Raw genomic sequence first — 122809 nt, forward strand, 5'->3', positions numbered from 1 at the left:
CTCATCCTCCTCCCAGGAAATCGTTAATTGCGAAACAAGCGTGCGCTAGAATGAAGCATTGAACTGCGAAGTCCGTCACCCTTCGTAATCCAACCAAAACCTACTCCTCCCTAGTCCTACGAGGTGCATTCAAGTTCTAAGGCCTCCGATTTTTTTTTCTAATTAACTACTCACCCGAAATCGATGAAACTGGCGATACTTCTCGACGTAATCGCCCTGCAGACGTACACATTTTTCACAACGATGACGCCATGATTCCATGGCAGCGGAGAAGGTTTCGTTAGGAGTCTGTTTTGACCACTGGAAAATCGCTGAGGCAATAGCAGCACGGCTGGTGAATGTGCGGCCACGGAGAGTGTCTTTCATTGTTGGAAAAAGCCAAAAGTCACTAGGAGCCAGGTCAGGTGAGTAGGGAGCATGAGGAATCACTTCAAAGTTGTTATCACGAAGAAACTGTTGCGTAACTTTAGCTTGATGTGCGGGTGCGTTGTCTTGGTGAAACAGCACATGCGCAGCCCTTCCTGGACATTTTTGTTGCAGTGCAGGAAGGAATGTGTTCTTCAAAACATTTTCGTACGATGCACCTGTTACCGTAGTGCCCTTTGGAACGCAATGGGTAACGATTACGCCCTCGCTGTCCCAGAACATGGACACCATTATTTTTTCAGCACTGGCGGTTACCCGAAATTTTTTTAGTGGCGGTGAATCTGTGTGCTTCCATTGAGCTGACTGGCGCTTTGTTTCTGGATTGAAAAATGGCATCCACGTCTCATCCATTGTCACAACCGACGAAAAGAAAGTCCCATTCATGCTGTCGTTGCGCGTCAACATCGCTTGGCAACATGCCACACGGGCAGCCATGTGGTCGTCCATCAGCATTCGTGGCACCCACCTGCATGACACTTTTCGCATTTTCGGGTCGTCATGCAGGATTGTGTTCACAGAACCCACAGAAATGCCAACTCTGGAGGCGATCTGTTCAACAGTCATTCGGCGATCCCCCAAAACAATTCTCTCCACTTTCTCGATCGTGTCGTCAGACCGGCTTGTGCGAGCCCGAGGTTGTTTCGATTTGTTGTCACACAATGTTCTGCCTTCATTAAACTGTCGCACCCACGAACGCACTTTCGATACATCCATAACTCCATCACCACATGTCTCCTTCAACTGTCGATGAATTTCAATTGGTTTCACACCACGCAAATTCAGAAAACGAATGATTGCACGCTGTTCAAGTAAGGAAAACGTCGCCATTTTAAGTATTTAAAACAGTTCTCATTCTCGCTGCTGGCGGTAAAATTCCATCTGCGGTACGGTGCTGCCATCTCTGGGACGTATTGACAATGAACGCGGCCTCATTTTAAAACAATGCACATGTTTCTATCTCTTTCCAGTCCAGAGAAAAAAAATCGGAGGCCTTAGAACTTGAATGCACCTCGTACTTACAGGGTTTGGAAAAAATACGAAAACATCAAAAACACGATACAATACCGTGGCTGATACAGTGTACGAAAATTGATGGCATTCGAAATGACTTCCAGTAGTCTCGGAATGGATAAATACAAGTCCTGCGTAGTTTTTAAGAGATTCCTGCAGAATAGTGGCAATTTCAAATAACAACGATGCATGTGGGTCGTGATCACGCACCCTTCTCTCCAAACGAGATCACAAAGGCTCAATAATACTGATATGTGGGACTGTGGTGGCGTGGTCAGATGCGACAATTCATCCTCGTTCTATAAAACCAGACGCGGACGATGCCAATCGTGTAAACAGAGGTCCTATCGCCTCGGAACACGGCATCACTATTGGGGAACAAAGACTGTACCGTGGGATGGACCTGGTCACATAATACCCACAGTAAAGCGAACTTGCAGAGTAACCTTGTGATCCATGGAATACCAAGATATGGCTGCTCAATCACTGAACTCCTGCCATATTTCACTCTTGGGACGTAAAGTCGGTAGCAAGTTGGAAACAGCGTGAAGCAAGACTGTTCCGTCCACTATTGTTCCATTGCTCTGCAATACAGGTTCTATGGCTTCGGAATTGCTTTTTCCTGTGACAGGTATTTGTACCACTGACCAGTGGTTTTGGAATTCACGGTATGAGTTCACAGGTCCACTGGCTGTATGCACAAAGAGAGATCTAGTCATCCATCGTCACAAGCCTTCAAAATGAACGGGAATTACAGGAGAAAAGGATAAGAATTCTCAATATCTATTACGGGATATACAGTCACATAATCGACGGGTACGGCAAATTTGCTATAGAACGACATCACACCATAAAGAAAGAATCTAAAGATTTAGGAGACGGTAAAAGAGCAAACATTTACAACTATCGTCAGACGGAATTCATTGTTCTGTATACCAAGAATCACTTTGTGCTAAATGTTTAGGCACTGAGTACGTGATGAACCTGGTGATATGAATAGTCAATTTTCTAAAGTCGTACGTATTATTCCAATGTCAGCTGCAACAGGTTGTGGTGGAACTGAATGATGAGTATGGGAACGTCATATTTTACTGAAAAATACGTTGGTTAGGTCAAGGAGCATTCCTGGAACGATTTTTCGGTTAAAACCCGCTATTGTTTAATTTATGAAGGAAAAGGAAGAGTAGGAAGGAAAATTAGAACATCCGGAATAGACTGCAGCTCTTGCATTTGAAGTGGACCTAACAGCACACTGCCCACAGCAAGACATTGCAAGCTGAAAAATAAGTTATTCTTATTTGATGGGGATGGATTTGAAAAGAAAATCGCATCGTAGACGGGACAAATTCTGACACAGTCCTATTGCCTAAACTCACCGGCGTTAAAGAAAATGCGAGGCTTGAATAATTCTTTGTGCCTCCTTTTCTATACGTTTTCAAGACACTGCCAATCTTTCATGTTTTCGAGACAGTTGGCTGTTTCAGTTGAAAGCGCCCCTGTTTATGAGCAGATGGAACTCACTGATCTGCAGTGTAATTTCCATTTAGAAGACAAATTCTTTTACCTTAAAATCTCCCAGGAGGTCATGTCTATCTCCTCAGGAAGAATTTCCACGCCTCCATAATGAGGCTGCAAACGTGATAGACTATTTCGATCAACATAATTTTCTGAAAAGGATGGATACTACTCACTATATATCGGAGATGCTGAGTCACAGAAAGGCACAACAAAAAGACTGTCGGAAAGTTAGCTTTCGGCCAACAAGATCTTTGTCAAAAATAGGCACCATACACACACACACACACACACACACACACAAACAAACTCACGCAAACGCAACTCACACACAAACGACCACAGTCTCTGACAATTGGAGCTAGACTCATATACACTCCTGGAAATTGAAATAAGAACACCGTGAATTCATTGTCCCAGGAAGGGGAAACTTTATTGACACATCCCTGGGGTCAGATACATCACATGATCACACTGACAGAACCACAGGCACATAGACACAGGCAACAGAGCATGCACAATGTCGGCACTAATACAGTGTATATCCACCTTTCGCAGCAATGCAGGCTGCTATTCTCCCATGGAGACGATCGTAGAGATGCTGGATGTAGTCCTGTGGAACGGCTTGCCATGCCATTTCCACCTGGCGCCTCAGTTGGACCAGCGTTCGTGCTGGACGTGCAGACCGCGTGAGACGACGCTTCATCCAGTCCCAAATATGCTCAATGGGGGACAGATCCGGAGATCTTGCTGGCCAGGGTAGTTGACTTACACCTTCTAGAGCACGTTGGGTGGCACGGGATACATGCGGATGTGCATTGTCCTGTTGGAACAGCAAGTTCCCTTGCCGGTCTAGGAATGGTAGAACGATGGGTTCAATGACGGTTTGGATGTACCGTGCACTATTCAGTGTCCCCTCGACGATCACCAGTGGTGTACGGCCCGTGTAGGGGATCGCTCCCCACACCATGATGCCGGGTGTTGGCCCTGTGTGCCTCGGTCGTATGCAGTCCTGATTGTGGCGCTCACCTGCACGGAGCCAAACACGCATACGACCATCATTGGCACCAAGGCAGAAGCGACTCTCATCGCTGAAGACGACACGTCTCCATTCGTCCCTCCATTCACGCCTGTCGCGACACCACTGGAGGCGGGCTGCACGATGTTGGGGCGTGAGCGGAAGACGGCCTAACGGTGTGCGGGACCGTAGCCCAGCTTCATTGAGACGGTTGCGAATGGTCCTCGCCGATACCCCAGGAGCAACAGTGTCCCTAATTTGCTGGGAAGTGGCGGCGCGGTCCCCTACGGCACTGCGTAGGATCCTACGGTCTCGGCGTGCATCCGTGCGTCGCTGCGGTCCGGTCCCAGGTCGACGGGCACGTGCACCTTCCGCCGACCACTGGCGACAACATCGATGTACTGTGGAGACTTCACGCCCCACGTGTTGAGCAATTCGGCGGTACGTCCACCCGGCCTCCCGCATGCCCACTATACGCCCTCGCTCAAAGTCCGTCAACTGCACATACGGTTCACGTCCACACTGTTGCGGCATGCTACCAGTGTTAAAGACTGCGATGGAGCTCCGTATGCCACGGCAAACTGGCTGACACTGACGGCGGCGGTGCACAAATGCTGCGCAGCTAGCGCCATTCGACGGCCAACACCGCGGTTCCTGGTGTGTCCGCTGTGCCGTGCGTGTGATCATTGCTTGTACAGCCCTCTCGCAGTGTCCGGAGCAAGTATGGTGGGTCTGACACACCGGTGTCAATGTGTTCTTTTTTCCATTTCCAGGAGTGTATTATTACATTCCATCCTGGATTTTGCATTGTTTTATTTTCTGAAATTCGATTGTCAAACTAAATAAGTCACGATTATATGACAACCTGAGTGCAAAAATCAGTGAAACTGTTGCGTCTGTCCGTATGACTACGGTATGTATCTGATAAAAATTATATTATGTCTTCAGTGCGCCAAAAATAATTAAATAATACAGAAAATTTGTTTTGTCTATGATAACGTTACTAACAAAAGTGAAGTGTAATACCAAGTGGTATGCGGTGGGACTGCATTGTCATTAAACTCCGGCATGTTCGCAGTTTCCGCCTCTATCCCCTCCTCACACTCATAGCCAGGGCGAGCTCTATAGTATTCGTGCCAGGACACGGCTCGCGAACAAACTCATTGGCCACTCCTGCCCTAACACGTTGTGAAATCAAACGGGCACAGCCCAGTAGTACTTCCAAAATCAAATAACACACATTGCCTCGCTATCAAACGACATCCTGATCTAAATAGACTGCTCGTGGTAGGTGAGCGTAATGCGCCGGCACGTAAATCAGCCACCAACCTCGTCGTGAATGGATCACTGACATCACTGATCAAGTGAGTTTCCTGAGTGTAGATTTCTAAAGTCTTGGGTACGCTCCAGACTGCGCACATGCAGAACCAGTTTATTGGACGTTTGCTAACATCGATAGCTAAACTATTCTCGCTATACTTATCTAAGTTACAGTAATGGATTTTGTGATTTGGTCTCTTCTTAACATCTATCTTATTACATGCGTTGTTCTCATGACAAATTGCAAAGGTTTCACGAGAAACTGGCATTGTCTTGCTAGTTTTCTTTCAGAAGGGAAACTACATTTTGTATATGTAAGAACATAAATAGATAAATGTTCTTAATGATAATTTTTTCAGCACTGAAAAAGCCACATCTACTGAATGAGTAAAATTATTTTCGATGTTATTTGGTTAGAAGGAAAAAATATGCAAGAGATAGAGTACAAACTACGCTACTGAGTACCCTCTAAATATTGTTTAATGTGTTTGTTTTTATGAGAGTCGTTTTAAAAATAAACAATATTTTAGTCTGACGACTCAAGCAATTCTCCCCCCACCATCAACACCGTTTCATATGACGCTAACAGCGAGTGAGAAGGGTCGTTTACTGTTTACTTTTGTGATTTTAATATGTTTGACAAAATTAACGATCATGGCAGGTGTGAATTTCGTAGTGTAATACTGTTTCTAAATGCCAAAAATCTCCTCCCACCCCCACCTCGTCGAAATTTACAAGCAGATAACCGAAGTTTATAGAAATTTTATGGTTGAAGCTTCAGTTCAAAGATGGTGCAACATGTTTAATGGTGGACGTAAGAACATTTATGATGGAAACTATCAGGTCAACCTTCAGTTGTGAAAGACTAACCCAATCCATAGACTGAGGAAACAATTACAGTATAGACTGTACATAGACGGACTGTGGTTGTGCTTGCCAAAAATCTCCCAACAAAGTCTTTGTCAAAGTGTTAATGGTGAGTTGTGCTATAGGAAAGTGTGAGTTCCTCAACTTTTGACAGATGAACACAAGAAGCAACGAACGTGAGCTGCACAAAACTTTCTCATTCGGTACAATAAATATGAAGAGTAGTTTCTGAACGACACTGTTACTGACGAGATCTGGGTTTCTCACAGAAGTACAGAAGCAATGCGCCAGTCAATGTAAAGGGATCATTAGCGATCCCCCACTAAACAAAAAAAGCCCAAACGAGTTCTGAACATAAAGAAAATTATGGCTGTAGTGTTTTGGGATCGAAATGGTGTCCTACTCATCGACTTCATGCCTAGAGAGGAGACCATGAACTTAGTGTCCTGCTGGCAGACCCTTCACCAACTATGCCATGGAGCTAAAAACAACCGGTGTGATATTCTATCCTATGGCACAATGGCATTGCGCCTGTTCACGATAGTTGGTGCGTTGTGAATGATATGCTTCAGCAGTTTAAGTGGGAGGTTTTTGAACGTCTGCCTTATAGCCTGGACTTGGCCCCGAGTGATTACCATCTTTTTCCCAAATTATAGTACGAAAATCATTTTGGAAATGACTGCGAACTAAGCGACTGATTCAATAATTTGGCGGCAACTGCGTGTACAGAAGGCGTAGGAAAACCAGTGAACGTTATGAAAAATGTTTAAATTTGGACAGCCACCGCTTATAAAAATAACTAAAATGTCAAAATATGACGTAAAATAAGTTTTATTTTATTATCTAGAATAAAATGTCTGGAGAAGCATACATTCTTTATTTTTAGAGTGACACTCGTATAAACCCCTGTCTCTTATGTAGATAATCACTTCTTATAAACATTTCACACTGAAGACCCAAAGAAAGTGGTACACTTGCCTAGTATCGCACGCGCAAGTGCCGCACGTGGCATGGACTCGACTAATGTCTGAATTAGTGTTGGAGGGAACTGACACCATGCAGAGCTGTCCACAAATCCGTAATGGTACGAGGGGTGGAAATCTCTTCTGAACAGTACGTTGCAAGGCGTCCCAGATATGCTCAATAATGTTCATGTCTGGGGTGTTTAGTGACCAGCGAAAATGTTCAAACTCAGAAGAGTGATCCTGGAGCCACTCTAGTAATTCTGGACGTGTGGGGTGTCGCATAGATCTGCTGGAATTGTCCAACTCCGTCGGAATGCACGATGGACATGAATGGATGCAGGTGATAAGACAGGACGCTTACGTATGTGTCATCTCTCAGAGTCGTATCTGGACGTATCAGCGGTCCCATATCATCCAACTACACACGGCCCACACCATTACGGAACCTCCACCGGCTTGAACAGTCCCCTGCTGACATGCAGGGTCGATGGATACATGAGGTTGTCTCCATACCCGTACACGTCCGTTTGTTCGATACAAATTGAAACGAGACTCGTCCGATGAGGCAACATGTTTCCAGTCAACAACAGTCCAATGACGGTGTTGACGGACCCAGGCGACGCGTAAAGCTTTGTGTTGTGCAGTCTTCAAAGGTATACGAGTGGTCCTTCGGCTCCGAACGCCCACATCGATGATCTTTCGTTGAATGGTTCGCACGCTGACACTTGTTGATGGTCCAGCATTGAAACCTGCAGCAATTTGCGGACGGGTTGCACTTCTGTCATGTTGAACAATTCTCTTCAGTCGTTGTTGGTCCCATTCTTGCAGAATCTTTTTCCGGCCTCAACGATGTCAGAGATTTGATGTTTTACCGTATTTCTGATACTCACGGTATGCTCGTGCAATGGTCGCACGGGTAGATCCGCGCTTCATCGCTACCTCGGAGATGCTGTGTCCCATAGCTCGTGCGTCGACTACAACACCACGTTCAAACTCACTTAAATCTTGATAACCTGCCGTTGTAGCAACAGTAACCGATCTGTCAACTGCGCCAGACACTTGTTGTCTTATATAGGCGTTGCCGCCCACAGCACCGTATTCTGCCGGTTTACATATCACTGTATTTGAATATGCATGCCTATACCAGTTTCTTTGGCGCTTCAGTGTATATCCTCACTGACCACTGCTCTTGTTACTACAGCCTTAATACTAGATGGGACAAATAAAAGTGGCCAAGAGAACAGAATTCCAGGGTACAAAGAAACACAACAGAGGAAAGGAAATACAGTACTAACTTGACTATAGCATATTTTGAAAGTGACCATCATCCATCCCTTGGCAGTTTTGGGCCCTAGTCAGCAAGTTGCTGCAGGCGGATCGAAGCTGGACTGCTGGAATTGCTCCAGTCTTATCTGAAATGTTCTGCTGAAGTTATTCAAGACTATGACGGTTGTTGCGATACGCCTTAGACCTGAGGGCATTCTGACAGATCAGTGGCCTGGGTGGCCAGATAGGGCCTCGAACAGACTGATATCTGCTAACAACTCTGTAAGGCGGGAAGATTGTGTACATGTGCTTCAAGGTTCGGCCAGCTGTATGGGCAGCTGCTCCATCCTGTTGGAAGTAACTGTAGGTCTTTTCCTCCTCCGTTAATTCTGCCACAAATGGTTTCAAAATGTTGGCAATGTAACGCGCCAAACGTAGGGCCACTTTTATTTACCCCATCCTGTATTAGAAATTGTAAGGTATCATTGCGCCCTACAGCTTAGAAAGAATTCATGCAACTTTCTACACAATTTACAATACAGCACCGTGCACTTACACATATAATGCAGCGCATGCAATTCCCTAAAAAGCAAAACCACAAAATAACTGTCCACCAAAACTTCAGCAAATCCCATTACTCGAACATCTCATCTTCCAGAACTCACGTTCGATAAATATGAGTGGACAAGGCAGCAATCTTCTTGGTAACTCTTCAGGGGACGGTGTACAAGAGGGGGGGGGGGGGTATTCATTGTGTAAATTGCGGTGTAGTAATCTATCTAGCGTGCTGTGCCATTATTAGATATTGTGATCAGTTATTCGTTCGAAATCAAAACCTAACAAAGATCTCAAAGATGTCCAGTGTCAGAAATGCATCAAGTCGTGACCAATATTCAAAAGTATGTAAAGGTCAGTACCTCTGTCTGTTAGGGAAAGAAACTGGGTGTACCAATGTCTACTATGTGTGTAACGGAGTGAGCTAAGCCTAGCTGGGACTGTTCTTAGAGAGCACTGTTTAAGCAGGTATGATCACACAATGCATCTGCGTAGATTATAGCTTTGTGGAGGAAACCGGTGACCCAACTGCTGGCTGTTGTTAGTGCGTATTGGAAAACACAAATGCACATGGATTGCTCCCTTCTGTAAACTGACATAGGGGACTTAACATAAAACCACCACACAACTGTGAGCTAAATTGTTCTGTTATTTTAATCTCTCTAGTCAGAGGTCTGTCAGTTCTACCTTGTAGCACAGAACTTTGTAAAGCGGGCAGCCACAACTGTGAAACTTCATAACGAATGGAAGTTCAAAATGGTTCAAATGGCTCTGAGCACTATGGGACTTAACTTCTAAGGTCATCAGTCCCCTAGAACTTAGAACTACTTAAACCTAACTAACCCAAGGACATCACACACATCCATGCCCAAGGCAGGATTCGAACCTACGACAGTAGCGGTCGCACGGTTCCAGACTGTAGCGCCTAGAACCGCTCGGCCAACCCGGCCGGCAACGAATGGAAGTAAAAGAAATCACAAGACAGCTGTATTTCATGATTTCTTTACTGTCACAACCGGTCTCACTCCATTAAAACATCGTCAGGTGAGCTAAATAAGAACAAAAGGATGCCAATTATTCGTATCGTCAGCAATCAGTTATTGGTAGATTATTATACTTAGTAGTAGGGGATGCGGGACAAGTTCGCTTTGAGCATCAGGCTTGTAAAGTATGTGTGTTCAGACACTTGCAAAGGAAATGACAAAGTCCAGTCGTAAGGAAGGTATGGATTTGACGTGGAATACTGTGACAACAAAGGGAAGAGTATGTCAAGTCATAAGAATGGTACAGATATTTCTATTTCCAGAGCCACGACCGACAGCAGGGTGTATTTCCGATACATTGCTCACTGTCCAATGTCGTCCAATTGAGACCATGATCGTAATATTTAATTTTAAGTACAGGGATGAAATATATATGTAGGCGGTTTTTCCTAGGACGATTCTGTCTATGTGTGCTTGGCGTGCAGCGCCCGTGACCTGTGGCGGGAATGATTCACGTTTTCAGCTAATGGTAGGAGCTGTCTGAATGGAGAGAGGAAAGTAGCTGACGTAACTGTGTCGTCCTCTAGACGGCCGAATAGCGAACTAATACTTAGTATGTATTGGGCAGCTTCCGTTATCGCGTGGAAATTTGAGAAGATTCAATATGGACGTGTGTTAGCGCTGGACCATTATTCTCTCCCATGTAAATTGTCTGGTTGGCTACTTCTGCACATTTCGCGCGTTTATTTAGTTGGCGGAACATCGATTGTGGTGTGGGCATCTACTAGGTGAAAGACAGATGGAAGACACATTTGCTAGTTCTCTAGACATGAGAAACACCTTAGTTGCCTTTGTAAATTATAGGGATGATTTGGAATCTGTTATATCACCGACATCAGTATTCGGGAGTGGAAATATCGGTTACCTCTATTTTCTCTAGAGTTTTCATGTAAACGTATTCACAGATGGGATAAGTTTCTATTTACTCAGTGGCTTACAGCACGCTCCACCTCGCTATAGTTTCGAGTTTCTAGAGAAGTAATTTCCAGTCCATATCTTCGCAATTAATTTGTGCGAGTGATACTGCTATGCAAGCGATATTGCTGTGTGTTTGATATCGAGAAGTATCGCGAAAATGGTATGAAATTCTGACAAACCATGTGAAATTACACATGTTCTTGTAATCCCAGAGTGTGAAGGAGGGTGTAGCAAAAGCAAGGAAGCAAGCAGGTCGTTACCAGAAACAGTAACGTCTTTGTGCCGAGGGGAACCTACTCAGCCTTTGTACAACAGTTCTGAGAGTGGCTTTGGTCCACTGAGGACACTCTGGTCATGCGTCGGGAGTGGATGACCGCCCGACCTCGCGGGAAATATCTAGTGCAGCGGGGAGTATACCTATGGTGCCTGTGCTTATGCTTGCTGGGTTGGAGATCGGATTTACACTCTAATATTCAAGCTCCCATTCTCAGTGGCAGAGCAGTGTAATTGAGTAGGAGTCTCTGTGTATTTGACGATCTCTAGGCCACTTTGTAGGGTTCAATTGTCAGAGCAATATGGTGATTTGTACAAAAATAGTTTTTTGCCACTGAAAAGTCTCTTCTGCAGAAAGAAAAAAAGGTGGACAGTGCTTCCACACCAGCGTTATCAGTAATTTGTCGGGTAAACTGAATAAGAGCCAATCATATTGCTCCCTTCATTCCCATGACACACTTGTGCTGGGATGTGGGAGCATCTACAAACTGATTCAAACAAGATGGAGGCAAGGTATCTACAGAAAGTTCTGAGAAAGCAAGTCTTCAAAGACAAGTTGAAGCAGACTATCCATTTCTGGCGGGGATGCCATCACTCATCCGCCACTGTGGCATTTGGTCATCTCCAGACCTGTAGCTGTAGGATACCGAAAATTCCCGCCATTTTTCTCTTCTGTATGACAGTGCTTCGAATTCAGTTTGTGTATTTATTCTGGTTTCCCCCAGTCTGCACTTACACAGTGCTCTTTTTCCAAACAACAAGAATACTTTTATGATTAACGATATATTCACGAGCGTGCACAGACGTGATGAAAGCTTTTAGCGGTGAGAACGTTTAATGTTTCTGAGACATATATTGACAGTAGGACGAACATTTCACTGCGATGCGTCAGCCACACTGGGCACGCATTCATGGCTAGACACAGCTCGCATGTCCTGTTAGGATCGCTAGGAACAATGCACCTGTGCTATTCTGGGAAGCATTGGAACAGATTTCTATAGCTGACCTGTGACATCTGTATCCACAGGTATCATGTGAGCAATGGTAAACACACGTGCTGACCAGAGGCGTTTCATGTATGGAACTGGCTTGAGCGCACCTTGGAGTTCTGTGACGTCAGTATAACACTCGAAGAAATCTAATTGTAGACAGGTATTTCACCTGATGCCTACCATCGACAGCGGTGGGAGAGCAATGGTCAGCATCCAATGCGTTCATCTATCCAGCGGTGGCATCAACAGGTGAACCTGTTGGAGCATTTTTTACGATTTGCTTGCGTGTCTGTTGCATTATTTTTCGAGCAGGCCTGTAAGCTGTGCTATGCATTATTTGGACAGTTTACGAGTAGGGAGTGTGTCTGCAGAGCGTTTTACATCTGTTATTTTGATAATTTACGAGTTGTTTTTGTGTCTGCTCTTCGGTGTACTGCATTATTTCAGTGATTTACAAGTAGTTTGCTGGTCTATATGCTGTGCACTGCATTATTTTGGTAATTTACGAATTGTTTGCATGTCTTCAGATGAGTGTACTGCATTATTTCGATGATTTACGAGTAGTCTGCAGGTCTGTAGGCTATGAATTGCGTCCCAAAGCATGTCAGAGCGTGTGTTTTGTATCTGTGTAATAAATAAACTACGTGAAACCTGTCCCTAAATAAATTGTTCCAAAAATAAATAAAGTACACTCCTTCCTCTCTCCAGCATCACAGCACAGGCAGTCATTTTCCGGCCATTTTTCTCCCCAGACCGCCATCTTGGATTACGTCACGGGAGGAATGACAGTGCCCTCTGGTGGTAGTACTATGCACTAGGTCAGTTGGAGTCCAGACCTCATGGTGAACTGAGCGAGGTGGAGCAGTGATTAGACACTGGACTCACATTCGGGAGGACAATGTTTCAATCCTGCATCCGGCCATCCTGATTTAGGTTTTCTGTGATTTCCCCAAATCACTCCAGGAAAATGCCGAGATGGTTCCTTTGAAAGGGCATGGACGAATTCTTTCCCCATCCTTCCCTAATCCGACGAGACCGATCACTTCGCTGTCTGGTCTCCTTCCCCAAACAACCCCAACCTCATGGTGAACACACTAGATGGAGCTACTGCCTCTAATTGTTTAAATAAAGACTGTTTAAATAAAGATTTACTGTCCATCCTATCCAGGCTGAGTCCTTTTCCCACCAATTCCAGGAAGAGGTTGCCGTCTGATGACATAGCTTAATGCAGGTAGCCCAAGTGAGCTATTTTTCCACCATTTTTTTAGGTTAGTGGAGGTAGCCATGGTGTGTTGAATTGTCCTGATGAAATTTGAACTTCCCGCCATTTTCTGGGGGGAGGGGAGGGGGAATGGTTAATTAATTGATCAATTTAATGAAGTAGTCAATCAAATTGATAAAAGTGAGAGGGGCTATCCCAGTAACTCAGACCCGAAAGTGTACCTGTAGCATCGAGGGATGTGTATTCCTGAGAGGTGGTGGGGTAGGAAGAGGGGGAGGGTGAACAATAGTTTAAGTGCATGTCAATAAAAAGGAACGATCCTTTTAGCAGAACAATAGGCTAAGGACCTTTTAGTCAAAGAAGAACTTGTTTAAGTACCTGTCAATCAAAGGATAACAATAGGTTTGCATGTGAGTGCATACCTGCCCCTGATGTAGATAACTCGCACTAACAAAATGCGCCACAAACGGCTTTTTTCCACTACTGGCGACAATGACAGGGGCAGCTACGGCTGCAGCTGCTTGAGCAGGGGCTTCCCGTGCAGCGACAAGGTTCATCTTACAATGTGGAACATGCCACGTGAGAACTCATCTAGACAGTTGCTTCTTCACCACTCCGGGTACCCATGCCATAGTGTATTGTCAGGATTTCTCCCCAGATATTGTCACTGTAGAAGAGAGAGAATAATGAACCGTGTTCCAGACATCACCTGCAAGGAAAGAAAGAATACTGGTTATATGTAAAGAATGAGTGCATGTGTATATAACTTATCTATACCGCTCTGGATTCATGGCATCTACCTCATGTCATCTAGAATCTCCTGAAGGTGATACAGCTCCCTCTCCATCTCCTCCACCCACTCTGGCATTCCATACAAGCCTGAAAAGGTGTGGAGCCGCCGATCTATCTCACTGATACTATCTGCAACAGCAAAATATTGATTTAATAAAAAAGGTACACACACAAAACTAAGATTTTTTTTTTTAGAATCTACACTTACATGAGATCTGTGATGGCTCCTGCATATCCTCAGCACATATCTACCCACACTTCTTCCTCTTCTTCTTCTTCTCCTTCTTCTTCTTCTTCTTCTTCTTCTTCTTCCAGGTAATCATCTACAACAAAGTATATGCAACCTATTATTTATGCTATGAGATATTATAATAACATGTCAAACAGTAACATAATATGTATACACAGTGCTATCAGGAATAAAATATACATACTGCTTACAATGCTGTCTCTCCTGCTGCAGTTGCTGCTTTTCAATTATCCGCTGGACAAATACTGAAACAATATGATTAAATGTATGTAATACGAAATTCTTAGTGAAAAAAGCTACAGTTATCAGTTTTGATCCCCAAAATCATCTACATTAGCACAGAACGTGCAACATATTATGTATACAATGAAATTTCATAGAAAGAGTTTATGAACACACTACGAAGAGGAACAAAATATATATATACATATGACGATATACATATATATATATATATATATATATATATATATATATGTATGTATGTATGTATGTGTGTGTGTGTGTGTGTGTGTGTGTGTGTGTGTGTGTGTGTGTGTGTGTGTGTGTGTGTGAGTGTGTGTGTGTGTGTGTGTGTGTGTATGTGTGTGTGTGTATGTATACAAACTTATGAAGACAATGCTGCTGCTGTTCTAGCTTCTCATCATGCAGATGGTCAGTTATCTGCTGGATGAGATGACATGTTGAATACTGAGAAATTTTTAGTGGAAAAGCTACATTTATCGATTTTGATGTCTTGAAGTCATCTAGAACATCAGACACGTTGGTCGCAACCTATTATGTATAGTACAAGCAGGAAGAAGAAAATATATACTTACAACGATAATGCTGCTGTTTCTGCTGCCGCAGATGCATCTGCCACTGCTGTTCTTGGCGCTTATGCATCTCAGCACTTCGTTCATCAGCAATTTGGTGGATGTACACTGAAACAATAAGATGACATGCATTCAATACCACGAAATTCTTAATGAAAAAAAATTGCGGTTTCGATTTGAATTTGTACTTACCAGGTAATTCTACATCCTCCTCTAACGGTCTCTGCTGCTTGCCACCACTGGCTCCACTACTGATTGATGCCATTGGTCGCTTCATGTTAGATCATAGACAAACCAAACTAACAATTAATGCATATGAGTGAGAACAAGACAAACAACCTCACACAACGGCGGCGAATGAAGGTAGATTTTTTTTCCATCTTCCGTCCCCTCTCACAAGGTTGGGCTGTATCTAGAGCTTAGCTCTTTTCAGCCATAGGTGCTTTAATACTGCTGAAACTCCATTTATTTATATTATTTGGAAAAAATTGACATTTCCTGTTTTACTTGAAATATTGATTAGCCAATTCAGTAACAATAATTCTTCAATAGCTCATCATATGTCTTCTATTCCTATTCTTTATTACTTTCTTCCTTTTTCCTACTTAATCTGCTTCTTCGTCTCTTTCTGCTTGTTCCTGAGGGGAAATTATGTTATATCCCAGCATTCACCTCATGGTTAGGGAAAACCCCTCAAAAACCCCACCTGGGATAATGTATCTTATATAATGTTTTACTTTATATCGTGCTTATTCTCAAGTATCTCACATTATTTATTTAATTTTTATTATAGAACTGACATTTACACCTCAGCTTTCATTAACTAAATGGCTAATATTATTAGAAGGTCCAAGTGGAATTTTTCTATCAAATTTCTCATTAGTCTCCATAATACATTGTGCTATAGTGTGTGATGGATATTAATAGTGGTAGTGTGGAAAATTAAAATTCATAAATTCTTCTTTTAACGTTTTAGTTGTTAATGTATCAGAGTGAAGTCTATTCATTCCTATATTGCTGACAAGCGCAATAAGTCGGCGCTGTAGTGTTAATATATTTACTAAATTATATATGTCTTGATTTGTAGTATAGAGATTTAATCTAGTATCAATTCGTAGGATCCTTGTTTCTGTGCTTAAAACTCTTTCTGTTTCCTGTTTACTTGCAATCCATACTGGTGCCCCAAACTCCAGTACTGGTCTTATAAACGTTTTATAAGTATAAATTAATGTACTATTGGGTGCTCCTCTTATACATCCTCTAATTAACTTTAGAAGACCGATTCTTCTCCTTGCCTTTACTAGGATATTATCTAGGTGAGGCTTCCATGACAGTGTTGTGTCCATTATAAGATGTAAATAATTTGCTTTTGGTTTTGGTAGGATTTCTTCTCCCCAGAGTTTTAACTTTACTTTATCTAGTGTTTGTAATTTATTAGTAGTAAAATTTCTGTGTCTAAATATCACCAATTGACTCTTCTGCATATTAGGTTTAATATGCCAGGTGCTGAGCCATTTTTCTAATTTTGTGAGGTATTGTGTGTTTATATTATTATTCAATTCTTTGGATGTTCTCTCATGACACCAATTAACTGTATCATCTGTGTAAAGTGCCAACCCTTTATTCCAATGTGTAGGCTGTGGAATATCAGCTGTATATAAGCTATATTACAAAGGTGAAAGAATAGCACCCTGTGGCACCCTGGCTTCTGGAATGAATGGACTAGAGAGTTTGTTATTGACCAATACATATGTATGTCTATTGTCAATGATAGCACAAAGGAGTAAGGAATAACTGAATTGGTATACCAAAGTTTATAAGCTTGTAATATAATCCTGGTCGCCATACCCTATCAAAAGCTCTTTCTGTATCTAAATATAAGGCTGATGCACAATCTGCGATATCTAAGGCCTTGGTAATACTAGTACATATTCTAATAATCGGATCTATAGTTGAATGTTGTTCTCTAAAACCTGCTTGCATGTCAGGTATAAGCCTTTGGTTTTCTGCAAATTTATGTAATCATCTGTTTAATATGTACTCAAAAGATTTTCAAGTAGTTGATAATAGTGTTATAGGGTGATAGGATGTTGGATTATTTAGTAGTTTTCCAGGTTTTGGTATCATAAATGTTATTGTTGTTGTCGTTATGGTCTTCAGTCCTGAGACTGGTTTTAATGCAGCTCTCCATGCTACCCTATCCTGTGCAAGCTTCTTCATCTCCCAGTACTTACTGCAACATACATCCTTCTGAATCTGCTTAGTGTATTCATCTCTTGGTCTCCCTCTACGATGTTTACCCTTCACACTGCTCTCCAATGCTAAATTTGTGATCCCTTGATGCCTCAGAACATGTCCTACCAACTGGTCCCTTCTTCTTGTCAAGTTGTGCCAGAAACTCCTCTTCTCCTCAATTCTATTCAATACCTCCTCATTAGTTATGTGATCTGCCCATCTAATCTTCAGCATTCTTCTGTAGCACCACATTTCGAAAGCTTCTGTTCTTTTCTTGTCCAAACTATTTATTGTGCATGTTTCACTTCCATACATGGCTACACTCCATACAACACTTTCAGAAACGACTTCCTGACACTTAAATCTATACTCAATGTTAACAAATTTCTCTTCTTCAGAAACGCTGTCCTTGCCATTGCCAGTGCCCACATCTCGTGGTCGTGCGGTAGCGTTCTCGCTTCCCACGCCCGGGTTCCCGGGTTCGATTCCCAGCGGGGTCAGGGATTTTCTCTGCCTCGTGATGGCTGGGTGTTGTGTGCTATCCTTAGGTTAGTTAGGTTTAAGTAGTTCTAAGTTCTAGGGGACTTATGACCACAGCAGTTGAGTCCCATAGTGCTCAGAGCCATTTTTTGAGCCATTGCCAGTCTACATTTTATATCTTCTCTACTTCGATCATCATCAGTTATTTTGGTCCACAAATAGCAAAACTCCTTTACTACTTTAAGTATCTCATTTCCTAATCTAATTCCCTCAGCAGCATCCGACATAATTCGACTACATTCCATTATCCTCGCTTTGCTTTTGTTGATGTTCATCTTTTCTTTCTCCTGATAACGACGTCCTCCTGAGTAGTCCCCGCCCTGAGATCCGAGTGGGAGACTATTTTATCTCCATAATATTTTACCCAAGAGGACGCCTCATCATTTAACCATACAGCAAAGCTGCATGCCGTGGGGAAAAATTATGGCTGTAGTTTCCCCTTGCTTTCAGCCATTTGCAGTACCAGCACAGCAAGGCCGTTTTGGTTAGTGTTACAAGGCCAGATCAGTCAATCATCCAGATTGTTGCCCCTGCAACTACTGAAAAGGCTGCTGCCCCTCTTCAGGAACCACATGTTTGTCTGGCCTCTCTACAGATACCCCTCCATTGTGGTTGCACCTACAGTATGGCCATCTATATCGCTGAGGCACACAAGCCTAACCCACCAATGGCAAGGTCCGTGGTTTGTTTTCCATTGTTTCGGTATTTGTTTTAATTTTAAAAACATTATTGTACAGACAGTGTAATGTTCTAATTATTTTCTCCAATGGTGTTGCTCTAAGATGTAGTCTGCTAATTCCATTCATTCCAGATGAAGTGTTTTTGCCATTATTTATTGATTTGTCTATTTCTTCTTCTGTAATTTCTTGAATCAGTGCTAATTGTTCTTCATTTAAAACTTCTATGGATGTTAAAATAATTCACATTTCTTCTTCAACTTTTTGTTTGTGTGTATTATTAAAAAATGGATCCTTAGGTATTTTATGAGCTTCTATTAAACTTCTCTAAAAATTTGTGCTTTTTTTTACTATCTGTTATTATATTCCCATTATATTGTAGTGGAGGATTAATGTTTATTTTATCTCCTATATTACGTTTAAAAGTCTTCCAGAACTTGTTTGATCGTTTGTAATGTAACAATACACACGTTTTTGCCCATCCTTGTGAGCGAAAATCTGCTAATTGTCTTTTAACACGCATATTCAACCTGTTCCATTCTATTCTCAGTTCTTCAGATTGAAATCTTTTTAACTGTCCATATATCCTGCGTTATTGGTTTATAGTTCCCAAAATGTTTTCAGGTATCCTTTCTACATTCTCTTTTACTCTTTTTACTGGGGCACTTTCATATTCTGCTTGTTTTAAAGCTGCTACAATGGCATCGTTATATTGGTTTAATTCTTCAGCTGCTGTTATATCAGTCACTTCTGGTATATTTTCATCGGCCCATGTTTTTTAAATCGTATATTACTTTTGTACTTTCTGGCTTTTGATAGAATGGTACATTATAGTTCTTACTAATAGTGGTAGATGATCACTAGCAATACTTTTGTCTATCCAGTGCACAGTAAAATGTCGATGTATATTGTTACTGTATAAAATATAATCGGGTATTGATGTACCTCTATGGTTTATAAAAGTAGGCTCTTCATTGTCAACTTGTCAAATATTAAAATTTGTAATGACAGACTCTAGAATTCTGCCATTTGTATTCTTTCCAGAATCTCCAAAAGTATTAGATCTTGTGCTGGTGCTGAGGCTGGGGATGGAGGGGGTGGGTTTATATATCCTCGCTGATTCAGTGTAAGCCAATAGGAACACAGTATTCTGGAACACCTGACTCAGCATTAGCCAACAGTGGTGCAGTATTCTGAGACATCTTGGTCTGCTGGTTTCAGGTGGAGGTGCTGTAACCGAAAGTAGCCACTTGACATAGGAATTCCTCAGAAAAGGACGCCACTACAAAAAAGGGGCCACAGATATGGGGTGATCAGGTGGCCAGACAGCGACAAAAATTTTAGCTTGTGTCCACTGTTGCAGGCAGCGGAACTCTTTGCAGGCTAATTATGCATCGTAATTTCAATATTGATCGGAGTCATTGCATTCTTGCTCATGTAACAAAAATAATCTTTCTTTTTTTTCAAATTAACTCAGTATTACCAGCTGCAACAGATCTACCTCAGGGTGTTCCTCCCCCAAAGTGTTAGGTATGGTGGTTAGGTAGTGGACCTTAAAATGTGGGGCTTCTCAGAAGGACAGATTAACTTCAGAGGGTCATAAATCAAACCTCAGTGGGTCATTAATGAATCAGCATAACAATAGGTTTGCCCCTGAATGTATGTGTGCCCTGAATGTATGCTTGCCCCTGAATGTATGCAACACCCAAGAAGAAAATGTGGCAGAACGAACTTTGCCCTACTGGTGAGGCTTTCTGGATTATCGATAATTTTTATTTCGGTCGCCAATTAAATACGGTTTTATTACAAGAACTAATCCACCAGTCTAGTGCACTTTTTCTTTATAAACAATATGCAATATGCAAATGTCAGTCACAAGAACATTGGCACTGAAACAGAATCATAATCTCATGTGTAGTAACAACACCACTATCCATTTGATATAAATTCATAGTGCAAGAGCAGACACAGGTTAACATCCGCTTGTACGTGGTAACTACTGAAGTCTTCGTTTTCCTAAACAGCTCTTATTTCCTGTTGTGAAAACATTCTCTCGTGTAGGCTCACTATTTCGTCTTCTTCCTACCCAATTCGCATTACTCCTCGCTTAGGGAGTGGACCATAGTGGGGCTAATTACCTGTTCGATCGTTTCCCTGCTCAAAAGACACCAAAAGTTGTAGGGAACCATTGTCCTCATTGTTTTGCCTAGGGTAGTTCCATGGCCTAGGGTACCCATCAGGTGGTGCAGGTATGATCTTCTTCTGATCATTCCATTTCCTTAGGGCAGTCCTATGATGGTTCTTGTGAGGAGAACTTCTGCCTTTTCCCATTTAGTTTTGGGGTGAAGTGCGGAAAGGGTTGGTCATCTGAGTTGTTGTGGGTTGGCAGGAGAGCCAACACCGGGTTACACTCACCAGAGTCCCCCAAAACCAGATACATAGCGCGGCCGAGTCAGCGAAGAACGCGCCCTTCGAGCCAATGCCGTGAACCTCGATAGTGGCGGTAGTAGACAACGTCACCTGGGGCAAAAGCAGGTGTCTGCCGCTGCACAGGAACCTGATGCGGCGGATGTAGCAAAGACATCCAGGTTCGATGAGGGCGACCGTGGAGCAACTCAGTCGGCGAGTGACCATCTCGGGGCTGAGAGCGATACGAGGACAAAAAGAGCAATAACGCGTCCTCCCGAGGATGCGACTCTTTTAATTTCAACATCTGTGCCTTAAAAGTCCTGACCAATCGTTCAGCGGCACCGTTTGACTGTGGCGAAAACGGCGCGGACGTCAGATGTTGAATACCATTGGCCTTGCAGAATGACTGAAATTCTGCGGACATGAATTGTGGGCCATTGTCGGAAACAATAGTCTGTGGAAGACCTTCAATGCAAAAGATAGCAGATAACGCTTGGATGGTGCCAGATGACGTCGTGGAAGACATCCGGACAACAAAGGAAAATTACTGAATGAATCTACCACAACCAACCATCGAGCATTCCAGAATGGACCAGCAAAATCGATGTGTAAGCGTTGCCAAGGGGAAGTGGCTTTTGGCCATGCAAAGAATTTCCGTGGTGGTGCTGATTGTTGTTCGGCACACACCATGCAAGAAGAGCACATATTCGTAATCGCGGCATCGATTCCGAACCAAGTACAGTGCTGACGAGCAAGTTGTTTCGTTCTCACTATACCTCAATGTCCTTGGTGGAGAAGCTGTAAGACAGAGGACTGTAATGAACGTGGGACCACGACCCTGGACTGATCATTATCTGAACGCAACAGCAAAACACCACATCGTACAAAAAGTCTCTCCTGGTGAGCAAAAAATCGGCGAACCAACGGATCCCCGATCCGTGACTGTGACAAGGGCCATTGTGTAGCAACAAAACGCAGAACGGTAGCAAGGACAGGGTCGGCAGCTGTGGCTGTAGCTACACGACGAAAATCAATCGGAAACGATTCGACCACGTCATCGGTTTCCGAATCAATGAACATGCAAGCAAGTTCGGAGGAATCGAATGCTCTATCCTCAGCAACAGGCAAACGGGACAACGCATCGGCGTTTCCGTGCTTAGCAGTGGACCGATACAAGATATCGTAGCGGTAATGCGAGAGGAAAATATACCAGTGAATGAATTTCTGCGCTGTACGTGGAGGAACAGGCTTGGTCGGATGAAAAAGCGATGTCAAAGGTTTGTGGTCTGTGATGATGGTAAAGTGACGACCATACAAGAAATCATGAAAATTTGTAACACCAAATACGAGAGCCAATGCTTCTTTCTCGATCTGTGAATAATTTCTTTGCGCAGACGAGAGCAATTTGGACGCAAAGGCAATAGGGCGATCGTGCGATCCATCTTTGTGCGCAAGCACTGCACCGATCCCGAAATCCGATGCATCCACCATCAACAAAAGGGGCTTTCGGGGATCGAATGGCGTAAGGCAAGTATTGGAAAGCAACGCCGATTTCAACTAGCGAAAGGCGCGTTCGCATTCCGTCGTCCAGACGAACGGAACACCTTTACGGCGTAAGCGATGAAGCGGAGCTGAAACGAAAGAGGCATGGGGAACATAGCGATGATAATAGTTAATTTTGCCCAGCACACTCTGTAGCTGCTTCAAATTCTGCGGCGAAGGCAAGTCTTGTATGGCACGGAGGTGCTCTGGACTGGGATGTATGCCTTGGGCAATGAGTACATGTCCCAGGTAGGGTAAGTCACGAGCAAAAAACACACATTTGTCCTTCCGCAAGCGAAGACCATTTTGTCACAAGACCTGAAATAATGTTCTGAGATTGGCTGAATGTTCTTCTTCCGTCTTTCCGAAGATCACAATATCGTCCAGATAGGTTGCTGCTTTAGGGACCGTCGCACAAACAATTTGTAGATATTGCTGAAACAATGCAGGGGCGGATGCACACCTGAATGGCAGTCGTTTGAATCGATACAATCCAAGATGCGTGTTAACCACCAAAACGCGCTGGGATTCCTCGTCCACCGGTATTTGCAAGTACGCATCTGCTAGGTCCAACTTCGAAAAATACTTATCCAGGCACCGTTTGTCAAAAAGATCTTCCGGGCGGGGTAAAGGAAAAGTTGCAGTCACCAGTTGTGGATTCACTGTTGCCTTGAAGTCCACAGAAATTCTCAATTTTCCGGAAGGTTTTGGCAAAATTACTAAGGGTGATGCCCAGAGAGAAGCCTGCACACGTTCAATTACACCTTGTGATTCCAAATCGTGTAATGTTTTTGCGACCTCATCACGCAATGCGTGGGGAACATTGCGTGCTCTGAAAAATTTCGGTTTCACGTTTACTTTCAGTTCCAAATGTGCTTTATAGTTCTTAGCTCAACCGAGGCCCGGTGCAAAAACGTCTGCAAATTCTTCACATAGACGAGAAACACTGTCTGAAGGCACAGTCTGGTTCACTGATAGGACCTGATTTACTATAAACAAGTTAAACAACTGAAATAAATCGAAACCAAACAAGTTCATTGCAGAAGAAGAACGAAGGACGTAAAATGACACAAGTTTTGTTTGTCCCTTGTATGTTGCAAGAAGGCTGCACTGTCCTAACACAGGGATCTCTTGACCTGAATAGGTACTTAACATTTGTGGCATGCAACAGAGGTGTGCCCAGCAGTTTGTAAGTGTCTTGAGCGATCAGTGAAACTGCAGCCCCAGTATCGAGCTGGAATGGTATCACTTTGCCGTTAATGTTCAAGTCTACAAAAAGTTTATTGCCCTGCTGACGACAAGAGCGACTGTCTCGTGCAACGTGAACTGACACTGGTACAAAAATCACTCGTGACTTGACAGGAGTTCCGGCGATGCGACGCACACTATTTGAGGGACGAACACAGTCACTGTTAGAGAGAGTGGCACTGGGCGGAGTAGCATGAACTATATGAATTTCCATGGGCGAAGTGTCGCGAGCCTGAGTATCCTTGGTTCGATTCCGATTCCGGCGCGAAGCAAAGGGCCTGGAATGGTTTTGAGCTTCTGATCTGAGCTTTTTCTGGCAAACACTTTGAACATGTCCTTTTTTATTACAGTAAAAGCAAATAGCTTGGTGTGACAGGCAATTCTCACGCGAATGTCGAGTAGCACACCGCGGGCATGATTTTAGCACTGTATTTGCTTGCCTGCGCGGTACACGTGGCTGAGAGCCTGGCGGCAGCGGCGCGGCCGGATGCGAGGACTGTTTACTGTTCCGTGCAGCTCGCCCGGTGGGCTGGTTAACCTGACACACGGGTGGCGAAGTTTCAAATGATTCCTGAGCAAAGTCAAGTGTGTCCTGCTGATCCAATATGTCCATCACTTGTTGAAGGGAGGGACTGACGAGTTTCAAAATCGGTTCCCTTATACGAACATCAGAAACGTTCTGTGCAATTGCATCACGCACCATAGTATCTGAATAAGGGAGTCCACATTGACACTCAAAAGCACAATCCCTAGTAAGGCCTTGCAAGATTGCAACCCACTCCCTATTAGTCTGACCTGCCGTACGTTTTGTACGAAAGAAGGTGTACCATTTGGCAACTACATTGACTGAGTCTTTGAAATATGCATCTAATGCAGACAAAATTTCGTCGTAGGACAGAGTTGCTACGTCGCGCCGGGGAAATAATTTGACTATCACACGGTACGTGTGCACCCCTACGCAGGACAACAAAATAGGCTGCCGCTCGTTACCTTGAATTCTGTAGGCGGCGAGATGGAATCCAAATTGGCGTGACCACTCCGTCCAGCTTTCCAGTGCAGCATCAAAAGGACGAAAAGTTGGTGCAACTGCGTTTTGTGGCTGCGATAGCGATGGAGCGGTGGCTGCCGCATCGTTTTGCATCGCACGTTGACCCTGGACGAGCTGTCCAACGGCATCCAGCAAGGCCTGCGTCTACTGATTCTGTAAGCGATAAAATTCGGACAGTACATCTGGAGATGGTGGCGAAGCCATTACACAAGTAAATCAGGGCACTATAGTTACAAACGTGGTATTGTCTCGTCGCCAATGTTGTGGGTTGGCAGGAGAGCCAACACCGGGTTACTAGAGGAAGCCGAAAGGCACGCGTTTTAGCTCACGCAGGCTGGCGTGAGGTCTGGAACAGGACAAGGAAATCAGAATTTAGAAAAAACGGACGTAGCTGGTGGAATACTTAACTTTAATCCATAAATGGTGAACGTCGCTCTTGACGGTACATTATTCATAATATCAATAGTAACTGGTAACGTCGCCTTGCTAGGTTGTAGCAAATGACGTAGCTGAAGGCTATGCTAATTATCGTCTCGGCAAATGAGAGCGTATTTTGTCAGTGAACCATCGCTAGCAAAGTCGGTTGTACAACTGGGGCGAGTGCTAGGAAGTCTCTCTAGACCTGCTGTGTGGCGGTGCTCGGTCTGCAATCACTGATAGTGGCGACACGCGGGTCCGACGTATACTAACGGACCGCGGCCGATTTAAAGGCTACCACCTAGCAAGTGTGGTGTCTGGCGGTGACACCACATGAGTGTTCTTAGGTCTCCTGCTACCGTGGTTTTGTTGGCCAGTAGGGGACATATCACAACTGTCACTTCGTCGACACTGCTGCTGTGGCAACAAAAATGCCCTAATCAAGACATAAAGGAATTAATGACATTAGCTGCCAGTGGGCATTGATATAAGTCAAAGGGGGAAAATTTGTGCCAGACTGGTATTCAAACCTGGTTCTCCTACTTACTAGGCAGATGCGCTGACCACTTCACCATCCGGACACAGTGGTTATGGAAACTGCACAGACGATCCTAGCACGCCTCCCATCACACACAAATTCTCAACTTATCTACGCACTACAAATGAACTGCCTCTTGCTCATTATCTTCATTACACATGTCATTTCCCAGATTTCTGTAAGAATTCGTGTATGGCGTGCATCCGAACTGGAGTGACCCAAACTCGCCACAACATAATATCCGCGGGCAGCGCGGCGCTCTTTTTGTCTTAAATGGCAGGTACCTAAATAATGATTATCGGATCCACAGAAAGTTAACAGAAGTTAAAAAATCCGTTATCTTTTTTTTTTAATTTAACATAGAAGTTAATCTGTCACTCGATAAGTTCAGTTCGTTATTTAACGATTAACAGATTAACGGTTTTGTGCCACGCTATGATCACCGGACAGTTTACCAAGCAAAGTACCAACTGACTCCACACAGGCGCTCGCATTACTCGACAGTTTTAATTTTTTTTTACATTCATTAGCTACCTGGCCAGCATCATGTGCGTCCTACATCTCGGAGATTCTGAGAAAAGATGGTGATGTTCTCGCTAGCCTTACCAAAAAATTTGGGAACAAAGGAGACTGCAGGGAGAGTGGGGTAAATATGGGAATTCAGTGATGGCCGTGACTCGGCTGCAAGATCTAGCAAACTGTCTAATCTTACTGTCGGCCTCACAGACCATGTCGACAGAAGGGGAACTTAGACCGATACACGAATGATGGCGGTTCATGCAGCTCAAGACATGGGAGGGGTCTGCATCATTGTCAGTTCCAACCGCGGGTTACGGTAAGTGCACGCAAGTGTTCTACACTTAACGATAGGTGCATACTGCAGTTTATGTCTGTCGCTTACTTGTGCAAAATTTGTGACTTACCACCGCCATAAGCCGTGAAGCTCACACAAATGAAATAAAATATCGCTAAATAACTGGCTACGATAATGTTTAATGCTCGCACTGGCTACGACATTCGCAGCAGGGCGATGCGCAGAACAAGCCTAAACTCGACCGCCATCGTCCGTCTCTCCAACTGTAGTCAACCCTACATCGTCCAGGGGTGTGGCTTTACTAACATCACAGGTTACTTGTGTTCCGTCCTCAGCACACCGTGGAGAAAGGTCCTGTGCTGCAGCTGCTTAAACTGGCTCTCTAATTCCTTGCACTTTACTGCAAACTCAGTCTCTTCTACATCAGTCTGCAATCCAACCTCTGTGGTTTGCACATGCAGCCGCTTTTTTTTTCACAGTGTCACTCTACCTGCCTCTGGAAAGCCTCTGTCAGTATTAAGTGTGGACACTCTGACACGCTTTCCGCTCTATTTCTAATTTCAGAAGGCTTGGTTACAAAATGGGGTACTTCATAACTAAAAAGCCACCCAAAAGACTTGGGCATGGAAAAAGAGCAATTTCCAGTTAAACTATATTCTGAAACTTCCTGGCAGATTAAAAATGTTTGCTGAACCGAGACTCGAAATCGGGACCTTTGCCTTTCGCGGGCAGGTGTTCTACCAACTGAGCTACCTAAGCACGACTCACGACCCCTCCTCACAGCTTCTCCCAGTACCTCGTCGCCTACCATCCAAACTTCACAGAAGCTCTTCTGCGAACCTGCAATGTTCGCAGAAGAGCTTCTGTGAATTTTGGAAGGTAGGAGACGAGGTACTGGTAAAATTGAAGCTGTGGGGAGGAGTAGGAGTTGGTAGAGCACTTGCCCGCAAAATGCAAAGGTCTCGAGTTCGAGTCTCGGTCCGGCAAACAGTTTTAATCTGCCAGGAAGTTTCATGCCAGCGCACACTCCACTGCAGAGTGAAAATCCCATTCTGGAAATTATATTCTAACTACGTCCCACCGCGGAAGTTCGTGGCAGCGCAGTAGTTGATGAGGACGCACATGGTCGGCGAAACTTACTTCACTCTTAGGCCATGTCCTATGTGAGCGACAGAAGCGAACGACAGCGAGCGACACTCCAGCGACAAGCAGCAACATCGGGCGACAACCTTGGGTGTCCTGTGTGCGAGCGACCATACCGCGCTACGGGATGACTGCTGAGAGCCAACCAGCTGTTTCTATAAAACGGCGTCCTTAACCTGAACACAAAGCGAAAAGGAATGCTCTGCATAAAATTTACAAATGGAGGAATCTCCATGGAGAATTTCGTAAGTATCGTCAACTACGAAGATCACAAGACATGTTCATCGAATACACATGAATGAGCAGAGGAGCATTCGACTATCTCATCACTAAATTAAATACGAATTTTGTTTTACATGATCAAGAACTTTTAACAGCCAATAAATACGGAGCAATGGTTATTACATGACTAACTATGGTGATTATAAAGATAAGGTACCTGTTGTGTAGGGTTAGTGTATGCAGTTTGTAACGTGTGAGGAAAAGGTCCCAAGTTCGAATCCCAGCAGTTCTTACATTTTTACTGACTCAATTACGATTCTGTACACTAAGTTTTATGTATACTATCTCCACTGCATCTCTAAGAATATTTTTAACGTCTTGCCAAAGAACTTGATCTTCACACCTATCTCAGTATATTACACACATTTAATTCCTAATAAATTACAATGAACCATAAAATTTTACAGATATTTGACGTTTCGAATGTAATTCATCAGCAGTCAGTGTTAAGGCGAAGCGTTTCAATTACCCTAAATAGTATGTAAAAGGAAAGCTTACAAAATTTTTGAAAAGAAAATCAAACGTTTTGTGTAATGATTTGTCTAACAGTGTGAAATAAAAAATATTAGGAACACATTTGGTGGACCTCATTTTCTGTTCACGATTTCGAGCATCATTCAAAGGTACGTAGAACGTTTCTCTGATCTACTTATTTCTTTTACACAAATCATTCCATAAAATATTTGACTGATTTCTTCCATTTTTGAATTTCAAGTTTTATTCAGAAAGCACGATCTTACTGACTCCTCGTTTGCCTTCCTGACGTACTTGATTCGAAGAAAGCCTTATTAACATTTAAATATCGCACCAGTGTATCTTTTTATGTGCAAAATAGCTAGGTCTTGAACAGATGACATTTTTGACACTTCATTTACTGCAGCTTTTCGTGAAATATTTCAATTTTTCCTCAAAAATGGTTCAAATAGGTCTGAGCACTATGGGACTTAACATCTGTGGTCATCAGTCCCCTAGAACTTAAAACTACTTAAACCTAACTAACCTAAGAACAACACACACATTCATGCCCAAGTCAGGATTCGAATCTGCGACGTAACGGTCACGCGGTTCCAGACTGTAGCGCCTAGAACCGCACGGCCACACAGGCCGGCAATTTTTCCTCAGCTTATTAATTAAGTTTTCTTTCATTACCCTGATTACTTTCAAGCAGTTAAATATTTTCATGCCAAACTAGACCTCATGTTGGTCACTTTGATACCCGTTTACGTGTTTCTCTCCCTTTGTTTGGCTATGAAAATTTGGACAAAACCTCATGGTGTAAGTTATAGGGAGTCTTGTTTTCCCTCTGCTCACGCGTTTACAAAAACGTATCGAGTTTTAATGATATAATAAAATAGTCCTTTCTGTGTGCTGTCATTTCCTAAATCCGTCGTTTCGAAATCTTGAACCCTTTATAAGATACGACGATTTTTACGTCTACTTGACTCCCGAAGCGCAGGGAAGGCCTTTACGGAAGCGCAGCATGCAGTGGTGTCGGTGAGGCCGAAAGCACGGCGCGTTGTGGTGGCGTGATGTGAATGGCGACGGTGGTGACACGCAGAGGCGGCGTCGAGCGCTCATCGAGGCGGTGGGCTTGTTGGCAGACATCCGTCAGGTGGAGGCGAGACGCTATCGGCGGAAGGAGGTATACAGGACCGGTTCCTGCCGACGCAACGATCTTACCGCATATCATGTCATACTACATATCCGGTGTCACGTTACCTTCACTGAAGCGCCAAAGAAACTGGTATATGCATGTGTATTCAAATACTGGGGTATGTAAACAGGCAGAATACGGCGCTGCGGTCTGCAATGCCTATATCAGATATCAAGGTCTGGCGCAGTTGTTAGATCGATTACTGCTGCTACAATGGCAGGTTATCAAGATTTGGGTGAGTTTGAACGTGGTGTCATAGTCGGCACACGAGCTATGGGACACAGCATCTCCAGGGTAGCGATGAAGTGGGGTTTTTCCCGTACGACCATTTCACGAGTGTCAGGAATACGGTAAAACATCAAATCTCCTACATCTCTCCGGCCGGAAAAAGATCCTGCAAGAACGGGACCAACAGCGACTGAACAGAATCGTTCAACGTGACAGAAGTTCAACCCGTCTGCAAATTGCTACAGGTTTCATTGCTGGACCATCAACAAGTGTCAGCGTGCGAACCATTCAACGAAATACTATAGATATAGGCTTTCGGAGCCGAAGGCTCACTCGTGTACCCTTGATGACTGCATGTACAAAGCTTTACGCCTCACCTGGGCCCATCAACACCGACATTGGACTGCTGATGACTGGAAACATGTTCCTGGTCGCACGAGTCTCGTTTCAAATTGTATCGAGCGGATGGACATGTACAGGTATGGAGACAATCTCATGAATCCATGGAGCCTGCATGCCAGCAGAGTACTGTTCAATTTGGTGAAGGCTCTGTAATGGTGTGGGGCGTGTGCAGTTGGAGTGATATGGGACCCCTGATACGTCTAGATACGACTCTGAAAGGTGACCCATATGTAGGCATCCTGTCTTATCACCTGCATCCATTCGTATCCTTTGTGCATTCCGACAGACTTGGACAATTCCAGCAGAATAGTGCGACACCCCACACGTCCAGAAATGCTACAGAGTAGCTCCAGGAACACTCTTATCATTTTAAACACTTCCGCTGGCAACCAAACTCCTCAGACATGAACATTATTGAGCATATCTAGGGTGCTTTGCAACGTGCTGTTTATAACAGATCTCCACCCCCCTCCTACTCTTACGGATTTATGGACAGCCCTGCAGGATTCATGGTGTCACTTTGCTCCAGCACTACTTCAGACATTAGTCGAGTCCATGTCACGTCGTGTCGCGGCGCTTCTGCGTGCTTACTGGGGCCTACACGATATTAGACAGGTGTATCAGTTTCTTTGGCTCATCGGTGTACTTGGGCTCCTAGCTTCCCCCATTCCCTGTCGCTGGGAACCACGCAGCTGTGGTACTTACATTGAAGGTCATGATGTAACCAGTTACATGACGTAAAAATGGTGGCAACCCCGTCCCCTTCCCTATAGACCAATGAGGGCCATTAACTCCCTCCAAACCTTCATCTTTTACAAATGGAGCATTTGAGTGGGAGTGGTTGTTCTGCAGTTGGACAACATAGAGAGAGGTTCTAACTGTGTCTATTTGTTAATAACAAATTGCATTAGGTCAGGCCATTGGGTTCTATTTGTTAACAACAATATTATGTGACACCAGCAGAGATCACACCCAGATTTTACGTATTTTCCATATATTTCATAGTTTCCCAAATTTTACGTATTTTTCACCTTTTTCCTTAATTTTCTCTATTTTATAACTTTAGGCACTCTGGAGCATAGGGGGAGGTTGTAGGCATTGTGTATATGTTTATTACAAATTACGCCACTTGAGTTCTATTTGTTAATAACAAGTTATTACTACATGGCACCAGCTGTGACATCAACTATGCAGACATGTAAATATTCTCAGTTTCACGTATTTTTACGTATATTCCTCAGTTTCACGAATTTTTAACAGATTTTCCACGATTTTGCGTATTTTTTCCAATTACATAAGACTACTCTCGACATCGTGTCGACGTCGTTATGCTCTCAGACAATTACGATGGAGAGTTACATATCACTGATACTGAGGCATACCTCCACACTCTGTCTTTGACAGGTGGGACACTCTAGAATTGGGCACCATAGGCACAGGCCGATTCTGTTTGTTAATAACAAATTACGTCACTTGAGATCTGTTTAGCATTTCGAGCTACCAGCAGAGGCCTCACCTGGACAGATATGTTAGTACTCTCAGTTTCACATATTTCCCACAATTTTGCGGATTGTACCCAATTACGTGAGTTATGTTCAAATGGTTCAAATGGCTCTGAGCACTATGGGACTCAACTGCTGTGGTCATAAGTCCCCTAGAAATTAGAACTACTTAAACCTAACTAACCTAAGGACACCACACACATCCATGCCCGAGGCAGGATTCGAACCTGCGACCGTAGCGGTCGTGCGGTTCCAGACTGTAGCGCCTTTAACCGCTCGGCCACTCCGGCCGGCACGTGAGTTATGTGTCAATATCGCATCGCTCACGTCATGACACACGTCACAGTGTCGTGACGCATTGCATTGCATTGTGTCAACGTCATAATGCTCTCACTATGGTCCCAATTTATGTACCATTGCGAAGTCACCACTCCACTGTCAGTGGAGTTGGAAACCAACACCTTGGTAAAAATAATGATGTCATGGAGATTTTTATAAGCCATAGATGTTGTATAAGTATGACTGCACTACATTATTAGATAATTTGACATCATAGTAAAATCTTTATGCCTCCAACCAAAGATACTCCATTTGTGACACACCTCTAGACAGTTTCGTCCAGTATCTGCGACAATCCCAACGAAAATCATGTCACCTGCTGGAGCATAGATCATCTCCCTCAGACTCCAGTGTGTGGGTGTTTGGACGTGAACATCCAAAATGGCAGACACAGTGTCCAGCAACTGCTGAGAAAGTTGTGGTTGGTGTCTAACGTTGCTGCTGCATCAGTTCTGGCTGAGAGACCTCTCGCTCGCGGTAATAACGGCAAACAGATCCTAAGGTATAGGTGGAATTATCAAAGACTGCTTCACACTTAGATTACGAGGAACCCCTCCCCCTTATTCGCCAGATAATGCCAATACGGTTTGGAACACCTCACATGATCGTGGTACCAGATCACGAACGGGAGAGATCCATAGGCCAGTCTAACACTACATCTCCCCAGATCTGGTAGAGAAATTAGGTAATCACCTCCGACCTAGTAGCTTTCTAACACGACGCTCAGTCGCCAGGGAAGAGCGTCCCGCCACAGCAAAACCTGTCTTAACTTGACGACTTTCAGAGAAACATTGCTAACAGTTTGAGAGGTGGCATGAGCCCCCTCTCATATTTCTATCTTACGATTCTCCTCTCTAATTGCATGCGGTGGAAAGTTGCTATTCCTTCACACGCGGACTTCCCACGCAGCGTCTCTCGTCACCCGGGTGGTCCGGTGACAGGCGGGCTCTGCTGATCTGGAAAGCTTTAAGCCGACGGGTGTGAGGAAGTCGAGTGAATGCTTTGCAGACACCGACATTGTCAAGTGGCACGCCCGCAGAGCCTGAAGTAGCGGCTGGGCTAGAGGTTCCGTTACTTCGCAGAAACTTAGCGAAAACACTTTCCGGCGGGCTACCAGCGAGGCGTGGGAATGACTTGTGTACCCAGGCAGCTGTGGCGGGAAAATTCCCGCACTTTCTGCAAAATAGTAACTGTGATTGGCTTGCTCAGGGCATAGCTCCGTGACGTAGCAAGATCGGCGCAGAAATTGGCGCCAAGAATCTCCATTGGTGGAATGGTAGCGTTCCGGCAATGGAGTGGAATTTTCCGCCGGTTTTCGAGTTGCTGATTGGAACGTTTAACCACGGCCACTGTCGTGGGGGCGGGAATGTTCTGTGTTCGGTTTTTGTACGGGTGCTCTTGTAGGTAGTCGGCTCTCGCCTTTCAGTCGAGGACGTCGAAGCAACCAGCCAACGGCTCCGGTACGGCAGATCGTGTCCTGGGAGTCAAGAAGTCGGTTTGGTAATGTATGTCAGCAGCACCGGCAGATAGGGATTTTCCTAGGTGACAATCAGAGCTCAGCAGAGCGCGCCTGTTCGTCTTTTTTTCTAACTTTGTTCTGTCTTGGGTAGCAGCAATTAATGTTGGGTTGGCTATGTGTTTTCTCTAAGAATTGAGTTGCTAGGAATTGGCTGCACATATCACTTCGTCATAATCCTCACAATCTAGTTTAGGGACAACTTCACATTCACAGCGTTTGTTTAAGTATCCAATTAGAGCCAATTTGATGTATTGTTAATGTTTCATGTGTTGTTGTTTATTATTTTGTGTTTAGTCTTAATAAATCATATTGTTATTTTGGACAGAACTTTCATTCTGTTAATAGGTAGAGCAACCCCATCATTCCTCACTATGTTAATGAAACCTTCGTTTAATTAACTTATTTATCAAATTAAATTATTGCAGGTGCCAAACTCTCTTCTACTCCACTGGCAGGGTTGATTAGAGTCAGTTCGCGTATTTTTTTTATCCTTGTGCAACAGCAAAAGTTGGAGTTAGAATAGGGGGGCTTAGAGCATCATGTACATATGTAAATTCTCTAAGAATTGAGTGTTAAAAACACTGCTAGCCCCGGCTCCTCGCAAGTTTAAACGTCGGGCACTCCCCTCGCTGCTCCTCCATAATTTCTCTACGGAACACGTAGACAAACCAGACATAATCCACTAACACCTACACAATCACCAAATGTGAAACGTCCCCTTTGAAAAATTATACACGACTGTGCTTAAACTGACACACAATATTTTTTAGCGCAACGCAATCTGACTTTCAAAAATCCCTACAAAAGAATGGCCCTGACTAACATTAACCTATACCTTTCACAAATCACTTACCTCACAAAAATCTCCGTTACTCGAACTACTGCAATACGGCGAGCGCCACTACTGCCAGCTAAATAAAAGATTCAAACTACTGAAGGCACTAACTACTGATAGGCATAGTTAGCAAATGAAAGATTTTAATAGAGAACAAACAATGTATTTACCTTAATAGTGTTGAAAAATCATAATATACATATGCCCTTTCCTCTTGTGTTATTCTGCTATGTGTTTGTGTATCCTTGTATATTTGTGTTCTTCCTGTCTTTATGTGTTTATCTGATGAGAGCTATGTTGTAGAATTTTTCTAATACTATGTTATTTACTTTGTAAAGATGTTTATACATAATTTATTCTACTTTGTTGCTCACATGTGAAGGTGATGTTTCAAAAGTTCTTCTGATCTTTATATATTTACTTATGTCATAATTCCTGTAACACTGATGTATATGTCTATTTCTATTCTTTTGTAAAGCCTGTTTTACTACAAATGTTATCTGTATTGTTATGTTCTTTAATGATGTATTTTGTACCTTTGTTATTGTATTCTTATGTTATAAAATTGTAATTGACACCAGTTCATCAAATTAAGTAACTTGTAAGTTACATTTCACTGCACACGTTTCTGTTGGTCATAGTATATGGACAATATGTGACAAGTAGGGACTGTTAGTGTTTGCACGTGTGTTAATAATTCAGCAAGGGACTGGATAACAGCATTGCTGGTTCTAAGGACAATTCCAAAAACTTTGTGAGTGCGCAAGTGGTGGTTATGGACTTGCTATATTATCCGCAAGACTCTTCAATGGTGATTGTGCATCTGCACAGTCACAACAAATGGCTGCTGGCCATCTCTACAAGGACTGCAGTGGGTCTGCATCTTTGATGACCCACCAATACCATTATTTCTACAAGGATTGCAGTGGGTCTGCACCTCTGGTGGCCCACCAATACCATAATCTCTACCAGGACTACAGTGGGTCTGCTCTGCGATGACCTACCTACCAATATTCTTCAAAACGTCGAATGACTCTGCTGTGGGTTTGCTCTATTGTGGCCTATTACCTGTCTGCATGTCAAGAGTCGGCACTGTCTTTCCGTTGGAAGGACAACACTACTTCTTCAAGACTGCATGGAAATCCACTACTTCCGTGTGCATTGTCTTTTACTGCTCAGACTTTGAGAAAAGAAACGGCAGTTTTACTGTGATGAATGATCAGGACTGTCTTTATGGACTGTGAGAAAATTTTAGCTTTTGACCAACATTGTATTAATAAGTGTGTCCACTTTATATCTTTCTTACTGTAATTATGAATTTTTTTTTCAAATCTGTATTGGCCAGTGCCCAAAACAATTTGTAAAATTTTCTGTGGGGAGCATGGGTTCAAATGGCTCTGAGCACTATGGAACTCAACATCTTAGGTCATAAGTCCCCTAGAACTTAGAACTACTTAAACCTAACTAACCTAAGGACATCACACACACCCACGCCCGAGGCAGGATTCGAACCTGCGACCGTAGCAGTCCCGCGGTTCCGGACTGCAGCGCCAGAACTGCTAGACCACCGCGGCCGGCGGGGAGCATGGGGGCTATGTAAGTAGGCTGTTTATGTTTTCTTATTGGCAACGTTACGTAGCGCTCTGTACGAATATCACTGGCTGTGCTGTGTGCAGTCTGTAGCTAGTTTGCATTGTTGTCTGCCATTGTAGTGTTGGGCAGCGGCAGCTGGATGTGAACAGCGCGTAGCGTTGCGCAGTTGGAGGTGAGCCGCCAGCAGTGGTGGATGTGGGGAGAGAAATGGCGGAGTTTTGAAATTTCCAATACTGGATGTCATGAACTGCTATGTATATTATGATTTTTCAACACTATTAAGGTAAATACATTGTTTGTTCTCTATTAAAATCTTTCATTTGCTAACTATGCCTATCAGTAGTTAGTGCCTTCAGTAGTTTGAATCTTTTATTTAGCTGGCAGTAGTGGCGCTCGCCGTATTGCAGTAGTTCGAGTAACGGAGATTTTTGTGAGGTAAGTGATTTGTGAAAGGTATAGGTTAATGTTAGTCAGGGCCATTCTTTTGTAGGGATTTTTGAAAGTCAGATTGCGTTGCGCTAAAAAATATTGTGTGTCAGTTTAAGCACAGTCGTGTATAATTTTTCAAAGGGGACGTTTCAAATGAAACTCTGGACTTCTTAAGTATAAACGTTGCTAACATTTTAAGCGTCAAGCATATCTCTCACAACAGCCCTTTCTCTCTGGACGAATCAGAAACATAATAGATTTTGTACCGATAGACTCGTTCCTATCTCTCTATCTCCTAAGTGACACATGATACCATAAGGAATATGTGTCTGTTTGTGCTCTAAAGGAAATTTAGGAGGATGTCTTATGATCGAATGATCCTCACGTAAGTGACCTAGAGTTCAGATAACTATTAAAAGGACATGATCGCAGCACATCTTTAGAGGTGATGGTTCTGCCATCCATAGCTGTGAAGGCGTAATAAAGCATGTTTCCCAGTCTTGGAACTATAGGAAGTAACGGATCAGACGAAATGATTTTCAGTCATGCAGTAGAGTAACTTTGAATTCCACCATTAGTTTGGCTGCCATTATAGCTATTTTGTGCAATCGATTTCCATGTTTAAACTATAGACCCACAGCACTTTCTTTTATAAACTATTATAGGTCCTACTGTCTTTTTTAAAATAGAGTATCAAGGTATTGCATCCTATCATTAGTTAATAATCGGTTAAAACCACAGTTTCCCACAACATGTACACATCCAGCTAAAAATATAAGATGTATTCAAATTTTAGGATCCATAACCAGAAAAGTTGTCATGATCAATTCCATCTGAACTAGTATTACCTACCCCCAGCATACAAACTGCAGAACAATCTCAGTAATTTTAATAGGTCTCCTATATGTATCAGGATGGCATTATTTATTGTATATCACAACCAGCCAGACCCTCTAGAGCAAATGTATATTTGTTCTTTGCATTCTCAGATTTACTCCCACTAGAATTTCCATACTGATTTGCTTATGACCATATAGACAGTCATCCAGTTTTGCAACACAGAATACCGCCAAGAAAAGGCCATAATACTACTATCAGTATCCCATTCGGTATTTTTTGTAACTCTTTATCAGTCCAGTTCCACACAGCCATATCTACATAAATTCTCTGTATGGCATTGGGTTGATCCCACATCAGAGTATCAATCTTAGTAATATCTGTCACCTCACTATTATTGTGTAGGTCAACCCCTGGAATGGATATTTCGATGTTAAACCATAGGATACAGTTCTACAATCGATTATTTGACCTGATTGTCAGGAATATGTGTGACTCTTTGCAGGTGATCCATATCTACTTAAACTTCCCAGAATGTTGTATTTAGATCTCATATCAACCTGTTTCAGTATTTGCCACTTCTCTCTCTCTCTTATCTTTTTTGTATGGTAGACACAAGATGACAGTTATTCATGTCGATGACAGAAAACAACATTTGAGTAAAAATGGAAGCACTCTCACAAGGGGAAGGCCTCAGACACAGCCAACCGATTAGACTCAAATTTGGCAGGTCGCCTGCGTACAACCTGAAACGAAGAACTATAAGATATTTTGGGTCAACACCCCCGCAATTTTGAGAAAATCACCCCTAAAGGTTATGACGAGCAATCGACTCAAAATTGGCGGGATCGATAGATAATTGTAAATAGAGCATTTTTCATCATCAGGTATGGGGTCCGCAAACGCAAACTTTTCCACAAATCGAGGAAAGAAACTTTTACAACTGCCGCTTCTGTACCCACATGGTAAACGCTTTACGCCGACAGCGCCGATAGCATAGCCGGCACGGTAGCTCAGCGTGTTCGGTCAGAGCCGGTTGGCCTCTGTAATAAAAAAAAAACTGAGTGGAAGGATCAACCACCGAACTTGAACAGGATGTCTTGCGACGTCCGCAACGACCAAACACGACGATCAATAACGAACAAAAAAAAAAAAAAAGCACAACGGCCAAGGTAACTGGCTGGGAATCGGAAAATCCGGGTTCGAACCTCGAAAAAGCGTTGCGGATGTTATTCTTTTCGTTTGTATTTTTCCATATCTCAATTGATAGGGATAGGAGGATAAATAAGGTAAGTAAATCTATAAGGAATGATAATAATAAGGTAGGCAAACTAATTTCCCAAACGCCGTGAGTTAGTAAAGTATTAAACTTTTAACCTTGTCACATAAAAACAACTCTCAGTAAAAGTGCTGCGAATTCCTCACTAGTGATAACAGATAGCCAACCGCGCGACGCTTGTTTACAGCGAGACACGGGACAGAACGCACGCGGGGAGAGTTATGTTGTCCCGGTTGCTCTTCGTCATATCATAGTTGTGAACCTGGAAGAGTGAAGGTGTCCAGCACGAGCCTTATAGAAGTCAATCGGAAAGAGTTGTTTTCCGTAATTAGGCTGCCACGAACCTCGCGTATATATGTAGTGATTTTTCCATAGTTAATGCGCCGAATGAAATACGTTTTGTGAATGAATACAGTGTTCTTCCGTAAGTAATATATGACGAGTACTGTATGTAGTTTGTAGTTATTAGATCGTCTGTTTATGCCGTAGTAACTAGTTATTGTTTGTTGTGTCATATCTTTCAGGTGCATAATCTGAATAATGGAGGATGTACACCCTTCGAATAGCGCTGTAATATACAGGGTGATTCAAAAAGAATACCACAACTTTAGGAATTTAAAACTCTGCAACGACAAAAGGCAGAGCTAAGCACTATCTGTCGGCGAATTAAGGGAGCTATAAAGTTTCATTTAGTTGTACATTTGTTCGCTTGAGGCGCTGTTGACTAGGCGTCAGCGTCAGTTGATGCTTAGATGGCGACCGCTCAACAGAAAGCTTGTGTTTAGTGAAGAAGCAACTTTCCACACTAACGGGAAAGTCAACCGTCACAATGTCTGTATATGGGGCACTGAGAATCCGCGGGAAACAACTCAGTATGAACGTGACTCGCCTAAGGTGAACGTTTTCTTTGCCATTTCAGCCAATAAATTTTTTGGTCCCTTTTTCTTCGAAGGTGCTACTGTAACTGGACTACAGTATCTGGAGATGTTAGAGAATTGGCTGTTCCCTCAGCTCGAACAAGAAGCACAACAATTCATATTTCAGCAGGATGGAGCGCCACCACATTGGCACTTATCTGTCCGTAACTACCTGAACATCAACTACCCGAGGCGATGGATCGGCCGCCAGGCAGCCCGTGACAGAGCACTTCATCACTGGCCTCCAAGAAGCCCTGATCTTACCCCCTGCGATTTTTTCTTATGGGGGTATGTTAAGGATATGGTGTTTCGGCCACCTCTCCCAGCCACCATTGATGATTTGAAACGAGAAATAACGGCAGCTATCCAAACTGTTACGCCTGATATGCTACAGAGAGTGTGGAACGAGTTGGAGTATCGGGTTGATATTGCTCGAGTGTCTGAACTTATTTTTGAGTGAAAAAAAACCTTTTTAAATACTCTTTGTAATGATGTATAACAGAAGGTTATATTATGTTTCTTTCATTAAATACACATTTTTAAAGTTGTGGTATTCTTTTTGAATCACCCTGTATAGTTGGGAGCCTGTCACAGACGATGTCAAGCGGGAAGTTACCGACGCTGTGTTTTGGTTTGTTAAAGTGTTGCAAGACAGATTCATTATCAATGCACCACCGGAAGCAGGCAGTTCTGTTTCTCGGCGTTCCAGATTGATACGAGCGACTATCGTCGAGCGATTTTTGGAGCTGACGAACGAAATGACTTTCGTTGATACTGAAGTACCATACCATGAAGACGAAGCAGAAGGTGATTCAGTGGAAGATGTCCCGACTAGTGAATCGCAAAACGGTCATAACACTTTGGAAATCTCCACGTCACTGGGAAGATGTGCTTCATCTGTTCCCGATGAGTATTACGAACCGGTTACTAAACGATTGAACTATGGCGTTATACCCCTTGAAGTAAAAGTAAAGGTGGTAGTGCTATCCAGGAATCATCCAAATAGGAACTTACAAACACTGCAAAAGAATAGAGCAACAACAGCCCTGAAAAAGTAGAAGGACTTGAAATTCTGGGAATGTGATATCGTTAAAGGAGGGACAAGATACGACAAATACGAGGCGATAAATAAGTGGACATACGACCGATTTGTCGAATCTCGTTGACGTAACGAGAATGTAACAACGAGAATACTTCAGGAGTGGGCTGCAGGTGCAGCGCTTCAATATACGGCCAACAAGGATTTTACGTTTGCTGCATCATTATCTTGGGCAAGAAATTTCAAATCGAAATATAAAATTCGTCAACGGCACGTCACTAAAGACGTCTCTCATAAGGAGGTACAAAATATATATAACTATTCACAGCATAATTCATAACCAACTTTCAGCACCGATTTTTCAGGCAATGATATCGTATGCGTGGTACGCATCAAAATTAATTCCCGAAAAAGACATATTTTTGAATGTTTTGTTTTCCGCCGACTCTTCGGAATGAACAGTGTAGCTGTCGAAATATTGCATTCATTAGATGTTCTTGGTGCCGTGAGTATATTTGTTTCGAATGTTTATATGACAAGTACCATCCATCTAGTTGTTCAAAGAAAAATGAGGACGCGTAACAGTGACTTCAAGAGCCATTGTAAAGTGACCTGGAGTATCATTTTAGTTGTTTACTGTCCCGAGAAGTTTGAGAAATTTATTTGCCTACCTTATTATTATCATTCGGTATTGATTTACTTACCTTATTAACCGTCCTATCCCTGTCAATTGAGATGTATAGAAAAACACAAAGGAAAAGAAGAACATCCGCTACGTTTCTCCGAGATTCGAACCCGGGTCCTCCGATTCCCAGGCAGTTACCTTGGCCGTTACTCTATCGGTGCTGTCGTAAAAAAAGCGTTTGCCATGTGGGTACAGACGCGGCAGTTGTAAAAGTTTCTTACCTCGATTTCTGGAAAAAATATGCGTTTTCGGACCCCATACCTGATGATGACAAATGCTTTATTTACAATTATCTATCGATCCCGACAATTTTGAGTCGATTGCTCGTCATAACCTTTAGGGGTGATTTTCTCAAAATTGCGGGGGTGTTGACCCAAAATATCTTAGATTCCTCCGTTTCAGGTTGTACGCAAGCGACCTGCCAAATTTGAGCCGAATCGGTTGGCTGTGTCTGAGGCCTTCCCCTTGTCAGTCATATAGAGTGGCTACTCGTTCAACGACCTAATATATAGCCACCTCCTTTAGACATATATACCATACATATATACCATTTAGGCCTCTCCTTTGCATTATCAAAATACTGAATCCGCCAGGGTGGACGAGAGCTCTATCTGCCATATTGCCAGGTCCTCCTGTCATAGTCCACTCGGTAAAAATAATGGAAAAATTATTGCTTATAAATGAGATTTTTTTCCCAATCAATGCTGGATATTCCTCATACGTAATTAGTATTCTGTAGAAATGTATTATATCTGGTGAACTGACGATTATCCCTCCCCTCCGCATTGAGAGAGGGGGGAAAATATCTTCCTACCTACTGCCATCAGAAGGTATGCCTTCAGGATGCTACACGACTTACGTTGACGACTCGCCTAGTGATGAATGATTACATGTGGCCAGGAGTACTCAAAGACTGCCGTGAGTGGGCGAGGTGTCTTAAATGCCAACATAGCAACATACACCGCCACATGCAAGCACCGATCACAACAGCCCATCACGTTTGCATCGACGTCACTGGTCCGTTGTCATCGTGCGATGGCCAACATTACGTATTTACGATAATAGATCGTTACATCTGCTGGCCGGAACGTTACGGCAGAAATTCTGGCTTTTTCTTTTGTGTCATATGGGGTGTCACGTTTTGCCTGTCCATTACACGTCACGACGGGCAGAGAACGACAATTTGGATCCGACCTATTTAGCCAACTCACGAAGTTTTGCAGCACAACTCACCACAAAACGACGAGTTATCGCCCAGCCAGTAACAGGCTGATAGAGATGGCATCGTTCGCCAGACAGCGCAAATGTGCCACGACGCTAATGTGCCACGACAAAACCGTTCCCATGGTATTACTTGGCCTCAGAAACACGTTCAGATCAGATCCAAGCGCTTATTTCGGGGAACCGGTGTACGGCTAGAAGTTGGGACCTCCAGGAGAATTCGTGGAAATCAACGCTCTGTCACAGCCAAGGGAGGATCAAATACAATGCCTACACTGACTGTGAGAGCACGTGGTCAGAATTCGCCAACACGAGGTTCACAGATATTGTACAGCTACCCCCTTTGTGCATCGAGACTTGAACATATGTTCGCATGTCATGTTACACACAGAAGGCATCAAACGGTTGTTGCAGCGCCGTACTCAGGACCCTACTGTGTAGTCGCATGGGGAGACACGACAACTGACATTTCAACTAATGGAAAGGCAACCACTGTTTCTAAGGGTAGGGTTAAAACGGCTCATGTTTTCCAAAAAGCAACAATGCCAGAGCTTCCAAGAATAAGGCCTCGCTCAAAACCACCTCATATCTACTCTACAGCCACTGCCGTGGATAACATCAGTGGACCTACCAAACACGTGCCTCAAGATATGGTTGCCGTATCCACTTTCCAGCCCACTATTTAGAATAACACCCCACTTCCACCACAGAGGCTCATGTGGCGACTTTGGGCAGTCACACAGTGTTGTATCACATGTGTTGTGTATGTTCACAAAGCTGTGGCGTCAAGCATTTCGCGGCAGCCACCAGAGGCGCTGTGATTTGTATAAAAGCTGATTTTTTACAGGGTGCACAAACTCTAGGGACTGATCGATGAGAGGATACAGAACAAAAAAAGGTATAATGAACTTATCTCCGGAAATGCATGGTTTCTATGCTAGAGACCATTTATTCAATTGCACATTGTTACAGAGACTGCAGTCTAATATGTGCTGTACCACGCAGCCACAGTTACAGTATGTGTTGAAAGTGGTTTCCATGTTCCTCAAGGCATGCATGTACACGTCATAGCATGCTCTGTCTCACATGTTCACATTGGCATCTAAACAGTGTCAAATGCAGCATGAATATGCTGCTCCAGTGTCTCCACAACTGGTATGGGCTCTTCATACATGACACTTTGGAGATGGCCCCATGACCAGAAATCACATGGGTTGAGATACAGTGAACGAGCAGGCCATGCAACTGGATCCCCTTGTCCAATCCACCGACCAGGAAAGACACGATGGAGGTGCCTCCGGATGTTGACTGCAAAGAGGGCTGGAGCACCATCATGTAGCAGCCACATAACCCTGTGAATCATCAACGACACTTTTTCCAGCATGGGAAGCAAACTCACCCACAAGAAACATCGATAGTTCCAGCATGTTAGGCGACATGGAAGGAAGATTGGTCCCAAAATATGGTCGCCAATTATTCCGGCGCACACATTCTGGCTGCACCGATGCTGATGATCCGTTGTCACCATACCATGGGAGTTCTGCCTACTACCCCACAGATGACTGTTGTGGAAGTTGAAGATAACACCCCATGTAAAGGTAGCCTCATCTGTGAATACGATGGATGACCCAAATCCTGGAATTGTGGTTGCCTGGTGAAGAAACCAGTGACAAAACTGCTCCCAATGTGTAAAGTCTGTCGCTAGTAAGCGTAGCACACGCTGTAAGTGATAAGAGTAGTAACAATTGTCATGGAGACTGTCCCACACAACCATCTGGCTTACCCTGTACTGGCAGGCCAACTGCTTGGTACTGACACAGCAGTCGCCTTGCACAGTGTTAATCACATTTTCCTCCAAATTTGGTGTCTGAACATTTCGGGTGTGTCCTTCATGATTTCCTGCTTCCTGAAACGGCCCTGTCTCAGACAATCGGTGAAACGCTGTTGCAAACATTGAATGTTGTGGTTGTTGGCGGTAGGGATAGGTCTCCTGATACAACCTTGTTGCCTGCCGCCCATTGCCATTTGCCTTTCCATAAGTAAACACCATGTTGGCAGGTTCTCGATTCGTATACGGAACCATTGCGTACAACACTGTATCACATCCACTACAAGGTGAGTCAGCAAGAGAAATGAGTGAGACACAACATTTCCAGTTACTATGGCAGGAGAGGGCGCTAGGGCATAACGTATGAGGAACAGTACCACCATCTAGCAGGAAACCATGCATACTGTAACTGGTTGTGTCGCACAGCGCCTATCATTCTGCAGTCTCTGTAACAAAATATGATTACATAAATGGTCTCTAGCGTGGAAACCATGCCTTTCCATATCCTCTCATCAATCAGTCCTATGAGTTTGTACACAATGGGAAAAAAAATCACCCTGCATATGTATAAGGACGATATTCCGAAGACAATAATCACAGCACCTTTCAGACTTTTTTAAAGTATATCTGTGACATTCAAGATGAAGAATGCAGCACAGACTTGACAGAGGTTTGTCGATTCCATCCTCCAGTGTCTTCGTTCTGCTTCGCATATTTGGATGATGTGCTCGTGTTCTCAACTGACAAGGAACAGCATTACCAACACCTGCATGGGTATTTAGTAGCCTAGAACATTATCGAGCCGTTGGCAGTTCCACAGTACAGTGGACAGAAGCAATGTGTATCGCGTTCGACAACGTTAAACAGAGCATGGCTAACGCAACACTCACCCTGAACTAGATGCACCTTTAGTTTTGGTTGTTGACGCTACAACAAAGGGTAGAAGCAGCATGGCAGCTACTAGAGTTTTTTCTTTTTTTCCAGTAAAATCTGGCAATCACGGAGGAAGCGAAGCGATTACGACCGTGAGCTATTGGCAGTATATGAGGCCGTTAAATCTTTTCGTCCACAGATCGAGGTTCCTGTCTTCACTACATTTCCGCGTTTAAACGGAACAGCACTAACTGCTCTCTGCATCAGTTCGATCAACTTGGGTTCGTGGCAGAATTCAGTAGAGACATTGAACATATGTCTGGTACTGATAACGTCATAGCGGAATGTCTTTCTTGCATCAGCAGCGTGGAAAATCCGATCGATTTTGCGGCACTAGCACAAGCACAGCAGGAGGATGACGAACTCCACACATTCATTTACAATGCAACTTGTCGACATTCCCAGAGCAGATTCAGGTCTGTATTGCGACGTCTCCAGTGGAAGGTCCCACGTTTTTCTCCCATTGGCATTCTGCAAGCTAGTGTTCGACAGCATTCACAACGCTTCACCCATGGGCAGGCCCTACCTTTCATGTCTCGTCAAAACGTTACCTATGGCCCTGGGTTGAGAGATACTTCCAGCAATGGATAAGAGCCTGCCTACAGTGTTAAAGTAACAAGGTATCCTGTCACGATTATGTTCCAATAGGGTATTTTCCGGACGTGACGGAACGTTTCGCCCATTTGAACCTGGACGTCTTGGGACCGCTGCCGATTTCAAACAGTAACTGCTATTTGTTTACTGTGATCGATCAGTTCACCCACTGGCTGGAGGCTGTGCCACTGGATAACATTACAGCTGAAACACTAGCCTCCGCATTCACATCAATTTGTCTACCGCGGTTAGATTGTCCCCGCTACATCACCACTGATCACAGGCGATAATCTGAATTAGAATTGTTCAGATAGCTCGCTAAGGTCTGTGGCTATAAACACCATAAGACAATGAGTTACTACCTTGCCAGTAATGGCAAGTTGGAACAGTGGCACCATTCACTGAAAGCAGCACTCGTGTGCCATGTCATCATTTGATCGACTGCCTTGCCAATAGTACTTATGGGCCTGAGGACAGCATATAACCCAGACATCGATTTCTAGGCCGCAGAACTAGTTTACAAAGAGATAATACGTCTTCCGTGCAAGTTCGTCGACGCAAACACGATGTTTAAAGCCCTGGAAGATCAACCAGACTTCTGACAGCAGCTATGTGAACACTTTGCTCAAATCAACCAATTAAAAGCTTTTTGTCATGGCGTGCCCCAGTGTTATGTGCACCATGATTTAGAGATATGCTCCGGGCTGAGGGAGTGAAGCCACCTTTACAGCCTCCATACACTAGCCTGTACTGCACGTTATGACGAGGTGTGTGGACTATGAACATTTTATGGAATAGGAAGGAGTCGACCCCATCAGCAGAGTCAAGCTTTCCAGGAAGCACCACCATACACATCCAATCAGGGACAGTCATTGCCTCCAGAACCTGCAACCCACCCATTGTCACAAGTGCAGCTCTGGTCTTACACCTCATAACCAATGGCACAAGTGACATTCAGGATACATTTCCCCACTCGCTTCCCTGACACCGACGATCAGCTTCCGCCATAGGGGCTGGTACAGCTCCTGCCTCAGTTTCGTCTAGGATCATTGCAGACAGTGGTTTCACTGCACGATCGTATAACGTTATGATTAAGTGTCTAGTGTTGTAACAGGTGCATCACGGCTGTCGAACAGTTTCACGTCCAACCGTCAGGGGCGCTATGTTTATTTCTCGGTGCAATCCGTGCTACTCTCTGTTTAAAACATTCCTCCCTTTGATATGCACACTCTACGTAGTTACTTTTTCCTACATATTCATTTTTAAACTGGTTACTGTCTAAGGTTGTTCACGTTTTTTTGGCGTGCTGAATTATTTGCTGCAATGAGAAAACAGAACAGTATTATAGAACAACTTCAAGACAACGATAATTCTGAGCCTAAGAAATCTACTCTCTCCATTGTGACGTCTGTTTACTAAACATTAAGAATACGCCTATGCGAAAGTCGGCCAGCCGAAAGTTGTGCTATAACCGACAACGAGTTTTCAAGCAACATTCACTTTGCGTCACGAAAATAAAGCAAATAATAAAAGAAAGACGAGAAAGCTGCAAAAGCATGAATCCATTACTAAACCTTGAATGAGCGCGATGAAAATAGTTTAACTTTCAATGTTGGCCGATGACAACACCGTTCCCCCCACAAACGTCGAGGTCACAACTTTCTTCTCGAAAACTTATATTTTACCTCCCGATCCGTTTCGTTCCGTTCTGTTAACGGCTTGTGTGAATGCCACCATTTGAAATGTATTGTGGGATGTTTTGACGCTCTGTTCCACCCCGTCCAATACAATTACGAAGTGACATTTTTCCTTGCTGGTTCCTTGCTTCTGGTAATATTTTCCGAGTTACTGTATCACAGATGATGTCATCTATGTCCTTTGGTCAAGGCCGGAAGGTATCTCATGAAGTCACTCCCACTGTTCGGGAGTGGGCTTAACGAAGTGACATTAAGTTGAGGTTCCGCCTATTGTGAGTTGACGGCGATGTTGCCTGCTGTTCCGTTCCGCTGACGTCTAGTGCGAATCGTCCTTTTGAGGGATCACAATTCACTTTCAATGCCCGGCACTGGGCTATTAATCGAAATAGCGTTATGTTGACGTCCCATGTAGTTTTACCACGCCAAAATTTGTCGATGACCTCGTCTGCCGTTTTGTTCCGTTGATGCCCAGTGTGAATTGGATGTTGTTTGACGTTTCCCCCAGAGACTATCAAGCGAAAGAGCCTCATTATTTTGAGCATATCTTCCCAATGATTCTGTAATCTTTGCATTAGCGCATGGTGATGGATTAAGAGTTTGTTGTTATTGTACGTTGTTTGTTACACTTCTGAAGTTGACAGAAGGAAAAAACGATGGAGTACATTACCGAAGCTGGGGTTCTAGATACAACAGCGCCAAAAATGTAAGTGTCTCTAACAAATCTCACTATAGTGAATTTAACCTACACACACACACTCGCTTCATTGTGCAATGTTTTCTTTCCAGATTATGTTGTCAATGCGGGGCTGTCATTGATCCAAATCCAGCAAATATGTGCGTTTCGTGTTTGAGGACGCAAGTGGACATAACGGAAGGGATTCCTAAACAAGCTACTCTGTATTTCTGCAAAGGATGTGAGAGGTAACTTCTGCACGGATATGATATTTGTCGGACGAAAGTTGGTGTAAGGATGAATTTCGCATGGTATGACCCCGTGTTTACTGCATTTAAACCGCCCAGTACGTTACTGTATATAAAGTTGGTGTGAGTAACACGAATCTTCTGCAGATCGACTCATATATAATTACTATCATAATGCTGCAATAAGATATCTTTCTCACATGTAAACGTTTTATAGTATTTTATCACTATGGCAGCACGTGTTCCAAATGTTATTGAGTGTGTACTTAACATTGAACTTCGCCGTAAGTAAGGATGTTAAACTTGATTGCCATAGTATATAAATAAATTCATCGTGAAGTGACACTTTTTCTGCGTGAACCTTCGTGTTTAGGGTGCTGAATGTTTGTGCTTTATTGTCGTACAGAAACTCCCGACGTAAACTGCACCGAAAATACGTGAGCCGCAGGAAAGCAGTTAACGAGACATATTGAAATACATTATTCTTGATTCCCATAGTATATAAATAACTTCATCGTGAAGTGACACTTTTTCTGCGCGAACCTTAGTGTTTAGGGTGCTGAATGTTTGTGCTTTATTGTCGTACAGAAACTCCCGACGTAAACTGCACCGAAAATACGTGAGCCGCAGGAAAGCAGTTAACGAGACATATTGAAATACATTATTCTGCAGAGACAGTAAACGTGCAACCCGATTGTGTAACTTGTGGTTGATGCTCTTTGGGCCGAATGAGGTCAATTTTACTAACATGTTGTTGCAATCCATACCATTCATTTTAAGGGTTGATAGTACTAACAAAGGTGAAATATTCAGGACTAGGATCTGGAAGTAACTCCTAAGTCATGTACTCTTCTGATGACATAGTTTATAGTTTGTCAGAATCTTAAAAGGCCTACTTGGGAAATCCCAGTCATACACCAGAGCAAAACACAGATTTGCATCCATTAACAATTGCATTTGATAATTCGACTTTAGTTCAAAATTATCAGCTTGGCAGGGCCAGTTCAAGTACGTTTATTGACAAAAAGGACATACCATTTGGTTCCCCCTCCCAATCTGACAGTGCCTTTTCTTGAAATTTTTGATAAGGCCTTTAAAAATAAATCTAAATCTATGGAGTATGGACTTTATCCTTTATAATAAGTACTACATAGATATTTCTCTGTAACAGAAATAAATTTCTGAATTTTATTCCATTGTTAAACATCAAAAGAAGAAAAAACAGTTCGTTTCCATTTAAGGTAGTTTAAAATTGATAACATTGTCAAAAATTTTATGTATGCTATTGTAAAAGAAAACACAAATTTGTGATAACTAAACAGAAATATTCGGAAGTCTTGTACAATTCCTACTTTTGTTTGGTATATATAGACCTACAAAGGTTGCTGCAGGTTCTGGAAATCAGGGAATTTCAAACACATCAGGGAAATCGGGGAAATTTGAAGAAAACATTGGAAAAAATCTCATTTCTGTCGCAGTTGATGAAAATCTCATTTCTGTCGCAGTTGATGAAAATCTCATTTCTGTCGCAGTTGATGAAAATCTCATTTCTGTCGCAGTTGATGAAATGGTTTGTTTATTGAGGTTTTGTGCATCGTCACTGCATGGATCAGCTGAGTATGTGTGCTGCTTCCCTTCCCCCTCATTCCTACTGCTCCTCCCCTTCCTACCAGCTTGCAGCCAGTGCTGCCACCACTTTTTGTCACTAGACTAACAGCTGCCAACGAGAGGCAAGGACGCATGAGGCGTGGTTTGTTTGGATCTGATTCTGAGAGACTGTAGACGCAGTGACTGGAAATGGCGGTCATGTGTGCATAAGTTGTGACTGAGTGATTGGGGGTGTGTGTGTGTGTGCGCGCGCCCCCATTTTCTGACCAAGCTATGGCTGAAAATTTAGTTGTGAGTATGATTGTCTTTTCTACATGCCTGCCTGCGACTCGGCAATCATCTTTAGGGTGAGTCACTACTTCTCCTCATTATTATTGATTCTCGGAATATTTGAACACGTTATCTGTTGCATGGATTGATCATCATGGTCTCATTTCATCAACATAAGTGTATGGGGCTCGGGAATAGCTGGCCACACGAGTGGATTTCCATGGCGGGCCAAAGCCAGAGGCCATTCCTGTAGTGTCTGTAATGGATCGGACCTGGCGATCTGAAGCCATTCGGTTCCCACTAATGTGCAGGCTCTGCTCATTGGATCTAGTCTCACCGATCTGCTGGCAGGTCGGTTCTGTTTGTGTGTGGCGTAATGCAGCGGATTTTCATGGTTTATCTGTGGGCACAGAACTGTGGTGCTCCTCAGCAGGCCAGACACCATAGGTGATGGATTTCAGGAATTGCTACTGTCCCACTGCAAGCATGTTGTACAGTGTGGCGTTTTATAGACATTTTATTTTCTTTGGTACATTTTGGCACTTCAAAAGTAGTTTGTGTTAGAAAGTATGGACCATAAGAAGGAGAAAAATGTGTCAGTCGCGGGCGCTGTAAAATAATAAATATAACACAGTGGGTAATATCTGACAATAACAAATGTAGCAGAACCAACATTTTATTGGCCAGGTTTACACAATTCTTCCCCATCTTATACACTTCTTTCAAGAGGCCTACTTTTTTCTGAGGTTATTTTTGAAATCAGTAAAGACATATTTGCGACTCCAAGGAAATGCATATTTTTGTCACCAAATGTGATTCGTTTTATTGAAATAAAATAACTTCAGTGGTCTTAATGAAATACATATATGCCATTTCGCTTGCTTTATCCATCTAAAAACAGTTCATTACAAAAAATGTTGACATTAGTACTTATGATTTTTGCTCAAACCAGGAAACACCATCTGCTTGCAAGTTTTAGATATTTCCTCGTTTGTACTATTGTTTCTTGTGCCGTAGCTGCAATGGCAGATTGTCAACTTACATCTTAACTTACCCTTGAGATCTCAAAAATTGTCAGGGAAAAATCCTAAAACTTTCTGGAAATCAGGGAATTTCACTTGGGGAAACTTGTGGCAACCCTGCCTACTGATAATTTTTTACGTGTATAGAAACACTATAGGCATACTGAAGTTTTTCTTGACTTTAAAAATCTTTGAAAATAATCTGGATATATTGACTTGAAGGTATTGTTCAGTGATACTAGTTGATAATCCACACAATCAGATAGTCATAAGGATTCATAAACTTACAAAAATAGTGGGGGAAGATATCAAGAAATTTTCTTTTTTTTTTTTATTTAAGTTAATAGATGTGTAGAGAACTTCCATCAAGAAGAAAGGGCACTAAGATCTTAACTTAATTCTTTCAATCATTCCCATTGATTTCATATCACCATCACTTGACACAGTTTCAAGACATGCGTCTTTTAGTTTTCCGATATCACACTTCTGCAGATAGGAAGCATGGAGCTCTTACTGTGCCTGTCCATAAGTCTAACTGTATCGCTTAGTGATCACTTAGCTATGTTGACAACAAGGTAGTAAAAGATTTACTTTGAAAAGAGTTTTCTGCTTCATCAGTAGGTTCATTGCTAGACCCAAAGGCAAATTGCTTTTTCCTTCTGGGATGAATTTTGTTTCTTTTTGTAAGTCTGAATTAGATCAAAGTTTGTCAGCATGCATTTTTGTGTCCATTATCACACTATTAAAGCTTCTGATTTCATATTCTTCAAAAAAACTGCTAACACTATAAACTAGTTCCACAGCACTTTCTAGGTTCACAATAATGCTGATGTGGTTGATTCTAAAAATAACTTCATATCAGACTGCTGTACAACAAACAAATCTGAAATTTGGAGCTTTCTTGAAATACCAGTGTCACTGTTTCTTCCTAAAACAACTATTTTAGAATTTGCATTAATCTTGTAAACAGCATCATACACTTGCTCAATGTATTTTAAGAGGCTCCAAAGCGAGGGTGAATAGCAATCTATAGCTGTTTGCTGATGACAATCTAGTCCACAGGAAAGTCATGCCATTGAGTGACTGTAGTAGGAGGAGGATACAAGATGACAATTTTTATCTGCTGTGATGAATGGCAGCTTGCTTTAAATGCCGAGAAGTGTAAGTTAATGCAGCTGAGTAGGAAAACAATCCTGTACAGTTTGAATAGCCTATAGTATTTATGTTGTGTTGGTTGACTGTCATAGCCATTAATTATCTATGCGTAACATTGCAAAACAATATGGAATGGATAGAGTGCATAAGGTTTGAAGCTGTTGAAGATGAATAGTAGACTTCAGATTATTGGGAGAATTGTGGGAAAGTTAGCTCTTTTATAAAGGAGACCGTGTGTAGAACACTGGTGTGACTCTTTCTTGGGTACTGTTAGTGTTTTTTGGATCCCTGCCAAGGCAGATTAAAGGATCACACTGAACCAATTCATAGGCATACTACTACATTTCTTACCAATAGGTTCACTTAATACATGACTTTCATGGAAATGCTTCATGAACTCAAATAGGAATCCGTGAAGAGAAGACGATGCTCTTCTTGCGAAACACTATTGAGAAATTTATATACGGCTGACTGCAGAACAGCTCTACTGCTGCCAATGTATATTTCACGTAAGGACCATGTGGACAAGATAAGGGATATTAGGGCTCATATGGTGGCATTCAAACAGTCATTTATCCCTCATTTCATTTGTGCTTGGAACAGGCAAGGGAATGGCTAGTAGTATCTACATATATACTCCACAAGCCACTGTACGATGTGTGGCAGTGTTACCGTGAACCAGTAATAGCTACTTCCTTTCCTGTTCCATTCATAAATAGAGCGAAGGACAAACGATTGTCAATATTCCTCCATATAAACCCTATTTCCTTATCTTTGTGGTCCTTAGGCAAAATGTATGTTAGTGGCAGTAGAACCAGTCTACAGTCAGCTTCAGATTCCCATAATCTAAATTTTCTCAATAGTCTTCTGCGAAAAGAACATTGCCTTCCCTCCAGGGATTCCCAATGGAGTTCCCGAAGCATCTCTGCAATACCCGCATTTTGTTTAAACTTGTCGGTAATAAATCTAACAACCTGCCTCAACTGCTTCAATCTCTTACTTTAATCCAACCTGGCATGGATGCCATACTCAAACAGTAATCAAGAATAAGTCATAGCAGCATCCTGTATGCAGTCATGGACCACACTTTGCCAAAATTTTACCAATAAATCAAAAGTCAACAATTCACCTTCCCTACCACAATCCTCACATGCTTATTCCATATCATTTTTCTTTGCAAGTTATGCCCAGTCATATAACTGGTGACTGTGTTGAACAGGACACTACTGATGCAGCTTCCAAATATTATTGGTTTGTTTTTCGTACCCATTTTCATTAACTTAATGTTTGTACATTTAGAGCCACCTGTCATTCATTACACCAACTAGGAACTTTGTCTAAGTCATCTTGTATCCTCCTACAGTCACTCATGTCCCACACCTGCCTGTACACCATAGCATCATCAGCAAACATCTGCTCATTGCTGCCCACTCAGTCCGCCAGATCATTTATGTGCATAGAAAGCAATATCAGTCCTATCGCACTTCCCTGGCGCTCTCCTGATAAAAACCCTTGTCTTATTAACACTTCCCTTCAAGGTCAACATACTGGGTTCTATTACTTAAGAAGTGCTCGAGCCATTTGCACATCTGGGAACCTATTCCATGTGCCTGTACCTTCATTAACATTCTACAGTGGGATACCATGTCAAATGCTCTTCAAAAATATGGACTCTGCCTGTTGTGCACTTCGCCCATAGTTTGCAGTATGTAGATCTAGATGTAGACAGCATCTACTTAGCTTTCCTAATGGGCATCACTTACAGGTTTTACAGTCACAGCAGGTAAATATATCTTCAATATACCCCTTCGGTATGTAGATGTAGAAAATAAATTGAAAACTTCTTGAATCATACTGATAAAGTTGATGGCAGTAGAACACAATTGCACTGCGTAATTTGTGGCAAGGTTTAACGAATAAGCCCTAATGAAAGAAAAACATAATAGAAGGTTTAGCCCTTCAGTTCTTTTTGAACTACTGTATTTTTTTCCCTTTCATTTTCGAACTGTTATATCCTTCACCTCACACCTTTTTCGAAGGAATGTTGGTTAGCTATTTTCCAGTAGTGTCTGTAATTGGAGTAAAGTGAAGGAAATGTTGTTTGGTAATTATTTCTACACCAGGCTCTGAATAAAATGAATGACCATATTATCATTTCTTTAGGGAGTAAATGCGTAAGATTCAGTCAGTTCTTGATTGTCAAAGTGAGAGATACAGGACTAGAGAAATTTTATTTCTTCATTGATGTAGTAGTATACATCTGAACATACCAGTTTTCAGTAGCATTTTGTTGAGGATTCATCATGTCCATGACAGCTCTATCCAATAACAGTGGAGAAAGTTTATAAACTTTAAGACCATGGTTGATAAAGTTTGTAGCCAGCCGCTGTGGCTGAGCGGTTCTAAGCGCTTCAGTCTGGAACGGCGCTGCTGCTACAGTCGCAGGTTTGAATCCTGCCTCGGGCATGGATGTGTGTGATGTCCTGAGGTTAAGTTAGGTTTAAGTAGGTCTAAGTCTAAGGGACTGATGATCTCAGATGTTCAGTCCCATAGTGCTTAGAGCTATTTGAACCATTTGATAAAGTTTGTGATACATTCTGAAAAACATTTAATTCAAATCAGAAGCTGTTTATTGACAAAAGACTATTCTAGTTGAAAGGGAAATTGTCTTTTAAATAATGCTGCCCATCCGAATAAAGTAGGTTTGTGTTGGAAACATTTACCCGCAGTAAATATTGGATTTTATTGTCCACTCAGGGCAGCACTAGAAATTATGTCTTCTGTTATTCGCACACAGACAAGCTCCTCTGGCTTCACATCTGTGAAACAACCATATGTGGAACTTTTTGTGAGATTGGGTGCAACATATCAAAACCAAAAGAGAAAATGGAAGAAGGAGAAATCAATTTTTTTTTTTCAAGTAATAGCCAAAAATGCTTGACAGTTGAGCTTTGCATCACAAGAGAAGTGTGAATTTTAACCTCTTGTAAATACACTGAAATGCTTGGGTTGGAACATATCAAGAAACTGCAATATCTTGTTGTACCATACTTGTGTATGGTGGCTCTTGAGATTTCTTGCTACCAAGCTCAATCGGTTTAGACACACTGGCAAATGCTACAGAAACTTAATTTTTTTTACGTTCTAGATCTGTTCATTTTAATTTCACGTACTCTTGGCAGGCCCTAACGGGTAGAGCTTCATCAGTCTCTGGTAAGAAAACATGTCTTGCTCATCCTGGTCTTTGTTTCCTCTTTACCCAGCATCAGCCTGGATTGGGACATTTTATGGTAATTATCCAATTTCCTTTGTATTTCCACCATTCTTCTATAATTGTTTTGTGCCAGTCCAGACTACTTGTTCTTAAACTGAGCTTGATCAAGTCAATCCACCTTGTTCAGCGTCTTCCTCTTGCTCTCAAAACGTGGCGCCCATCTTTCTTTTTGGTATTCTTCCATCTTCCATTCTCTTTGTATGTCCAAACCATTTTAACCTACTCTTCCCAGTTCTATTAGTCAACTATTGTACTTCAGTTTCTGTCGTAACATCTTCATTTCTCACTCTCTCTTTCTCTCTCCTTGTTTTCTGTAACATACTTCAGGAATTTCATTTCACTGGCTTGGATTCTACTCTCCACTCTTCTTGTCATTCTCCATGCCTCCAGTGCTTATGCCAATATGGGTGTCAAGTATGTCTTGTATGACACTTCCTTAGACTTCATTGGCACCTCCCTTCCCCAAACTAAGATCGTCACACACACACACACACACACACACACACACACACACACACAGGTAAAATGTATTGCTCTGTTGTATCCGTCTGCACTAATTTCTGTCTCCAGCCTTGCAGTCGGCATTTTCACACTACCTGAATATTTAAAGTTGTCCCCTATTTCAATATCCTGTCCTATAATATTAAGTTGCCCTTTCCCTTCTGTCCTTTTCTAGTTACTTCCCTAGTCTTGCTTTTCTCCACTCTGCATTATATGCCATATTTCTTGATTTTTTTGAAATTTGATTATTTAAAATGTCTCAATATTATGAAAAGGAAAGTTGCTACTCACCATATAGCATAGATGCTGAGTTGCAGATAGGCACAACAAGAAGACTGCCACAAATAAAGCTTTCAGCCAGTAAGACCTTTGACCCACACACACACATGCAAATGCATCTCTCACACACGAATGCAGTCTCAGGCAACTGAAACCACACTATTAGCAGCAGCACCACCACTACCTGATGGGAGTGGTAACTGATGGGGCTAAGGAGGAAGCTGAGGTGGGTAGAGGTGACAGACAGTGAAGTGCTGCAGGTTAGATGGTGGGTGGGGGAGGGGGAGGGATAGCGGAAAAGGATAGAAGTAAAAAAGACTGGGTGTGATGGTGGAATGAGGGCTCTGTAGTGCTGGAATGGGAACAGCAAAGGGTCTGGATGGATGAGGACAGTGGCTAACGAAGGTTGAGGCCAGGAGGGTTATGGGAACGTAAGGTGTATTGCAGGGAAAGTTCCCACCTGTACAATTCAGAAAAGCTTGTTTTAATGGAAAGGACCCATATGACAGCCCCGCCTTTGATGGGATAAGTGAAGTTCATGACTGGACTGGAGTAGGTGGTGGTGGGAGGATGCATGGGACATGTCTTGTATCAAGGTCTATTACAGGGGTATGAGCGATGGGGCAAGGGGTTCGGAGCAGGGGTTGTATAGGGATGGACAAGTACCAGGTGTACCGATATGAAATGAGCGTTAAGATACAAATGTGCCGATAGGGAGCATTTGTTGTGAACGAGCCTTTTTTGTATGGACATCTGTCAAAGATATTTAGTATACATCAAGTCATGGAACAAACAACATCATATGTTTTCATCATGTTTACAGTGTCGAATTTTGTACCAGAAAGTGATGATTTGTGGAAAGCATTAATTTTTTGTTTTCATTTGAAAAAAAGTGCTGCAGAGTCGCATTGAATGCTTGTCGAGGCATATGGTGATCATGCTCTTATCAGAAGCAACATGCAAAAGATGGTTTCAATGGTTCAGAAATAATGATTTTGATGTAAGAAATGAAGAACGTGGAAAACCACCAAAAAAGTTCAAAGACGCCGAATTGCAAGCAATATTGGATGAAGATGATACTTTGAGTCAGAAGTAAATGGCGGCAATGCTAAATGTTGCACAACAAACAATTTCTGACCGTTTGAAAGCTATGGGAAAGATCCGAAAGTGTGTAAAATGGGTGCCATATGAATTAAATGAAAGACAGATGGAAAACTGAAAAACCATTTATCAAATGTTGCCTCAAAGACATGAAAGAAAATCAATTTTGCATCGAATTGTTACTGGCGATGAAAAATGAATTTAAGAATCCTAAATCGGAAAAATCATGGGTTAATCTGGGACAACCATCAACATCAACTGCAAAACCAGAATGATTTGGCAAGAAGACAATGCATTGTGTTTGGTGGTATCAGAAAGGTGTGGTGTATCATGAGCTTCTAAAACCCGGTGCAACTGTGAATACTAATTGCTACAGACAACAAATGATCAATTTGAACTATGCATTGATCGAAAAAAGATCAGAATGGGCCAGAAGACATGGCAAAGTAATTTTATTACATGACAGTGCACCTGCACACAAAGCAAAACTGGTTCAGGATACAATCAAAACAGTTGGCTGGGAGCTGCTACCCCACCCACCGTATTCACCAGATTTGGCCCCTTCCGACTACCATTTGTTTTCATCAATGGGACACGCATTGGCTGAAGTCGAAAATTGGGTGTCTGATTGGTTTGCTTCAAAAGACGAACATTTCTATTGGCGTGGTGTCCAAAAATTGCCAGAAAGGTGGTCAAAATGTATAGAAAGCAATGGTCAGTACTTTGGATAAAGTGTTTATACTTTTCAATTCAAAATTAGTGTTTCATTTTCACAAAAAGAACGCTCATTTCATACCTGTACACCTGGTATATTGTACAGATTCGGTGGATGGCAGAATACCACTGTGGGAAGGGTGGGAAGGATAGTGGGCAGGGCATTTCTCATTTCAGGGCATGGCGGAAGGTAGTCGAAACCCTGGCAGAGAATGTAACTCAGTTGCTCCATTCCTGGTTGGTACTCAGTTATGTGGGGAATGCTCCTCTGTGGCCAGATGGTGAGACTTTGGGAGGTGGTGAGAAACTGGAAAGATAAGGCACGGAAGATTTGTTTTTGTGCAAGGTTGGGAGGATAAGGCTTCAGTGAGACGTGTGGTATATTTAGAGAGAGAGCACTTGTCACGGCAGATGCGACGACCACAGGTGTAAGCTGTACGGAAGGGACTTGTTGGTATGGAACAGGTGGCAGCTGTCGAAGTGGAAGTATTACTAGTGGTTGGTAGGTTTGATATGGATGGATGTACTGATGTAGCCATTTTTGAGGTGGAAGTCAACATCTAGAAAGGTGGCTTGTTGTGTTGTGTAGGATCAGGTGAAGCAAATGGGGGAGAAGTTGTTGAGGTTCTGGAGGAATTTGGATAGGGTGTCCTCACCTCCAATCTAGATCGCAAAGATGTCATCAGTGAATCTGAATCTGAACCAGGTGAGGAGAGTCAGTGGGGGTAAATGGGTAGTGTCTTTTGTATAGAAGGGTAGGTTCCAGGTAATAGGTTGAAGGTGTTGGTCTACGAGAGCAGAGATTCTCTCAGTGGGGGCACATGTCACAAAAATGAAAACAACAAATAAATGGGTGTGAACTACATTATAACAAAAGAATTCAAGAGTTAACAGTAACCAGCCACAATGGAGCGTCCTGGGTGGTTAGCTTTGTGGACTTTAGGAAGCATTTAGAAGGTAGGAGTGCGGGGAGTGGTAGGACTCCGGGCAGAGATCCTAGGATGGGCCTAAGGATTGGAGTATGAACTGGAGATTCTGCTGGATTACTGGAATGGGGTCACTGTGGCAAGGGTTGTAGGTGGAAGTATCTGACAGTTGGCAGAGTCCTTCCGCCAGGTAATCCTTGCACTTCAAAACAACAGTGGTGGAGCCTTTGTCCTCAGGTAGGATTATAAGGCCAGGATCAGTTTTTAGATGGTGGACTGCAGTTCTTTCTGTGGATGTAACGTTAGTTTGCATGTTGAGGGTTTGGGCAATAATTATGAGGCAAGGTTCGAGGTTAAGAAATTTTGGAAAGTAAACAGGGGATTGATTTGGGGGCAACGGGGTTGGATCACAGTTGGATGGGGGAGTGAACTGAGTTAGGCAGGGTTCAGTATTTGTCTTTGGTTGAGTCATATTGGTAGAGTTGATGGCGAAAAAGTATTTCCATTGTAGGAACCGGGAGAAGAACTACCCGTCCGGTCACTGAAATTGTCCTTTGTGTGGTCTTGACAGTTGTCATACTATATATTGGTTATAGAATATGACTCACGTGGTAAGTATATGTTACCATCACAAGTAAACGTGAGAGTAGTGAGAGCAGGCGATACACCACATTGACATGTCACAAAAATGAAAACAACAAATAAATGGGTGTGAACTACATTATAACAAAAGAATTCAAGAGTTAAAGATTTCAGAATGGAATGCAACTTCAAAAGTGTTAAAAACAAATGTTTTGACAGAGCATAGAGAAACTGTGTGATAGTGAAACTGTTGCATCTATTTGTTGCAGCTTTTGTGACAAACTATTATGTTTTCACCATTTCCTTGGGAGTGATCGCATTCATATGAACACCTAAATTGGGCAGGGAGGCATATCTCACTCACTTACCAGGCATACAAATTAGGTGGGTCGGTAAGAGATTCCTATGCCTATCATATGACACACGTACTGTCACTAGTGCCATGTATGACACACCAAACGTGTTTTCCGGTGGAGGATTCGGATGACTTGTCATCAAATGTTTGAAGTTCCCATTCTAAAGCCACTTCCTTTTGGCTAATAGAGTAGTTCTGCAGAATCAACTGGTACACCTTGCTGTTGCAAATGGACGTTACACTATGTGACACACACACACAAATTTGATACAGTGAAAAAAAGTAAAGAAAGATAAAAGAAAAATTGGCAGAAGGGAGGTTCGAACATGGCTCGCCTGCTTGAAGTTCAACACTGTGGCCACATAACCATGATGCACTCTCTCTTTCACGTTGCTCTATATTGCACCTCTTATCTTTGGACCGTTCAGTGTTTCTATTTTGCTTTTCTTTCAGAGTTTAGTGCATCATCTTCCTGTTTTCATGCATGATCTGTGTTCAGGTTTTGACGGGCTGTCCACTGGGCCCTCTTACCAAATCTGAGAGAGGTGTGATGGGGAGTTTCCCGTGTAAGAAGAATGGGCCAATCAAACCACACGATGACAGAACACACCACACAATAACTTCTGGTAGATGAAAATGTTTGTTCATGCGCGAGTGTGAGGATTTTCAGAAGTCCAGAATACACAATTGTAGTGGTTTACAATACCATTCAGTTTGAATTGCACCTCGTAGACTAGATAACCATCCCTGCAAAACATTCATCCTTGCAAAGCATGCCTTCAAACCACTCACAGTACTCATCCTTCAATCCAGGTCATCCCGCCATTCATAGCATGCAGCAATCTGGGAATGTACACTTTCCACTTTGCAGCCTTCTGAATTCATCATATGTTTCATCGGCTTACCTTGCTTTCACAAGCGCCCTGCTTCACAGATTTTTGAGGTGACCTAGTAAAATGTTGCAACACAGCAGTGCTGGAAGCTGGACTTGTTGATATTTTTGGTTGGCCAAACCTTTCCGTATGCATATCCTGAACAGTACTGTCAGCTTCAAATTTATCCTGAGTACAATAAATTGTTGTGTGTGTTGGTGGCAGAGTTCTGTACACATTACACCATTGCTGTTGTACCTCCATCGTGATTTTGTACGTCCAGTACCGCTTCAATACAGCCTTGTGTTCCGAAACAACAATCGTACTTCATTCTTTGGTGTACTGTCATTTACTGGAAAACACGCACAGAGATCTGTTGAGAAAACAATGGACTATGCTACCGTGCAAAATTGCAGTAATGTCATTTTGTTCGAAAGACATTAACTATCAAAGAGTATCCACTAAGGTGCAAGTCAGCACACTCAGTTGCAGTCAGTCAGTTATTTTAGATGTGTAATATCTTAGTCAGACCTTAATAAACTGATTGTTTTTCCTGCTAAACATGATAACAGAAGCTGTGGCATAATTGCATTGATTGCTAATCAATGTGTTTTGTGATAAAACCCACAGCCTGCTTCAGTATAAGGATCCCAGCATACATTTGAAGCTATCAAACAGGTCTCATGAAACATTCAACAAAAATGGGACTAAAAAGTTATTACAGTATTCGTGATGAATGCTGATGAGCTAGAGTAATATCGTAGGCAAACAGTATGCCTTGTATATTGTGTGTGATTAATTAACCCTAGCAATACCAATGCATTTCCCGTGATATATAATATCAAGGGCATATTATGTCCACTACAAATATTATGTCCACTACAAAAAATTGTTAATTGTTTTTATTTACAACATTATTTTCAAATAGATATTGACATATAAGCAGGGTTCAGAACCGGAAAATATCTTTTAGCACAATCTTAGCAATACCAAAGCATTTTGCGTAATGTGCACACTAATTCAAGGGTATTTTATGATCACCCCAAATTTTTTTAAAAAGTACAGGTTTTGTTTACTGTTGTTAACATTTATTCACAAAATAGCTTTTAACATTATATAAATTTGTAAGAAGGGTTTTGAACCTGAATATGTGATTTTAGTTGTGAGAGTCACATTCATTACTAAGACTTAAATTTTTGGGTTAAGGTTTACTGAAAAACTTAAAACAGTTATGGAATCTGGTATTAAAAAATCATTAAAAACAAATGTTATTTTTTTCAGAATTTTAAAATATAAAGTACGCTACTAGATTACTAAATATATTCTAAAGGAGGGCATGGAGTACTCCTCCCTCCCCCTCTCTGCCCCCCTTGGTACTGCAAGGTGTAAGGATTCAAGGTAACAACTCACCAAATTGTAGAGACACTGAGTTGTCACAAGGCACTTAAACAAGCCTGATAACTTTGCTGTCTTTCAGTCGAGTTCTTATGTAGACTCACACTTTACTGCATGTAATTTCTAATTCGCAGCCTCATTAATATTAATTATTACAGGTGTGCCCATGTTATTTGTGCTTGGACAACGGCCTTTGAAGTGAATTAATAATTGCTGGCTCCGAAAAAGTTTGCTACTGGTAATAGTGATCTGCATGAGATGTAGAAAATGATAATTATTCTGATGAACCATGGACCTTGCCATTGGTGGGGAGGCTTGCATGCCTCAGTGATACAGATAGCCATATCATAGGTGCTTACATGAGAGGCTATACAACCATGTGCGTTGATTCCTGAAGAGGGGCAACTACCTTTTCAGTAGCTGCAGGGGCTGGATGATTGACTTTTCTGGCCTTGTACCATCAGCCAAAATGGCCTTGCTGTGATGGTACTGTGAACGACTGAGAGCAAAGGGAAACCACGGCCGTAATTTTTCCAGAGGGCATGCAGCTCTCCTGTATGGTTAAATGATGACGTCCTTTTGCGTAAAATATTCCGGAGGTAAAATAGTCCCCCATTCAGACCTCCAGGTTAGGATTACTCAGGAGGATGTTATATCTAGAGAAACAAAACTTGCATTCTGCAGATTGGAGTATGAAATGTTAGAGCACTTAACTGGGCAGGTTGGGTAGAAAATTTAAAAAGAGAAGTGGGTCTGTAGAGGGAGTTAGTGAAGTTCTGTGGCAGGAAGAACAGGACTTCTGGTCAGATGAATACAAGGTTATAAATACAAAGCCAAATAGAGGTGATGCGGGAGTGGTTTTAATAATGAATAAGAAAATAGGAGTGCAGGTAAGCTACTGTGAACGGCATAGTGAATGCATTATTGTAGCCAAGATACTCGAAGCTCACACCCACCACAGTAGTACAAGTTTATATGCCAGCGAATTCCACAGGAGGTGAAGAGATTGAAGAAATATATGCTGAGATAAGAGAAATTATTTAGATAGTTAAGGGAGACAAAAATTTAATAGTGATGGGGTGCTGGAATTCAGTAGTAGGAAAAGGAAGAGAAGGAAAAATAGTTGATGAATATGGACTGGGGGAAAAGAATGAAAGAGGAAGCCACCTGGTAGTTTTTGCACAGAGCATAATTTAATCATTAGGAACACTTGGTTCAAGAGTCATAAAAGGAGGTTGTCATGTGTGGAAGAGACCTGGAGGTACCAGAAGGTTTCAGATTGGTCATATCATGGTAAGACAGAGTCTTAGGAACCAGGTTTTAAACTGTAAAACATTTCTGTGGGCAGATGTAGACTTTGACCACAATTTATTGATTAAGAACTGTAGATTAAAACTGGAGAAATTGGAAAATGTTGGACATTAAGGAAATGGGATCTGGATAAGTTGAAAGAACCAGAGGTTGCTGAGAATTTGAGGGAGCATTAGACAATAGTTAAATAGAACAGGGAAAAGTAATACAGCAGAAGACGAATGGGTAGGCTTAAGAGATGAAATAGTGAAGGCAACAGAGTATCAAATAGGTAAAAAAGGGCCTAGTAGAAATCCTTGGATAAAACAGGAGGTATTGAATTTAACTGATGAAAAGAGAATATAAAAATGCAGCAAATGGACCAGGTGAAAGGTGATGCAAATGTTTAAGAAATCAGATTGACAGGAGGTGCAAAATGGCTAAGCAGGAATGGCTAGAGGACAAATGTAACATTTTAGAGCAAATTTTATTAGGGGAAAGATACATACTACTAACATGGAAATTAAAGAGACTTTTGGGGAAAAGAGAAGCAGCTGTAACAAATATCAAGAGTGCAGATGAAAAACCAATCCTAAGCAAAGAAGGGAAAGCTGAAAAGTGGAAGGAGTATATAGACAGTTTGTGCAAGGGAGATGAACTTGAAGGCAATATTTTGCAAAAGGGAAGTGGACATAGATGAAGATGAGATGGGAGATATGATACTGTGGGAAGAATTTGACAGAGCACTGAAAGATGTAATTTGAAACAAGGTCCCGGGAGTAGACGATATCCTGTCAGTAGACAATATCCAGAAGAACCAGCCATGACAAAACTCTTCCATCTGGTGTGCAAGAAGAATGTAATAATCCGAATTCCAAAGAAAGCAGGTGCTGACAGGTGTGAAAATTACTGAACTATCAGTCATGGTTGCAAAATGCTAGCACGAATTCTTTACAGAAGAATGGAAAAACTGGTAGAAGCCAACCTCGGAGAAGATCGATTTGGATTTCATAGCAATGTAGGGTCTGCTCCCGGCAGCTGAGGGGTCAGTGTGACAGAATGTCAATCCTAAGGGCCCAGGTTCGATTCCCAGCTGGGTTGGAGATTTTCTCCGCTCAGGAACTGGGTGTTGTGTTGTCCTAATCATCTTCATTTCATCCCCATCAACGCACAAGTCGCTGAAGTGGCGTCAAATCGAAAGACTTGCACCCGGCGAATGGTCTACCCGATGGGAGGCCCTAGTCACACGACATTTACACTTACATAGCAATGTAGGAAAATGCAAGGCAGTACTGACCCTATGACTTAGAAGGAATCCAAACCTACATTTATAGCATTTATAGGCATAGAGAAAGCTTTTGGCAATATTGACTGGAATAACCTGGGAGCAAAAGGCTATTTACAACTTGTACAGAAACCAGATGGCAGTAATAAGACTCAAGGGACATGAAAGGGAAGCAGTGGTTGAGAAGGGAGTGAGACGAGGTTGCAGGTTCAATCTGTACATTCAACAAGTGTTAAAGGAAACCAAAGAAAAATTTAGAGTAGTTCAGGGAAAAGAAATAGACTTTAAGGTTTGCCAGTGACATTGTAATTCTGTCAAAGACAGCAAAGGAACTTGGAAGAGCAGTTGAACGGAATGTGTCTGGAAAGGATATAAGATGAATGCCAACAAAAGCAAAACAAAGATAATGGACTGTAGTCAAATCAAGTGATGCTAAGGGAATTAGATTAGGAAATGAGGCACTTAAAGTGATGGATCAGTTTTCCTGTTTGGGCAGCAAAATTACTGAGGATTGCCAGAGTAGAGAGGATATAAAATGTTGACTGGCAGTGTCAAGAATAGCATTTCTGAAGAAGAGAAATTTATTAGTATCGAATATAGATGAAAGTGTTAGGAAGTCATTTCTGAAAGTATTTTTCTGGAGTGTAGCAAAAGTGAAACATGGGCGATAGACAGTTTAGACAAAAAGAGAATAGAAGCTTTTTAAATGTGTTGTACAGAAGAATGCTGAAAATTAGATGAGTAGATCACGTAACTGATGAGGAGATACTGAATAGCCTTGGGGGCACAAGAAATTTGTGGCACAATTTGACAAAAAGAAGAGATCAGTTGATAGAACACATTCTGAGACAACATGTGGGTCACCAGTTTAGTATTGGAGGGAAGTGTGGGGTATAAAAATTGTAGAGGAAGACCAAGAGGTAATACAGTAAGCAGTTTGAGGACGACGTAGGCTGCAGTAGTTATTCAGTGCTAAAGAGGCTTGCACAGGATAGAGTAGCATGGAGCGCTGCATCAAATCAGTCTTCAGACTGAAGAACACAACAACAACAATTATTTGTCAGCATTCTGGAAAGTGTTAAAAGTACTTACAGGGTTTGCCAACTGTGAAAATGGTGAGTATTATTCTTAACAGAAACACACATATGCCATTTCCTATTAATGCCATTATTATTAATTAAGAATTACATATGGTTACATAAGCAATGGCGTAGGCAGTAGAGAGTAGGCTATCTGAAGCAGAAGGAAAAAAGTATGTATCAAAATAAGTGATGAATAACTTTAAAAAATTCAGAGATAACATTTTCTTGTTTTTATCATAATTACAGATGTATGTAGGATAAGAAATGAAAGTATCATTACAACTCCCCCCCCCCCCTCTTCTCTCTCTCTCTCTCTCTCTCTCTCTCTCTCTCTCTCTCTCTCTCTTTCTCACTCTCTATGTCTGGTTACGTTGTCCTGGCTGTAGATATATTCATTTTTTGAGTTAGTACAGTAAGGATTGTGTACAGAATAGTAAGTCTTATGATTGGGAAGCCAAGAACAAACTGTAATTGAAATTAATTTCAGCCAACATACGAAAGTCTGAAATTAACTGTATTAACAATCAGGTCACAGACGTGATCTTTGTTGGCGTCAGTAGTGGATGTGAGTGGATGTCCTGTTGCTTCCTAAATCCTTTACGTTTGGTTGGTGACTTTTGAATTGTTCAGTTCATTGGCAAACATTTTGCCATGGTAAAACATTGCCCTTGTTCTGTGCTGAATATCTTCTGTGGATTTCAGCTCCTGGTACACCTTCAAGCCACAAAAAAAAAAATTAAATAGCGAATGATTTCTACATTAGTACAAATGGAGAGTGGTACGGTCATGTTTACTCCATAAGTCGTGTGACAATGCTGAAACTGCCATAAGTGAAGAGAATGGTGCCATGTAAAGGCTACCAGTAAGTTGCACTGCTAACCTAAAGACAATTGGAATGAACGGGGAAAGTGCCTGTCAAGTGGAATGCAATGAAATTTTGCTGTTTGCATTCATTTGAACAACTGCTACACATTTCATATGAAAATGTAGACTTCCATATTAACTTTGTCCGAAAGATAGTGAGACTTCACTTTAAGACCAACAGGTTGAAATATTAATAGGATACAGATGTGAGGTGGTAGTCATAATTTATCTATATGCCCTCTGCAACTAGACGTAGCACATACTTATATAAGGTCAGTGAGCAAATTGTGTAGTTTTCAGTGCCTTAATGCATAGATAAGTTAGTCATGCCTATTTGTGTATCTACATAAATTGATAGAAAAACTTATAAAATTTTTCCAGGTACCTTCAGCCACCAGGAGAATGGATAACCTGTGCACTTGAATCACGTGAACTTCTTTCATTATGCCTGAAAAAACTAAAAGGTCTAAACAGAGTTAAACTGGTAGATGCTGGTTTTGTATGGACAGAGCCACATTCAAAAAGAATAAAGGTAAAAAATAATTGATTGTTCCTCGTTGAATTGTATTGAAAATTTTATTGTACGTACATAAATAAAACCTAGATGCTGGTTGACTAATCAGTCAAATGTTTGAAGCAAACTTGCATGAGGAGAATATTATGATTATAATTTATTTCTGCTCATCATTCGGTTTCCACATAATTTACATAACCAGCTGATATGTCAGAATAATAAAATACTGCTATCACTATGTGTTATACTGTTTGTTATAGTTTGATTCTTTGAAACTCTTAAGCTTTTCACAGCAGAAATATTGTTATGACCTTTGATTGTGATTTATCTCGAATCATACTCTCAGATCAGAAAGCATCCATCATTTCCAATTTGGAAAAATGTGTGTACGTAATCTCCATGACTGTGTGAAGGAGAATGGTACGGATAGGTTAGCTTGCTACTTACCGCATAGAGGAGCTATTGAGTTATGGGCAGGCATGATGAAAAATAATGCTAGAAATATTTAAGCTTTCAGACAAAGTCCTTGCGAAATAGAAAACACACACACAGTCTCCGGGCATTATGGCCCTAATGGCTTTGAGTCATGCTCTAAAACATGGGGACAGTGACCATGTTTGTGTGAGTTGTGCTTGTGTCAATTTGTCTTCTATGCAAGAAGGACTTTGTGTACAATACTGCAACTCAGTGCCTTCTGTATGTGGTAAGTAACAAGCTGTTATTCTATCCTGGATTTTAAATTGTTGAAATTTTATGATAATGTGCTAGGTTTGCCCCAAGAATATGAGGTCATGTTTAGAATGGATACATAGCAAAGAAGAACAGTATATGGGAATGAGATCATTGTTACATAATAGTGAATGGAGAAGAACTGCTGTGAAGGAGAAAGGCAAACTGGTTTTATTACCCACTCTGCACCTTTCCTCCATATTTTCCTGGTACCTGCTCACACTATTGGTCTGTCATTTTGTAATCACATTTTTCTTTACTATCCACACTCATTATTCTTACATGACCAGTTTTTGGGTTAGTTATAACACAGTAAAGCATTGTGAAAATTGAATTTTGTTGTTGTTGTTCAGATGGAGGAAGGGTTACAGAACACATTGCACTTTTTTTATTTTATTTTAATTTTTTTTTTTACTAATGTATATCAGAACATGATGGGGGTAGTGATTTTAGTCCAAAAATATTGATGAGAGATACCATCAGTGTTAATGTGTTACAGGAAATAAAAGCTCTCTTTCCACTAAATCTATGTTTTTATTCTTGTAGAAACAACATAATTTCCCTCTCCTACAGTATCATATTTTTGACCAATATTGTTTGGATTCTGTTGTTCCTAGGTAAAATTAACTGTCCATGGTGAGGTGCTGGGTGGAACAATGCTGCAGCAAGTATTTGTGGTTGAATATATTGTAAATAATCAGATGTGTGATGATTGTCATAGATCAGAAGCTCAAGATTATTGGCGCGCACTTGTGAGTATTTTAATACCTATTAAATTTATCATTCATATTAGTTTCATTATAAATTGTGCTCCCATGCAGTTCATTAACTTAAAGAGTCGTTTAGCATGGCATTCACTAATATGTATTAGAGAAATATATAAGATGTTCCGATAAGTATGATAGATGCTTTATTTGAGGAAGCATCAGAATAGAAAAATTAAATGAAAAAAAAAAACTCTTCAGATGAATAACACTTCAGCTTCCAATCAGTGTGGAGTTGTAACTGTTTGAATGTCATATGCAGATGGTCTTACAAAATTGTAAAATTACAGTGAGACAGAATGGCTTGCCAGTAATTGCCTTTAGGAGGCAAAATTCCAAGTACTGCCAGTAGACACAAATATTAAATAGAAAAAAAAAAAAAAAGATATCTCAACTTTGGGAACTGATAATTCCTATTCCAGGGAGCAGAAAGGGATGGATGGGGAAGGTTAGAAAGGAAGGCAGGTCCTCAAATCCCAGATTCAAAGGGTCTCATCCACCTGCTAGGAGGATGAGGGGAACCAAAGAGAGCTTGGTTAGTCTTTCTACTTTTACATCTGTAGAATGGCAGTACGTGAAATTTTGCCTTCTGGAGGTAAGTACAGGATACCCATTCTGTCGCTTTGCAGTTTTAGTTGCCTGAATTGAATGTTTCTACTTAACTTTAAAAAAAGTACATAGATCTCACAATTAACATACCCCTTTTCATCATAAGGCAGTTGCCTTCTTCCCAAAACATGTTCAATGTTTTTGATTAGTCGAGGATTAAGAGGCAACTTGGTGTGTTTAATGTACACCAATAGTAGCTTACCATCAGCTGTTCTCACATGTGGAGCTCATGCAAGACAACTGGCTCTTGCACAGGAACACATCCTCGTACTGAACTGTGGGTGAGTCCAACCCATTGTTACAAGGGGTTGCCTGATACACTGTATGCAGCATCTGTTAGGATTGGCTACCTCATTGATTGGGCAGTTATATTTTTCTTAAGTATTCTAGTCAGACACTTGATTTTGAGCATCTGTATTTGTCAAATTATTATTAGCCATGTTGACACTACTTGTTAATACAATCATTTGCAGACTTTCCAGCTGTATTGTACTGAGACCTATGAAAATATCTCATTGTATACTGCTTGAATAGATTAATGTTATTGTGAAACTGTGATGTAAGCTGTACTATAATCAATTACGGACACTAGGTTAAAGACCTTCCCATCTACTTCTTTTGTGGTAACTGATGTTTACAGTAATAGGAAGGGCACTTGGCCACAGAGTAAAAATAAAGAAAGAAATGTATATAGAAGACATCTTGAAAAGAGGTGACCTGGCTGCAGCCAGGATAATCAGTGTGCCTCTGGCAATAAATCTTTAAAGTGAAAAATGCCAAGTTTCCCCATGGTCTGGAGTTCACCATGAACTTTAGGTCCCTACTATAATTAGCTGGGTAAGTCACTTCCAATATCAGAGGAAAGTGAGGGCGTACGACCTCCAATAGCACCCTGCATGGTAAAACAGTGTGGTGTTTATACCAGCCTTCAATTTGTGGACAGCTTTACTAGTGTGCAATTTTGTGTAAGGTGTACTTGAGGTCAGAGATGCAGAGAAGTGTCAGATTGAAATGCATGAAGCAATATGCTGAAGAAGAACAAGGAATTTTGGAAAGTAGATGATGGATGAAGAGAAGATAACGTACTGCTGCATACCTGGGAAAAAAACTGGTTCCTATGATAGAAATGGTCTGCAGTAATTAGCCACCATATAAAACCTGAGAGAAGCAATGAGTTTAAAAAAAATTCTAGTATGATACTGCCTGTTGGGAACTTAAAAGCCACAAGAGGAAGAATTGGTTCATGCCTTTCATGTTTGGTGTCTTAATAGAGAAGCCACAAGTTATATTATTCCGTGACAGAACTCATATTCCTGGCACAGCATGTGTTTGCAAAAATAAGCATTGTTTTTGGGACCTTCTCTGTGCCAACAAAGAGCCCACATACTCTTTTTCAATCACTGAATAGATCCCTGGGAGATCAGTGTCGTTAAATAAATATGGATTGTGTACTAATAACTGTTTCTCACCCCACCCCTTCCTCTCCTCTTTCTTGTGAATGATCATTTTCAAGTCGGATGCCAGTGTAAAAAACAATAATTATGATATTAAATTCTGTTGAAAAACATATACAAATGGAGCTGTGTTGCGTATGATTCCTTTTGGCTTTTCATTACTTACAAAGAAAATTGCATGCAATTTTTTAGATTACAGTACACAGATAAGCTATACATGCTACTGTAAATGCAGTTAAGTAATGTAGCTTGATGGCTCAGTTGTAAAGTGCCAGACTACAAATCCAAAGATCTAAGGATTTTTATCTGTCATTTATCATTTCTTTCCCCTCTGGAAATGTCTGTTGATGTGAAAAAGGCTGAGCAGCACCATGCTTTGGAATACACATAAAACTGTAGGTCCTCCTACAACTAGCCGGATAAATTAGTTCAGAGATTTAAGGAAGGAAACTGCATACCATGTCCAACAGGAACACACTTAGTAAAGCACTGTGGCGTGGAAAAAATCTTCGGTTTAATGATAGATTTACTCTGCATTATTAGGATAGAGTAGTGAGAATTTATTCTTCTATGTTAAATATATGTATCGTTATAGTTTTTACGATGTATTGTGTATTAACTCTGATTATAGATCCCTTCTGTCAGTTATAGTATTTTCTTTTGAGTTTCAGTGATGAATGAAAAATATTCTCCTGCAGTATTGTGAATTCATGGTAATACTGAGTCTTTCAGTGGAAGGTTCATTTGAACAGCTCAATAAATCAGTTGACATGTTCACAAAGAGTCAGACATGCCACAATGCTTAATCATTCTATTCGTACTGCACGTCTTAAAAATTTATGTTTAATTATTTGCATTCTTCTTAGACGCAAAATATGCTGATGAAAATTTGGTCAGAAATTGTTGTACTTACTGAAATTAAGCCAAAGAAACACACTGATATGGCCCAAACTCCACAGAATTCTGCACTTCACAAAATTAAAAATGGTTGTAGCCTATGACTGCAGTATCAATGAGTCAGTTTGAGTCGGCCTACTCATACAAATACTGGGAGTAACAATTTCTAAGGATATGATCGATCCCATAGACTGTCGTTGTAATACTAGGGAAATGCAGCCAGTTTGTAAAGTACTGCTTACAAAAGAGTCAGGAAACGCATTCTAGAATATTACTAAACTGTGTAGGACCTGTACCAAATAGGTTAACATGAATATTGAATGTATACAAAGAAGACCAGCACAAATGGTCACTCTACAGCAAAGTATGTTTTTATATGAAGCTTCCTGTCAGATTAAAATTGTGTCCCGGACTGGGACTCAAATCCTGGACTTTTGCCTTTCGTGGGCAGAAGCAAGCCAGGTTCGAGTCCCGGTCCAGCACACAGTTCTAATTTGTAGGTCACAAGTTTGCTTGACTCACTGGGAGATGTTGAAAAACTGTAGTGATAAACAGTGACAGACACAAACTATTCCATAAAAGCCTACTTGGAAACTTTCAACACTCAACTTTTAGTAATCCAGGAATATACTAGAACACTATACATGCTGCTTGTGCGAGGATCACGAATACAAAATTAGACTAGATACAGCTAGCACAGATATTTAAGCAATCATTTTTCCCACGCTCCGTATGTGAATGGAATGAGAAGAAGCTGTAATAACACTGTGCAACAATGAAAATGTAAATTGGATGAAAATAGCCAGTTCCTATCAATTCTAATGTGCTGATCACGAATATCACAAAGACAATTCAAAATTAGCTCTAGTTTTAATTTAAACTATTTTATTATGGCGAGATAATTTTATATGGATTTTTATGTTAATTTTAAAATCAAATATTTTAATGGTTTGTCAAAGTCATAATAACTAGTAACAGTGGATTACATTTACATTTAGAATCAGTCAGCTCATACTTAACTGTATGTACTCTACAGCACTGACCCTTAGCTCGAATTTATCGCAAATCTCTTGCCCAGTGCAACGTCCCATCTGACTGGAATGAAAGTGCAGATGACTCCTGTGCATAATAAGGGTAAAAGAACAGACTTGCAAAATTACAGACCAATACCCTTAACATTGGTTTGTTGCAGAATCTTTGAATATATTCAGAGTTTCAATATAATAAATTTGATACGGAAAAGCTTCCACCCACAAATAAGTACAGGACTAGAAAGCACTGCTCATGCAGAACTCAACATGCCCTTTCCTCAGCATCCTACATATCAAGAAATCCTCAACACAGTCGCAGATTTTGTTTGATACCCCCATAGAATCTTTTCAAAATAAATATTTGTATAGCACAAAGTCAAAAGCTTTTTGGAAGTCAAGAAATAATGTACTCATATGCTTGACTTAATCAGTGGCTTTCAGCAGTTCATATGAGAAAGGCTTTGGTTGGGTTTCACGTAATGGGTGTTTTTTGAATACATGCTAGTCAGCATCAAGATGATCATTCCGATCAAGAGACCTCATTATGTTCAAGCACAAAATATGTTTTTAGAAATGTACAATAGGTGGACATCAATGAGACTGGGCAGTAGTTTTGTAGATTACTTCTGTCATCCTTATTGTAGACATGTGTGACACGCACTTTTTGTCTGGTGGGATACCAAATTGAGTAAGTGATTCACATTAGTTATGTGTGCACAAAATAAGCATATATGTAGGCTGTCTGTAAACTGAAGAACTAACAGCACTCATGGTGAGGAAAGTGGCCTTTCCCAGAACAACACGCAACTGCCATGCAGGAACACGTAGCCATAGTTTCCTGTCTACCAGTGGAGTGCAGAATGCTGTGATTTATGTAAACTGTGTTCATGTGCATTACAGGTGTTAGATATATTAGTTACTCTTTTCACTGTTTCATGTAGTATTAACCTACATATGGAAAATAAGTCCTCCTGAGGCTTGTCTGCTCAGTGCATTGCCATTCATTTGCAAGTCCTGCTGTGGAAAAGTCTGTGTAACTTCGTGGAACAGCCTGCAGATGTTCCTTGTGATGTAGCTGTATACAGTGAGGAAGCAGCTACTTGCTCTTCAGTTCTGATTGACCCTGTCATAGGGGGGACATACAGTTTAACTTGGTCTCTGAACCACTGTGCAACTCTGCATTTTTCTGATTAACAAATGTTGCCATCTGTGAAACAAGTGATAAGTGACAGATAAAGATCTGGGTCTAATCAGTGATTAAATCAAAGATCTTTGGCTGTGCATTACATCTGCCATTTTACCACTTAATCACCGAGACTTGAACATATATTGTTTTCTAAGGCTCATACACAAGTTGTGATCAAAAAGTAATGGGATTTTTTCCTTTTAAATTTTGCCAGCTTTATACACTTGATTTTTAATTTGTTTTAACTTGTTGGTACACGTGTTCCTGATATATGTTTGCGTTTTCAGCTGTTTTGAATATTTGGTTTATTGTTTACAGTTGAAAAGGTTGTGTGTTTTTGAGTGCTCGGCGAATTTTTACTTTGGAAAAGATGTATTAAGGAATTTGCATTAAATTTTGCCTGAAAAGTGAAATAAAGTGCTGCAACACATTTGAAATGTTGAATGTAGCTTTTGACAGATCAGTTATAAGTAAGACAAGAGTATAAAAGTGGTGCAAAAATTTCAGAGAGGGTTGAGAAAATTTTGAAGATGACAGTCACCCTGGATGTCCAAGCACATCAATTACTTATTACAGTGTGGAAGAAGTAAAGAAAGTGGTTCTAAGAAATCAATAAATCTCCATCAGAGAGATTGTTGATGATGTTGGCATATCCTTTATCTCATGCCAAGAAATCTTTTGGTTCTTATTCTTCAGTTTCTCCCAGCGTATTTCTTGCTCGAACAGTCCACAGGTGTACTGCCGGCATTTCACTTGTGAACTGTTTGAGGAATTTTTTGGTTGTTTTGGGCATGAAAAGTGTAGCAGCAAAAACACTGTTGCATAGACATCACTCAGGAATTGCCAAATGAAGTCGACAGTGGTCCAGAGCCTCTAAAGAAGGTTAAAACAGGTGACGAAACATGGGCATGACTTCAAATCAAGGCTCAGTTGTCCCAGTTGGAAACCATATGAAGAGCAAAGACTGAAAAAAGTTGACAAGTTTGGTCACAAGTGAAGGTTATTCTCACTGTCCTCTTAGAGTACAGTGGGATAGTGCATAATGAGTTCCTGCCATATGGTTGTACAATCGATAAGGAATACTACCTGGAAATTACGCACCATTTGTGTGAAGCAGTCCAAAGAAAATGACCAGAATTGCGTCAAAACCATTCATGGAAATTGCATGATGACAATGCTCACACTCACATCTCAGTGCTTGTTTGTGATTTGCTGGCTAAAAACAAAACAGTTATGTTGCCTCAACCACCATGTCAGCAGTATGTGGCTCCATGCAACTTCTTTCTATTCCCGAGACTGAAGAGAACCATGAAAGGGCATTGTTTTGCCGCCATTGATGAGATCAAAACAGAATCGCAGAGGAACTGAACACTGTAATGAAAAGTTAGTTCCAGAAGTGCTTCCAGGACTGGAAAAAGTCTGGGCACAAGTGTGTTGTGTCTGAGGGGGATTACTTCTGCCAGTACCTCGTCTCCTACCTTCCAAACTTCGGTAGCACAGATGGTAGAGCACTTGCCCGCGAAAGGCAAAAGGTCCCGAGTTTGAGTCTCGGTGGGGCACACAGTTTTAATCTGCCAGGAAGTTTCATATCAGCGCACACTCCACTGCAGAGTGAAAATCTCATTCTGAGGGGAATTACTTTGAAGGGCACAAAGTTGATGTTGATGAATAACTAAAGATTCTTTAAGAATAAAATTTCCCATTACTTTTTGATCGTACCTTCTACGTATTGGGTTGATGCACAAGTTTGTAGCATTTTTCCATAATTTTAATAAACACAGCAGATACACATAACAGAGACGTTAGTCATCAATAATATATCCTCCTCCACTATTTACAACAGTCTGCCAACGTCAGGGTAACTTTTCAATTCTGTGATTGTAGAAATTAGATGGTTTTTGAGGCGAAAAACTTGTCAAGCCATCTTTGGAGCACATTTTCATCCAGAAAGGAAGTTCATTGGTGAGTTTTTGGTGTGAATAAGGTCAGTGTGGAACAGCTTCCCAATTCACCTCATGTATAGTGTTTTTTGTCAATCTAGCAGAATGTGGGCGGGCATTATCGTGGAGTAGCATCACTTCACACCATCTTCCTGTTGTCCATGGACTGTGTGTGCAAGGCATCTCAGTTGTTGAAAATAAATTTCAGCCATGATAGCTACACCTCGGGGAAGCAAGTTTTGGTACACCACACCATCACTGTTCCACCATATGCATGAAAATGGGAAAATGGAAATGAAGTCCCATGCTTCTTTACAGAGCGTAGGGGAACGATGCGGGAGACCCGCACCGCCTTACTAGGCAAGGTCCTAATGGAGGTGGTTTGCCGTTGCCTTCCTCCGACCGTAATGGGGATGAATGATGATGATGATGATGAAGACGACACAACACCCAGTCATCTCGAGGCAGGAAAAAACCCTGACCCCGCCGGGAATCGAACCTGGGACCCCGTGCTCGGGAAGCGAGAACACTACCGCGAGACCACGAGGGCGGACCATATGCATAACATTATCTTTTTTGGATGCGCATAGGTCATTGTACAGGGAGTTGCTGCTTTGTTTGGACCCAACCATTCCTTTCCTTTCATTGGCATAGAGACACTATTTTTTAGTACCAGCAGTAATACAGGATAGGAGTAGTCGGTGTTGTTTACGCGCCAATTGATGACAAGCAAGCAGAGGTGCACATACGGTTGCCTGCAGATGCTAGTGATTTTGGCTTAGAGCATGTGGTACGCATACATCTGATTTTTGAAACTTCCCCATTTCTTGCAAATGTCACACAATGGTAGAATGATCACAGTTCACCACATTTGCCAGTTCTGGGGTATACTGGAGTGGATTAATGTGCTTAAGCAGTCTTCATCAAACCCCAAGGGCCTTCCTGAATGTGGAGAGTCACTAATGTCAAAACGATCCTCCCTAAAATGAGAAAACAATTTTCTAGCCATGCTCTGATCAATGGCTTTATCCCCATACACGGCTCAAATGTTTCTGACCATCTCCACTACTGTCACCGCTCTATCAAACTCAAACAGAACAACATGTTGGACATGTTCAGATTTCTCCACTTGTCACTCCATTTTCTAGCATCCACAGCTCCAATGACAGAATGTATACTCAAATAGTGACAGTGAACTTCAAATAAAACAATCAATAAATAAACCCAGAGCAAGTGGAACACCAACACGAAAAACAAAAAAGTGTTGAACTTATGCACCAATCTAATAGTTGGGATACAGTGAATGAGTTCCTATGCCCAGCTGAATGACAAAGTATAAACTAAGGACATCATGCATCTCCCTTGGAAAAGTCAAGTAGACATCAGTCTGGCAGTCTTGAATCTTGGATATATACCTGTGGCCCTTCTTGTACTACCCACAATAACTGTATATAATAGTGAGTTGTTTGTGAGTGTATTTTTATGTTGACACTAGGTTTAACTTTATTCCACTTTAGTTTAAGTACACACGAAGCAATAATGCTCAATCAAAAACTTAGACAACTAAGTCATGCTTGACTGGTATAAGGAAGGATGTAATTAGTTAAAATAGAGTCCAGGGACCAAGCGCTTAAGTTTTGAACATGTCCATATTCTCTGCCCAAAATTGGTTCCCATCAGCGAGAGTCTGTAGCATAAAAGCTAGTGCAGTATTTTGATTCTATGTAGGCAAAAACAAAAACAGCCCACCAGCTCCAGGAACTAATGAGCCATAACAACCAATGACAGTGCTGACCCATGTGGCTTCTTTCTACTCATTTAGATAATCGGAGAGAAACTGGAGCACAAGGAATATTGTTGTGTGCAGCAACTTGTACAGATGTTGCAGATAGTAATTTCAATATCCAACCAGCTAAGACAATGAGATCTGCTGGTTGCATACTTTTGAATCAGAGAAGTCAATGACAAAGGTAGACTGATACTGAGGACTAAGAACAACACATCGGCCTAATGTACAATCATTACTTCCTAAATGGACCCAAGCAGCAAGCAAAGTTTTACAATTAAACAGGTATAGTATAGTGATAATGCCCCATGAGAGGAGACGTTAGGTTAAGCACAAACCAGCTACACGAGATGAAATTAGCTCAGAAACATTTCCTAATATTTGAGTCCTCCATTACAGTGTTCATATAGCTTCTATATGTGTAATTTGTATGTCTTGCCACATGCACAATGTCCAGCAATAGTGACCACTCTGACTCCTAGTTGCCAAACAGAGCTACTGCCGTATTGTGATCTGTGCGAACATGCAGTTCATACTGGAAGCTTCTACCATCCACAACTTGTGGATTAAACACCAAGCACCATTTGTTGATGAAGTGCTAAATGCCCCCTGCTTGTCAGAGCATAACAAATGGTTGAATATCATCTGGGTGCAGTGTTGATATGGAATGCAACTACACAGTCAGGCCACTGCACTCTGTGCCTGCTATTTGTGCAGTGGCTTCTTGCACTTCTTATCTTCCAACAACATTCAGGACAATAGGTACATTCGCATTGCTGCCCCTGCTGTATAAATGCTCTGGTGCAGTTGACTGTCCACATATGTGAAAAATGTGGGGAAAATATACAATCAAATATAAATTAAGCCTTTCGTTGCAACAGTTGGCACCTAAAGCTTTTGTTTTTATTTCCACCCATTCTTGTTGAAGATACTCTAACAGTGTGTGAGCTGACATTTCAAATAGTGCATTATATCTATAAGTTAATGATTTTAAAATATCGTGAAAAGTGTTTATATATTATGTGCCAACAACATGGTTTGCTGGTCCTGGTTCTTACTTGTAGATAACTTATCCTTAATTTCTTTCTTCTGTTGCTGATGCAGGTTCAAGTAAGGCAGAAATGTGAAAATAAGAAGACTTTCTACTACTTGGAACAGTTAATCTTGAAGCACAAGGCCCACGAACATACCTTAGGAATTAAACCAATACATGGTAAGTTTGTAGTTAATCAGAAAAAAAACTATTTCATCGGTTTGTGGTTTCATGTTCCATTGCTTTTCAGATAAGCCAAGCAGGATAAAAATCTTTTTCATTTACATCTGCTCCATGCTATTAACAGGCATGACACACAATGTTGGAATGAGAATAGTCATTTGAAGTTTTAGCTTCTCCGTGTTCTGAGGGAACTGATTTTGCATCTGTATGTTCATTTAATTAAATGCCACTCCAGTTGGTAATGAGAACATTATTAAGTCAATGAACAGTGTGGGTCTTTACATTAGGCCATTTTTCTAGTGAACCTGAAACTGTTGTAGCAAAGCAACGCAAACATTTCTGTATGAATGAAAAACGCACTAAGCATCCCTCCATAATGAATGAGATGCCTACTCAGGAAGGCAACAAGAAATAACTGTTGTAACATAACAGTAGGGTTGGGTCTGTTTTTTTGAAATCAACAGTTTATAGAGCAAAGATGTAACTTGTTTGTATGTATCCAGAGGTGGTAAACCATGGTATACAGGGTGAGTCACCTAACGTTACCGCTGGATATATTTCGTAAACCACATCAAATACTGATGAACGGATTCCACAGACCGAACATGAGGAGAGGGGATAGTGTAATTGTTTAATACAAACCATAAAAAAATGCACGGAAGTATGTTTTTTAACACAAACCTACGTTTCTTTTAAATGGAACCACATTAGTTTTGTTAGTACATCTGAACATATAAACAAATACGTAATCAGTGCCGTTTGTTGCATTGTAAAATGTTAATTGCATCCGGAGATATTGTAACCGAAAGTTGACGCTTGAAACATTGTCCTCACTTCATTGCACGGGCCCAAACAGCTGCAACATACATTGCGTTTCTACAGAATGATCTGCCAACATTGCTCGAAAATGTCCCACTGGAAACGCGTCGACGTATGTGGTATCAGCATGATGGTGCACCTGCACATTCCGCAATTAACACTAGACAGGATGTTCGACGGGTGTTTCATAGGACGTGGAGGACGCATAAATTGGCCAGCCCGTTCTCCTGATCTTACACCTCTGGACTTCTTTCTGTGCGGTACGTTAAAGGAGAATGTGTACCGTGATGTGCCTACAACCCCAGAGGATATGAAACAACGTATTGTGGCAGTCTGCGGCGACATTACACCAGATGTACTGTGGCATGTACAACATTCATTACGCCAGAGATTGCAATTGTGTGCAGCAAATGATGGCCACCACATTGAACATCTATTGGCCTGACATGTCGGGACACACTCTATTCCACTCCGTAATTGAAAACGGAAACCACATGTGTACGTGTACCTCACCCCTCATGGTAATGTACATGTGCATCAGTGAAAAAGACCAATAAAAAGGTGTTAGCATGTGGACGTAATGAGCTGTTCCAGTCGCTTCTGTGCCTAAGGACCATCACCGTTCCCTTTGGATCCCTACGCAATGCGGTGCTCTCAGATACATACGATCAAACAGCGGAGGAGTGGTACTCAAGCGTCAACTTTAGGTTAAATATCTCCGGATGTAATTAACATTTTACAATGCAACAAACGGCACTGATTACGTATTTGTTTATATGTTCAGATGTGCTAACAAAACTAACGGGGTTCCATTTAAAAAAACGTAGGTTTGTGTTAAAAAACATACTTCCGTGCATTTTTTTATGGTTTGTAGTAACCAATTACACTAGCCCCTCTCCACACGTTCGGTCTGTGGAATCAATTTGTCAGTATTTGATGTGGTTTACGAAATATATCCAGTGGTAATGTTAGGTGGCTCACCCTGTATATGAGATAAACTGACTAGTGATGAAGTCACATGGTATGCTGTGGGTAGCAGAGTGACCATCACTCCCTAAAGGTTGTCTCAAACAGAGTGTGGTTCACTGTAAGTTTGCTAGGTGGTCAGTTCACTTTGGCTTAGCAAGGAATGGAGATGTGAAGCTCTCAAGCCGAAGCTCTCATACAGTGTAATATTTGGCTCGGCAGTAAGCAGGCTCTCTAGTCTGCGTGGACAGCAACAAGTGCAAGATAGCTGATCTGCAATCTTTCCCAAATGATTTTAAAGAAAATATTCATTTAAAAACTAAATCTCTCGCATCTCATAGTGCCAGTCATTACCTTCATAACAAACTGCCTATCATTTTGTTACTTTCTACTCGTCCGGTCCAGTAAGTCTCCCCTGACCCAGGGTTCTTGGTGCCTTTCTGAACTTCCCTAAACCTCTCCAGTCCTTTTCCTTCACCCCTCTTACTTCCCCTTCAACTCTTCTGCCAGAAGAAGGACCCACATCTCTGAAAGCCTGTGAAAGTGAAACCTTTTTGTGTGTGTATTGTCCTGCCACTGCTTGCTGAGCAGATTTTTTATCTACCCATTTACATTATATTGTCATAGTTATTGTGATCTTTAAATAAGCTATTGCACAAAATTTGACTAGTTAGCAATGAATAATAGAGTTGCTATGAGTTTGCCTTTGTTGCATGTAAGGATATACACTGTTGTGCATGGAATGTAGCTAACAAACTGAATTAGTCTTTAAACTTGGGAGAAGATCCACATCTGTCTCCAGTCTAGAGAAAATGGATTGCATGTAGAGCTCTCAATTCTGCTCGTGTGTGCAGAAGATGAAGCCAGAAAGAAGTATTCAAAACATCCCTTGTATCTCATAAGCGGTTTTAAGTACTGAAATGAGATTTTGACGCCTTGCAGCACACAGAGAGTGGAGTGTTTTGCCATCTGCTTACTGTGCATATATATGTTCTTGCTTTGGCAAACACTCCTCAAACCTCTTGATTGTCCCATTGAATCATGCAATCTCAGTCCCATAGATATAGTGCCTGGGACAATTTGGAGCAGCGGATGAAGTGTAGCAATTAAACATACTTGTAGTTTGGTAGTCCTGCAGGACCTAATCATCAAAGAAAGAGTGGGTTCAGCTAGATATGGCATACATGACAAAACTTGCAGGCACTCTTCCTCAGCAACTGAGGCAATTATCAAGGTTAGAGATTGTGTAAAACAATATTAGTGTGATGTCTCTTATGACTGTTTAATTTTTTGGTCTGGTGTGCTTGTGTTGCAGCTAAATTAACTTAAGACAGTTGACAGTTTTGCAGGAAGCATATGGAAGGGAGCATTGTTAGCATCTTGCTCAAAGTGCGTCACATCCAATTAAACAATCATCACTATCCTCAGCTTGGAACTGAAGCTGGAGTGATGGAAATGACCATCTCTTTGATCTTTTCTCCTAGCAATCCTTCAAAAATCCAACTTCTCCTGATTAACTTCTAGGTATAGCACACAGCTCAAGACCAGTCCTGTGGGGAAACATTCACAACATCTTATTTTGTTAGCATTTCCACATCGCTGAGAATAAACTGTAGTGCTTCCTTTCCATGTTATTTTGCACTTCAGCTCAGCTCAGATTGAAATTAGTGTGGTACAGAGGATGTTTGATTGTGCTATATCCTTCTCCCGTAACTAGTTCATCAACAAAAGTCGCATAATATCACTACTGCCAGCTGTGCTCCTGGTGAGGAAACAGGAAGTTGACATATGACTAAAATACTAGACTAACATTCTGGAGTGCAATGATTCAAATCCCTTTCCATGCATCCAGAGTTATGCTGCCTGTAGTTTCCCTAAACTGAGCATGGCAAATGCTGGAATAGTACCATTGAAAAGGACACCTGTGCACTTTTGCTAATGCTAGAATAGTTCAATTGAAAAGGAGACTTAAGTGCTGTAGCTGATTTTCTTCTGCACCCTTCCTAATCTGAGTTGATGCCCTGTCTGTAATGACCTCATATCTATAGGATGTTAAACCCTAATCTTATTTTCTTATTCCTGGTGAGAAACGATCACTCACAGTAGACTGGAGAAACCTGGCTCCAGATAACAACTGCATATCCAAGAAGTTTGTCAGAGCAACTTCTAAACAGTTGTTCCTCCTGACTCTGTCACTGCATCCATCAATGCAGGAACAGTGTCACTTCAATGGAAAGACACCAGCATCAGTGTTTAAAAACATTGGGAAAACACTCGATCTACCTAACTCTAGTTATTTCAGTCTTTGAAACATCACATCCAAGGCTTCCTCTACACATTTTGTGCATGTTATAACAGAATAGCTGGAACTGCTGTGGTAGACTCATCCACTACAACACCAGGTATTGTACTTGAAACTGTCTCATTCCCCTCACACAGTCTTCCTAGTGTAAATCTTTCACTGAAGCAAGTGCACAACAGAAGAATACTTACCTGAAGGTGTGTACAGCTAAGTGGTGATCTAAGCCCAACCCCCTCAATAACCAGCTTCTGTTTCAAAAGTGCCAGTAGGCACCAGGGCCATATGCCACAAGTCAACTGCCATCAGTTCCATCTCTACCCTCACATTACTAAATTTACAGCAATATTAAGGCATGACTAGTCATACAATTGGAACATCTTAACAGAATTCATCTTGGTGCCACCAGTGAGGTTGTCTATATTTTCCAGTTCACTCCCCATGCAGTACCTTTTCAAACTGATTCTCACCTTATCCACTATACCTAGCTTCTTACCAAAAACCTTTCAATAAGTTCCTATGCCAATGTTATCACACGATTTAGACCTGCGGTTGGTATAAAAATTCTAGCTGTCTTCTGTTGGTCCCTATCATTTCCCCCTCAACGGAGGGTTGACATTTACCTGTGGCTACCAGATAGCAGCAGTACTTCTTGTTTCTAACTTCTTCCTAAACACATCTGGTGTCTCCTGTGTGTGTCTTAATTTTACTCATATTTGAGCCTGATGTTCACTTAACTCAGAATACTGGTGAAATCTTGTGTGTGTGTGCGTGCGCGCGCGCGCATGCATGTACGCGTGTGCACTATAAATCTTTCGTACCCTATCTCCTATTTCCCAGCCTTTCCACTAGATGCCAGCTTCCACACTTTCCTGCTCTCTGTGATCTGTTTCATCTGGGTCTTGCCATCCTTTCTTAATCTAACTGTTCCTGTTTACATTCCGTGGCCCCAGGAGGTCTCTCTGAATTTGTCAGTGGTCTCCGTATTGCGTCCTCCTCCGCCCCCCCCCCCCCCCCCCTTTTCCCTAAATGGAATAATTTCCTCCAATATTCACTGTAAACCACAATTACTCATGCCACTTCCCACAGTTCAGAATGAAGAGCAAATGAGACAGAATTGCCGAGTATGTTAATCCATGTAAATCCCTGACATTGTGTATCTTTCATTGTGAATAGGAGTTCAGTCATGTTAGACATAAGTTGTTGTTGTTGTTGTTGTTGTTGTTGTTGTTGTTGTGGTCTTCAGTCCTGAGGCTGGTTTGATGCAGCTCTCCATGCTACTCTATCCTGTGCAAGCTTCTTCATCTCCCAGTACCTACTGCAACCTACATCCTTCTCAATCTGCTTAGTGTATTCATCTCTTGGTCTCCTCCTACGATTTTTACCCTCCACGCTGCCCTCCAATACTAAGTAAAGTAAAGTAAACATAAGTAAACAAATTCAAAGCAAGTGTAATGTTTTCTTGCCACTCTTTCTAAACATGTTTAGAGGTAATAAGACAGCAAAATGAATTAGTGTTTATCCAGTTTTAAGGAAATTGCTGCACTATTTAACAAAGTTTTTCATCATTAATGTGTGTATGTACTACAAAATGGCACTATGCAGTGTTAAGTAACTTCTAGTTGTGTATGGCAAACACCTGTGTTGCTTGTGGTAATCTTCCCATGTTGCAACCAGATATTCAAGTCAGATTGATAGAATATTTCAACAGTTCAGCTGGCAGTCATCTTCAGGTAAGATACTGCTGTTGCTGAGTGCCGTCGAACTGATGCTTTGCTGAAGCTGGCACACTTTATAGGCCAACAGAGAGTACTCAGCACATGCACCAAGCACTGTTAATGCTGCAGAGGATGTGAGCAGTGCCACTGGTGGTGAAGACAGACAAAAGCGAACTATCCCTGCTGAAATTAATTGTCAAATTCTCCTTCCAAACAAGAAATTGTGTTTTAATGCAGATCAGCGAGTATTCCGCAACTTGTTCAGGGAATAGAATTTACCCTTTAATAAGATTATCAACCATCCCAGTTTCAGCTGATTCCTTAAAGCAAAATGCCAGTAATGAGACGGCCAATTCTCATTATATTTAATTGTGTGTTCCTCAGCTAAGCACAGCATTGCTAATGGTGATTTTTCAGATCATTATAACCTTGTGTGCAGGGCCAGTCTAAGATCCAAGTGACATAAGCAGCTGCCTGGGGACCACATCTAGTGCAAGATTTGTACACAGGGTGTACCATAAGTAGTAGCAAAAACTACTCATTTCTACACTTACTAGATTGTGATTTATATTTAAAGTTATTACCAACAGGCCAAACAGTGACAACTAATGTATGATGATGATATGTCACTAGTGCAAAAAAATGTTCTCAAACCAGCCCTGGTTGTGTGGCAACAAAGTTCCACACACCTGTCCTAAAGAGTATGAATAGTAAATGTAAACACCACCCACATATTACGCCTTAGGCCAGTTATGCCTGACCAAGGCAATATGAGGAGCAGTCTTTGATCGTGGGACATGTGATCTGTCTGTCATTGATCCTACCAGTCGTTATTGCCAATAGCTGAATCCAGATGACAATGCTGCTTCTTTCTTCAAGCAGCTCTGCTTTTGGCCTCAGAGGCTGAGTGGACCGCTTTCCAGACCTGCCTACCTCAGAAAAAGCCAAAGAGGTACCAGGGATCGAACCAGGCCGTTCTACACCAAAGGCAGAGATGCTAACCTTTTGGTAATTGAGGTGGGTGGTGTGAATAATTTGACCAATTCATACTTGACCATTATGAACACTGGGCTTCCTTAGCCTCAGGTCATCTTTAACAGAACCCAAAATGTCGCTAATCTTGACTGACAGAATAAACACAGTTTTGATGTTAAAATTTCTTAAAAATTTTCCCTAGTTTAGATAATAATCACCCAGCATATGGTAGGAAAGCATCTGATTTAGATTCGTCATGCTATACTTTTGGTGATGATCTTAACTCCAAGGCTCGACAGATCTGCTACTCAGAGAATTCATTCAAGTGCAAACTTTTGGTGTCCAGTTTCCTGTGATAAGCGAAGTTGTTGTGCTCATTGCTGAGCGTCGTGACCCCATGAACAGTGTCTCCATTCCGGACGGTTGCTAGCTTCTCTTAGTGCCTGCTGAAGAGGTAGATTGGAGATCATCTTGATTTGATCTATCCATCTGCTCGCTGATCTTCCTCTTGGTCTCATGCCCTCGATCTTTCCTTGGATGATTATTTTCTCTAGATTTTCTCCATCTCTTCTCACAATATGACCAAAGAACTGGAGAATTTTTTTGGTGACTCAAAAAGAAAGGCATCTGGAGATATCGCATGGCTCAATAATGAACACATTTGTTCTTCTTTCGATCCATTTTATGCGTAGCATCCTACGCCAGCACCAAAGCTCAAACGCATCAATGTGCTGTTTGTCTCTGGCCTCGAGTGTCCATATTTCGCAACCATAAAAGAAGACAGAAAACACGACTGTTTCAACTAGCCGGATCATTGTGCTATTTGTTATTGCCCTGCTCTGCCAGATCTAGGAGAGCTGCTTCATAGCCACTGCATTAGGTGTGGCACATTCTCGTTAGACCAGCATCCTAAGGACCCCATTGAGTTGGTTTGCTTGGTGACAGCTAGTCACTTGCAGGTGCTGGTCAATACGTGTAGGTATCCAGTAAATGCTAGACATAACAATGCCACCATTCTGCTAAGAAGTGAGAACATCCAAAAATGGGAGCTTTACATCTGTTCCCATTTCAGTTGTAAACTTAATGCTGGGGTGAAGGGGATTCAAATGTCCTAAGAAACATTTAAGAGTATCAGCTCCGTGTGGCCAAATTAAAGAGATATCAGCATATATCCAGAAACATGTTTGTTTTAAAATTGCTGTCTTCAGTGCTTTTTTCAAAGTCATATCAGCAGTTGTGGCTGATAAGGGTTTATCGACAGCCAGTGTCAATTTATTCATAAATCTTGTCATAAAATAAAATGTAAGTTGAAATAAGTACATTAAAACAAATTTCCAACATTTAATTGATTAAACTGAATGATTTTTCAAATAGAACGTGCATACACAGGGAGACATCAAAGTTTACAAGCAGGTCTGAGGAGCCCATCTGTAATGTATTTATATGCTGAATAAATTCCAGTTAGTTGGGGTGTAATGTCCACACTTGCTGATGAAGAGATGAAGAACCCCCCCCAAATCCTCACCCCCAAAAATGCTTTGCCGTGTTATAGGTGGACAGACCCAAATTACTATAGTGTGAGTCATTTACGACGGCGGCCAAGTTTAGGTTCGTTCTGCGCATCTGACGTCACAAAACAGTCAGCCAATGAACAGAGAACAGCGTTGCCAGAGCTCGACTGCAGTGCAGAGCACGGACGAGTGTCTTCAGTTTTGAAAACGTTCAGTCATAAATAAAGTAATTGAACAAAGGCAATGTCTTGCTAGCACACTTTCGTTTATAGAAAGTTTGGAAAAAGCATTCTTTATACCAGTTGCTTCTTATTCTATTAATTAATTAAACCAAACAAGCAATAACCTTCCTAATTCAGACAATAGCAACGAAAGGTGTTTGTATCATTCTCACGAACCGCTTTTTTGCAATAAAGAACAGCGGTAATTGTTTATTTCCTATTGCACTTCGACGAAACATGATTAATTCATAGTCATACCAACAGTGTTTGTCGGTATTTTGCATGATGTTTTATAGTCCTCCAGGAGTGTTATTGATTGACGAATTGCATTAGTGGAATGGTTAAGGTGTTTGAATGCAAAGTGTAAGGTTCTGAGTTCAAACCTCGTTTGGTGCTGTATATTTTCTTTATTTAAAAACAATATCGAAGTGTCTTACTTCATGAATTTTATTCGTTTGAATGTAATTTTTTGAAATTTCTAGTGCTTTGTCTCTTCATTATAATCATAATAAGTTTTCGGTTTTTCTTATTTTGTCCTCCAATATTTCTTTTCACAGCAATTAAAAACAATGAAAAGGCACACTTACAATATTCATGTTATCTGTTTTGTTTGTATATCTTCTCTTCCGCAGTCGCTGTTTTACTATTCATATTTATATTATTTTGCGACAGTATTAAAAGTATTATTTAGAGCAGAATTTCGGCTCATACATTGCCGAGTTACTTGATTGTCTGACGCAATTCTTTGCTTCGCTGCTTTGGCAACATCATATTCAATGTTTTGGCAAGTATTTGCTGCCCGTTATGACAAACACAAATTGTTTGCACACTGCGCCTCACTGACAATACATTTTAGTTTCTATGTTTTATTACATCCACAATTCAGTTTTGTTTACTTCGCCAACTTTGTTCTAATCAGAACGTTTTAGAAAAAAGTGAAAGGACTCTGGTATAAATAAAAGTTTTATTACAGTCACTAAAGATGGAATATTTCCCAATTTATAAACACTGTTTATGTTATAAAGGGTGTTTATTTTAACTGGGGACATTGTAATCTCTTGAAAACGACACACAGAGCCAAAAGAAATCCTAATGAAAATTAGTTCCTCTCAGAACGGGACATCCAATTATAACAAATTTGACCACAAATTCGTCAGATTTGGTATCATTGGATGTCCCACAGTTTTGTTTAATGTATCTTGTCTACATCCTTTTGATTGAAGTGCTTTAAAATAAAGCCATACGCGCCTGGAGTAAATAAAACTTTTATTACAGTCACGAAAGACGGAAGATTTCTCAATATTACATGCGACACCTATCTGGTACTTAAATCAAATGAGATATTGTTATATGGTAAATTTTATATGAAATTTAGGTATACGCTATGGTCTTTTACCTCTGCAAACTCTTCAAAATTTCGTGCAATGGTTTACGACGTTTAATACTGCACAATAACTGCGTTGAACATCGAAACAAAATTTAGTCATTTATGGGGGGGAAGGTATCAGTCAAGAAGATGTGTAAAAATCAAATTTTTGGGCCAAATAGTTTTTGTGAAATCGAATGATAAGTGTGTCAAAGCAGTCGGAACACCATGTGTCTGCACAGACAAGAAGTGCAGTGATGACAAAATCGCGCGGAATGCAGGGAGCACGTCTCTGTAGCAGCAAAAGGGTTAATGCGGCCATGGTGGCTTTACGTCATAAACTGCACATTCCCCCCTAAACGTAAGTTTGCGAACTATACTATACTATGGCGCTGTTTCTCTTGGCGCGTGCGTTGTTTGCAACTGGCAACGCAGCAATCTCCCGCGTCTGTGCGGGCATGTGCGAGCCGCCAAGATAAAAGAATAGAACTATAACAATGGAGCAAAATGGCACCTCTTCCTTGTGGATTTTGGGTAAACCATATCATCTCAGTGAAATGGCAGCACTGGGCCACAATTTTTTAATATCATCTTTGGACATCCAGCTCCTTTTTCAGGAGTACAATTCTGTCATTTCATTAGCGCCGTTCTTCACTTTTCAGTAAATTGGATCACTAAGTAAGTAATCCATTTTACTTGCACAGTCCACCAAGTGATGATGACTATGCAATTCCTTTGTCTGCTAGTGAAACTACTATATCTTTATTTACTCTAATAGAATGAGTAACTGCCCTTTCCACAGAATTGATATTATTCTTCGGTAGCAGCCTGGCATAATATGTAATGCACCTCAAGCCTGATTTCTTCCATTCAATTCTCTGAGGAACTGAATACTACTTGTTCTACAGAACAGATAAATTCCTTGATGGGAATTCTCTTCATAGTGGGAGAACAATTTAGGCCTTTTTCCATCATGGCCACAGTGATACCATCCAGTCCCAGACACATAAGATTAATCATAGTCTGTCAATGAAAATCATCTAATATTGTGGAACATGAAAGAAGCTGCTCAAATTTTGAGGGTTGTCTGGTGATGGCACTCTTATGCGCCCAGTCTGACAAAATCTATGTGGCACCATCCATCTTTTCCTAGGAAGCCATTGAAAGCAGTGCTTAAATTTCCAAATGCAAGAAAAATAAATCTTTAGAAATGACATCCAGTTGTGTAAGGGTGAAACAAATTTGCTTCCTTACCAGCACCAGCATTCATCTTGATAGCATTGACACTCCTATTATAAATAAAATAAAGAAATTGTGCAATAATACCTTCATTATAACACCCTGGGAAGAAAATCGAGGCACGCTTCTGTTTTCTCTTCTTCTTCAGAAGTTTATCAAACTTCTACTACCATGACCCTCTGCTCAGCTATAATGAGATGCTGGCTTCACTGGAGCATCATTTCAATGATATTTAGCACCAACAACATCTCACCTGAAGATGATGGCCAGTTTCACCATCGAAATATTGTCTCAACTGGACTTGAAGATCTGGCTACAAACCCTGAGAAGAGAATCAAAAGTTATTTTGCCAGGAAAACTTACAAAATCACACGTGTGTCTTATTTGGTAGCCCCTTTGGAGATAATCATAAGCAGTTGCTTGAATAGAGAAAGTGTATATAGTCTGTGCAAAAGCTTAAATTGGTAAAGATTTAGGACGGTAAACTTGTCATCAACCCAAATGTCAGTGTAAAAGTCACAGCGCTGTACTAGGCTTGGTCCTATTAGAGGTGCTATGCAGTTTTCTTGCTCCAACCTAGCCAGTTTTAAGGGAACCTATAGTTTTATGTAGACTCTGAACCATTGTGCAATCAAATTATTAATCATTGACAGAGGCAGGTGAAGTAATGAAAGCAGTAGTATTAAGACCTGCAGAAGATTAAACCTTAGACCTTCGAATATATAGCCCAATAGTTAGCCACCAAGGTATATGAAGAAGATACATGCAATCTATAGCAAGACAAACCTCATGTATGTAAATAGACGAGTGAAGCACAAAATATTTCATTACAGGGAGACAGAGTAGCTATTCTTGCAGCTTTTTAATTGAATTTTTCCATTGGCACAGAATATTTCATCAAATAAAAATATTACTGTTGGAAGGAAGAAAACTACTTTGATATTTTTCCTATGAGTGGTAACTGAAAGGAGAGCTTATCCGTCACTACAAAGTAGGTGTCTCCAATCTCAATAAGTCTTCTCATCCAATTCCATAGTATGCTTTCATATAAAGCTATACATTATCTGGCACCAGGGCTCAAACTTTTATTGGCAGTGTTCTGCCATGTGAGCATCTGAGCGCACATCAGAAATCTCATAGCTATTATAATAAATTTTGTCCATCACCCCTCTGACTTCCCACCGTCAGTAGGGCTCGTCTGTGCTTGATGTACAACTGGAGGGAAGGATGTTAGAGAATGCATTGTTCAGTGTGTATTATATGCCAAATTTGTTCAGCTATTTGTTATATATTCCATTCCATGTAACGAAAAATTTTTAAGTTGATATTTACTGAGTGATGCACAGTTGTTATATACCATATATGATTTACATTTGTACCCAGTAATTACTCAAGGGAAAGGCTACCTTGTACATGTGAACTCTTCTTGTTTAAGGATCAGTTACTTGTGAAATTAGTGTCGTGTTATTGTCTTTGTGTAATTTACCTATTTTTTTAATTCTGTAGCGGTTTAGTGAAATATTAGTGTTTAATTAATTGTTTTCCTCTTTCATAGAGGGACTTGACTTCTTCTATGCAACTGAAGGACATGCCCGCAAAATGATTGATTTCTTAACAACTGCGCTTCCCTGCAGATATCAACACTCTAAGAAACTGATTTCTCATGATATACACAGTAATATCTACAACTACAAATTCACCTACAGGTTAGTTTGCTATTATCTTCTTTGCATTATAAAATTAATAAGTATTAAGCTATTCAGTGTCATTCTGACAACTTGGTCTTGCATATAAAATTCATATTCACTAAGAAAAAGTATTCTAAGTGCATTGCAACTCCTGTAGTTGAAAATATAGTGGCTTGTTTATAAAAGAAAAGTTCGCAGTACATTCATGATCAGTTTTGATTTATCAGTATATGCATTTAATGCACATATATTTGTTTCAAAGGTTGGAGACATAATATAAGAAGAAGAAGAAATGATAGTGTAGTTTGGCATGGTTTTACTTTTTCTGTAGTCGTGCAAATTATTACACATAATTTTTAATAGTGAGACGTGCCACTTATAAATGGTTACTTGAATGGAGATAGTTTCAATGGAAAATGAACAATTTGATTGAACACCTCTTTCAAAAATGTTTTATAGGATCGAATAGAAGTAGCTACATAATTTCACTTAAGTTTTATCTGCAAAAAAGTGCTTAAACTGCATGCAAGTTGATAAGCAATACTAGTAGTAAACCTATGCAAGTCAATTTGTAAATGTAAGGCAATAGCTCTGCGATTGTGTCCTGAAATTCAGTGCAGAGGATACCAGGTGAGATCCCACATCAGTTCTTGGAATTTTGTTCCCCACATGTCACTTCTTTCACCTTTGACAATGTATGTTCATATGCAAAATGGTGAGCTATTTAAGTTTGGGACTCAGAGTAAATTAAATTGTGCAGCAGTTATAGCCAAATCATTTGACTTATTAAAATCTGTAAATGAACAAGAATGTAATGAACAATTTAGGAAAAGGCAGATTAATACTTATCTTAAAGAAGACATGTCAAATTGCATACAGTCACAATTAAGACACTCAATAAAGCTTTCGGCCACACACACCTCGCGCACACACGACCGCCAACTCCAGCATCTTGGGCTGGAATGCAACATCACATGGGATGCAAGCAGCAGTCTGGAGGAGGCTGAGAAGGGGAACAGATAGTAGTGTACGGGTGGGGGAGGGATGAACGCTGTCTGATTCTTCATGCGGCACAGGCAGCGTTTCTCTCTCTCCCCACCATACACTACTGTTCCTTCCCCTTCTCTGCCCCCTCCAGATTGTTGCTTAAATCCCGAGCAATGTTGCATTCTACGCATTCTACCCCGAGATGCTGGAGTTGGCGGTCGTGTGTGTGTGTGTGTGTGTGTGTGTGTGTGTGTGTGTGTGTGTGTGTGTGTGTGTATGTGTGTGTTTTACTGATGAAGGATGTGACCAAAAACTTTGAGTGTTTTTTAATTGGGCCTGTCTGTGACTTAATGTGTCTTTTTTGCAGTAGATAGCAATCTGTCATTTCCTACATTGTTGATATTCCTACCTGGTGTTTTCATTGTTCAAGAATGTTATGAATAATATTGTAAACTATATTTTACAAAGCAAATTCATTTCAGTTTACTCAACTGTTTTAAAATGTATACAGACCTCTGCGTATATATTGAGAATGAAAACCTACATTGTCGTCATAGAAGTGGGAAATGGGAATAAATTGCGGCTTTTGACCAGCAATTAGATAGTAGACCAGACAAAATCACCACTTCCAGTTTTATACATCCAACCTTGAAAAGTGTAATAACTTCAAGTTTAACAAATATATTTCAAGGAAGACGCAATACATGAAAGTCACAGATAAAGGAAACAGAGTAAGACGTGTGTACACTTTAACAGTCGAATCATAACTGAGTCCAAGTCTAGCGGCCGCTGGCTGGCTGGCCGCTTAGGTGGTGCTGCTGCTGCATGGCTGGCAGACAGCGCCGAATGTAGAGGACGCACGTAACTGCACGGTGGCACTTTGAAAGATCGGCGAGTCACAACAAAAAGATTTGACACTACTTTCGGTCAAGTTCACACAACATGTGTACTGTAATTACATAGAGATGAATTGTAGTAATTGTAAATTGCATCTTAAAGCTATACTCTGTCTTGCACAAATGCATTCTTGTCATTTTCTTAATAGTGATGAAACGTATTTTCAAATATTTCCAGTCATGGTTTGTCACCTTTTCTTTGTTGGCCGTATTAACTTTATCGGGTTTGTGTCTTCTGTTATGTCTTTATGCTAATCCAATATGATTTCCAGCGTAAAATCTTTTTTGGCCTGTGAGAAGTTTGAAGATTGCAGCTCTACTGCTTACTTTCCTCCATCTTTAGAAAACACCACCTCCAATAATAAGTACTGTGTATCTGCAATGTATGATTACTATCTGCAGTTGAAGCACAATAATCTTGTTGATAGCTGACTGTACCAGTATAGCCAAGCATGTTTCATGCTAATTTAGATCAACACTGTACCTCCTTCAATGTATCCAAGTTTAGTGTTACACAGTAGAATGTCTTGAACAGAGTTAAATTTTGGAACTAGAGTCAAAATGTATTTCCAGTGAGAAGTGTTTATGCAATTGGTCCTTAATGTTTTGCTTGCAAGTTTTCAGTATGAGACAAAGTGGAACATATTTTCAAACTGATTTCTTTTTTATTTTAGTGTGGAAATAGTACCTCTATCGAAGGACAGTGTGGTGTGCTTGCCAAAAAAGCTGACCCATCAGTTAGGAGGCATTAGCCCTATTTGCCTCGTATACCGAGTGACTAACTCCGTCCACATTATTGATCCTTCTACAGCACAGAGTAAGTTTTTGGTGTCTGTCATCTTTGAGTGAATGTCCCATACATTGCCGTTGTAGTAAGGATGTTGATACTTTTAGATTGAAAGAATGATACATTTTCCATTAATATCATAATTCTCAATTTGGTTTTACAGACCTTTATTTTTTCTAAAATGGTTCCTTACAATGTGGTTTGCAAAAATAATTATTATTATTATATTTTAGTTGCTGAATTGAGTAGTACAAACTTTTGGCGATACCCATTTAACAGTATCTGCAATCCAAAACAACTTGCAGAATATATCATCATGGATGTGGATATAATAAGAGACAAAGACCGGAAAGCTTTCCCAGGTCAAGGAGCAATATCAAACAAGGTAAGCCTATTAAAAGGGGAAATCAAAAAGTTGCAGCATTTATCCATTTTGTTGCTAGTTTTTTTTTAATTATAGAGGGGAATAACCTGCAATTTTTTCCTCACAAATGAATTGCACGAAAACAGTGAAACTTGTCACTTCTTGACATAATCTCTCAACATCGACACCTTAATTGCACAACTGCTGTGAATGCTTCTTTACAAAGTCTTGTTTGACCACTGGCAATGAGTATGTGTGCTTCCAGTGAGCTGACTGGTGCTTTGTTTCAGGACTGAAAAATGGCATCTTTGTCTCAAACATTATCACAATCGATGAAAAGAAAGTCCCATTTAAACCGTCAACATTGCCTGGCAACATGCATGATTGTCAGCAAACATGGCACCCACCTGCAAGACAGTTTTTTCCATTTTCAAACTTTCATGCAGGATTATGGCACACATACTATTGAAATGCCAATTTTGAAGGTGATGTGTTCCACACTCATTATATGGTTCTCCAAAAGAACTTTTTGCACTCACTCGATCATTTTCTCAGACCAGCTTGTGCAAGGCTGAGATTTTCGTGGTTTGTTGTCACATGACATTCTGCCTCCTTTGAACTGTTGCACCCATTAGTGCAAATTAGACACATCCATGACACCATCACCACACATCTCACTCAACTGGGGGTGAATTTCATTTGGTGGCACACCATGCAGATGGAGAAAACAAATGATAACTCGCTATTCTTGTAATTAAAACATCGCCATTTTCAATATCAAGAACAGTCCTCACTCTTGCCATTTATGTTGTAGCTGTGTGTGCCATACAATGCTGCCATAATAATAATAATAATAATTCTTAAAGCCTTTGTTAATGAAAAACAATGCCCAATTCTATGGCTAATACAACACTGTACTATATAATATATAATTAAATAAAGTCTACTTACTAAACGGTAGAAGACTTGATAGGCATACAGAAAAACTAAATCCCTCAGGACCTGGATGAAAATGAGGTAGAGCATAATAAGCATTTTGTATAAGTTTTTACAGGAGGCATTACAGGAACATGTTTAAGATTGCAGCTTTTCTCAATTCACTCAATGATAATGTTACTTATGAATTTACTTATTCTTTTCACAATTGTTAATTGGCTTAGTGGCTCAGGTGTAAAGTTCCAGACTATGGATCCATAGGTTTCATGCCTTGTCAGTCCTATTTAGTGACAGGCATCATGCACTCTGCCCCTGGAATGACGTAATCCTGTAGGTGGCAAATTAATTGCCATCAACACAAAGGTTGGTTTGAATTCTACAGTTTTGCTAGGTGTGGTCTTGAAGGACTTGGTTCACATTGCCTTCCTCTTGCTGTTGAACTAACCCATTCAGATAGTTGTAGGGGGTATATAGTTTAATGTGGATTCTGAACCACCGTGCAACTGAGCAACTTTCACATTAAAAAAACCTTGCCAGAGGTGAACCAAGTGGAAAGTGACAGATAAGTCATAGTACTGACCAGGAACTGAAACTTTGATTCCATAGTGTGACACTTTACCACCGAGCCAATTAACAAATATGAAAAAACATGTACATTTACATGTAACATTAGCACTTTGTGATATGCTGATGTTCTACATAGTGTGAAACAATCTGATTTTTGATAAGGTCTCTGTGTACCTTGCAGTGAAGTGATAGTGTCAGTGTGATGCCATTTGTAAGTTCTCAGAAGGAACATATCCAAGTGCCATTTAATCACTGAGACTGGTGGCACAATATTTCAGCAATGTGGGAAATTCTGTGAATATCATTTTTTAAATCATCTTGTGGTATGCAGTCAGTATTATCGCAAATTGTAGGAAACAATTGTGGTGGCATTGGTTTCACAAAATTAGTGTATCATGAAAGAAAAACTCCAACCGTATTGCAGAAGACAGTGAAGTTTGATGAGTTTTTGAGTGACAAAGAGGAATGGTAGAATTTTTTAACACATGGGGTTCTAAAATTTTCTTAGTATGCCATTTAAGATAGAAGACAATAGCATTTAGGACATCTGATGTTAATGAAAAGAATGTAGATGATTTTCTGTTAGTGAATAAGATGCAGCATTATTTGCTTTTAGGTTTATTTTGAAGTGAAAATTCATATGAGTAACAACAGTGAAAACAAATTGCAACACTTAAAAGCTGCACAGAATCACTGTAATAGAATTAGAAACAATACGTTAGGAAATTAAATGACTGTGTCAGGATACACAAAGATTCAACTGAAAGAGTATATATGTGAGGGGACATTTTACAAGATTACTGTCTCCATATCACAGGTCAGAAATTGCTTTTCAGCTCACTTTGAACATTATCCAGAAGTAAATAATAGCTAATGACAGTTGGCAAACTCACTGACAAGAGTAACTTAACATGACACTTTTTTTGCGTGCTGTGTTACAAATCAGGTTAAATGAACTGTGTACAGTTTACATACAAGTTTTCTACCATGGCATGTATGGCTTTTTTTGCCATAAAATTTGTAATTTAGTAGTTGAATGTAAAGGTTGGACAGAAACAGTCTGAAAAACTTGTAAGGCTGTTTAATGGTGAGTTGTGCCAAGAAATAACTGTGAAGAAAAGAATTCTATATGTTGCACCATTTCTGAGTTAATTAGCATTGAAGTTAGCCAATCAGGCCATTGGGCGTGCAAATTCAAGCAGCATGCCAGGTGCAGTTAGTCAGTTTTTCTCATAGCGTAGATGACAGTGCACAAGACTGCTCAGCCCTTGGCTTGGGTTCAATCGTTACTACCATCCCATGTTCAGTTTTTGTGTCACACTCTTGTTCAGTTTTAGGAAGCAAAACAAAAAACACATTTGATAACTCTGTCCTGGGTGGGTCTCTTGAATTTGCATGTCTGAGGCCCTGATTGGCTAACTTCAGTGCTAATTAACTTGGAAATAGCACAGTGAATCGATTTCTGTTTTTCTTTTTTCCCCACAATTACTTCTGAGCACAGCTTACCCTGCAACACTTTACAAGCTTTTATGACTATTTCCATCACGTATAAATCCCAGTTCACGAACAGTTCCTTTCACCTATTAAACAACCATTTTGGCTAGTTCTAACAACTTTCGCTTTATTTCCATTTCCGTTTTTCCCTCATCATCGATCATTTTTTAGCCGCTTCCCACAGGTTTTACCATCATTATATCTTCTTCAGACAATTGTTAGCCTCATTTTCATAATCTGCCACTACAAAACCACTCCTTTTAATACATTTACACGCAGTTTTTTGAAATTTTCCCCGAATTTCTCCACCCTTTAATGTGTTTTGGAGGCAACACAACCACCTAACCTTTGTGCACATCATTGTTTACCAACCTAAGTTCACCACAGGATCAACATATCTCAGCTTTAACCAACACTTTTTCGACTTTCCTCACATTTGTCTGCTTGTGTCTGTGTCTGTGCGGATGGATATATGTGTGTGTGCGAGTGTATACCTGTCCTTTTTTCCCCCTAAGGTAAGTCTTTCCGCTCCCGGGATTGGAATGACTCCTTACCCTCTCCCTTAAAACCCACATCCTTTCGTCTTTCCCTCTCCTTCCCTCTTTCCTGATGAAGCAACTGTTGGTTGCGAAAGTTTGAATTTTGTGTGTATGTTTGTGTTTGTTTGTGTGTCTATCAACCTGCCAGCACTTTCGTTTGTTAAGTCACATCATCTTTGTCTTTATATATATGCACAAGGCCACTGTCACAGTCACAAATGCCTGACTGTGGTGAGCAGTGATCTTGGCTGGGGTAGGTAGTGAGAGTAGAAGAGGTTGGAGGGGTGAGGGGGGGGGGGCATGGTAAGTGCTGTATTGCTACCTGTGGAAGAGTCCAGTGATGTGGTGAGAATTGGATAGTAGGCTCTTAGGTGCAGCATTGTGAGGCTGTGGGAGGAGGAGGGGCAGATAAGGGGTAAGGATTATGCTATGAAGTCAATGGGCAGTCAGAAACAGGGACTGGCAGTATCCTGGTGACAGGGAGTGGCAGTAGGATGAGGGCAGTTACTGGAACAAACAGTATGTTCTATACCCGGGCCGGTGAAACATGTCACTTTACAGCTCGCATGTGGTTGGCTATACTGTGATAGCGAGGTTGCAATAGCTGCCACAGCACACGCCCACATCTCCAAAGTATGTTTTGTAAATGTAAGCTACACCAATGTTTATACGTAAGTGCAACATAGTATGTTTTTCTAACAATGGAGAGAGCGACAACGGAGACTAAGCGTTTGATAGTATATGAAACCGGGAAATAGAAACACCCGAAGTTAACGATAATATCTATGAAAAGTCGTTCCAAATTGTGACTGTAATGGCTGAATGTAAAATGTCGTATAATAATGTAAACCTAAGCATACCAAATAATATGCTATCCACACTCATAGACAGAAATAAAGCAAAACATGCATAGCCTACCCGATTGCAGAGAGATAGAATTAATTCTCCTTCACTATCATCGGAATCAGCTCAGTTTAGCAACATAGTCTACTTTTTTCCTCCATGAGGTAGCGTCTACAGTAGTAGGACCTACACGTAGCAGTCTTTCCACTTCTGTTATAGTAAAAGTTACTTCTAATGTATGCCGCGACTTCACTCCAAACCAATTCACTTGGATTAAAATGGTAGTGATAAGGCAGTAGCCTAATTACCAAGTGACCCTGTTCACTTGCAATTTCATCTACAACGTATTTAGGAATCACAGGCTTATTTTGTTTTACGAGTGAGGATAACAGCAGCTTTCTCATGCTCATGTCCACAGCACTGTCTCTTGCCTGCAACCATTGCACCATAGTTTCTTTACAGTCACTAGTGGTGGGAGTTTTGTCTTAAATCATGGAATGGTACGGTGCATTGTCCATCAGAAACACTGGCCACAGTTAATTGGGCTCCTCTTCCTGCTGGCCGATGACTGCTGCTATTCAGAGTCTCATCTGTCCAGCATTTCTCAACAAATTTTCCAGCGTTGACCCAGGATTCGTCTAAACATATGACTGAGTGTGTCCTTTCCTACAATTTTGTGTAAGAAAATGGTACGAGCTGCAACAACAACATGAGCTTTTTCAAGTAACAGTTTTCATCCGTCTAACTTTTTAAAACGGAAGCCCATACTTTTTAATATCATCTTAAGTGATGTCACCCCCCCCCCCCCCCCCTGCTTGAGAAAAGTTCACTTTTTTAAAGAAATTAGCAACTTCACTATTGTGGGGTATTCTTTCCTTTTATAGTATCTGTATATGTGTTGACGAATTGCATTGGATTGGAAAGAATCAATATCTGTAAGAGGACGAGCTACTTTTTTTATTGCCCGGAGTACTTAAAAACATGCTGTTTCTCCCACAGGGCCTTTCTTCCACACTGTTTACCTCACTGTCTTGTAAGTCTTGATGTAGCAGCCCATTCTTTATAACTGTTCTTTCACTGACTCCTAGAGTTTTCGAGATACGCTCTAAAACTTTATCGGCAGGAATCGACGACACACAAATTCTTCTTCTTGCTTGTAAAACTCACGTGTCCTCCTTAGCAATTCCAAAGCCTGACTATTTAATGGCACTCCACGGCTGAACGCATTGTCACTTGGTGAACAACATCGTTTTGGTGACATTGTTTAACAAACAAAAACTGTAGTTGAGGCAGTAACGCAACACAACAGCAGGCATTCGCACACTAACATATAATGTTTATGCAGTAGCCGGCAATGTGGTAGCATTGATGCCCAAACTGGCTTTTGTTCAGTGCTGTTATTGGTTCAGAAGATGCGGCGCCTCCTGTCCCTCACTTGTTTGTTAGTTATACTACCAACTCTACGGCACTTGTGGAGTGACCTTATAGTGACATGTTTCAAGGGCCTGGGTATAAAAAGTCTTTCCATCTGCTCAGTCCCGAAAAGGAGGTATTGTTGCGAAGAATTCAAATGACACAGGCTGTGTCAAGCACACCATGTTGGATGGCGTGCTCATCGGCTGAGTGGTCCAACGGTCTCTCAGCCACAGTTTTACAGTGGCCATTTATGTGGACAGACAGCTCATTAGCGGTTGGACAAAGCTAAACTATGACCAAGTGAGAGCTGAACACTCAGTTGATGAGCATACCACCCAACACAATGTAGTTGATTGCTTCAAAGCCTATGTAATCTGGATTCTTCCCACAAACACCAGCTTTTCTGAATTAAGCAAGTAGAAACTCTTTCTACACTGTATCATTCATTCCACCCTTCCCGGTGCCTGTTATCTCCCCCTCCCCTCCCACCCGCATGCCCACCAGCCCAATGCGCACAGCTTCCTGATGCTACACTTAGCAGCCTACCACCCAGTCCTCACCACATCCCTGCACTCTCCCACAGCCCCAACAGCACCATCTTCCCCCACCCTTACCCTGCTATCAATCCTCCTCCCTGTCCCAGGCTCCTTCTGTACCCCCACTATCCATCATAGCCAAGATACTGCAGTTGGGCTTTTATGCCCGGAGACAATAGTGGCGTGCTTTTTTGTGTGTGTGTGTGTGTGTGTGTGTGTGTGTGTGTGTGTGTGTGTGTGTGTGTGTGTGTTTCTATGGCTGAGGAAAGGCTTTGTCTACTGTTAAATGTACTTTAACTGTACCTGTCTGCCACCCAGTGCCTCGTAGATGATGTAAGTAGTAATCTATCACACTTCATACTGCAGTTATTCCATCCTGGATTTTCCATTACTTGATTTTTAGTTGTTAATTTGAGTTTCTTGTGCTTGTGCATAAGTTTCAGTGGTGGTTTGTGACCAAACAAGATGGTGCACTTTGCTTGCCAAGAAAAACATTAACAGCAGATAGAAAATCAGTGCATTGCTCATGTTTTTATGATCCATGATATAAACAGGCTGCTCGTTCATATTACTGCAGCATATGCTTGCAATAACACCAAAACATGTACCCCAAATAAAGTATTACTTTGCAGAATAAAAGAAATTAAGATTAATTGCAATTCTATTCACGCAAAAAGTAGTAGGCCTCCCTTACTAACCTTTATCAGCAGCAGTGATGTAAATCTCTTTCGATTGCATCTCTGTCATTCGATGTGGTTTTCTATTATTTGCACATGAATTCCATTTTTATTTTCTTCATGTTTGCAAAGTTTTCAGTCACTCTTTGACTGATGTCAGGAATTCCTAAAATGAAATCTCATTCTATAGGGAGCATTGAAAGTGCTGATATTGTTCTTTGTTCCATAGCATTCCTTAAGAAGCTTTTGATATGTTTCAGTGATGGAAAACAATGTTCTGCTTCTGATGTGGTCATTGTAATTGCAGTTATCACTTTCAAGAGTTTCAAAGATTCTCCCAACATATCATGAAGGTTATTATCTGTTATGTAATCCGGCAAGCTCAAAGCTCCACTAATACTTCTGTACTCCTCTCTTCCATAAATAACAAAGAGTTCTGTTCAAAGTTCGTTAACTCCCAAAAAAAAAAAAAAAAAAATGCATTCAACAGCAGCTCTAAAGAAGTTTCTGGAAAACTGGAAGACTAAGTAGTGGATTTCTCTGGTAGAAAGAGAGGGGCTGCAACTAGTTGTCTAGTGAATTTGAATCTTTCGTTCACCTTTTAACTGACATCGCATACTTCCTTGTGTTCCACAGCAGATTACACATCACTCCTCCATTTTCAATTCTTCCTCTTTTATGATATTCATCCAAATCTGTTGTATTTTCAACTGTGCCTTCCGTAATATTTATAATTTCATGTTCAAAAGCTGTCAGCTGATGTTGTGCATAAGGTGAGTCAATATCATGTTTCTGTAGCTGTGTGTACAAAATATACACATAGATCATAATGTTATGAAAAAATGAGAGACAGAAAATGGACCTTTTATCCTTCAAAATCGTAACGAAGCTGCAGGCTTATAGGACTGTATTTTCATTACACAGTTTTTCCCTGTTGGTCATATTATTCAAGTTCTCGAAAATACCTTCGCAATATTCAAAAACAGTACTGACACTCCTTGACTGGAAACTCCAATAAGTAGACACTAAATGTGGTGAACATTTTCACACTATTTCATTAAGGATTCTTGTTCTTTGTAGAAATGCTGAAAAGGAGCTGAAAAGTCCCTGAAATTTGGTGAAAAATCAGATTCAACTGGTGACTAATAATGAATGTATGAAACATTGTAAAATGTTTCCTTAGAAAGAGCCTGTGCCCTGCATGACAAATCGCTCATGATTGCTGCACCATCGTATGTTTGTGCTATTAGTATGTATAGACAATTCTCTAAATGGCAATTTATCTGTTCTGTGATGTACATTGCCAAATATTGGGCATCATACTTTTCTGATGCTGTGATACCCCAAAATCTTTTAACAGGTATTCCGTTAATGATATGTACCTATATACTATAACCATCTACAAAATGCAGGCTACATCACTGGTTTCGTCAGCTATTATTAACAAAAACTCTGCACCCTTTCTAATGTCTTCTGGGCAGACTTCACACCCATTGAAGGTCATTCTGGGTGGCTTTAGAGGTTGCTTTGGAAACTGTTGCTTTTTCTAAATGTGATTTTAATACAAAGTCTAATTCTACAGTAGAATTAATCAAGGCATGAAAAATGTTGGGATTGGAACATGATTCCGTCTTTTTGTGTCATCTGAGGGTGAGTTCCAACACACCACAGAAACGAATACAGGTCATAATTAGATTTAGTATGTACCTGTTATGGGTGACTTTTTGGTTGTTTAGTGGCATGGGCTTTCTGTACCCATTGCCTAATTGGGTAGCCTGTTTAAATTTTCTAGACATTCAAAATGTTACTCATCTGGATTGAAGAAAGTTCGTGTCTAGTAATTTTGTCACAGAGGTGTCGAATGTCACAGACTCCATGTTTAGTCAAAAGCTCCCCTAGTAATAAACAAGAAAAACAAAATAAGTTGTTTTCCAAATTGCAACCACACAGGCATTCTTCCTTATTGTACAGTTTGGAGTTAAACTTTCTACCAAATTGGCAACTTTTCATTTCAAATGTCTGCGAAATTGTTTAAGTACCTAGCCTCTTCATTTATAATATTTCTTCGAAATTGTGTAAATTGATGGGTTCAGAGAGCAAGGAAATTATGTGTTTCACTGTTTCATATATTCACTTCTTGTCTCAAAATTCTCTACAGCTACGCTAAAATAATGAGCGCAAGGAACAGGAGATAGTTATTTCGCTCGCAGTTACATGTGATCTGGTAATGAGGTGCAAGAGTCCTACTTTGTTCAAAGATGTGAAATCTTCAGTTCTCTTCAGAAGGAAAGTGGAGGGTGGGCCACTAATAGTGTCTGCTCTGTCGGGCCTTAGTACGGGCTGAGTTACAAAGTTTTGGCAGTGTTTCTTTATTTGTTGTGCTAAAAGGAGGGAGGTTTATTTTATATCTTATAATTAAGAATTGCCGGCCGCGGTGGTCTAGCGGTTCTGGCGCTGCAGTCCGGAACCGCGGGACTGCTACGGTCGCAGGTTCGAATCCTGCCTCGGGCATGGGTGTGTGTGATGTCATTAGGTTAGTTAGGTTTAAGTAGTTCTAAGTTCTAGGGGACTTATGACCTAAGATGTTGAGTCCCATAGTGCTCAAAGCCATTTGAACCAATTAAGAATTTATTTTGAGGGGTTAAAGGGAACAGCCCTGCCATTCACTTTACGACTAAGGGAAACCTCAAAAGACCTCTATTGGAGCCGCTGATGTTGCCGCCGTTGCTTGCTGCCTCTGCGTCACACATTGCAGCCGCAAACTGCTCCATCAGTCCCACCATGCCAGTAGGTACCAGCTCTGGATGTGACTCTGCATCTCGTGTCCGCATGCCCCGTTGTCCTCGCTGCGTGGCCAGGAGGCATTGTCTCGTCCATGTATCGGGGGCGAATGCTGCTCAGTGCACTCCCACCTTCCTCCTCTATTCCTAGTTGGCGTGCTTGGAGTGTTTATATGCACAAGGCCTGTATATGAGAACTGTCTTGATAAACTTTGCTCCCGCACAACCAAGACACCCAGGTCGCCATTTACAGGCCCAGTGCAGCCCAAGTTGCTGTCGACACATTTTTGTCCTATTCAGCTACTTTTGGTACTTAGAGCCCGAGCATTTCAAAGAGGTTAATGGCACGCAACTTCTTCACTTATGTATAAAATTGAAAAAGCAAACACAACTTAACAATTATTCGTGGGGGTAGCCCAAACCTGCAAACCTATGCAGGAGCTGCCCCTGATAAGTTATATGTTAAAAATCTTGAAATAACATTGGTAATATCTGGATACAAAATACATAAAATAAGGGAAGGGCAACCACTTGCATGTAGCAAATTGATGCATGGCACACAGGAACAGAACAGTTAACCCTAGCTTTCGAGCTCTTGCTCTTCTTCTATTGAGAGTACACACATTCACCCAAATGGTATGTGTGTGTTCCTATTAGAAAAAGAACAAGAGCTTGAAAGTGACTGTTAACTGTTTTCTGTTGTGTGTTTCTAAATGTGAAAAAAACATGCACCACGGTTAGAAGTCCACATTAAACAATAGGTCCCCCTATAACTAGCTAGGATAATCAGTCTGAACCTGAAAAGCATTCTGCATTCAATAGGATCACAGCTAATAAAATACTATTGTGGTCATACCAGCTTTTGGGTGATGCGACATTTCCAAAGATTCCACATGATCACAGGTCACAGATAAACAAACAAAAAGATTGTTATAAATAAAGTTTCTGGCCTGTAAGGCATTGTCAAAAAAAACACACACACACACACACACACACACACACACACACTGCCTGCAGACTCATGCAAGTGTGTGTGTGTGTGTGTGTGTGTGTGTGTGTGTGTATGTGTGTGTGTCACTTATTTTTGACGATATCCTTACGGGGTGAAAGCTTTCTTTGTAACAGTCTTTTTGTTGTGCCTATCTGCGACTCACCATCTATGCTATATGGTGAGTAGTAACTTTCCTTTTCATAATATTTCACATTCGTTCCTGGATTTTCCATAGTTTGTTTCTTACAGTGGTAATACTGCAACTTCGAAAGGTGGATTAGAGATACCTAAAGTACAATTTGCATCTGTTTATCTATTTCATAATTTACCAAGAGCTTCTTTAAATGTCACTCTGATGTGAGAGCCCCTTGTCTGCACTGTTCCTTTACACCGTTCTTTCTTGGACCACAGGAGAAAAAAATATTTTTATAAAACAATTTCAGTTATGGTGTTACTGACTTGCTGAACTAACAGGGGTGGGACTAATTAAGATTTGTTTACAGTTTAGATAATGAAAACTGTCTATCTTTGGCCCAGTGATCAGTATTCTCAATCATTTATTCAGATTGCAGTGTGTGATAGTAGTTTTTATTTCAAGGAAAAACTAGACAGTCAGAAATAATCCAAAAAATTTTATCATGTCTGTAGAGCCTATTGTTTCACTAAAAAATACATAATTATCTTTGATAAAATATACGTAATTACTGTTTACTATCATTCCACTTGTTTTTCTTATTTGTGTTTGCTGAATCTGCTGTGTTAGCTTTTTTGTGAGTTGCGTCACCATAATCTTTTGGTGAATATAGTATATGCTTTAATGTTTTAAATCAATTAATTTTTTTCAGCATACAATAGCTGATGTGTGGGTGGTAAGAGCATCAGAATTGGGAATGACAGAAAACACAATCCACACTCGGACTCATCTTGGCCACATATTGAAGCCTGGGGATTCTGTTCTTGGGTACTTATTAATTTACACAAATTATTTTATATATAAAAAAATTGTATTTCGGCTATTTAAATGGAATACTTTGAATCCTAGTTTTAGTTGCATTTATTTTCTCCTCATTTCTGAAACTAATTCCTAGCCAATTTGTGAGGCCGTTCTTTCACCTTCTAGCTATTTCCGCCCATGAACATCCATGGTAAATCATCCTTGTGTAATATACTTCATGAATTTGGCAAGAACTGAAACCAGATATAGAATGTTAATTGCAACTAATATTTTTGAAATGAAGTATTGTAACACAGCAGTCAGTTGTCCTTTTCTTGCAGGTTTTATTCAGGAAATCCAGATTTCGGCTGGTGCCTAGCCACTATCAGTGTACCATTTCATAGTATCAGTGTATGTTCTAGTATGTCAGTCCCCTGTTGTTCGGGCTTCTGTCACAGAAACTTCGAGACTACTGTATAATGAAGTTAGGTTTTGTTATCGATGTGTTCTTCGCAAAGCCTATCTTCATGATACAGTAGTCGTGAAAGAACTGTGACAGAAGTCTGACCAACAGGGGACTGACATACTTGAACAAGCATTGATACTATGAAATGGTGCACTGATAATGGCTAGGCATTAGCTGAAATCTAGATTTGCCAAATAAAGCTTCCAAGAAAAGGATGACTGATTGCTGTGCTCTATCATTTGAAAGTCATAACAGTCATTGAATGGACCCACATTCACAATGGCAGGTAACCTGATCAATTGTTATAGCTTCCAAAGTTTTTTTAATGTATAAGAGTCATTGAAAGTTTTGAAAAGATGATGCACATTCCTCCAGAAAGTTAGTCTTCTTCTTCTTCTTGGTTGGCTCTACAGTCCTTTAAGAACCTTGGCCTCCTGTATCACCTGCCTCCATTCTTCTCTGTCCATCGCATTCCTTCTCCAATTTCTTATTCCCATCTCCTTTAGATCTTCTTCCATATCGTCCAGCCACTCTGAGTCTACCTCATCTCCTTCTCCCGTAAGGTTTTCCCATAAAAACTTTCTTGACACTCAGAGTTTCTGGCATTCTCTGTACATGTCCTGCCCATCTTATTCTTCCCTGCTTAATTTTAACAACAATATCCATCTGTCCAAAAAGTGTTTGTAGTTCTACATTTGTTCTTACTCTCCAGCCATCTTCCTCTCTCACTGCTCCAAAAATCATTCTCAGTATCTTTCTTTCCCATCTCAATAACCAGTTCTCCTCCTTTAATGTCAATACCCAGCCTTCTGATCCATATATTACTATAGGTCTTAATATGGTCATGTATATTTTGATTTTTGTATTCCTACTAACATTCCTGGAATTAAAAACGTTCTGCAAGGCAAAATAGCGAGTTAGTATGGCCAGTGATTCTGTCTCAGAAAATTTCTAAAATTTATTTCTTATGTTTCAAAGTGTATGAACTGGGTTTAGACATTTCCTCATTCATATACTCTCATCAGTTTATTCCTTGCATTTTCTTGCATTACGTTTCCAGGTACACACTTGCAGACAGTAATGTAAATGATCCAAATTTAGAGAAATTGGATGCTACAAAGATACCAGATATCATTCTGGTGAAAAAATATTACGGTGATAGGAGTAGTCGCAAACGTTTGCGTAACTGGAAACTTAAACATCTTGCTGAAGAAAGCACTCATATCAACACTGAAGCCAAGTGAGTATTCTAAATTTAGAATTTTTTTGGACTATTTTTAGAAGCAGTGCTACATTTTGTGCTTATATACTGTTACTGAAAACAGAAGTTTCACACTCGCCATATGTGTGTTCCATTTACAGCAGGGTTGCTAACTGTCCTATATTGTAATGGATTTCACATGTTTGGTGGTGAACACATTGTTCATATAGACCTTGTGTGGGACACTAAAAACCTATATTTTACCACTGATTTATCCTATTTGTGTAAATCATTTACCAAGAGTACATCAGTGTTAGAGTTGTGTGTCACTGATCAGTATATTAAAGTATGAATGCATGTTACAGTATGGTATGGTATAGCACATTACTTATTTGCTATTAGATAATGCACTTGTCTGAATTTGCCTCTGTCAATTGTTGAAGTAACGTGAGCATTATACATAGACATTAGGCATCAGTAGACAACTGTCAGTACACAACATTAGTTGTTTCTTGTACAGTTATGGTTCACATCAAAATAGTATGTCTAATTCACCTCCTAAGTGAGTTAATCATCTGTGTGTTTCTTTATAATATGCATAGATTTAAAAAAAGAAGAAGAAGTAGTACTTACCAAGCAATGGCATGGATGACACATAAAAGGTGTGGAAATGCACAAGCTTTCTGAGCCAGTGGCTCCTTCTGGCAGAAGGGTGAAATGGAAGGGAAGGAGGATGAAGGAAAAGGACTGGTGGGATTTTGGGAACAGAAAAGTCGCCTAGAATCCTTGGTCATGAGACACTTATCAGATGGTTGAGAAGGAATTGAGCCAAGAGGAGGAGCCAATGGTTCCTAAAGCTTGTGCATGTCCACATCTTTTATTTTTTCCTGCCACCGCCTGATGAGTAAATTTTTGATCTATCCATATTATATTGTCAAGCATTGAATATTTTCACCAATATATATGTTTATTTAGAAAGATGGGAAAATTAAGACAGTATTTTACCATAACCTCATTAATATAACTTTTATGGTTACTACATTGTGCATGTCCTTCTCCTAATAAAATAGCAGCTGATCAGTTTATCTGTAGCGACAAGCAATTTCTTGTTGAATATGCTGAGGATCTTACAAATGGTATCATAGATGGCACTATAATTTCAGAACTAGTGTAATTCATTTAACAGTATTAGAAAAAGGATAGATTGCTACACACAGTAAAGATGATGTTTTGAGTTGCAGACAGGCACTTCAAAAAAACTGTTACATTTTAGCCTTCAGCAAAAATCTTCTTTGGAAAAGAAAGCACACACACACACACACACACACACACACACACACACACACACACACACACACACAAAGCAAGTACACCTCAAAACACACACAACCGCTACCACTGACAGCTCCGATCAGAATGTGACTGTCATGTGAATAGCAATCTGGAGTGGGTCGGGGGTAGGTGCAATGTAGTGAGGTGGATTGGGGGAGAGGGGGAGTGAGAACAGAAAAGGAGAGAGCAGGGAAGGGGAGAGTGGCACACAAAGAGGTTTCCTCTTCCCTGGTCCTCTGTTTCCACTCCCCATCTGTTCAGTGGGAAGTCAGTGATGACTTCTATTCCAGTGACCACTACCCCCTCCACACTCACCTACTAGATGGAGCATTACCTGAAGAGAAGCCACCACAAAGGATGGTCAGCAGGGCTAACTGGACACTTTCCAGCCAGCTGGCTGCGTTTGAACACAGCACACAGCATCCAGGAATGGGTGGACCACATCACACCCATGATTCATCATGTTTCTAACTTGCCCATCTCAAAGTTCTCAGTTCATCTTAGGAGGCAATCTGCTCCTTGATGGACCAATTAGTGCCATTCAGCAACCCAGCTCAAGCATGTGGTTTGTCAGTGGACCCAACGGTAGAGAAGCTCACAGCATTTCGGGTCAAAAGATCCAAGGCTCGACACATAGTTAAGGAGATCGACAAAAGGTTATGGCAAGTGTTCCTTGACACCGTAAACTGTTCCATTAGTTCAGCAATAGTATGGGAAGCCATCAGGAGAATTTCTGGTAAACACAATCATTTGCCGATAGCAGCAGTGCTGAAATGGGTGTTTCTCCAAACAATGCCCAAAGACTACATCGCACAGATGCTGGCAGCGCACTTTGCATACGCTACTGCCAGTGCCAGCCAGCATTCAGCATTTTGCTGGTACTATGCAACTGCAGAGAGTGGCAAGTTAACTTCAGATCCCAGAATTCTGAGCCCTACAACTGCCGTTTCTCCATGTGGAAGCTGGAATCAGTACTGTCTGAGATGGACAATGCTGCACCCGATCACAATCAGATCCGGTACTGCTTGCTTGAACATTTGTCATGAGTGTCAAAGAAAATCCTCCTCAAATGTTTCAATCTTACATAGTCTACAGGTAACTTCCCTACCTGTGGAGAGTGGCAATTCTGAGACCTCTCCTCAAACCAGGAAAAGACTGCACATGTCCCAGTAGTTCCGGAACATTGCCATAATGAACTGTGTAGGGAATGCTCAGGAGTGAATTGTTAATCATTGTCTCATCTGGTTGTTAGAGACCAAGCAACTCCTTAGCTACTCTCAGTGTGGGTTCGAGATTTCGATCCACTGTTGACCACCTGGCCCTATCAGTGGTGGCTATTCAGCAGGCTTTCCTGTGTAAACATCACTGTCTCACTATATTGTTTGATATCAGCAAGTTGATGGCAGTACCTAGAGACTCAATATTCTCAAGCAACTTAATAAATGGGGCTTTCATGGCCACCTTCCCGTCTTCAAATGGTCCTTCCTGTTTACGCACTAGTTTAGGTCCCAAGTTGGTGATGTGCTGTCAGATCATTTTGAGCAAGAAAATGGTGTTCCTCAGGGCAGCACTTAAAGTGTTACGCTCTTTGCCGTAGCCATAAACAGTATCATGATTACAGTCAGGACTCCGGTTCAGTGCTCCTTATTTGTGGTTGATTTTGCTGTTTTCAATTCCTCCTCCAGTGTTAAAATAGCACCCATCAGCTGTAAGTTACAATGCAGAGATTAGAGTAGTGGGCTACAAAGACAGGTTTTTGGCTTTCTGCAGAGAAGTGTGTGTGTGTTAATTTTAATTGTTCTAGTCATATTTTTAATTTACCTGACTTACATATGAGGGACATCATTCTGCATTTTAAAGACTGAGTGAGGTTTCTGGGTCTCATTTTTTACTCTAAACTGTCTTGGTTACTATACTGAGAGACCTGAAAGCCCCATCTCTGAAGGCACTGAATATTATCAAGTGCCTTAGCCACAGGTCTTGGGAAACAGATATGGCGCGTGTGCTCCAGTTTTACTGGGCTTTTGTGCATTCACAGCTAGACAGTGGCTTCATAGAGATGGGTCAGCGAGCCCATCTTACCAGAATATTATTGACACTACCCACCACGTGGGGATGTTTGTAAACCCTCATCGCCAGTTTTGTAATAGTCTCGTCGCTATGGTTGTAAAGGCCAAGTTACCACTGTTGTTATGGTAGGCCGCATTTGAGAGTTCGTGAAATGGCTTCTGGTGCAGTGTGTTGCTAAGACGATTTCTCCCTGCCACTATTACACAGCTATGCTGCAGGGTCAGGTAACCCAGTCTCTGTGCTGAGGCTGGGGAACCACCACTCACCATCCAGCAGCAACTCCTCATGGTGCATCAGGCATGCAAGTTCCTCACAGCTCCAACTTCACCAGCGTACCATGTTGTTGGTCAACCACAGGCACACATCCACAGGCAACAATGCAATTTTGGATCTGCATGCATAGGCTGGAGTCACTTGGTGTGGAGCATGTACATCCCAGAACCCAGGGTTTTAACCATCTGCTACCGTGGTGGCAGCAGAGGCCCAGGGTGATTTAAGATTTAGTTCAGTACAGGAGAGATTACACTCCTGCATGTGTTTTTAATACTTTTTATCTTCCATTTTAAATGAGCACCACAATTCTACAGCTGTGGATGGGTCAAAACAGGGAGACTCCATTGGTTGCGCTGTTGTTTTCCCAGATCGTATACTCAAAGTCTGACTGCCTCAAAACTTATCTGTATTCGATGCAGAACTGTATGCGATCTTGCAGGCACTGGAGCAGATGAGACATTCTTATAGTGCTAACTTCATTATCTATTTCGACTCTGAGTGCCCTTCAGTCCCAGCAACATTTGTACCCAGCAGATAAAGTAGTCTAGAATATCTAGGGCACCCTTCTCCAACAACAACATCTATGAAGGAAATGTGTTTCTGCTAGGTACTAGGGCACATGGGTATTGCAGGGAATGAAAGGGCAGATGTAGCAGCTGAGGAGCTGTTGTGTAGCGGTGTAGTGGGCTATCCTCCTGCATGCTATAACCTCGCTGTTGAGGTACAGTGACATAGTCGTGCGTCGATCGGAGACGAGCAGCTAGAAGTGACTGATAATGAGTTGCATCTAGTAAAACCCATTACGCAGCAGTGGCATACTTCCTTTCAGCCACAAAGTAAGGATGAGGTCTTCTTTACTTGTTTTTGCATAGACTACAGCCTTATGATGCATTCCTTCTTGCTCTGGCGAGAGGATCCTCCAATGTGTGGTCTTGTGGCTTACAAATCAGTATGCACCACATTGTTTTAGGTGATGTCAAAACAAATGTGGTTAGTGTTTTACAGTTTTGTGATGTGGCCAATATGTTTCCTAAAATTTTATGAATGTGTTCTGAATATGTAATAGGGTGACTGACTCGCCCATGTTTCTTTCAGAAGTGGTCAGCCAGTCACATTTCCATGTGCCTTTCTTTTAGCTCTGTGTTTTTACTCCTGTTGATCCCATGTATATTACCTTCCACCCTTCTCCATTGTATAAAGGCCTGTAAAGTAGAGTGTTTCCAGTCACTTGGGGCTTTGCTCTTGGCAAGAGATTCATGATAAATGCAAACTAAGTCAGGGGTGAATGGTGTAGAGTACTCTCTGTAAAGCGAGATTGGGATTCCATCCAGACTTGGTGACTTACTTGTACATATGCCGTGGGTTCAATATTTTCAATGGTTTTTGTAACTTCATGTGATACGGAAAGTTGCACATAAGACAGTGTTTTGCATGTCAGACTGTAATAGAAATGGTTCATAATTTCTAACATTTGCTTGTCATTATTAGACATCACACTTACATAGCCTAAAAAACCACATAGTTTATAGAAAACAAGTGACAAATAATTACACAAAAGTACTAATTTAGAAATTTTCTGGAGAAATAAATAAGATCAACATAAAGAATTCTAATTAATGTTTCTCTGAAAGAGTGTAGGATAGATCTGAAACAGAGTTCGGATCTGTTATAACCAAAGTTGTCTACTGTGCTGTTGAATGTGAAACATTACACTTTTATTTACTTCTGAACGAAGCTCATTATCTCTGTAAGAATATATTATCTTTAAAAGCTTGTGCAATGGCTGTGGGTTGTACAGATAAGAAATTTATAAACATTGTACTAATCTTTGAGTTGGTTAGATGATGCTTAAAGTTTTGGAGGATGTTTCCAGGATCAGTGTTTGAAAACTTGGAACATTGTCAGTATAAATCAAACCAACAACAACATTTCAGTGTTTGTTTCACCTACAGCTGAAAATACTATCTCGACTTATTCTGCCATTGTGCCTTGAAGTAACCTGTTCTGAAAGCACTTTACTTGTAACAAATTAATTATTTCAAAGCTGACTTCCTGTCTACGTAGACTAACTTCAGTAGTGTGTTCATACTCCAACCATACTTACAACTATAAGCAGTTGTAATATATAATATCAGTTACTCTAGCATCTGACAAAATTTAGAAAATAAGTGGAAAGTTTCATAGGAATTACAGTGCAGTGGAGATATTTCAAATCCCTGCCTTAACTGTCCTGATTTAAATTTGTCATTATTATGAATAAAATCCAAAAATCCACAAATATTTTACCACGTCATGTATTACGGCAAATGAATTGAGACAGTATTCCATTGTAGGTTGCTCTTTATGTCTTTCATTGAGTTAAGTGACATTTTAGATTCAGTCCTCACAAAATAAAACATAATTATGCTAAATTCAATTCAATTATTTTTCAGTGATTATCATGAATTCTTGGATGATTTGGAAGAAGACCCAGCATACAGACAGAATGTGAATATTTTCCGTGATCCGTCTAAAGACATTCCAGTTGATGTTGATGATATTGAGGACTTAACTATGCCTCGTATAACACTAGATGAAATGCTGGATGATTTACAAATTATGGATGAAGAAATGGCTGATGCATCCTAAATTTCCTTAGTTTGAATATGTATGCTGTCACCAAGAGCCAAAAAAATATACTTGTTAATTCGCCTGAACATTATTTTGTTGTATATTGTCATAAAAATGTGCATATTTTCATATGGAAATTTGACAATAAAAGACTGTTGAGTTAAATACTGCTCATTGCTCTTTATAATGGTGCAGAACTCACTTTATGGATTTTGTTTTGCACAGTACCCAACATAAGAATGTCTCAAAACATTAAACAAGGTAGATGTAGCTGATGCAAAATTATTTAGTATTTATTGATTCCAAACTGCTATTCTATTTTTTGAATAAAAGGAAACTTCACTTATTCTCAGCTGTCAGTTGATGAGCCGCGAAGGCTGTTATTTCTAGTTACAATTCACACAGCAGGGTGTTTGACTAAGGTGGTGACTTGTCTGGAAAATTGTGAAAGACAAAAGGAGGGGACACTGAGGAGGGAGTTCAGCTGTTCATTTATGCAAAGAAATGTTCAGAGTTCACAACAGTGAGTTATTGTAATGTTCGTTGCTCGATCACGGGTACCTCCAGAATGCTTGCCAACTTTGAGTTTCTTTGTTATTGTCTATTGGTTCTCAGGCTCAATGTCAATTTACAATTGCAGTGGAGTGTAACATGTATGTTAAAATGTCTCATCTAATTAAGAATTCACTATTCACACACAAGCAAAGGCAGGTTTTTAATTTAAAAAAGAAATGTTGGCATTGAATATTCAAACTTCATGGTGGGGAATGGGGGAACAACAACCACCACCACCACCACCTTTGATGCAAAGTAAAACTTTGCCAATTTTCTCTCTTTGTGAAGCTTCAAGTCTACAATGCTCATAGTGTGAAGTGTTTCCAATTTGAAATGTGACGCATCATTCCTAACAAAGTATCTTGATATTACAGTCAAGTGACAGCAAGTTGAAGTGTGTTCCTGTGATAATTTACTTAAGATTATCACACAAAGTCTTAGCATGGTGCAGAATGGTGATGGACACTGGTAAGAAAGGAATTTCCTGGGGGCAGCAGAAGCTTATGGCTCACAGAATAGTTGCTAAAACTGTAATTCCTAGCGGAACTCTCTAGCAAGTGATGTGGCAAGTCAAATAATTTCATTTATGGCCATGAAAATTGGTAAAGTAAAACTTGGTCTCACTTACAATAAAGCTTGATTCAGGGAAATTTGGAATTTCAATTTGGAAATCTGTTGTTATATTTGAATACCAAATCAAAATTAAAGCTTATTTGAATGGTATCAGTAACTTGAAGGGAAACTGCCAGAAAAATTTTAAAATACGTTTGAATCATGAAGTTTTGAAAAGTTAAAAATTCCATTAGCAATATACAAGGAAAATAAAAATAAGTCACTTCTTCTGCTTCTACTGAATGAACTTCAGAAAATTATAGAAGTTAATGGTTCAGTTGGATTTTTATGTCCCTGTATCAGTCTGGTTTAGTCGTTCATGTTTCAATGACTGGTAAGTAGATGCTCCTTTTCTGCCAAAACTATAGCATATCATTTTGATACAGAATTGTTAATTATTCCCCAGCAGTATTTTGTTCAGCCTTTACTCGACAAATCCTAGCAGAATGTTGCTTAGACAACAGTGTGGAGAACAACTTGGAAAATGGAACACTTAGATATCAGTGAATATGACATTAAGTGGATTTTCCCTAAGAAGACAACTAAAACTAATTGATACTTTTTTTGTGTACCAAACAAGGTGACTTATCTTACACAGGGTGAACATTAAGAAAACCAACAAACTGCAGAAACGGATTCCTGACTGGATGTGGAAGAAGAATGTCCTACAAACATGTGTCCGGAAAAGGACGGTGCAGGTGCAATGACAATATATCAGCCCAGAACACACTACAGAGCTGCATTGCATCCACATCACAACAGATGTTAAAAGTGGCCTCCATGGTTTTCACACTTCGCATTATGGATTTCCACACTCTTTTGCACGTTCAGCCTCTCTCGGAATAGCATCACGGGCATCATAAACACACTATTGTCTGCACGTCAGGAACTAGTTCAGCATACTCGATGCTTTTCAGATGCCAGCAGAGGTAAACATCCAGGGGATTTAAGTCCATTGATCTAGCATGCCATGCTACAAGGCCTCTGCAACCTATCCAGAATCCGGGGAAGATTATCTTGAAATATCGATGACCTTTAATGCAGAAGTGGGATGGTGCTCCGTCATGTAGAAACCATGTAACCTCTCTTATTGCCAAAGGCACAGTGTCAAGCAGCCGAAGCAGATTATTCTGCAGGAAGTTCAGATATATTCCTCCATTGAGGCATTGTGTAATAATAACCAGCCCAAGCATTTGGTCGCCAAGAATCCGTGTCCACACATTGATGTTGAACTAATGCTGATGAGATGCCTCAACCATTCCCTGAGGCTTGTCTGTAGCCCACAGATGATGATTATGCAGATTGACGATGCCAGTTCTGGTTGCTTTGTCTAAAGAGGACTGATGACAGAAATCCCATAATTGTGATGGTCTGGTGCAAAAACCATCGACAAAATCCTTCCCGTAGAGGGAAATCCGCTTTTGATAACCCTTTCTCTTGTTTCAGGTGATAGGGATAATAGCAATTGTCATGCAGGATACACATAATCGTACTTTGGCTTACACCGTGTTGGCAGGCCACTTGCCTGGAGCTTGCACTAGGGTTCGTCTTGGTATCCTGTAGAACACAGTCCTCCAAATCTGGTGTACTCACAGTCCGCCATCTCCCTGAAAGGACTCGTGATCTCACAAATGCCCAAAAAGGGACTGAAATGTTGTGTGATGTGATTGGTGTCTGTGAAGGTACTTGTTTTTGTATAGCCGTGCTGGCTCTCGACCATTTCCATCTGTTTGACCATACACAAAAACACTATCTCAGCTTTTTCCCGACATGAATACCAGACCGTTCTGCTGCCTGTAGAACACTGTGTTACATCCACATTGTCTCCTGTATCATCTGTCCCTTTGATTTTCTTCTTGTCTTTTTTAGGCAAATTAGCTCATTAAAGGATTTCTTCCAAAAGTTAGCAAGGTTTTCGTTCTTTTTCGTGTGCCTGTCGATGATTCTAATGCTTCTGCTATTCAGTGAATGGTCTCCTTTATTCATGAAGTATTAACAAACAAAGTTAATGTACTGGACTCTCATTTTGGTGGATGATGGTTCAACTCACAGTATGGCCATCCAGACTTAGTTTCCATTTCTTTAAAAATGACATAAATTTCTTCCCCATCACCCTACAGGAGTAAATTTCTTCCCCATCCCCCGCAGTTTGATGTCCTCTGTAATGTCCTCATTGTCAGATAGTCTAGTAGAACTAGCATTCAAATTGGAAATAATTGCTACAAAAGGTTTTATTGTTTTAATGGCTTCGTTTGTGTCCCAGTATGACTATCCTAGGTTTTTCCCCCCTCAGCGGAGTTGTAGAAAAGTGGTGGGGGGCAAAAATGTACCCAAAAAAGGGGTATGATTTCAGTTTTGTGATTATATCTCATAAACGACTCACAATATCGAAAACACAGTGCATAGAGCATGAAATTTGCGTTGAATGAGACCATCCACATATTTTTTGGACCATCTGTTTCCATATTAGTGCTCTTAAAAGGTGGACCAATTTTACATGTTCATGAAAAATTTTCATTTTAACCTCTGTTTTTTGGTAATATTGTTGGAACTAACCCACCTAGCAATAATGTCGTTCATAAAAAAGATATGGAGAGAGAAATTCTGCATTTGATGAAACCAAAAGTGAATTTATTGGACCACAAATATGTGTAGAGCTCCTCATTAAAGTGTGATCATTTCTCATCGTCAATGAAGACAATTTCAAATGTAGATCTTCAGTAATTCTTATGTACACTCTTTTAAATACTTATTTTATATAGTAATAGAATAAAATATTAAAATTTTGTAAAATTTGAAAAAAATACTAAAAATGTTTTTCATATATTGAGGGTTAGGAACTGAGACCTCATATCTGACAGATGTCAGAAAAAGTCCTGGCTCAGAAGAACTTATAAGTGAAAAAAATATATGTTATAACAAAATGATGCAAAAAAGACAAATGATTATGCTCTAAATAAAAAAAATCGAAGCAATCACAATTGTTATTAAAAAGTTATGTTTTTTAGCTCCTGTGTAAAATTTGTCTTTTGTCAGATATGTGGTCTCCGTTCTTAACCCTCAATATAATATAGTGATACCCATTCAACCAATATGAAGGAGGCATGAAGAGAGACACACTCCTTGAAATTAAGTAGTGGTTATTATATTTTGTAATTACAAAATGTTACATAAATGTTTGAGACGAAAAGGGTAAAAGTAAGTATGTACACAAATTTCACATATGTCGACCTTTGACTGTCATTGCGCCACTCGGCTCCTCAAAGATTGTAATTTCCGAGTCTGATGCCCCGTCACTCGGCTCCTCAAACACAGTAATTTTCGCCATCTTATATATACAGTCTAGGTCTTCGTCAACATCTGGTTCCTCAGTTTCATCTGCTTGGAGGGAGTTAGTGCTTGAGTTCCCCTTGCAGTTGACACAAATTAATGAGCACTTAATACCAGCCTTCCGACACCCACAACTACCTGCTCAGCCCTTGTTCCATTTGCAGGAAATGTTGAGAGAAGAGACTGTGGAGCTGGTTGTTTGGAGGTAGGAACGGGGCCAAGACCAAACTATGAAGCCTGCCATCCCCAGAGGAGGGGATCCACCTGGTGTCCTACCCACATGTGTACTTATAAGTAGGTCCTCAAGCAATGATGGTGAGCTACTTCCAACATTGGTGGTAGGGGTGCTAGGGTGAATCTGGATTTCACAATCGCTTTGGAAAACGGGTCGAATCGAAATTTGTCTAAAGTGTCTGTTGCCGTACCTCCATAGAGGGTTGTTAAAAATCGGAGGCCATCTTCGACAATAGCTTCAGCTTGAGTGTCGTGCTCTAAGAAAGGTTTGATATCTTCCAGAAGACATTTATTTTTGACCAGTAGATTGACCACCTTCTCCTTGCCCTGACCAAAAAGTGGTGAAGTTGTGTCACATCCAATTATGGCGTGGAGAAATATGAGTGGCCTTCTAATGTTGTTTGCCAGTTTGAAACTGCTGGAACCAAATACTTTTGATGAGGTCTATCCTCTTCCAGGTTTCAAGAAATATGTATTTGCTGATGGTGTGGCTAGGGGATTGAACATGATGAGAAGGTCCGTATCCTCACCAACAACCACAACCTTCTCATGTTCCCGTGATAACTCAAGCTCAGTGGCAACAATTAGGTGGTCTGCGTCTTCATTAGCTTACTTTACTGAGAAGCCTTCATCTTCAAGCCTCAAAATAAGCAAGCTAATGAGACGTGCTTTATTTCTGTCATTGGAAAGGAATTACTCCTGAGTCATAGTCACCTTCATTAACTGGATAAAGATGACCTCAGGAGAAGTGTATCTTTTGCTTCGGTGGAGGCGCTCAGCATATTTTATGCTCTTGGTGGGCAGGTCTTCTGGGTAGTCATTGACCACCATACTTGTCGCACTTCCGCTGTAGTATCTTTTTAAAATATTCAATGTATTTGGTTAGCATTAACTGGAATGTTTCACCATTCCTCCATACAACCCTATAGTTTCTACTATATTTAAGAAATTATTATTAAACACATTTGCTACCTCCGGCTCATCACTTATGACCCTTCCATTTAATTCAACAGTGATGTCATCCTGTTCCTTCCCTCGTTTCACTACAGTCCATACAGCCTTAGCACCGCATGACATGTCGTTCTCTATGGGTAAATAACTGCATCGTTTGGTGTGCATCCACCCTGGAAGAAAGGTGGGAGCTGGCGAGACCCAGCCAGAAAAAAGTTTTACCTGGGCAACACCTGTCCTTTTGCCCGCCGGTGGCACCAGGCACCACTACAGAGCAATAAACTGTGTCGCCTAGTGGGCGGACGCAGGATGCTGCCGCCTGGTAACTGCACATTTACATTATGCACAATATTCTAGTAAAGCAAAAGCTGATCTTCCAAATGGTGCATTTAAAATTAAAATCAGAGGTGACCTATTTAAATGTATTTGCCTCAAAATTTGGTCAAATGTAGGGCTCTGATTTTTTGAAGGTAACTTTCTGGACAATTACCTTAGGAATTACAAAAGATACACTTTTGTCATTATTACACTGGCTTGCCAGGCAGAACATATACACAAAGGCAGAATAGCATGGTTCAAAAAGGCTTTGCCGTTTAATAAGGGATTGCCAAAGTTCACCTTAAATTTCTTGTCACGGAATTTACCCCTGACTTTGAACAGTTTTTTAATTTTTTTTTTCAGTCTTTACTCATGATAATGTTACTTTTGAGTTCTCTGCATAAAACTGATCTAGAGGCCCAGATTTGTAAATGTGAAGTACCTTACACGCTTAGCAATGAAAGTACAAACTTAGCAATACAGAAACGGGTGGTTCATTTCACTTTTGGTCCCATCAAACGCAGAATTTATTCCTCTGTATCATTTGTGTGAACCACTTTATTGATAGATGGGTTAGTTACAACGATATTACCAAAAAACTGAGGTTAAAATGAAAATTTTTCATGAACGTGTAAAATTGGTCCAGTTTTGAAGAGCACTAGTATGGTAACGTGTGGTACAAAAAATATGCGGATGGTCTCATTCAGTGCAGAATTTCGTGCCCTACAATTTTTTAATTCAACTATGTTTTTGATATTGTGATTCATTTACCTCTTTCAGGTACATTTTTGCCCCCCCCCCCCCCCCCCCCCAACCACCACCACCACTTCTCCACAACTCCGCCAAGAGGGAAAACCTACGATAGTCACATTGGGCAACAAATTAAGCCTTTAAAACAATAAAACCTTTTGTAGCAATTATTTCCAATGTGTCTAATTTTTAGGTTTAACCCTACTGGACTAAGAGGGGTGTTAAACTCTGTTCTTCTTCCTTTATTGTTCTGTTTGTGATTATATTCAGGTCTCTCTCTCTCTCTCTCTCTCTCTCTCTCTCTCACCCCCCCCCCCCCCTTCCAATTTCCAGTGGCACAATCACATAGGCCATTGACAGAATGGAACAGGACATCAAAGTCAAGGTTTCTCAGGAACAAAATTTTGACATTGACATTGGTGGGATGAATAGTGTTGTAGTCTGCTAACTTCAGATGTTGACCTATTTTTTTCCACAGTCACTCACGTTGTAGTAGTGGATATCATGCTTTTGCACCTTCTTGGGTTTTATTTTATTATTTTGATTGTTTTCATGGTACCTTTCAATTGTTCCATGGCAACTTGTATATTTTTTCACTGATTGCTCTTCCACAAGAGAAGCCAGGTATGTGAAAATGAAAGGAAGAGGGATGCAGGATGACGACTGGTGAGGTTAAGGAAATGTGAATTATGGAAAAGGCCCCCTAGGTCAGCGGGAGGAGACTTGCTGAAGGAAAGGCTGATACGTGGTGCCCACACCAGACAAGAGTGGATATCTTTATCATCCTGTCTGTTGCAGGTACCAACAATCAGTCTTCCCTTCTCATCCTGTTCAACAAGTCACTCCTGACCAGTGGTTCTGGGCAAAACTTCCATTACTCTTCTCATTTTCTAAACCTCACCAGTCCTTTTTCTTCATTCCTTTGCCTGTAGCTTCAACCGTTCTGCAAGGAGGAGGAGGAGGAGCCATTGGCTCGAAAAACTCGCACATTTCCGCATCTTTTATGTGTTTTCTTCTGACACTGCTTGGGAGTAAATTTTTTCTCCATCCATATTATATTTTCAAATATTGCTTATTTTTGTTGATATAATAACATAAGCTGATTTCATTAAATAACCTGCTTTTAAGAGTAGTCAGTCCTCTTGAAGGAGAAAAATAATGTTGTTTTTGACATTATTAGATACTTAGAATAAAATAACACAACTTATAAGGTAAACGGGTTCTGTATTGCCTTATAAATATGGTTGATAGTAAATAAATGTCA

The 122809-nt window shown here is 40.9% G+C and overlaps 1 protein-coding gene across 1 annotated transcript; it reads left to right on the forward strand.

The window, feature by feature from the left end:
* Window positions 1–48209: 48209 nt before the first annotated feature.
* Window positions 48210–114960, forward strand: LOC126161499 (60S ribosomal export protein NMD3). The gene is made up of 11 exons (XM_049917398.1): window positions 48210–48375; window positions 48459–48593; window positions 67550–67700; window positions 69029–69163; window positions 79183–79291; window positions 91964–92114; window positions 94654–94796; window positions 95000–95151; window positions 106755–106870; window positions 108370–108549; window positions 114618–114960. The coding sequence occupies exons 1-11, from the start codon at window positions 48326–48328 to the stop codon at window positions 114811–114813; spliced, it is 1518 nt and encodes a 505-aa protein (XP_049773355.1). The 5' UTR covers window positions 48210–48325; the 3' UTR covers window positions 114814–114960.
* The last annotated feature ends 7849 nt before the right edge of the window (window positions 114961–122809 follow it).

Source organism: Schistocerca cancellata, chromosome 2, assembly GCF_023864275.1.
Source record: "Schistocerca cancellata isolate TAMUIC-IGC-003103 chromosome 2, iqSchCanc2.1, whole genome shotgun sequence".
Taxonomy (NCBI): Eukaryota; Metazoa; Arthropoda; class Insecta; order Orthoptera; family Acrididae; genus Schistocerca; species Schistocerca cancellata.

Bases quoted from the DNA above. Each gene is read 5' to 3' on its own strand.
- LOC126161499 (XM_049917398.1), top strand. From the start codon at position 48,326: ATGGAGTACATTACCGAAGCTGGGGTTCTAGATACAACAGCGCCAAAA. The intron at 79,292-91,963 runs GTAAGTTTGTAG...CCTCTTTCATAG, and splicing joins AGGAATTAAACCAATACATG to AGGGACTTGACTTCTTCTAT. The intron at 94,797-94,999 runs GTAAGTTTTTGG...ATTATATTTTAG, and splicing joins TGATCCTTCTACAGCACAGA to TTGCTGAATTGAGTAGTACA.